Raw genomic sequence first — 105,462 nt, 5'->3', positions numbered from 1 at the left:
CTAGCTACATTATAGGTGGTTGAATAAAAATGAACAAAACGGCTGTGGTACGCCCGCCGTAGAGGAAATGTGACTGAGGTATTGATAAAGTGGCGCAAAATTTTTACATTAATTCCAAAATAGGCCCTTCAGTTTTAACTCCGTTCTGACAACTCATGGTCGATTCTGAATGTGTATTTTGCATGTATTCTTAAAAATGAAAAATAAATTTACTTTTTAATACTTGCATTACTAATTGCATCGAAGAATGTCCTACAAATTAACAAACTGACAACCCTGTCCGCTTTTTAACTTCTGTTTTTTTTTCTTTTCACAGTCTTGTACCACATAACTGTTAATTCTTTCTTTAATAGCCAAAACTTTTATTTCTTATAAGACGTTTCATGTGCTTTATATAATTGTATTTTTTTCCAGAATCAGGATAAAAACTAGAATTCTGTAACCAGGGTAATTTATATTGCATAACAGCTTTGTGAAATATGTTTTAGTATACAAATAAATGAACAAAATAGGCCTACTGTTACAGTATACAGGTATAAAATTGTATAGAAGGAGAATAAAAATAGCTGTTTACGTTAAAGCGTGTGGGGTGCCAGAATTAAATTTGTAGGACATTTATTTTACAATGCAATTTTGATTATTATACCCAAACCACACAAGACTGTGTCCAGTTAAGGGATGACAATTATTTTCTAATTGGTTTATAATTTCCAGGTCATTTTATAGGAATTGAGGACTTAAATATTATTTCATGGTGTTATTTCAGCTATTATGTGGGTATCTAGCTTCTCTGCAATTACCAGTCTACTTGGATAATGTTTACATAAAAGTAAATAAGTAGTCATGAAATAATGTGCATTTCTGCGATAATTTCTCTCATCTCATGTATTTGCTCTGATAGAATGGAATGAAGCCCTGGGTCCCGTGACACAAAGGTTAGCGATTGATCGCACGCTTGATTTTAACGATTGATTGTACACTGTAGTCAATGCAATCAATCGTAGAAAAATGTTCTACGATCATTGCTAAGATTGTGTTACCTGCCCCTGGTGACTGAAAAGAAATTTTCCCTGAACTAATTTTGATTTGATTACTCTAATAAATGGGAAATTACCCTGATTAAAGTCTTTTCATACGTGCCATTGCAGGCCACAAAAATATTGATACGTGAATCAAAATGTCATGTTGTATAATGAGATAACTACGCTAAGAATCAGTTACAACTGTTACTGTAAGCTTTTTCTGTTTGTTGTGCTCATGTAAATTGTAAATTTTGGCGTCGTCGCAAAGACGCCTACTAAAGCTTCAAAGTGACAAATAGATGGGCAATTACCATTCCTGATAATCGCTAAGCTTAAAATAACTATTTACGATATACGTAATCGTAGATCGAGTCCTTTTCGAAATTGTAATTTAATACTCTTTTATGGTCCATATTATATCAGGATCGAGCTGCCCCACTCCAAGGTTGCTATATATATATTTATAAAACACTAGTTTTTTTTCCTAAGGAGTGATAAATAGGTCCAGTCTTTTTATATCATCAAAGATAGGACTTTCGAGATCATCAAACCAAGGCTATTACTTATTCGTTACATTTTTTTTTTATAATCACAGCCGATGGGACAATAGAATGTTGACGAAATTATGTGAAAAGGAAGTACTGTCGAATTTATATTGATTACAGTTGTACAAACTGAGCAAAACTGTAGTTTAGAATTGTCGTAAAATTGCTACAGATTTTTTGTTTTAACACTTGGAAAGTTAAGAAATATGTTTAAAAATATTAGCCGTCAAGACACCTGTGAACTGCAATATTTCCATAGGTTTACATTTCTATAATTTTGTTTGGGTTTAAACCCAGACTATTAGCCTTTATTAGTAACTATCGGATGCTGTTTAGAGAGTTTTATATTTTCGCAATGATAATGTACCCAATTCATTTCAAATTGATAGTACATGTTCTCCTCACAACGTTGTAATGTCACTTTTTTGGGACAATTGATACTTCGGGATTTAGATAAATATATACTTGAATTTATATGCTAGCAACAGGCATTCCGGCAGGCATTCCATAGATGTTTGGTCATAGTTAAGAGTACCATTCATTGTATATACTAAATTGTGTTTTTGAGTATTATTTGCAGATGCATGAAGATAATTGCAACTTTCTTCAAACAATATACTTCAAACATCAATTCATGCATTTCATTATTTTTGGGCCTTTCATTTCATTTTACCTCTTTCAATCACTTTGATTTCTGATTCACCTCATGATCTTCTTCCTTTTTCCTCCTCCTCCTCTTCTTCTTCATCTTTTCTTTTTTTCTCTCTCTCTCTCCCTCTCTTTCTTCTTCTTCTTCTTCTCCTCCTCCTCCTCCTTCTTCTTCCTCTTCTTATTATCATCTTCTTCCTCCTCCTCCTTCTTCTTCTTCTCCTTCTTCTTCTTCTTCTTCTTCTTCTTCTTTTTCTCCTCCTCCTCCTCCTTCTTCCATGTCTTTTTTCTTCTTCCTCTTCTTCTCCTCCTTTATATTCTTGCTCACACAACGCTGCTTTTTTTCTGCACAGCTACATACACACGTCTCACTCCTCCAACACACACATACGCACCCTCACGAAAATAAAACCACCAATACTGTCTACAAAAAGACCATTACTGAGATAGAGCATGGACCTAATAGGTCCATGGATAGAGCAAGCCTATCTGTGCTGTCTGGTAAAAGGTCCAACAATCAGGAAAAGAAAGATTTTAAGAAAATGTTACAAAGGCAAGACCTGAGGTATAAAGCCTTTAAAGGAAACCAAAACCCCAAAAGAGAAGCAATCTTATTGGAAAGAGCAAAGTGAGAGGAAAAATTTAAAACAATTTTCATCAAAATCGGTTGTGAAATAAGCAAGTTATGGAAGTTCAAAAGGTCTTCAGGTACTTTCTATGGGGATCCTCAAATTGGCAAACATGCTTCAAAATGGCTGATTTTGTGGACAACTCTCAATTTGTTCTGTACACAAATTTTCAGATTTTCCCCATTTTCTTTCAAATTGCATATTGCCTCATTCTGAGCATAATATATGTCATGGGAAAAATATAATTCACAACACATATGTCAAGGTCAGAAGGAAATAATGTGAAATATACAAAATAAAACGGAAAATCTGATAATTTGTGTACAAAACAAATGGAGGGTTGTCCACAAAATCAGCCATTTTGAAGCATATTTGCCAATTTTAGGATCCCCATAGAAAGTAAAACAAGACTTTTTAAACGTCCATAACTTGCCTATTTCATAACCGATTTTGATGAAACTTGTTTTAAATTTTTCCTCTTGTTTTACTCTTTCCAATAATATTGCTTTTCTTCTTGGGTTTTGGTTTCCTTTAAATACTGCCAGGTACAGGTTCCCCAATCAAGAAAAGAAAACAGGCAAGGAAATGACAAGTAGAACCTGCCCCGGAGCATTGCCCTATAACAACCCACTGAAACACCTGCATAGTACGAGGGCACATGGGCGTTAAGATATATATATATAACTCATCATTTTTAAAGGTCAAGTCCATCCCAAAAGTAAAGTAAAAATGACTTAGAAAGCAACATCATTTTTATCGTCAAAATAGAAATGAAAATTAATGATAAATAGATGAACAGATAGATATATAAATTAATAAATGAATGAATGAGTACACATACTGATAACATAAAGGACTGAAGTGAATAATGAATAAAAGGATGGATAATGAATAATAAATGAATTAACAAATAAATAGATACAAAATGAACAAATACATAGATAAATAACGAAATAAAATGAATAAATAAATAAATTAATTAATTAATTAATAATGACTAAATAGATTATAAATAAATTGATTTTTTGAATTGTAAAAAAAAAATACGACATTTATAAATTTTTCCATGATTTCATTCGAAAGACGCAGTAATGTCATTAAAAATCACCCTGAGAGTCCTGATTCATGGTATATATTGTTAATTTACCACAATTAAGGTAGAGGTCCTACATTGAAATAATTCATGTAAAAAGAATACATCAAAAGAGAGGAAGATCTTCCATAAATACCCGAGGAGTTATCCCTTATTTTCTTTGAACAATGATGAAAATTGAAGAAAAAACAAACAAAGGTACTCTCTCAAATGGATTGATCGAAAAATATTTTAGCTTTGGGGAATATGTATCAAGCCAATATAAATTACATGGAGTTTGGTTGATTTTGGTCATTATTTAAGGGGTGTGCACATACCGGTATTTATCAACACATTGGTGAGTTTGACTTCTTTTTAAGAGTGTGTAAATAACAATCATGACACCACTTACAAATTTTCCATTCGACAGTTACTTTTACTGTTGAATAAAGCAATGCGAATCGGATTGCCGTTATTTACCAAATTGTAAATATGATTGTCTTATTTAGAAATAGAATGATAAAAAGGTGTTTTCCTTTATAATATAATAAGACGAGGTGGCCGAGTGGTTAAGGCGATGGACTGCTAATCCATTGTGCTCTGCACGCGTGGGTTCGAATCCCATCCTCGTCGCCTTTTTATTACATTTTTATGGAATTGAATGAATTATGAAGATGGTGAAGATAATCATGGCAATAATTTGAATAATAATGGTAAAATTTGAAATATTTCCATATACAAACAATTTTGTATATTCCCTATCTGACTGCTGGACGACTTTCGCTCTGGATGCGATTATAGGAGAGATCAATAGGCATATAGCAAGCAATAGTACCGTTTGAAGTCATCTTAGTAGTTCATATCAACCCAATTTACAAAGAATTCCATATCAATTGGAATATAGGATTATTATCATTTAATTCCATTTCCAAAAAAAATATATAGTAAAGGGCGACGAGGATGGGATTCGAACCCACGCGTGCAGAGCACAATGGATTAGCAGTCCATCGCCTTAACCACTCGGCCACCTCGTCTCCTTGACACATTTTTAAAACCTAATATTTTTCTGTCTCATGAAAACGGCAGGCACGAATGAAAGTGAAAGACACGTTTTTGATAAAGTTGTTCAAATCTATAAATGATAATGGTATAGATAATCAACGTTACTTGTACATCGCGTACCACTCACATGAGAGAATTTTCTGCGCTTAAAGGAAAATGAAATTTTTGAACAAGAAAGCTAGTCTGAAAACAGAAAAAATCAAAGAAACAGATCAATGAAAGTTTGAGAAAAAATGGACCCATAATGAGAAAGTTATGAGCATTTGAATATTGCGATCACTAATGCTATGAGGATCCTCCCTTTGGCAATGCGACAAAGATGTGTGATGTCACATGTGAACAACTTCCCCTTTGATAGACTATAAAAAAACCAAAATGTCTCTTTTTGTTCTTTCTTATGGTGATACAAACTCTTTATCCATAATGTATTCTTTGACAATCTACATGCCCTCCTATAGAAAGAATATATGATCTACTGATAGATGTGATAAAAAAGGCAGTTTAAGGGAAATATAATACTAAAGTAATGGGAAAGTTGTTCACAAGTGACATCACACATTTTTATCGCATTGCCAATTAGAGGATCTCCTTAGCATTAGTGATCGCAATATTCAAATGCTCATAACTTTTTCATTCTTTGTCCGATTTTTCTCAAACTTTCGTTTCATTGATTTTTCTGTTTTCACACAAGCTCGTTCCAAAGATTTCATTTTCCTTTAAGGATATTGAGATTAGAAAATAGAAAATATGCTAGGGAGATAAGAATGTTACGAAATAAACAATTACAAAGATTAAATAATTACTTAAATGGATTACAATTGCAGAATATCATTTTTAATTAGTAGTCATTAAAATCATATGCATATTGAAGTAGAAAATCATTATTTTATATACATGTATACTACAATCGTTAAAATCATAGCGAATTTATAATGAAGTTACTGTAAATGTGATGATGTTATTTAAAACACCAATCAACAATAACAAGCTTAGCCTTAAAATGACATACAATTTATTGGTAAATAAACAATTATTATCCCTCAACCCAGCCCCCCACTTTTGGCTCAGCCCCCCCCCCCCCCCCACTTTGAAAACCGTTCCGCGGCCTCTGCATAGTCGGACTACATTCTAAACGCATCCCGAATAAGCTCACCCCGCTCAATGCTCGTGGAACATTCGAAAGGTACAGTACAAAGGCGCCAGCAACAAGAGAATGTGCCCCTTCCTCTAGTTCCACGGGCTCTTGGTATATACAGTAAAAACCCCTTAATTACTTGTATAACCCGGTTAACTTTATCGGGTTTTTTTTTCAGAGTTTAATCATAATCAATGACATTTTAAACAGCAATATTCAATTTTTGATAGTTATTTAATGATCGAAGGTTGAACATGACTGTTTCAGTTTTGTTTAAACATTTTGTTTAAACTCTTTAAAAACAACCGTATCCCGTGTTGTTAAAAACTTATACAAGTTGTTTAATGTGTTTTTGCATATTGAGCATACCAGACATGGAGTACGATCTTACATGAATACGATTATGAGTTCTTTATCTTTTACGTTCAGTACCTTTTCCCTCTGAGCAAAAACATTTTCACTTAAAGGGATGGTCCAGGCTGGAGATAATTATATTTCAATAAATAGAGTAAAATTCACAAAGCAAAATGCTGAAAATTTGATCAAAATCGGATGACAAATAACGAAGTTATTGAATTTTAAAGATTTGCATTATTCCGTGAAACAGTTCTAGGCATGTCTTCATGAATATTTATTACTTCATATCCCCACTTGTTCTTTTTTAATTATATGAAATTAGGTTTATTCAAAATATTTCTACCAAGAACTAAAACAATTAGATTGACAACTGATGAAGTGCATTAGTTATTTATTGCCGCAACTTATTTCATCATAGTGGAGATACATCATTCAAACATGTATGAAAAAATTAAACAATTATGATTTAATGTAATAACATAAGAAAAAGGAAAGTGGGGATAAAAATTATGGCATCATCAGCCCACCTAATGAATATTCATGACGATGTGCATATAACTGTTTTAAAAAAATATTGATATACTTTAAAATTCAATAACTTCGTTATTTGTGATCCGATTTTGATAAAATTTTCAGCATTTTGCTCTGCGAATTTTACTCTATTTATTGAGATATAAGTATTTCCAGCCTGGACCATCCCTTTAAGTAACGCAACGCATTCCCCTTTGATGCATACACTGGAATACCGATCACGTTGTTACATCTCAACTTTTTGAACGATCTGGTCCATTACCTTAATTGCGAAACATTCCAAACCTTCAAATTTGTTATAGCCTTCAGAAAGACATGGTGCTCTTTGACTTCTTGTATCTCATGTGATGTGGAAACCTGTGAAATATAGGGACTTAATTTCCCCTTTCTATGTTGGAGAAGTCTTCTGGGAGGCAAACAACACTGACAACTTTAAACAAGGCCAGAGAGAGGGGGGAGAGAGAGAGAGAGAGAGTCAAAACATGATCTATTTTAACAGTGACACTGCAATAATGATGATGATCTTTGTTAATTCGGTCACGGAATGGCATAGCAATCATGGCAATAGCATGCATAGATTGTTTTGTCCATCGATAATTTCGTCCTCTACTTCTTCTTAAAGATACGCCCTTCTCGGGGGAGTTACAATGATCGAGTCATTTTCAAAGCTTTGCGTCTCATTGCCTTCGAATGCATTCAAGAAAATGGTTGAAAAACTTGTATGGGTTTGAAAACTACTGGACGAGTCTTCTTGTTGGCGGCGGTAGATTCTGGTCCTATTTGCAATTATCGTATTTTATACTGTGGGTAGTTTTGTGAAGACATGAAACTTCAGCGGTTCAGAATAAAAACGAATGTCTTCCCCCATGTACTCCCCATGATAAAAAAACAGCAGTAATTAATGTAATGTGTGATCGGAGGAAACCAACAATATCAGAAATAGGTCTTTTTCAGGAGCTGGGTAATTGTTGGTACTTCCATCTCTCACGCGGTAGTAAGCGATGAGTCGACTGGGCATTTGAAGTCGATGATTAATCCTAAAGATTTTCAGAAAAGGAAAAAAGAAATGGAAAAACTTAGTCCTTTTCTATAGCTGTTAAAACTGTAAATCCGACTATATTTTAGCTCGGTATGAAGTCGTAATTTAACAAAGGAAAGTAGACCAGGGACTAAGTTTTCCTCTTGTTATATCTGACTTAGACTCACTTATATGAAAAACGAGCTTAAAGATTTCATATATTAGGATTCTTTTTATTTCTTTTGGTGTGTTAAAACTTGGGTTTTTCGTGCAATCGTTTTCAAGTCTTCCCTGTGTATTCATTTAAAATCTCATTAAGTCTACACTGCAAAAACTCCGGTGTTGATTTAACACCAGCCCGGAATCTATATATATCCACACCAGAGAAGTATTGAAACAACACCAGTTTGGTGTTGTATAAACACCTATCTGGTGTTAGACAAATACCAAACCGGTATTGTTTAACACTTCTCTCGTGTGGACATATATAGATTCCGGGCTGGTGTTAAATCAACACCGGAGTTTTGCAGTGTATAGAACTTTAAATAAAACATGTAAATTTTCTGCTTTTCCAGGACTGGCACATCGGGCTTGATCAGTCATGCCCGTCAGAAAATGAGAGGCGGTGATGGGGGAAGGGGATGGATTTGGTACGAACATTCAAAATGAAGTGCAATGAAGAAAACAGAATCAATTTATGGCGCAGTCACATTTTCCCCTGCGACGCCCGTAAGGTGAGTCGAAAACAGCCGTTTTAATGATAATAATATAATATAGAGTATTTATATTGCGCACATATCCACCTTGTTAGGTGCTCAAGGCGCTCCTATATTACCCGGCTAAGCTAGGCGTTCATAGCGCACACAGCTTTTTAAGGAATTACTTCCTACCGGTACCCATTTACCTCACCTGGGTTGAGTGCAGCACACTGTGGATCAGTTTTAACATTTTGGTACCAGCTACAGGTTTAGGTGGTTTGAATAAAAATGAATAATTCGGTTGCATTCGACTTGCCGTATACGGCCGCCGGAAGGGAAAATGTGAACGTAGCATAAATCGTAAAGTTGATCGCCTTCTTATGATTATCATATTTTAAAATTCTATTCGTCATCGCTAAAAAAACGACCGACAAAAGTCGAGCAGATTCATACAGCAAATTGTTTTCAAACAAGATAAAAAAGATGAATGTCTTTATTTAGAGTGTCTTGGCAACTTCATTAACGCATATCCACCTGCACAAGAGTGACGCATTTATCAATGGAGAAGTTATCAGGTATAATGGCGTCAAAAGCCATTTACCCGTCAATTATACCGATCGTGATATCGCATAAAGGAAAGCGATACCCTAACCGAGAAAGTCGTCATTGATCATACCTCTAAATCGATAAGACCCGAGTTCATTATATCTCATGATTACGTAATCAGTGTCCACTTATCATTAACACCTTCAACTATTAAACTGTCGCCCTTCTATGGAAAGCGTATCAATTAATTTTACTTATAGGTTATGATATATATCAAGGAAAAAAAGTTGCGATATCGTAGTAGGCCTGGTGGGTGTTTAATAAAGCTGTTCTTAACCTAAGAACGACTGGTGATCCGTTCTTGTGCTAAATGATAATCACTATTAAATGTTCATTGGTGATTAATTAGCGCATAAGAAAAGTTCACCAGTCATTCTTAAAGTCGCTCTCAACTTACGAACAGCTTTATGAAAAGGCCCCCTGGATTGCCTAAATTCGCTATTGGAAATAGTTTTGCTCATGATTATTTGTCATAATGAAGGTGTAATAACAATTAATTGATTCTAAATATCACATCATTAAACATACAAAGGAATTTCGTCGACGGCTAAATTTCTAATAACTTAGACCCATGTTTCTACCAATTGAAGTGACTAATATGAAAAGCGCAACCATCAATTAAAATCTTATCAATACATTGTTGCACTTTTCATGGCGGTGAATGGACGGAGCAATAGCGGGATGTAACAGACAACGAAGCCGTGATTAGATATTAAACAATAATAATAATAAGACGAGGTGGCCGAGTGGTTAAGGCGATGGACTGCTAATCCATTGTGCTCTGCACGCGTGGGTTCGAATCCCATCCTCGTCGCCTTTTGTCTACAATTTTTAATTGGAAAAATAATTTTAAAATGATGAATATAATAATCTAAAAAAATGAAACAGAAAATGATTTTAACTTCTTTGTCAAGCGCGTGATGCTATCTTTAAAGGATAAGTCCACCCCAACAAAAATTGATTCAAATAACAGATAAATAGAGAAAAATCAAACTAGCATACTGCTGAAAATTTCGTTAAAATCGGATGTAAAATAAGAAAGTTATGACATTTCAAAGTTTCGCTTATTTTCACAAAACAGTGGTATGCACAACTAGGTGAGTCAGTCGATGATGTCCATCACTCACTATTTCTTTTGTTTTTTAATGTTTGAATTATACAATATTTCATTTTTTACAGATTTGACAATAAGGACCAACTTGAGTGAACCATAAAATGTTAAACAATGGTAATTCCACATGTTCAGGGCAAAATAAAACTTTGCTTCACATTTGCAATGAGGAGAAAAATGAAATATTTCATATTTCATGTAATAAAATACAAAAGAAATAGTGAGTTAGTGATGTTATCAGTTCCCTCATTTGCATATAACTATTTTGTAAAATTAAGCGAAACTTAAAAACGTCATTACTTGCTTATTATACATTCGATTTTGATGAAATTTTCAGTGTTGTGCTTGTTGGATTTTTCTCTTTTTATTCAAATCAACTTTTTGTTGGGATGGACTTTTCCTTTAAGAAAAAAAGTTGCGATATCGTAGTAGGCCTAGATTGCCTAGATTCGCTATTGGAAAGAGTTTTGCTCATGAATTTTGTCCTAATGACGGTGTAATAACAACTAATTACTTCATTAATTGATTCTTAATATCACATCATTAAACATACAAAGGAATTTCGTCGACGGCTAAATTTCTAATAACTTAGACCCATGTTTCTACCAATTGAAGTGACTAATATGAAAAGCGCAACCATCAATTAAAATCTTTTCAATACATAGTTGCACTTTTCATGGCGGTGAATGGACGGAGCAATGTAGCGGGATGTAATACCCCCATCTCACTAGATGGCGATTCCACTGCGATCGTCAAAAATCGACAAAGCGTGGTATAACGTAGCTTGATCGTGCCTTGATCTTTTCAATCTTCTCCGTCGTACCTTGATCTTTTCTGAAGCGGCAAGGATCGCCACCATCTTTATGGTCGCCACAAAATTTTGAACATGTTCAAAACTTACGTAGCGAGATCGCGGAGGTGCTAAAGCGCATCACAATCGAGTCATGAGCGTATTACAAACGACATATTCGTAGCTGTAACGGAGCCCCAACGCATAAAGCGTAGTATAAGCGCATTAAAAGCAGCACCGATCGACCGTGGTTTTCAGGCCCGTTCCCAAGACAATTCTGCTACGCTGCTTCCGTTTACAAGGCGACTGCCTTGCGCTCGACACGCTTCACATAGCTTCCACCACGACGCTTCCTTCTTTGGGTGGCATGTGGCACACGTTCTCAGCCCGCTACAGGCGTTCGCGTTGCGCTTTTGCTGCGCCGCTGATGACTGGGCAGCGATTGCACAACAACCGTCCGCGCTGCTATAAAACGCCGTGCCGATGGTGGCGGATTATCATATTTGCAACAGATTACGAGGCGATACCACGGCGTTTTCAAACATACCTCCCAGAAAAAGGACCAGAAAAGGGAAAGCTGCCCAAGCTACCCCTCTTAGGCCGGCGGTCGAAGAGGAAGATCAAGGGGTTATGGTGGTGGTAGAGGAGGAGGAAGTAGAGGAGGAAGAGGAAGGGGTACAGGAGGATGAAAATCGTACTGCTGAGCCAGCTGGAAAGAGAAAAAAGACGCTCACATGTCTTAATGACGAAATGGGTTACCTCTGCAGAAATAAATAAATTGATTATGTTTTGAAAATAATTTGAATTCTAACCACAGTGACAGTAGACATCAAATTTTGTTAATGATTCGATCACTAATGTATTGATTGGGAAAGGCAATCTTTAGGGAGATTCTGGCATTGTGCCCCCCCTCCCCCTCCCTTTTTATGAGTGCTCTCACATCAGTAGACTACTTCTTGTCAGCAAATTTGAAAGGAATTTACCAAATATTTTTGAGTGACAAACTTTGTGGAAAAAAATAAACAGAATATCAAAGATTTTTATGTTCTTTTATGAAATTCTGGATGCATCCCTCATATTAACTATTAGGCTCATCGACATCTTTTGAATGAAATTTTGAAAATATTGTATATTATGACTTAGGTGACAGCCAGGATCGGACCCTGTATCTTTTTGGGCTCCTCCTTCTCCTGTCCTCGCATTCAACTTTTAACTGATGTTCTTTTAGAATGCCAAGATGTATAAGTCCAACCAAATTCTGGACATCCATGTTGGTCGGAGGTTGGCAATCGACTGAAAAATGTGTCATGTGCCGCGATTAGTATGCCGATTGCTTGAAATCGTTTCAAGAGCCCATCATGAACGTAACATAATCGCTTCATTAAGCCATCACTCGACAGGAACTGTCTTTCCAATTATAGACCTGTGTCCAATTTGAGTTTTATTGGAAAGATCATTGAAAAGGTTGTATGTCGAAGACTAATGGATCACATGGCTGATAATGACCTGTTTGAGCAACACCAATCGGCATGCAGACCACACCACAGTACGGAAACAGCTCTAGTGAAGGTGAAAAATGATATAATGTTTGCCTTAGATAAAGGTCATGTGGCACTTTTGTTGTCACTTGATCTATCAGCAGCATTCGATACCATCGACAGGCAAATTTTGATATCTCGTATGTCAAACAGGTTAGGAGTCAACGGTATTGCACTCAAGTGGTTCAAATCCTACCTTGCAGACTGGACTACCAAAGTAGAAATAGGTGGGAAGTCATCTCAGTGTAGTGCGAGTTCTATAGGCTTGCCGCAGGGGTCTGTATTTGGGCCGATCGGCTACTGTATCTACACCTTACCTGTAGGAGACATCGCTCGCCATCATGTCTTCTACCATACTTATGCTGATGACATACAGCTTTACGTAACATTTGATCCTAATGTTTGCAATGTAGATGAAGCGAAGAAGACTCTTTGTGCTTATGTCACAGACATCTGTAGTTGGATGACTCTTAACAGACTTATGAAGGAAAGACTGAATTTCTTGTCATAGGTTCAAGTCATAACCTTCGTTCCCTTAGTGATGTGAGCCTTGGTATTGGTTCTACTACTATTGTATCATCCAAATCTGTTAGAAACCTTGGTGCTTACTTTGATTGTAATATGAATATGTTAGAACAAGTTAATCAATTATGTAAATCTGTCAGATTCCATCTAAGAAACATATCGCAGATAAGAAAGTACATAACTGAAGAAACCTGCCACAGTGCTGTTCGTTGTCATATTTTGTCCAGATTAGATTACTGTAACAACCTATTAACATCTGTTCCCCAAGTGTATTTGAAGCGCCTACAAAGTTTACAAAACTGGGCAGCCCGTATTATCTTTAAGGTGGACCGACGTCATGATCCTGGCCCTTTACTTAAATCTCTTCATTGGCTCCCTGTAAAGAAGATAATTGTCTTTAAATTACTTCTTTTTGTCTTCAAAGCCTTTAATAACCAGATGCCAAAATATATCAAAGATAGCCTTGCTTCCCATAGACCAACTCGCCCTAATCTCCGTTCATCTAAAGACCCATATTTGCTTGCCATACCCAAAACTCGTACAAAAACAGGTGATCGCACATTTAGTGTTACTGCTTCTAAAGAATGGAACAACATCCCCACTTTCATTTAATCATCAAACTCTTCAGATCAATTTAAGAAACTTCTAAAAACATACCTCTTTTCCGATTAATTTCTTTTTTTTTAATCGTTTGTAAACGCTGTGATATAGTTAACTATGGAGAGCGTACTAAATGCTAGTTATTATTATTATTATTATTATTCGTAGCACCACCGTACCGAGGTCCTAATTAGCGTATGAGCCTCGTTGTACGATTGCTTTGATCGCAGAAGCAGCGCATCACATCTGCCTCGAATCGTCGCAAGAAAGTGGCATCGTCGTACTTTCAGCGTATTACCATCGCCTTCAGCGCAGGTGGCCGGGTCGCATAGAAGTTGCAGTGCAATCGTCTCGCAGGCTAAAAATAGAATTCGAGGAAGATTCTGCTACGATTTGCGGGATTTACACAGATCGCCATGGTCGCCACGATCGCCTTCCTAGTGAGATGGGGGTATTAACAAGCAACGAAGGCGTTGATTAGATATTACACAACGCATTATTAAGACGAGGTGGCCGAGTGGTTAAGGCGATGGACTGCTAATCCATTGTGCTCTGCACGCGTGGGTTCGAATCCCATCCTCGTCGCCTTTTGTCTACAATTTTTAAATGGAAAAATAATTTTAAAAGGATGAAAATAATAATTAAAAAAAATTAAACAGAAAGTGATTTTAACTTCTTTGTCAAGCGCGTGATGCTATCTTTAAAGGATAAGTCCACCCCAACAAAAAGTTGATTCAAATAAATAGAGAAAAATCAAACTATAGCATAGTGCTTAACATTTCGTCAAAATCGGATGTAAAATAAAAAAGTTATGACATTTTAAAGTTTCGCTTATTTGTTCGCTGTGAAGGTGAACGCCTAGCTTAGCCGGGTAATATAGGAGTGCTTAGAGCACCTAACAAGGTGGATATGTGCGCAATATAAATACCCTATATTTTTATTATTATTATTATTTTCACAAAACAGTGGTATGCACAACTAGGTGAGTCAATCGATGATGTCCATCACTCACTATTTCTTTTGTTTTTTAATGTTTGAATTATAACAATATTTCATTTTTTACAGATTTGACAATAAGGACCAACTTGACTGAACCATAAAATGTTAAACAATGGTAATTCCACATGTTCAGGGCAAAATAAAACTTTGTTTCACATGGCAATGAGGAGCAAAATGAAATATTTCATATTTCATATAATAAAATACAAAAGAAATAGTGAGTTAGTGATGTCATCAGTTCCCTCATTTGCATAGTGACCAGGGTGTGCATATAACTATTTTGTAAAATTAAGCGAAACTTAAAAACGTCATAACTTGCTTATTATACATTCGATTTTGATGAAATTTTCAGTGTTGTGCTTGTTGGATTTTTCTCTTTTTATTCAAATCAACTTTTTGTTGGGATGGACTTTTCCTTTAAGAAAAAAAGTTGCGATATCGTAGTAGGCCTAGATTGCCTAGATTCGCTATTGAAAAGAGTTTTGTTCATTATTTTTCATAATGAAGGTGTAATAATAACTAATTACTTCACTAATTGATTCTTAATATCACATCATTAAACATACAAAGGAATTTCGTCGATGGCTAAATTTCTAATAATTTAGACCCATGTTTCTACCAATTGAAGTGATTTATATGAAAAGCGCAACCATCAATTAAAATCTTATCAATACATTGTTGCACTTTTCATGACAGTGAATATACAGAGCAATGTAGCGGGATGTAACAAAAACGAAGCCGTTGATTAGATATTACACAATGCATTAATAAGACGAGGTGGCCGAGTGGTTAAGGCGATGGACTGCTAATCCATTGTGCTCTGCACGCGTGGGTTCGAATCCCATCCTCGTCGTCTTTTTCTCTATTTTTAATGGATGAATTATTTCCAAAGGATATAAATTAAAAAAAGAAGCAGAGAATAATTATAATTATAACTTCTGTTTCAAGCGTCGGAAGCTAAGGGGTCGAGGTCATTAATTGGTACCTGACAGGAACTTATTAATTAAAACGCTTGTGCCCTGTAAAAGGCTTGCAGTGCTGGACAAGGTAATAATATCCAAGTCTCTTGGCAGTGGCGTAATTGAGTCAAACTTTGAGTGATCCAGACATGGCGTATCTGTCAAAATTTGCAAAGTGAGCGAAGCGAGCGATCAAAATTTTGATCGTTTTAATAAAGGTCTAAACATCTAATTTTGTGATAGATTTTGATATTATTTTCAGACATTCATATCTAATGAAACCCTTTTCTCCTTCCTTTTCTTTTTTTTTCTAGGTCGTGACAATTTTAGGGGTCCATGGGGTCCCCCTCCCCTATCTGTACGTCAATGTCTATTGGGAAGCGCATATCGTTAGATGATAATGTGATATGCAATACGAAGTGAATATTATTATCATTGTTATAAAAGAAACGCTCATTATTATTAAGTGACAGCCGAGGCCCACAGTTCACTTCCTTTAATACCTTTCATCATGTTCATACTGGACACTTTCCCCTTCGCACGTGAACTTCGCAAGCGGAGTTCACAAGGGAAAAGAGCAGTATGAAAGGGGTATAAGTTACAAATCCCTGTAGTCGAATAGATTTGGACGCAATTTCTCCATACATTATAAGGCCTCTGCACTTCTCACGACGGGACCACGATCCGATTTTGGAACAAATTGCATCTTGCTTGTTTTCTGAAAAATGTAAATGAAAAGTGTCTTTTTTATTCGAGGTTCAAAGTAATTGTAAGAATACTAATATCACAATTTTGGATAATTGCAAGCCTTCATTTTAATAGTAAAGTCCAAACTGGTTTCAAATCGTAGCCAAATCGTACGATTGCTTTGACGTCATAACGACTAGATATTCTATTCGATTTTATTCTAATAAGGATGATAGCATAGTCACAAATTGGAACATAAGCATTCGTACGATGATTTAGAACTTTACACACCAGTAAGATGTTCCATATGTCTCAGTAAATTATTCACTTCAAGTCTTACTACTTTTTTATCCAAAATCGGGTTACAGGCCAATTGTAGGGTGTGCGCTGACCTTTCCGAGAAGATATTCACAACATCAGATTCGAGGGAATCATTTTTAAGTGATGATATAGTCGGTTACAGTCACACCTACGAAACCGATTCCAACCCGACCGATTGTATATCATTGGAAATCGGTTTGGAATATGTTTCACCGGTGTGCCTGCTATTAAATCAGTCACATATAAACTTGAATGGATTCTTTGGATATCGGTCAAGTAGGGGAGAATCTGAGTTGAAAGGATTATCGTTTTATCTTCGAATAAGAGCAAAGGGAAGCTTTTAATCCCATATTTCCTTTTGAAATAAGAAATCTCTGACTCCAAACCGACCGATGATGTGCCATTGGAAAGAAAGTAAAATGTTTGATCGGTCTGGAGCCGATTTCGTTGACGTGACTCTAGGATATTAAATGACAGTCCATGACATTCGACAGGTCATGATAAGGGATGTTATCATGCTGAGGAGGATGTTTCATATAGGCATATCTTGTCAAAAGTCGCTTCTGATAACAGACATGGCCGTACGCGGAATTCTTTCGGGGGGGGGGAGGGGTGCGTTATTGACTCTCGAATGTGAGGATCGAAGCGATCGAGCTTGTCATATGGGGTGATCTTGCGTTTTCTAAAATGATTTCAAGTGAAGGATACCTTGGTGAATTTTGTGAAATTTTTCAGGAAAATACGTGAGTCTTCAAAATTTCTTGGGGCAACTACCACCTCCCCCCGCGCTGTGTATCGCCATGCAAAGACATAATTTGATACAAAGTCGATTGTCCAAAATGATATTAAAAAATCATGAAAGAATTAAGATCAAAAGGTATTGAATCCATGAATTAATATTATGGTTCATCATCCAGATATCTTGAACAACATTTTAATTTTTTTTTTACTTGAAATGTTGAAAATTGCGAAGTAAAAACTGACATGTTGGACACTGAGAGTACTATGGGTCGTGTAATTTTTATGATCAGACATCACCCTTAATTTTATCGACAGAAAAATGAATTACGTACCACAGGTCATGCTGGTGCTGCCCATTAAATGGAAAGGAAATTATGAAACCAGGGTTCCCAGTTTCGCATGTTTACTAAGTTGTTGCAGTGAATTACATATATTTTCAGTATAAAAACAATAATGTAAAACTAATTACTACCACCATAACCAGTCATTCAATGGATTTATTTATTTATTTATTCAGTTTTATTTAAAAACAGGGTAGTCCTTTCAGAGCCAAAAGGCCTGCTTTACAAAAGAGCCCTGTAGACATAGAAAGATTTACAAAATAAATGAAATACAATTAATATAAAGTTAAATACAATACACAATCAAAATTACACGACATATCAATGATATCACATTAAATGAATCATGGATGTTGTTTTGATATGCAACAAAATATTAAACACAGTCTGACTGACTACCGTGCTTTCGACTTTTGGGCTGATCAAAATTCCCTGATTTTTCCCTCATTTGAGGCATTTTCCCCTGATTTGAGGTATTTAAAAAAATCAAATTCCCCGATTTCCCTGATCGGCTGGGAACCCTGAATACGGAAACGGGAATGATAATTATGTGGTGATGATCTTAGAAGGGGTTGCAGGCTGGGATCTGCCTCTGAATACAAATATATGACATTTTCACTGGAAAGGGTAACGTCCCATTTTGTTGGTATAAAGCGGCTCAACTATATTCTTCTTAAATGTCCCACTCCTTCCTTTCAGAAAGTTACTAGACTAGGAAAGGAATGACAGAGAAGGGGGGGGGGGGGGGAGAGACTGATGATGCTAAAAGGACGATGTAAAGAAAGAGGACAAAATATTCCAGCCATTCAGTGCCCCTATCCCGCCGTCACATCGGGTGAACCTCCGTGGCGACACTGGAGCTTGATGAGTTAATTTTCGATCAAATATGATAGCTGGTATTCTCAGCATGCAGACAAAAAGCATGTTACATTGCTCAAACATTATTTTGCTCTGCTACTCTAAACAAACTGCTAATTTTGAACCATGAGATGATGATCGCATCGGGTATGTAATCGCGCTATATACCTGACTTTTTATGAAAATCAATGAAACGCCCGGTTAGTTGCACCCCCCCCCCCCCCAAAAAAAAAAAAAAAAAAAAAAAAAAAAAAAAAACCAGGTCCACCATTTTGGAAAAGGAATTAAACTCCTTACAAGTTCCGTATAAAAGTCCATTAATAAAGTGCAAATATGTGCGACAATTCGGGCTGTGTCAGTGCGCCTTCTAATTAAAACCTCCACCTTAGTTTTAAAGAGACATTCAGTTGTTTATCAGAGTTAATAAAGACATTTCAAGAACCCAATATTCAAACTTCATTATGTCTGGTCATGACGTTAATTTTGTAATAGCTTAGGGGTTCTTCAGAGTTTTGCGCTTAGTAGTTCTCATCTCTGCCTTTTTTCATCCCAGATTAATAAGGCAGGGAAATATATAGAGCTAAGTTTCCCTGGTTAAGATTCGCTAGGAATAAGAAGACGCTGTATATTAGAAGCGTCGATATACCGCACATATTTATTTTCCATGCGAAGCATTTTAATAATTTGAATGAAAAAAAATCAAATATACTGCACATTGAATATTCGACATTGACCTCATCGGCTCAATCATGCTAGTAGCTTGGCAGGCTAATCCAAAAATGATGTGTATTTTGTTTTTCTGATATGCACTCGTTTTTGGTTGCTATGGTTATAAAGAGAGATTGGTAAGACTTATCCTGAGAACGTTGGAGGATGAACCATTAGGCTTTGCTTACCCTTTAGTTTTTACGAGATCACCTTCATTTCGAGAGTGAAGACCCCCCCCCCCACTTTTTTTTTGCTTGTCAAAATTTTCTTGACGAAAATGTCCTTCATTCGGGAGAGAAGACTTTTATTTGGCTTGTCAAATTTTTCTCAACTAATCAGCACCCCCTAGTAATTCATTCCCAGGCCCCCGGCGTCCGATCGACAAAAATTGTCAAAATCAATCAATATTGGTTAGTGTCTTCCTGAATTCTTGTTGGTTAATCAATTGATATTGAACAATAATTTCTTGGGTCAGACAAAACCCCCAACTAATTGGTTACTTTGACCCCTCGCTCTATTTTTTGGTGGACAGACTTTCCGCTCTCTTCACCAAGAAAGAGAGGTCAAAGTAAGCAATCTATTGCTGGTTTTTATTTTTTAAGGGGGATTAGTTTATTGCATGACGTCTGGAGAGGGGGGGGGGGGGGGTGAGAAAGAGGATGCCTGGCATCTTGTGAATGGTCAATCTTAGATTCAAGTATACACTGACCAATACGTATTCAAGGAATGTGTAAAGCCCCTTTCACAATTGACGTACGACCTGTTTAAGACCGCCTGCAACAGTTTTTTCTTGTTGTTGCACGATCGATCTCTTGGTGTCTTGCGAGCACTCGCAGTGGTTGTAGACGAACGCACGAATTTGAGGTGGTCGGAGGTGGTCGTGACTGGTCGCATCTGAATTTGAACATGTTCAAAATCCAAACGCGATCAAATACGATTGATTTACTCGCATCAGGTCGTACCATCGGTCGGGCGATCATCGTGTGAGTGTTGTTCAACGTTGTACGACTTGGTGCGAGAGGTGACACAACTACGTATAGTCGCATTTAGTCGACTGGAGGTCGTACAACACTTGCACATGCGCTAGATACCTACAGAGACCAGTCTTGCGACTGGTTGCGATAATATAAGACTGTTGCAAGACCGATCGAAATTACGGCTTACAACATTCCACTACCGTTGCATTCGCATGTATGCGACCGTACAGCCCCTTTCACAATTGACATCCGACCAGTTTACGACCGCCTGCAACAGTTTTTTCCTGCTGTTGCACGATCGATCTCTTGGTGACTTGCGAGCACTCGCAGTCGTTGTAGACGGTCGCACGAACTCAAGGTGGTCGTGACTGGTCACATCTGAACTTTGAACATGTTCAAAATCCGAACGCGATCAAATACGACCGATTCACTCGCATCAGCTCGTATCCGGGGTCGTACCATCGGTCGGGCGATCATCGTGGGAGTGTTGTTCAACGTTGCACGACTTGGTGCGACAGGTGGCACAACTAAGTAGTCGCATTTACTCGACTGGAGGTCGTACAACACTTGCACATGTGCTAGCGACCTACAGGTACAGAGACCTGTCTTGCGACTGGGTGCGATAATATGATGGGCCATAAGACTGTTGCAAGACCGATCGCAACGGCTTACAACATTGCACTACCGTTGTGTGCGACCGTTCCCCTCGCAATCCCTCGTGCAACACTTGCATGTGATCGCACGAGCACAATAGGATCATAAGCGACTTACTCGTGCAACGGGTTTTACTGGTTGTTTTTGTTGTACGACAGCTGTTGCAACTGTGAAAGCCTCTGTGCGATATTATGAGATGACTGGCGATTGATGCCTGTTGCAGCCTGTCGCACGACCAAAAGGTCGCAAGTGGTCGTACGTCAATTGTGAAAGGGGCTTAAGGCATGCCAACAAAGACCTATACCGCCCGATAGTGTTGATAGACTGGACTCCGCTATACGCTGACGTGTTTTCAAAATGGATATTTCATGGAACAAACTTTTCTACGAAATAAGTCGCCCTTCAATCCATGAGATTACATCCAAAATCTATTATACCAATCTGATATCAATAAAGAGGAATGTTATTCATAAACCAAGGGCCTTAAATTGATTTGCCTGACATCGAGCGGGAATGTTAGTTGTCATATGTCAGGATTATCCCGGCTCATCATAAGATAACTCCGTAATCATGGTAATAATGAACTTCGTGTGTTGAGATGGTCCGCTCTTATGTCACAGCCACACAGACACAGTTTATTCCAGACCGATCAAAGCTATTACGTTATTACCAATGACATACCATCGGTCGGTTTGGAGTCAGTTTCGTTGGTGTGACTGCGCATGCATGACATTCACGTCACAACGAATCACATTTGAACGTATTCTGAAGTCGTGGTCTCACTCTGTGCTAAAGTTATGGGAAGCCAAAAGTGTCAAAATTGTTATTAAGTTGTATATGTTTCTTATGTTTACTGTGCTCTTTCCTGATTCATCGATGGTGAAGACAATCATCTTTTATACTTCCTAGACAATTATGAATGATTTGAGAGCAAAACGAGCTGAAATATGATATCTCTACTGTTAGTGATTTATGTAACAATTGGCTATCCATACTTAAACCACAACTTTAAACCAGAGTTTAAGTTAAACCCGACTTCTGAATACGGGCCAATGGTAACCTGTGCACTGGACTTGAATGTGATAACACGTTATGAACTATATATCATAGTCAGTGGCGTTAATGAGTAAAAAAATTATAGAGACAGACACTGGGGGTATGGGTGAAAAATTTCTACATGATGGCTCGCGACCGAAACGAGCGAGCCAAAAATGATTGTTTTTAGAATCGAAATCTAATTTTGTCACCGATTTTAACAAAATCTAAAAAAAGATAATTTCATATTACGCCCTTTCATTTTGTCAATTTTTCCCTTTTCTCTTGGTCGTTTTTTTTTTTTTTTTTTTTTTTTTTGGGGGGGGGGCAAAACTCCCGATCTCCCCATCCGTACTTCAGTAAGGATCGATAACACCACATTGAAGCGGTCGAGACGACTGATTCTAAATGATGCCGCGATTTCCCTCGAATTTCTTTGCCATGTTAGATATTTTAAACAATTGTCTCCAGTCAAGGGTAAAAATTTGAATAACACATAAAGTGCTACCATATAAAGTAGAGTATGTGTATTCCCTTGGCTTCTGAATATCAAGCCTTTCTCGTTTCCTAGGGGTCCAAGGGGCGCAGCACCATCTCAAGTCACACTGTCACACCTTTTTTTTTTTAACAAGTGCACACCTAGTTACCAGTAATGCGTATAGCATTTCCATTTATTTGAATGCAGGATAAAAGAGCGTTGTCGATTAAATGCCTTATTAGGTGCCGCGGCCGGGGATCGAACCCCAGACTTTCCATGCATAGTCAGGCGCCTTAGATCACTCGGCCACGTCACCTCCTTATGGGGTGCCAATTCGATCGACTAAAAGTAATGATCTTGTTGGATTGTGTTTTTCAACTTCATTTGAATTGAATTGAATTGAATTTATTTTCATACTTCACAAGATAGCAAAATAATAACAAAATACAATTGAGAATATACATTTGATTACATACAAAATATAACATGCATAATGGCAGTAAATAAAGTGAAATATGAAGGAACCTGCATAAAAAGCAGAGCTTGTAATTTATGCAGGTTCCTTAAAGTAATTATGAAATTAGTAATCAAGGAGATCGGACACACACAAAAACAATCAAGACTACAAAGGAAAAGCCAAAGATTAGCGGAAGATCGCGGGGTAAAAAATGAGAGGGAAAGTAGACAAATGTGAAATAGAGGGGGGGGGGGGATGAGCGATGAATGAAAAAATTCAAAACTAGGCAGTATACCTTTAAAAAGGTACACATCAAATACATTATATATATTCAGCCATTTGGGATATTAGTGAAAACTTGTATAGGCCTACGTTTAAAACTATATAATTTGGTTCGTTAATTCAGGTGGCGAATTGTTGACTGCTCTCAATAAAGATTCATAATTTTCTCATTTAGAATTATGACTGTCTTGTAGGGGTAACGACCATCAATGTGGATATCCCCATTTTAATTAAAATAGGGAACCATAGGCCTATGAGAAATCGTCGGGGGCCTTTCTGGCTCTTATTCAACTAAATAGTTCCACAAAGTGCATTCTCCTTTTTACTTTTTATTTCTTACTTCTCATATGAATCCAATCAGTGTATATACATGTTTTTATATATTTATTCCGATGTTGTCTCATTGCAATCTGTACTTTTATCCTGAATTCCTTTCAATATTTTTACGCTCTTATTCTTGTCCTCTTAAAATTGTATGCGTGAACCAGAATCTTGCGTTATTATGACAGTTTACAATCATTACATATTCATTTTTATTCATTGTATATTCATATTATTCATTTTATTATTCCCTGCTCCTTGTGAAAACCTTTTTCAATAACAAGATAGCAGCCTATTTCATCCAATTCATTGATTTTATAAAATATTTAGTGTAAATTCTTGCCAAGCTACTTAATTTTATGATCTTTTCTTATTAGTAACATCATATATTATGTCACTTTTGTTATTTTGTTTGATTGTCGTATATGTTATGCTTCTTTCATATGTGTTTACTTTTTACTTTGTATTGTATATGGACCCCATGGAAGAACAGTATAGTCATGTCGACTAAACTGAATATGGGCTATCCATCCGTTTTGCATTTTTGTGTGTGTTTTTATCCGGAAAATAAATACTATACTATACTATACTATACTATACTATACTATACTATACTATACTATACTATACTATACGATGGCTCTTAGTTTGCTTTCATGAGTAGCGGTCCTCAAGTCATGGGACCGCGTTGGACTTCAGAGCGGTATAGTCATGGAAGCATAGTGATCATTATATGGACAGTAATTTTTGCTTGCCTGCATCTTTTTAGAATTTTTGCTCCATTCGCCATATCTGGTCCTTCATTTTTTTTTGGGGGGGGGGGATTGGAAGGGGGGTTCATTACGGCACTGGTTTCGAACGCATATTCGTAAATATTATTTCTTGCTGTACATTATTTTTTGTTTCAAAATCAAATTTTATTTCTTCATCATTAACATGTGAAAATAATGAACAACATGAAATCGTTAACATAATTTTTTGTGTGGGGGGGGGGGGGGGTTGGAAGGGGAGGGGCTCATTATGGCAATGGTTTCGAATGCATATTCTTAGATACTATTTCTTGCTGTATTTTTTGTTTCAAAATCATATTTCATTTCTTCCTCATTAAGATGTGAAAATCATGTATAACATGAAATCATTAACATAATCAATTCAAAATGTCTATGTGAATTCTGAATCAATTATATAATTGATTCAGAATTCACCTAGACATTTTGAATTGATTATTCCAAAAGTAAACTCAGAATCAATCTTTACACATTTCTTTAACAATTTAAAATCACAAATCACAAAGGGAATAGTGATACAAAACAAAATCTTCTACAAAATCTATATGAATCAATGATAAAACGCAAACACATTTATAATAAAAGATAAATCTCAAGTTTAATATGATTTTTTTTCTATTTACATTTCATTAAATCGAAACGATTTGAAGAAGTTTTAATAAAAAAAAACACAAAAGAAATGAAAAAGAAATTTAGAACACACACACACTCAACCACGCTTAATACACACTCTCCCGATAAACAACGCATGATAAGAAGACAGAAAGAAAAGAAGGAGGGAAAAGGACAAACAACCAAAATTATTGGTATGATTTTACATGTAATAGGCTTCCCAAGTCATGAGCAATCTAAGCCGACTTTATGTCATCATGAAAGAATGCAAGGGGGTAAACCTACATTTTCAAAAGTGACAGACCTTAATGCAGCGCTCAAATCTCATCAACTTCATATAGCTTCATGCATGACAGTTCTTCCGCCGTGAATGTTTCGCAGGAAGATTTATTGAGATGCATCGGCCAGTATTATACCAGACAGCCAACATTCAGAAGTTACAAAATACGGTTTTAATAGCCGAAACCTTATAATCTTTGCACGATTTCTATTGATTTTCCTTTCGCTTTTGCAAGCAGTGCAGTCAATTGAGTAACATTATATTGAGCATTCTTTTGAAAAAGAATGAGCTTTGAAATTCATTGAATATAACTGGTTGACAGAAAAGTATTTAAAACGAAAGAAAAACGAAAAGAAAGTGTTACATAATAATAAAGCATTACCAATGACTACATCAATACGCGTTACACGTATGGGATATATTCTGGTTTGAAATTTACTGCATTTTGAATAATTTATTTCAAGTAAGTGAATATGATGACATCGCTTATTCATTATCCTGGTTTTTCTGTATCAATAATACAATTCTTGAAATCAAGAAAAACTTCTTATTCGCAACACGAAATTATTTTTCATATCAAGAATGTGAGTTCTTGTTATCAAGAAATTAATTTTGAAAGCAAAAGATTAAGCGATAAAAACATGAAAAAAGGTTTGCCTTGATGCGTCGGTATAAGCTGGCTTAAACTTCCAGCTGGGACGGTGGCCAGCCCCTTAATTTTAATACGCCACGGAGATCCCAAAGCTTATTTAAAACCGTACAGCTAAGCCATGCACGATACCCTTCCTTCCGAAACGGTTCTTGGGGGGATTTGATAAGATGTTCAGTATTATCAAATAAGACATCGATCATTCAAGAGTTACAAAATGAAGATTTAATAGCCGAAACCTTATGATTTTCATCGAATCTGCATTGATTTCTCCGAGCCGCTTGAGGCTATATTCAATGATGATGATCAGGGGATTGCATAGAAGAGAAGTGACCGATCGAATACACAATAGTAAAACCATACCCATTGGTGGTTTGGGAAGAGAGAAGGTTGATGAGGATTCAGATAGGTAAAACGATAAAGAATACATGCACGATGAGATCCCGATATTTCTGAAAACTTTCGTCAGCTTTTATGAAAAGGAGATGGTAAATCAGCATAAGTATCAACTAGATACTGAAATTGATAGATATACAGATAAATAGAGAAGGAGATGGATTGAGATAAAGAGAGGGATAGTGAGAGGAAGAGAGAGAGAGAGGGAGGGGGAGGCGGACAGATAGTAAGATAGAAAGTGAGAGAGGGGGAGGGAGGGAGATGAGGGAATAGATAAAGTACAACATCCTATATAGCTCATACTACCATTTTTCTCATTATTATAATAAAAATAATCGCCTTTTCTATCGCATCTTCATCAAACTACCAACTTGACCACCAAATGTCAATCATCATCACCATCCTCATCATCACCATAACTATCATCATCATCATCATTATCATTATCATCATCATCATAATCATCATCATCATAATCATCATCACCATCCTCATCATCATCATCATCATAACCATAACTATCATCATCACCATCATTCCCATCATCATCATCGTCATCACCACCATCTCGAGCATCATCATCATCACCATCATCACCATCATCATCATCATCACCATTATCATCATCATCATCACCCCATCATCATCACCATCATCATCAACATCATCATCCTCCTCCTCCTCCTCATCATCATCATCATTAATTAACTCTCTATACGATTTTTTATGTAAAAAAAGTTGCGTCGTAGTTTCTGATAAAGAGGAATCCACCTTGTCATTTGCCTTCGAGCAACATTGGCTTCTTAACTGTTCTGAATTCATTTGCGCCAAATGAGAGGGGAAAAAACCTTGAAATCTTGTACATTTAATATTAAATGCGATGGCATTGTGTCGTGTCTTCAATGAAACAGGATGAACAGAATTAAATCTAACAAACTTGTGAAATCGAAAAAAGGCAAATTAACAGTGATTTTCAATTTCCTTTTCTCATCCATGTGGATTCCCTTTGCCTTGCACGTTGTTAGATGCTGTCACTTGCGAGGTCTCCATTTATCTTTGAATAAATCTGTATCACTTACCGATCACATTTAATCACATATATAGAAAGAACTGTTCCATTTTATTGTATTATTGTGAAAAGTGAGAGTAACAACTGAAATGAGTTGGCAAGAAATCAAGTATTTGAAGAAAGTAAATAAAAACGAATCTCTGCAACTCCTTTTTTCCCCTTCAATCTGCACAGCATGGTTAGGGATGAGTGTATTCATTACCTTGATAACCTAGAATTATTTGAGAAAATAAACAGTAACAATGAAAGAGAAAGGCGTCAAATAAGCGGAAAATTATTTTAAATGATATTGATAATTATACTGACAACTGAGAAAATGTGTGTTTGTACAAATGTATTGTAAACGAATATTTAGGATTGAATCATTTATATTATTATAGGCATTATAATATGACAAATAAAAAAGATGAATGAAAATAAAACAGTAATCAATATTCTCACCAACGGAAATGATTGATGTCGGGGGGGAGGGGGTAACACTGACGTCATATTTTTCTCTGGATAGGGTTGTATAGACTTACATGTACCAGTAGTGGCCCGGGTCGACCTTTTTCTTATTTCTCCCCTTTCCCCATGTTTTTTTAATTTTCCTGCCCTTTTTTTATTAGGACCTACTTGAATAGTCAAGGGGGCTTTCCGCTCAGGTGCACCGCCCCTATTGCAGCAAAGTAATATTTTTCATTTTGGAGCCCGAGTCTTTATGGATCATGCAGGTAAAATACCAGATCGGGCAAACATAATAGTAAAAAATTACAGAATACTATGTAAAAATGAGTTTGCAGTTGAGTATTTGGACGTCAAATAAAACTGAATTAGTAAATGCATAATATTCTCCCTTTCCCCAGCCCCCCATCTATCCAAGCATCCTTGAGTCAAAAGATTAAACTGATGACAAAGAATGAGAAAGAAAGACAAATTCTTCGCCCCCTCAAAAAAAAAAGAACTACCAAAACAGACAGCAAGAGAAAAGAAGGAAAAACACACAAACAAACAAAATCATGCACCATTAATACAAATAAACAAAATAATGAAAGCCGGAAGGCGGTATAAAATTGCATCAAACAAACAAACAAACGAAATAATCCATCAATACACATAAACAAACGAAAGCCGGAAGGCGGTATAAAACTGCCCCCCCCAAAAAAAAAAAAAAAAAAAAAAAAAAAAAAAAAACAACGAAGGGCTGTCTACAGTATACGGATCGACCATGTGTGCAGTATATGCAGTGTGTAACAGACCGATAAAGCTGGACAAAATTGTTATACAGATAAATATATGCACGATTGAATAACTTTCAGTTTGGGTAATTAAATTGGAAGTTTTGTGAAAAACAGAACAAAAATAATATGACCTATTTGAAACTGGAGGGCCTGGATCTATATTTGGACTCAGTAAATATCGATCGAAAGTGCTGTAAGAAGTAGTTATATTTTTCTGCCTAAAACAGAACAAACAAAAAAAAACAAGTACATATCAAGAGAATATAAATTGGGGACGAAATCAAAACAATTCAAAACGCTTGAAGGGAATAATTCAATAAATAAGAAAAATATATTTCGGACTCCTTGCATCACGGTCAGCTAGCTGATTGCGAATTGTTCTTCTTTTCTCAGTCTGCTTAAACATGCATCATGACTTGTATGTGTGTTTTTATGTCAATAATCCATATGTAATATGTTTTACTACAAGATATTAATCAGTGAAATTTTTTATGTATTTTAAATCACCATCTTTGCTCAAGAGCTATTATAAGACCGAGTGAGTCAGAAAAATTACATCCCAAATTACCAATTTAGTGAAGAAGAAGAAGAAAAAAATTGTCCAGAAAACCGTCATCGTACGTCCTCACCTGAAAGAATACCTTCTCCAAAATATTTTGATACCATTTTAAGTGCACATGTTTATGCTTGGATTTGTATATGAAAGTTTTGAATAGAAAAATTAAAAATGAATTTTATAGGCCTACTCGATCAGTGCAACTCTGAAGCAGGAGCGTATAATGATTTATGACATCATGGACAAGGGTTCATTCATTGCATCCATGCCTTTATACTTTGACGCAAATTGAATTTCACAAATGCCTCCTAATTATCCAAGCTTGAAACAAAACAAAAATAAGTCATCACGAACCATTGAAAAAATTGAAATTTAATTATGCATGTTATGATATACATTTATGCTCGTTCGGTAATTTTGCGTCGCAAATCCAAAACTTAAAATTCTAATAACTTTCTTGTTATTTAATAAATTTCCTCAAACCTTCACCAATATTTTTTTCTGCCATTTTTACAACAAACTTTTCTTCAGGGTGAACCTACGCCAATATTAAATTCAGCAAGGAAATTAAATCGAGTGAGAATTAAACATAAAGTCTTGAATACGTCTACTAAATTGAAAGCTGCCCGACGACAACCCAACGCGAAATTTTAGCATAAAACAAACTCATTTATATATCTTTATGTTTGTCCATGTGAAATCTAAAGGGTCGTATCATCATTAATGGTGTTTTCGCCGTGAAATCTCACATGAACTTTGTTAAGTTCTATTGGCTCCCGAGCAGCTCGATTCGATTTCACCTCCCCGGTTTCAGCGGCTTTCTCGACCCGGCTTTAGCTCGCCAGTCAAGCCGGTACTCCCCGGGCGCCACTCTTTCAAGTACCGTACCTGTCCTGTTTCTCGGGCGTGTTGTTCGAGGTATCTACAGCTACACTGCCACTGGCACTGCTGCAACTTGAATCCCTGGATCAAATCAGTCTGTGAGCTGTGATCACCGAAGAATGATTAGCCATGCCTTGTATTGCAATAGGGCTACCAGTCACAGCATTGGATGTTACAGAAAATTTCATATTGGCAGGTGAGAAACGACAAAAAATAAAGAAAAAGAAGCAAAAATTAAAAGAAAGATAAATAAATGAGCCATGAATGATGAATTATTGATGATATAGAATCTAATTTCATATATCTAAATTATTCATAGTTCAGTTTTATTCAACCTTTCAACAATGCTATGGTATAGAAGAAGGAAGGAAAGAAAGATAAAAAAGAAGTGAGAGAGCTAGTGAAAGAGAGATTAACAATATGTTTGGAGGTGGGGGGGGGGGGGGGTATACGGTGAATGAAAAGAAGAAGAAGGTCGGGGAAGAAGAATAGGCCATAATATTTTGAGGTGTACAGACCCATACATTTTTAAAAAGTAAAATGATACGTCAAAATCAAGAGATGAATAAGACGTGCATGTGAAAGAAAGCATGTAAAAGGGAGAGAAAATTTTCCTTGTTAATTGCAAAATTAATTGCAAATTTAGTATGTTCAGTCAAACATATTTTTTTATTACAAAAAATCATTGTTTGAACTTTGATTCATGCCCAGGTGAAGGCCCATATCTTCATGTGTATGACCTTTCGGCCAAACAGGCTTCACGGTTCAGCACTCAAGTCCTACATCACCAAGTAATTCATGGAATAAGGAAAGGTGAGATTAAATATTGAGTTTAAACCAAGTGTGGCTCCACTTCTGACTTCGAAATTGCTTGCACAAAGATGGTACACTCTTGATTATTTTTTGTACTGATCGTGACATATTCAATTCAATTAATTTATTTGACATCCTTTAAAAATATACACACACAATAATATAAAATAGCAAAAAGAGTAAAAGAATTTAAAACAATGTTGATCAATCTTAGTGCTTGTATTGATCTTTGCTATGTGTTCCTGAAAATGGCTTAAAATTACAGGAAGGTATACTAAGTGAAGTACATGTAGTCCAAGTAGCATAACAAACAATAAAAACATGATTCTGAACAAAAAGTCAAATGTGCTAAAACATCTCACTATTATTATCACATTACAGTTATTACATTTACATGAGCTTGGTGATATATCTGTAATGTCTTTGCTTTCTTAGAAGATTCAAAATATCACTTTTCTTTTCTAGGCCATGGATCCACTTTCGCTGTGTTTGGACAGAAAGCAATCAACTTTGTCAAGATTGATCAGAGAAACAAATGGTAATCTAATTAATCCATTAAGGGAATTTAAAAGTATGTAGCAAGATCAAAAGTTAAGCATTTATTTGAGATTTGAAATAAATATTGTTTTGCAAGTGATCTAAGAGAAAGAAAATAATGGAGGAGTAAGATGAGAAGTTATTATCCATCCATGTGTGGGAAAAGAAGTCAAAGTTAGAAGCCCAAAGTGGTAGAAAGATATATAAAAAAGAGTGCTGAGAAAAATACAAAATCTTGTGTAAAGTTAAAATAATCCAACAGTTTGTTTTATAAAACTGTTTTTAGAAGTTGCACACCAAACACAAATGTGCAAATTGGCAGTTTTTTGTATGATTTAATCCTACTATTGAAAATAAAATGTTCCTAGATAATGTCACCGGTGTGTTAGCTCAGTTGGTAGAGCGTCTGACTCACAACCGGAAGCTCGGGGGTTCAAACCCTGGCTGCGTCAGACCAAAAGACATTAAAAGATGGGAGTTTCTGCTACCCTGTTTGGCGTTCAAAAATTAAAGGAATAGAGCCTCGTCGATCTGGCACTGCACAGCGGCTGCCGGCCCACGATCAATTGAGCAAAACAAATTTTCGGAGTATTTCATTTCTGATGTCTATTTTGAACAATAAAATATGAATGGATTTCAAATACAATTGTTACATTCTGCATTTAAATGTTTCAATATTAGCAATGTGGTATTAAGAAGCAAATTGAAATGTACTATTTCTAGTATTAGAGGCTGTTTCCTGAAGCTGTTTGTAAATTCATATGTTGTAATTTTACATTACATAGGTGGATGATGATTTCATTCCCTTTTTTCCCTCTCACTCTATCTCTCTCTCTCTCTCTCTTTATCTCTCACAAACATACACACAGTATATCTCTCCTAAATAATGCTCTTGAAGTCACAGACTGGATATGGGATGTATGCTGGCTCCAGTCAAACACTATTGCAAGTGACACCAACAATTGTGCATTCAGTGGCCTTCCACATCATTATGACAATGAGGGAAAGGAAAAGGAACATTCATTGGACGTCATTCTCCCCAATACGACGGTTGCCATCGCGACAGGCCATAATGCTGTTCTCCTGTGGGACGTTGCTAAGATGTGTGTTTTAACGTCAGTCTACTGTCAAGAAAACTGCATTTTGTATCCTTTTGATTTACATACGTACACTATACAGGTTGAGGTCTATATTGATCATGGAAGTTTCTGTAAAAAGTGAAAAAAAATATAGAATTTAAATTTGTGGAATTCATGAAATACATAGATTCCTCTGTAATGTCATTGAAAATAGCTAGTATTCAAGCCATTTTTGTTTCTAGATTAATTCATTTGTGTCTTTTGCAATCTTACATAGTATAACAAGTTCATGCTTGCACTTAGATTAATTAGTAATTGAAATCGTGCATTTCTGCTCTGGAAGTCATGAAAAGTTGCACTTCAAGTGGTGCTGTTCAAAATATCAGGCACTCTGGTCTCTCATTGCATCTGAGCTGGTTCATAGTCATTAATTCAATTATTGAAAATGGCAAGTTCTCAAGACCGGTCATAGAAATTGACACTTCCTCTGGTTGCCTCCATGGATACCTTGACTCCAAGTCTTCAGATACTCGTCAAAGTTCATCGGTCAAACATGGAATGACCTGGTGCTGGCGGCTGGTACCGTCTTCAACCAGGTTGTGTTTTGGCGCCCTCACGGGTCGAGAGATGCGTCAGGACGTGTTGTAGTTGATCATAGATTCAAGGGACATCAGGTAAGTATGTTACTTTGTTAGTGCGAGTCAGGAATAGTCTCCCATCCTCAATTAGAAAGGCAGTATTTGTCAATTTGTTCATTAATGAACTTAAAATTTACCTTTTATCATCAATATAAGCTTCCCTGATTCTCCTATTGATACGATTTGATCGCATTCTTTTTTTTTGTAAATGGTTGTTTCGTTCCATAACTTGCTGTGTATAATTGTAATCCACAGTTGAGTCTATCCTTATGTTACAATCCCAAAACCAACGATAAGTTGCAAGGGATGGTTTTCTGTAAATAGCCAAAATAGTAATGTGGTCTTCAAAAAACAAACATTACAAATTGGCTTATCCGCTAAAATGTGAAATTGTTAAAAGTATGGTCTGGGCTGAAAATATTTATATCTAAATAAATAGAGTAAAATTCACAGAGCAAAATACTGAAAATCTCATCAAAATCGGACAACAAATAACAAAGTTAATGAATTTGAAAGTTTATAAATATTTTGTGAAAACAGTTATATGCACGTCGTCATGAATATTCATTAGGTGGGCTGATGATGTCATATCCCCACTTTCCTTTTTCTTATGTCATTACATGAAATCATAATTGATTCATTTTTTCATACATGTGTTAATGATGTGTCTCCATCATAAAGAAATAAGTTCGGGCAATAAATAACTAATGCACTTAATCAGTTGTCAATCCAATTGTTTTAGTTCTTGGTAGAAAAAATTGAATAAACCTAATTTCATAGAATAAAATACAAAAGAACAAGTGGGGATATGACATCATTAATATTCATGAAGACATGCCTAAAACTGTTTCACTGGAATAATTCAAATCTTTAAAATTCAATAACTTTGTTATTTGTTATCCGATTTTGATCAAATTTTCAGCATTTTGCTCTGTGAATTATACCCTTTTTTAATTTATAAATATCTCCAGCCTGGACCATCCCTTTAAGATTAATAAAGCAAGAGATACAAGAGTTTATTTGACACCATGTTTTATGGACTGCTTGGAAAATGCACTGGGATTGCAGAGTGTGCACATCTCATACTTGAGTGAACTTCAAACCTTGTTTTCTCCTTATTTTTTGGAGGTGACTTTCTTCATCATTCAATCATGTACGGTCGGGTTTTTGTTAATCAATGTTGGCAAGTTATTTATCATTCCAAAGCTTGGCATGTGCTTTTTGCAAACTCGCTGAAAATCTCAAAATTGACATTTGTTGACTTATTGTTGGTTTGGGGGTTTCGTTGCTCATCACACTTTAAAAACTAATGCTGAGTATCTGTTATTTTTATAATTTCATTTCAACTTTTGTTGTTTGTTGATTTCATTACATCCACATTGTAAAACATTTTGATATACATCTTCATGAAAAGTGCTATACATGTATAAGACTTAGTTCTTATTATATTTCTATTGCTTGCAGGGTGTTATCTTTAACATCAGCTACAATTCAGATTTAGGGTTGCTGGCTACTGTCTCTGACGATCGCAGCATCCGCTTGTGGCGCCACCAGCATCCCCTGAGGCCATCGGGAGATAGACCCACTGAACCCGAGCATATCCTCTATGGACACAGTGCCAGGGTTTGGTGCGCTGAAATTCTTAGTGATAAGATAGTAAGCATCGGAGAGGTGAGTAGTGCATTTATCAATAGAAATTTACCAACCATTGAATATGCATTTCACAATCCTTGCATGCAAGTTGCCCCCGGTGACCCGACATTTGCTCCTGCGACAATTGCTCCGGGCTTTATTTCGTGTAAGCTATAGGGTTAGGGTGGCAATAGGATTTTACTAGTATTTTAGATTTAGGGTTAGGTCTAGGATAGGATGCAGTGTTAAATCTAGCGTTGAACTTAGTCATTCGATTGGCGTGCGGAATTAATTGCGGAGCAATTGTCGCCAGAGCAAATATCATGGAACTGTTGTGCTCTTAGTGTGAGGACACTCCTTCGTGTAAATCTTGAGAGAATGGTCGACTACACAGCGCTCTTACCACCATATACATGCATCACAGTGTCTCTCTTTCAAAATGATTACAAACATTATTTGAATGCGATGCAGTTTTCCTCGTCACTGCCTGTTCTACTCATTAATTCTCATTCTTCCCTTATGGAATTCACCATTTAGTTAAATATGTTATACATTTTTCAACCCTCATTTGCAGCATGTGCTATCTTGGAAAAAAAGTGGTTGATACGCATTGGCGGTCAATGTATTTTGAAACATACAAATTTTTCATAATGGGGGCAGATTTGTTACTTTGAATTATGTTTATGCATTCTAAGATTTTGTTTGAAGAACTATCTCTCTTGAATTAATAGAGGGTGTTGATTATTATGTAAGGATATATAAAATAAGCTGCATTTGTAATATACAGGGGAAAATTACAAAGGGCTGGGGGTGATTTAGCCCCCAAAATGCAAAGAAGAGCCCTGAAAATGAAATAAATGAGCAGTGGTGGAAATGCCCATTCATTGTAATGTTAAAGCTTATCCAATAATGCATTTGGATTTAAACAGTAAGTTGTGAAAAGTAGCCCCCAAAAATAATTTTTTTTGGCCTGGTAATATAAATAAAATACATGAAAGTTTTGCACAATTCTTTACTTGCATTATGTGAATAACACTTCCCGATTGTTTTTTTTTTAATTGTCACTTTCTGTACCACGAATAGGATGCTACATGCTGCATTTGGAACATGAATGGAGAAATAGTGCAAAAACTCAAGAGTCACAAGGTAGGTGTAACAACGAGTGGCTTTGGTCATTATAATTTGGGCTCGGCAGCATTTTGGTTGGTTGGGCTTGCATGGGCAGTTTTCTAACTGATAAGGCCATTTTGAAATTATAATCATGCAAAGTCAACGGAGTAGTGCATGCAGCAGTGAACTTTTCTAACACAAACTGCCAGATTTATTGTAATTAAATATTAAAAAATGAAAATCCAAATTCTGTTAACCATGCCAAGATAAAAGCCTTGGTTCTGTCGATACTTTTATCTAATCAGCTTAGCGACACAATATGACAGATTTTGGCCGAGTAAACTAACAGCACTATACAATAATTTTTTGTTATGGCCCAATCTGGAATAAAACACAGTATGAGAATCTTGTAATTTCATCTGGGGGGGGGGGGGGGGAAGGGGGGGCCACTTCCATTGACGAGTGGATACCGTGCGCGACCATAGGGTCTCGAAAAGCACCCTAAACAAGTATTTTCCATATTCTGAAAATGTACCCGTTAACAAGTATTGGCATGTGAAACCCTACCCTTAACACGTATTGGAAACAAAACGATACTCTTGGTAAGTATTCCCTAAATTGAACCCCTAAACAAGTACAGCGATATTTTGTTATGTCCCGGACGTCGGTCGTTGGTTTTGCCTTTACCTACATCATTCGGTTAAGTACGGCCCCACCTCCACTACCTCGCGCAAATAGTACTCTAAACACTTAGTGTTTACAGTTGGAGCAAAAAGTACATCCTTTATAAAACATTTTAGTCTTTTTTATAACCTCGCAAGTTTGACCCTAAACACGTATCTTTCCTCGCAAAATAGATACCCTTTTTTCATTATTTTAGTGTTTTTGACACCCTTATTACTTTATGTACGTAGCGTACCCTATCTTGAAAAAGACATCCTTTTTACGTGTTTTTTTGGTATCCACTCGTCAATGTAAGTGGGCCCCCCCCCCCCGGAATTTCATTCGGTTATTGAAACGGAATGCTTGTAAATATGTCTTTTATTTTCACTAATTATACATCATTTTATTCATTCATTCATCTTTCTTTCATTGTTTTATTGATTGATTCATATAGTGAAACCATTTATGTGTTCAACTCTGAAAGTTAATTGATTTATTTGTTAATGAAGACATGATCTGAGATGATGTTTTATTAAGATATTATTTTTAGTTATCTATTTAATATTTGTAATATTTTTTTCTTCAATAAAGTACCATTCTTCCTCTTGAATTATTTGATTGAAGTAAAATTTGGTTGCAATCATAAATTTGTAATGTGATATGACTGATTTCCTGTTTTCAAATAGGGCAAGAGCATCTGGAGTTTAGCTGTTCAGAGAGATGGATCATTTGTTGTAAGTTCACTTAAATAGAAGAAATGAGTGACATCATTAATAGCTACTGCTATATGACGTTACTTATTTGTTTCATTGAAACACTAAAATTTTCTTAAAGGTCAAGTCCACCCAAGAAAAATGTTTATTGGAATAAATAGAGAAAAATCAAACTAGCATAAAGCTGAAAATTTCATCAAAAATCGGATGCAAAATAAGAAAGTTATGACATTTTAAAGTTTCGCATATATTTCATAAAAAAACAGTTATATGCACAACTCAGTAACATGCAAATGAGACAGTCGATGATGTCCCTCACTCACTATTTCTTTGTTTTTTTATTGTTTGAATTATAAAATATTCCATTTTTTACAGATTTGACAATAAGGATCAATATGACTGAACCGTATAGTATTAAAAAAAAGCTAACTCCACATGTTCAGGTTGGATTTAATCTTTGTTTCACATGACAATGCGGAGAAAATTAGGATATTTCATATAATAAAATACAAAAGAGATAGTGAGTGGATGACATCATCAGTCTCCTCATTTGCATACCGACCAGGATGTGCATATAACTGTTTTGTGAAATTAAGCAAAACTTTAAAATGTCATAACTTTCTTATTTTACATCCGATTTTGATGAAACTTTCAGTGTTATGCTTATTGGATCTTTCTCTTTTTCTTCAAATCAACCTTTTGTTGGGGTGGACTTGTCCTTTCATTAAGAATCTGATTTTTTGAGAGCCTTTTGAAATGTGGTAGCACAATTATGTCCTGTTCTTCCAATATTATATTATAAAGAATCTTATCCCTATTGTCTTTTAACACATAATGCTCCTGTACCCTGTGCACCATTATAATAATGGTTAAAATAATACTTGGGAATAGCACTTACGTTTATACTCCGCAGAAATCTAAGCACCTACATTAATGCAGCATATTTACCCTGGCTTTGGCAGGGCAACTGCCAAACTGCCATGCACTCTGCGTTTCAAATAATAAAGACACGGGAGGTTCCATTTACCTCACCTGGGTCGAGTGCAACACAATGTGGATCAATTTCTTGCTGAAGATGCCTCCAAATCTGAACACGATGTTTTTTTCTGTTTTGTTTTTTCTTCACCTGAATGCAGGTAACAGGAGGAGGAGACAGCAGTATAAGACGATGGTCTCTTCAAAACAAGGAAACTCGTACATCAGGTTTGTGACTAATTTTCTTTGAATTTTTATGGATTGAAAGTGTAGTAGGGACAGTCTTGTACGATTTGCTGATTCAGCCACCCCTAAGATCCTGGCCATTGATAGCGCGATCGTGACGAAAACCTTGGGCCCGTTTCATAAAGGGTGATTTCAGGGGTCCGTTTCATAAAGAGATACATCTGTTGTAACTTTGCCGTTATGGCAACTACCATCATGATGGTAACCTTGATTTTGATTGGCTGCTGAGCCCTGTTACCATGGTAGTTGCCATAATGGCAAAGTTACAACAGTTGTATCTCTTTATGAAACGGACCCCTGAAATCACTCAACTCTTGGCATTATCTGCATAATGGAAAGTCATGCATAATGTGTGCAAACTTGGTCTCAAAAGTTGCATAAGACTTTAAAGAAAAGTGGCATGAAATGATGCAATGCAAGATTTTCTTGTAACAGATTCATGACAAATGAATATGGAGCAGGCCGAATCAGCCCCACCCAATCTTATTTATGGATACAATGATGTATGTGTTGGTATACAAATAGCGAATAGGCATGAGTGCGATGGTGCGAGATTTCGCATGAGGTGAAAGAAAGATGCTCTATTCAACGAGGCGTTAGCCGAGTTGAATAGAGTGTTTCTTTCTTTCACCGAATGCGAAATCTCGCACCATTGCACGAATAAGAATATTCGCTATTTGTGTTGTACAACGCCTCGGAGTTTAGCGAATTTATGAAAAAACAAAGAGTTTTTCCTGCAGTAATCTATGAAAAGGGAGCAAAAATATGGAAAGCGAAAAGCAAAATCCCACAAGCGAACACCTCGGGCAGCATTGCGCATTTAGCCAGCAGGCTATACGCGTATTGCACCTGCATTTTTACTGAGCGCAATGAATTGAATCGTATTGTGACGTCACCTCCTAAAGCCGTGCAACGGTACATTTTGGACGGTACATTTTGGATGGTACGTCTTTTGTGCAACGGTACGAATGTTTGACATTCAGCCTCCCATTTGCTCGCGTACAACAAGCTAAGTAGGCGTTGTACAATATGCAATGGAAAACGATAAGTTAATTGTGTTATAAATGCTTCTTCCCATTTAGCTGACACAGCTCCATCAATCTGGGATGTCCAGAGAGAGTTCAAAGCACTTCTAAAGGGTCAAGAAGAGGTCACAGGAATAGATGCCGATGTAGTACCCAGGACACTGACCATTGCATCTAATGGTCAGCTCCTGGTTATGACGCAGGGAGGGTGAGTCCCAGATGGTCATTTCCAGAGTTGCCGACCGTTACGAAAATGAGTATGTGTTGTGAAATATGACAGGCATACAAAAATACAAGAGGGCATCCAAAAAGATACAAAATTGGGGCTGAAAAGAGGAAAAGTAAAACAGTTGGAGGGAGAGCTAGTTTCATACGGATGCTTGTAATATTGTACGTAAACAAGTACATGCAAGCACTGAAATGATCTAGGATCTAGTACATTCGTAACTTGTAGAGCAAAATAGTAGTACATACACACTTTATGAGAACCGTCTATGAATAGTGAAAAAATAGTTTCGACAGAAATTACGAAATTTGATGAGAAAATAGTAATTCTTTTAGATACTTTATAATACTATTATCTGATCTTCCAAAGCTTTGCAGCTCTTCATTTCTGATTCAAGCTTAAATGTAAAAAAAGTTGTGGTAAAGATTGAAATAATTGTTTGGGAAGTATGTTGCTTCTTTGTTGCCGATTTTAGAAAAAAAAATTAATCTTTTTCCATCTCCCTTCCCCTCAGGTATTTGTTTGGTTGGTCCAATATTTCATCAACGTACCATCTTGTGATGCATGATGGGAATTACCGGTCCTACAGCGTCATGGCTTCTCCAACGTCATCACCAATGGTTGCTATCGGCAACATCAATGGCTACCTTAAGCTCATCTCATTAGGTGAAGGTGTGTTAAATATCCACACTTCAATTTAAAAAAACTTGGTTAGAGTCCATAAGCTTTGTACTGAACTATTTATGTTGTTTTCGTTTGGAAGACTATAAATGGATGTATATTTACATTGTTTGGAATCCATAATCATTTACATTACATTTTGTTCTTTTTATATGAAACAATGAATGTATTTTGGTTAGCATCCATAAACATTTAGAATGTATTTTATTCTTTTTGTATGGAACACTACAAATGGATTGGCGCTGAAATGTGTACAAGATCTTGTCATGCTGCGTATATCAGCTCGTAGCTTGAGATCTTCACGCCAGAATCGTCCAAATATTCCCCAAACACGAGAAGCTTACAGTAAAATCACTTTCTCAGTCACATTAAATTTGAGAAATCCATTATCCTTACATCTAAACTGAAGTCTTGACTCTTTCACCAACACTAGTGCTTGGTACTATGACGTTCATTTTAAATCTTTAGTGTGTTTTTCTGTTTTTATACCATTTTCTGTAGTTACCCCTGGTTTTTTTAAATCGTTTATTTGGACATTTCACACTGTCTTATTGCCAAAACATGATTGATGAACAAACATTTCTTTCATAAATTGCCTGCAATGTCAGGATAATTATATTGTGTCTTATTTTTTTTCTTTTCAAATTAGATGGATGTGTGATCAGTGAAACAGAAGTAAAAGCACATGATGGTAATGTTGTAAATGTTACTTGGGCAAGCAATGAAGACCTTTTCTCTTCTGGACTGAACGGAATGCTTGTAAGTATGTATTTTATTTTAATGGCAAAAAGAAGCTGCTGAAAACTGCTTATCTAATAAAAGAGAGCCAATGGAGTAAATTAGAAAGTCAAAAAGGGGCCTAAGCTTTCGATCCTAGCAGAATCTTCGTCGGAGGCAAAATGACAAACATATAAAGTGGAACAACCATTATATAGACCACAAACAAGCTACAGCAACACTAGAAACAAGGAGACAAAAGGGGCATTAGTGAGTAGAGAAGACCAATCAGGTTAGTGAAGGGGATGAAAGAAAAGGAGTAGGCAGACACAAAGGGAAGTTAGTGTAAGTAAGGCCAGTAAAAGACCTCAAGCCAAGAGGGATTAAGATAATGAGGCAGGCAACATCAAACAGGATCTGGAACAAAACAGTGATAGAGGGTATGAGGAAGAGATGAATAACAAGAGAATTAGTGAGAGGTGGGTCAAACAGGTTACAAAGAAAGGCATAATAAACTGGTGCATAAGAGTGGGGAAAAAAGGAAAAGAATGGGGAACAACTGTTAATGTGCAAAAGACATATATGATAAAGCATAAACAAACTAAGAGAAGAAGGTAAGTGTAAATATGTATCTATAAGTGATATGTTTATAAATATATCCAAAAAAAGAAATGTATATTAAAAAATATATAAATACACATATGGTGTAACTGATATTGTAATCCGCTAGGTGTGACGGGAAAAAAACCTAAGACTATATAGTAGGATAAAAAACAAAAAAAACCCTGTATATGTGAAAAAGAGGAAGCAAATTGCCTAAAAAGGTAAAAGCAAATATAGAAGAGAGGGGGTGTATTATGAAGAAACCATAGTATACATGTAAATAAGCAAATGTGATAAATCTAAAAGAGGTGAGTGGAGAAAAAAAATATATATATATAATAATTATTATATTGCCCAAATAAGGAAGGAAAAATTGGAGCTGAGCTTGTATGAGATATGGGAGGAAAGTAGAGGAAGAAACTATAATTTAACTATTCAAAAGAGCTGAGGGGAAAAAATATATGTATATATAAATTGAAAGTGGATAGGAAAGAATAATCAGTCGTTCCCCTCTTGGATGTTCAGGCCATGAGGTTGGGTGGTGCGAAGTCGTCTCGTCCAGAACTTCTCTCTGCTAGTATGGACTGAGTCAGGACGGGTACCTAAAGATTCGATGCCCTGTAGCATCATGTCAGTGATGGAGTGGTTGGGGAGGTTAAAATGGCGGCCAACTGGAGTGTCCAGCTTTGCTGTGTTGACGGTGGATCTGTGCCCGTAGAATCGTTTCTTGAGTGTGGTCTTGGTTTCCCCTATGTATTGTATCCTACAAACTCTGCAAGTGATGAGATATACATATAAATGATGTATATTTTAAGTATACATCATTTCATTCATTCATTCATCTTTCATTCATCCATCCACCCACCCATCCATACTCACCCATCCATCCATTCTTATTATCCTAAAGATTGAAATTCAGCAGTGTTTTACTGGCATCTTGGTATTGATTGTCACTGCAAAACAGATTCAATGATTGCAGTAGCTGTATAAACAGTTGTCAGTTAAAAATCACTGAAATTCTTACAAAATGCTTGTTAGAAAATTGGAAAGGTCATTTGCTTGTCTTCAGCTTTTATGTAAATCAGGAAAAAGGAAAAGTGGTAAAAAGGTCTACAAAAAATGAATTAACTCATAATGTTCTCATATTGGAAATATAACCCCCCCTCCAAAAAAAAAATGGCTTGATATCAAATATATGTGTGGTCCCATATACTTGCTTGTGTGTGCAGTCTCATCAGACATCATCTTTAACTTATGTCACTTTCAATGTTCATGTATTCCTTATGCAGACATGGTGGAAAGTTACAGAAACCCCTTCACTGGCCTTGCATGCCCATGCCGACTTCACCCTGCCTCCGTGTAAGCAGCGCTGGGCTACCTCAGTCACACTCTATGGTGAAGATCAGTTTGTATGCGGGGACAGAAGGGGATCGGTCCATCTCTATCAACGCAGCCACATTCAGGTTTGTATACTGATGGGTGTTTCATGAAGCTGTTTGTAACTTGCGAACGACTTTACAAATGACTTTATGAACGACTTGTAACCATTGCTCAGAACTACATGAACACCCATGAAAATTTGGTGTGTATCATTTAACACAAGAAAGAATCACCGATCATTCGTGAAGGCGTTCTTAAAGACACTCGTAAGTTATGAACAGCGTCATGAAACACCCACAAGGGTCCCATTGCAGAAAGAGTTGCAATCAAACGCAACTCTAAAAATCATGCGCAACTTGATTTCAGCCAATCAACAGCGCGCATTTTGGACTTGCGATTGATTTTTTGACTTGTGTTTAAACTCAACTCTTTCTGCAACGGTCCCCTGATCAGTAAATTGCTGATTGGTCTACACCTGCTTTATCTACTCTTCATTTGGTCTCGTCCCACATGGTCTAATCCTTGTTCGTCTACAACCAGTTTGTTTTCTAACAATGTGACCCAATTGCCGTTTAGCCCATTAACCATTTGTCTAATTTCCAATTTGGCTCTATCCATTTCGTCTAATAGTAGATGAATGTGATAGTAGACCAACTGGGCAAAGTGGGTATTAGACCGAGTGTAGTGTAGACCAAATGACAGTTGGACCAATTGATAGACCAACCGATTGAAGATCAATGGAGATAAATGAATTGGTGATTGTTAGTTGATGTCATGTGACTTTATAGATAACCTCTGGTAGTAATATCGAGTAATGATTTCATAATAAAACGTCTTTAAAAAATAAAGGTCAGTTGTTGCCATATCATTGTAGATCTAGATTTGTACGTTAACATAGGCCTAACTTGGGAATTCATGAAATCTGAGCTAAAAAATGAGCACACTGAAGATTGTTAACACAGATAAGCACATGTGGGACCATGTATTGAAAAAAAGACCCAACACCAATGCCAATGCTTATTTTGCTAAAAAAATTATCAGTAATGACACATTTTCTACTCTTATCTTTTGACACAAACACATACATATATATAACATATATATATATTTTTTAATTATTTATACACCCTGTATATACTACTTAAGTTGTGATTTTGATCGCATTCGGTTTTAATTCATTTTGATTTGATTAGATTTTCTTGATGTGATTCTTACCCTAGAATGATAGGCCTGGTCCAATTAGTTCTGTACCAGGAATACATGGCAAGGCTGGAACCTCTTTCGTCTGTCAGTACGACGGATTAATTTGGAGCACAGGAAGGGATGGAACGTATCGTCAGTATTGCATTACCGAGCAAGGCGAGATCAGATTGGAAAACACTCACAAGGTTTGAAGAGTTCAAATGCATTTTTTTTTTCCTTTCACATGTGAACAAACTATCATCATTGGTTTTATATTTGTACATGTAGGAATAACATTTTGTATTGTACAACGCCTACTTAGTTTGTTGTACATGAGCAAATGGGAGGCTGAATGTTGTACCGTTGCACACAAGACGTACCATCCAAAATGTACTGTTGCACAGCTTTAGGAGATGATGTCACAATACGATTTAATTCATTGCGCTCAGTAGAAATGAAGGTGCAATACGCGTATAAGCCTGTTGGCTAAATGTGCAATGCTGCCCAAGGTCATGTGCGCTTGTGGGATTTAGCTTTTCGCTTTCAATACATTGTATTTTTGCTCCCTTTTCATAGATTACTGCAGGGAAAAACTCTTGTTTTTGTCTCACCTGCATAGCAGAGTGAGACTATAGGCGCCGCTTTTCCGACGGCGGCGGCGACGGCGGTGGCGGCGGCGACGGCGACGGCGTCAACACCAAATCTTAACCTGAGGTTAAGTTTTTGAAATGACAGCATAACTTAGAAAGTATATGGACCTAGTTCATGAAACTTGGCCATAAGGTTAATCAAGTATTACTGAACATCCTGCCTGAGTTTCATGTCATATGACCAAGGTCAAAGGTCATTTAGGGTCAATGAACTTAGACCATGTTGGGGGAATCAACATCAAAATCTTAACCTAAGGTTAAGTTTTTGAAATGTCATCATAACTTAGAAAATATATGGACCTAGTTCATGAAACTTATACATAAGGTTAATCAAGTATCACTGAACATCCTGCATGAGTTTCACGTCACATGACCAAGGTCAAAGGTCATTTAGGGTCAATGAACTTTGGCCGAATTGGGGGTATCTGTTGAATTACCATTATAACTTTGAAAGTTTATGGATCTGATTCATGAAACTTGGACATAATAGTAATCAAGTATTACTGAACATCCTGTGCAAGTTTCAGGTCACATGATCAAGGTCAAAGGTCATTTAGGGTCAATGAACTTTGGCCAAATTGGGGTATTTGTTGAATTACAGCCATAAATTTGAAAGTGTGTTGGTCTAGTTCATAAAACTTGGACATAATAGTAATCAAGTATCACTGAACATCCTGTGCGAGTTTCAGGTCACATGATCAAGGTCAAAGGTCATGTAAGGTCAAAGAACTTTGGCCACGTTGGGGGTATTTGTTGAATTGCCATCATATCTCTATAAGTGTATTGGTCTAGTTCATAAAACGTGGAAATAAGAGTAACCAAGTATCACTGAACATCTTGTGCGAGTTATAGTAGTTTTCAAAATCAGCACTGCTGCTATATTGAATCGCGTGATGCAGGTGAGACGGCCAGAGGCATTCCACTTGTTTCATATTTTCACTAAATTCAGAGCATTGTACAACACAAATAGCGAATATTCTTATTCGTGCAATGGTGCAAGATTTCACATTCGGTGAAAATAAGAGACGCTCTAGTCTTCACTTGAAACACATGAGATAAGATAATTATCAGTTTTCAGCTAAGAATTCATGATTTCACAAAGATAAGTTTATTTCAATGTACCAGAACTAGATCTATGATAACATGGTGGCATTTAATCTTGATTTTAAAGACTTTCACATGAAATAATTGTTCTCTGCAGCTACTTTCTTTTACCTTTAAATCATTTAGCTCAATAGATTTTGTCTGATTTATTCTCGTAAAGGTATACAAAGGGTTTGAGTGGTTGGAAAAGCTAGTCTTCACAGAAGATGGTGATCTGCTTGTTCTTGGTTTTCATTCAGTAAGTAGTCCGAGGAGCCGTACCACAAAGCTTCACCACTGATCGTACCATGAACTTGGCCATGTTTTGTGAAGAGTTACGATTGATTCGATCAACCTCGACTATTGAAAGCCAGCAACGTCAACATCTAAAATGCATGTTCAACATAACATCTAGATATGATGTAAATTCATACATTCATAGTTTTCTTGAAAATTCAGTGTACTTTTCTTTGTTTACCAAGGACATTGTGCAATTTCCTGAAGAAAAAATTATGACATTGATAGATTTCCGTATACTTGAGATTGATTGGATCAATCGTAACTCTTTGTAAGACAGGGCCCATTTTCATGATTGATTGTACATTATGGTCGATGCAATCAGTTGTGGAATCAATTGCTAAGCTTTGTGTCATTGGATCCCGGGTGTGTGTTTCATAAATTTACAAGAGACTTTATGAACGAGTGGTGACCATTCCTTGTGGTTAACGATACACACCAGATTTTCATTGATGCTTATTCAGCTCCCAAAAGAGGGGGTGATCGGTCTTTCGTTAAGTCACTCATAACTTACTATTGGCTTCTTGGAACTCCTACGTGTTCTTGTGCTTAATGAGTTAGAATCTACCCCAAATTTATCACATATTGAATATAGTCAGAGTGATTGCTAATCAAATTTTGACAAGTTCATAAACTTTTCATTCAAATGCTCGATAAAAACAGGAATTTGAACTCTTAAAAAATACAAGCTGCTGTTGCTAAATAGCACCAGATAGCTCTAAAAAAAATGCCAGAGCTGAAAATTCAACTGGCACATCAAAAGTTAGTCTACATATGATCAGATCTCAACTTTAGCCAGAGGGAATCCAAATAATTCATCAACATTTCATTTGGCACCCAAAGCCAGGTCATTTGTCAAGTGCAGTAGCGGATCTGGGGGGGGGGGGGGAACACATCATGCCCGTGCCTCCCCACCCCTTTTTGAGAGCCATAATCCAAATTTTTAATGTAAATATGCCGTAAATGTAAATATATCCTAGATCCTCCCCTGGTCAAGCAAGTGTAAAGCCGTTTGTAAATTACAAACGGCTTCATGTAAGACCACCAAGAATCATATCATCAACATTAATGATAATAATAGCAGGATTTATGTAGCACTGTTTGCTAGAAGATACAAAATGCAACTTCTATTACCCCGCATTAAGCTTGAGCTACCACCTCACCTGGGTTGAGTGCGGCACCGTGTGGATTAGTGCTGTAGCCGAACTGCCGAACCGAACGGAAGTTCGCCGAACTTGGCACTTCCGAACCGGACCGAACCGAACCAAACACAAAGGCCTGGTTCGGTGGTTCGGTAAAAAGAAAAATTTGGCACATTTATTCACCACGCAATATAAATAAATGCGGGGACTGCATATATTTAAATATAAAATGAAAAAAAAAATATTGGTTAGTGATTGTGCACAATGAGAATTTCACACAAAATATTTTTTTAATCCACCATTTAAGCTCACATCTTGTCTTTGATTGAATTGTTATCAACTTAAGAATATTTTATTAACATGAATATATTTTTTCTTCATTAAATGAGGGGACATTTGAAGCTAAACTCGGTATAAAAGTGTGGTTGAATTACGTATTGCCGTAATCGATCGTGATCGTAATCGGACCTAATTGTTTCTATTTAATTAAGAAAAAGGACAAGACATAAATTCATTCCTCGTAAATGACAAAGTATGACAGCTTCGGTCTCGTCTTTGATTGAAATTTTATCAGTCTCAATTTTTTTATTACCATGAATTTATTTTTTTTCTCATAAAATGTGGGGACATTTTAAGCTAAACTCGGTTAAAAAGTGTAGTTGAATTACGTATAACTGTAATCGATCATGATTGTGATCGGGCGTACATGTAATTGTTTTGTATTTAATAATAGAAAAAAATGACATAAATTCATTCCTTGTGACTGACAAAGTAATGGTAAAGTATGTATATTTCACCTTCTGAAATATACATATCAATATTAAAGATAAATAAATAAGAGATGAAGGAATGAGGTTAGAAAAAAACAGAAAAGATAAAAATTCAAAGCAAGTCAACGCATGTTCCCTGATCGTGTACCGGAAATGGTTGATAAGGAAAGTTGAAACAGGAAGTCCAAACAACCTGCTCTCAGTTGCTATTATGCTGGTAAAATTCATATTCCGAATTTGAAATGTTTTTCCATTGTCAATTTTTTCTAAAAAGTGGTTTAATCTGGTCATTTACTGAAAATGAAATGATAAATTTTCAGTTCCGTCTTGGTTCTGACGATCAACGCCGAGTGATTTCATAACACTAAAATACACAGTACAGTCCCATGTACTCATTTTCGTGTTGGAAATATGTTTGAAGTCACTTGAGTGTTGATCTTTCGGGACCAAGAATGGACTGATATTTTATCTTTTTAAAGTAATTGATTGACCAGATTTAACCACTTTTCAGAAAATAGGGACTTTCTAAAAGATTTCATATTCTTTGGAATTTGAACTTTACCAGTATAATAACAGTTGAGTGGAGGTTGTTTGTCTACTGTTCCGACATTCCCGATCAACACTTTCCAATCGGAGAAGCTGCGTTTGCAATGGCATTGTAATCGATCATGATCATATCTACATGGAATAATCAATGAACAAAAAATATTCTGTTCTTTGTAATTCTGTTTCTGTCCTCATTCTCTCGTTATCAATATTATTTTCTTTGTTTTTTTTATTCAATTTAAAAATGAAAGTAGAAATGACTCTTATTTTTGGTTTCAAGATTGAATGAATAAAAGAAAGTTATGCAGCTATTTTTATAACCATTCTTTTTAGAAAGAAAATTTATAATAAATATACGACAGAGATTTCCTATGATAATTAGTTCGAGGGTTGGCAATTCTTAGTTTTATATGTTGATAATTTACTTGCGCATTTATTGCCGAACCCCGAACCGAACCAAAGTTCGGAAAAAAATTGCCGAACCCTGCCGAACCGAACAGAACCCGAACATGCCGACTGACTTGCAGCACTAGTGTGGATCAATTCTTGCTGAATTTCTTTCTCTTGAACATTTGGGTATATACCTGGAAGGCTGGAACTAATAGAGATATCAAAGGAATGTCACTTTTTATGATTTAGTCCAAATTAGGCAACCTTTCATCAAAGTTGAAGTAGAAATGAATATAGATTAATGGTTTGATTTTTTTGTGGACATGTATGTTTTTAAGTTCTACTGTTGATAATGTCATGGAAATGTCCCTTATCTATACTTCCTTTTTATTATTCAGGTCAACTTTGTAGTGTGGAGTACCTTGAACAACGAAGCACTACTCACTGTACCATGTGGCGGAGGTCATAGGTCATGGGATCTCTCTCCTTTAGACGATGGTTCAATGACCTTTGCATGCATCAAGATGAAACAGCTTCTTGTACAGAGTGTGCCATCTCTAGCCTGGCAGCAACAGACCATCCTAAAGGTATTTAACCCTAACCAGGCGCCAAGCTTTTGTGGGTGTTATATGACGGGGGGGGAGAAGCAAGTCCCCCTTGAGATCTCGGCCACCGATCGCGCGAACGCCATGAAAATTGGCAGGATAACAATTGTATGCACTGACGTTATGTTACATAATTTTTCAACCGCACACCCAGGCATCATTAATGTGGTCTCCAAAGATATGCAAGCCTTTAAAGTAAAATTTAGCGAGTGACGCGGTCAAAAAAATTTTGCATAGCGGAATGGTTGCAGATAAAGTTAAGGGGGGTTGATTCAACCGCCCCCCCCCCCCTTGGTGGGTTTAGGATTAACTCTTAAAGTGTTGCAGTCATTGGTACCAACTAAACTTTCGTAGTAATTAGCTCTCAAACAACTTTTTGCCAATGACCTTTCTTTTTTTCAGTTGGATGGGTATTCAATGAGCTGTTAATTTAAAAAAAAGAAATCATGTTAGCTTGCCTGGTATAGCAATCTGTGCTATTCAACTCTAATATTAAAAGGAACTACTGCATAAACCAGGTTCCTGTTTCATAAAGACTTGTCATGATAACAAATGCTTAATTTCTGAAGGATTTTAGTAGCTTTTAACTGTTATTGAAAATTTTTTATGACAAGTTTTCTGTAATGGGCCCAGATGACACACACAACTTGTAGGTGACATTGATTTACAATTTGGAAAGCTTCATTGCCCACTTTCAACTAATTTGCTATCATTTGATTTGTTTTGCCAAATACCAAACATGACAACAACATTCAAATTGTTGTCAATTTTGATCTTCGTACCATATGGTGAGATGAATAACTCCATGTTTATTTTCTTTGAAATAAGACAAAGCGGTTGTAAACCAAATGGCAATTTATCATTTCATTTAGGCAACTTGTCCAAAGTCTATGCTGCATCTTTTGGCAAGAATTCCGCTATGAGGGCGCTACTGAGCTGCCAAGTAGTACAGATTTTCCGTATTTAGTACTAAAAAATGAGAAGAATACTGATGGTTTCATGCAAAATACTGATTTCTCAAGGTCATTTTTATGTATTGCCCTATGATATTTCATCGAAAATACTGATTTCTTCACCAAAATACTTATTTTCAGCTTTAAAAAAATACTAAAATGCTCTTATTCAGGTTGGCAGCTCTGGCGCTATGCGTCATTTCATTGTAGTTTTCCTGCATTGCCCATTATTTTGTCCGTGATGAAATGAGAGTATTATAAGTAAAAAGCTGCTTGCAGGATTCCTGCAAGAAATACGCTGCTCTAACTATGTTTGCTCGATCTGTTTTACAGGATGACCTTCATGGCAGGGAAATCACATGTGTCAAGTTTTTAAGAACAGTGTGGATTGCAGGTAATCACATGATTCATATTTGTGCAGATTTTAAAAGGGTGTAAAGTGTATTCTTTCTTCACTTTAATTAATCTTGAAAAAAAAATTAACATCTTACTAAGGAATAACAGAGAATCAAATTATTGGAAATTCAGAGAAAGCTTGTGCCTTTCACGATATGTTTATTCTATCTTCACCTTTTAAGGACGTTCCACAGTTAAAATGAAATCCATTTCATTTTCACAAAAATCACACGATTCGTATTTGTGCAGATTTTAAAAGGGTGTAAAGTGTATTTATTCTTTACCTTAATTAATCTTGAAAAAAATTCACATCTTATTAAGGAATAACAGAGAATCAAATTATTGGAAATTCAGAGAAAGCTTGTGCTTGTTTTCATCTTCACCTTTTAAGGACGTTCCACAGTTAAAATGGAATCCATGTCATTTTCACAAAATTTTGCACAGAGTTACTTTAGCACCTACATGTAATTGTTCCAAATATGCAAAAATGAACATGGGTTCATGTGCTTGAATTTTTGCTATCGTGCATTGAAGTTCACCCATTTGCAAGGTCTCAAGAAATATGCAATAAAAATGATTTTGCGTTTTTAAACCCTACAAGATCACAACGTTGAGTTTAAACCTCTATTACTCGGTCAAAATCCATCTAAATTTCACCAAATTTTATATTATAGTTCAGAATTATACACTTAAGATGGAGAATCTACTCATATTGCTATTCGTTTGCTCTTAAATGAGTAATAACACCTTCAGTTTAAAAAATAAGGTGTAAAAGGCGACAAAAACATATCTAAAATATTTGAAATCTGTATAACAAATTTATGAAATACAGTAAATGCTGCATTTTATTCAAAACCCTTGTCATTTTCACCAAACTTTGCATGGTTGTAGATAAAGTTATAATTAAGAGGCGTGAACATTAAATATTGAGGGTTCATGAGCTTGTTTTAAAAATATCAGCACTTGGAGCAAATGTGTTTTTAAAAACAAAAACGTCTCAAAAGGCTTGTATCTTCATAAGGGAAAATTCTACACCACCATCCCATTTAATCAATCTCTAGGTCATATTCGTCATAGAGGCTTTAAAAAAGTTGGTCCATATAATATTTTCAGCTGAAAGCTTTGTAAAATGACACATTAAGATTTGCTGTTTAGAGTGCTGATGACTGGAAAAATTGGCTGATACCTGTAACTTATTACTCACCCGTTCACTTATTGTGACGTCAACACGCATGGCACAAAATATTCGCAGATGCGCATAAACATAATTGAAAAACGTCCTTAAAGGTCAAGTCCACCCCAGAAAAATGTTGATTAGAATAAATAGAGAAAAATCAAACTAGCATAAAACTGAAAATTTTATCAAAATTGGATGTAAAATAAGAAAGTTATGACATTTTAAAGTTTTGTTTGATTTTTCACAAAACATTGATATGCATGACTTGGTGACATGCAAATGAGACAGTCGATGTCCCTCACTCACTATTTCTTTTATTTTTTATTGTTTGAATAATATAATATTTCATTTTTTTACAGATTTGACAATAAGGCCCGACTTGACTGAACCATATAGTATTGAACAATGCTTATTCCACATGTTCAGGGAGGAATTAATCGTTGTTTCACAATCAGGATAAAATGAGAATATTTCATACAATAAAATACAAAAGAAATAGTGGATGACATCATCAGTCTCCTCATTTGCATACTGATCAGGATGTGCATATAACTGTTTTATGAAATTAAGCAAAACTTTAAAATGTCATAACTTTCTTATTTTACATCCAATTTTTATGAAATTTTCAGCGTTGTGTGTTGGATTTTTCTCTTTTTATTCAAATAAATTTTTTTGTTGGGTGGACTTGTCCTTTAAAGCAGGTATGAACCAGCAGCCTTGAAAGCAACACCTCAATTTTCAACTGCTAAAATCTGGCCAGTTTTCTTACCCATGATGCAACATTCTAAACCAGTGTAGTCTTGTAAAATAGACCAACTTTAATGCTAACATGCGTATTCATTACTCAATGAATTTGTACCGCAGTTGTTATATTAACAAGTAGCAAAACAAGCGTGTTCCTTGCAGAAAAAAAGATATTAGTTTCTCTACACAAATTATTATTATAGGCAGATATATTCTCTGTAGTAGTAATATTCATCTCGAAAGGTGGGTAATTCCGTCAAAGGATCAACCTCTTTGTACATCCGATCCCCATTTTTCTGAAGTTTTACTTCACTTCATAAACTGACCAATTCATGATCATTTGAGAGCAGTACAGACTGTCAAACGAGCCAGAAATAAGAGACAGAAAATTTCATGAAGGTCTCGCATACATGAGGTCGGACGTACATATTTTTATGGAATTGCCCAGGTATATTTTATAGCAGGGGCCATGGAAGGGTATTGAAAGTGGAGGGGCTGAGCTGAAAGATGGAGGGGGGAAGGCTGACCATTCAAAAAATCACAATAATCAGATGGTAATTTTTACGTTTTGTGTACACAGCTTTGGAAAAAAGTCCAGGTTTAGTACTAGCTACATGTATTTATAACACACATTTAATGAGAGGCCGCTAAGTGTTTGGCAGTTTGCTCCCTTTTTTAATAAACTTTTTTTTTCCCTCTGTTTCTCTGCTTTCGTTCCAATAGGTCAAGAACATCATGTTTGCGTCACAGGAAGTGAAGATACAAAGGTCAACATCGTGTCATTCTCATGTATCCTTTTCAGGGTCAGAAATAAATGTTTAATTTTTAGGGGCCATCTTATTTGTCCACATCGGGGCGATTGCAGAATCTGGGGGGCTATTTCTTTCATATTAAGGGGGCTACTTTTTAAGGGTAACGAGCAATTATGCGGTAAAAGCAAATGCTATTCTTCTGCCATAAATGTAGTTGGACTCTAAAAAGGATGGCCGCCCCTAAACACGCAATTTGGAGGAATTTTAGGGGTGATTTAGGTTGTCATGAGGGCGAAATCGCCCGTCGCATTCATGTATCTCCTACGCCAATTCTTTTCCACGCCAGTGATAATTGTAGGTTCACAAAGGTAGCAAAATAAGAGCCATGAGAGAGCTGGGGGGCGTTTCATGAAAGGACTTGTCGGACGTTTTATCCGACAAGTCCCATTTTATCCGACAGTTACCATAGTAACAGTACCTCTCAGCCAATCAACATCAGAGAAAGATGTCAGATCTGACAACTTGTCGGACAAAAATGTTGATGAAACACTCCCCTGGTTTCCTGTTATCTAGAAATATTTTCAATATGGAGGATTCACGGTACACCATATACACTCTTTGGGGGCATATGTTTGGTCCCGAATACGAGCACTTGAAATCAATGTTTTGATGATTATGCTCTTGTCGTCTTCAGGAGAAGAATTAATTTTTTTACAAAGCGGGGAGTATTTATTCTATCAGGGGTCCATATGCAAGGTGCTCCGCAGAGTACATGTCTCTGATTGGCTGTTAATGTCACCTGGGTCCCGTAACACAAAGGATAGCGATTAATCCTACGCTTGATTTTTACGACTGATTGTACATTGTAGTCAATGTAATCAATCATAGAAAAATGTTCTGTAATCATAGCAATGCTTTGTGTAACGGGCCCCTGGTGTAATGAGACAGGAGAGGGAGTGGGGAGTTGTGGACGTGAGTGACACAAATAGGCCGGGGCGAACATTCGGGCATTTTTAATCTCGAGCCCTAGCAACTGACCGGCCGTAAAAGAATGCACTAGCGACCCGTACAGCAGTGTAGCGTTTTTGGCATGCCTACAATGCATAATACACAATCATCGCATTCATACTTTGTGCTGAACGTCGTTAATTCTTAGCAACCTGCAGTGCCACGTTGTTTCTTTTCAAGAAGGGCTGCTTTTTTATCGTCAATGTATGTCATGTTAGTATCCGATCCATAGTCCATGATGATTTTTACTCCTTCCGATCTGCCACGGTATCCTAGCAATATGACGAAGACATCTTTGTCACTGGACCTCACCAGGATATTGTTCTTTAATATGCGTCGTGGTCTAGTGGTTCTGACTCTCGCCTTTCAAACAGAGGGTTGTGGGTTCGAATCCTAGCCATTGCGTGTTTACCTTCAGCAAGAAATTTATCCACACTGTGCTGCACTTGACCCAGGTGAGGTAAATGAGCACCTAGCAAGGTGGATTTGTGCGCTATACAAATCCTAATTATTATTCAATTTACGATACATCAATACTACATCTTGTTCTCTGATCTGAAGTCCATGCTAATGCTTATTCCCTCTGCCCTGCCACAGAATTCTAGCAATTTGATGAAGACATCTGTGTCGCTGGACCGAAATAAGAAATTCTTCTTCAAATCATGATACTTCAGTGTATCTTCTTTTATTCCCTGATATGAAGTCCATGATAATGTTTACTCCTTCCGATCTGCCACAGTATCCTGGTGATATGACGAAGACATCTGTGTCATTGGACTGAAACAAGATATTGTTTTTCAATTTATGATGTATCAATTTATCTCCTCTCATTCCCTGAGCTTAAGTCCATGATAATGCTTACTCCTTCCGATCTGTCACAGTATCCTAGCAATATTACAAAGACATATGTGTCATTGGACCTAACCAAGATATTGTTCTTCATTTTATGATACATCAATTTATCTCCTCTTGTTTCCTGATCTGAAGTCCATGATAATGCTTACTCCTTCGGATCTGTCACAGTATCCTGCCAATATGACGAAGACATCTGTGTCACTGGACCGAAATCAGAAATTCTTCTTCAAATCATGATACTTCAGTGTATCTTCTTTTATTCCCTGATATGAAGTCCATGATAATGCTTACTCCTTCCGATCTGTCACAGTATCCTAGCAGTATGACAAAGACATCTGTGTCACTGGACCTAACCAAGATATTGTTCTTCATTTTATGATACATCAATTTATCTCCTCTTGTTTCCTGATCTGAAGTCCATGATAATGCTTACTCCTTCCGATCTGTAATAGTATCCTGCCAATAATATGACAAAGACATCTGTGTCACTGGACCTAACCAAGATATTGTTCTTCATTTTATGATGCATCAGTGTATCTTCTCTCGTTCCTGATATGAAGTCCATGATAATGTTTACTCCTTCCGATCTGTCACAGTATCCTAGCAGTATGATGAAGATATCTGTGTCACTGGACCGAAATAAAATCTTCTTAAATTTATGATACATCAATGTATCTTCTCTTATTCCCTGATATGAAGTCCATGATAATGTTTACTCCTTCCGATCTGCCACAGTATCCTGGCGATATGACGAAGACATCTGTGTCATTGGACTGAAACAAGATATTGTTCTTCAATTTGTGATGTATCAATTTATCTCCTCTCATTCCCTGAGCTTAAGTCCATGATAATGCTTACTCCTTCCGATCTGTCACAGTATCCTAGCAGTATGACAAAGACATCTGTGTCACTGGACCTAACCAAGATATTGTTCTTCATTTTATGATACATCAATTTATCTCCTCTTGTTTCCTGATCTGAAGTCCATGATAATGTTTACTCCTACCGATCTGCCACAGTATCCTAGCAGTATGATGAAGATATCTGTGTCACTGGACCGAAACAAGATATTCTTCTTCAATTTATGATACATCAATTTATCTCCTCTTGTTTCCTGATCTGAAGGTACATGTATGTGTAATTTTAATGGGCAAATTGTATACATAAAAAGTTACTGTACTTAAGATTCCTTCATGAGATGTTTTTTCTACTTTCGTATGAGGCAGTAGATGGGGACATTATGACATCAACTGGTATTGCATTCCAAGTAATTACTCCAGAATATTTTACTGGCTGTCTTGAAGTTTGATATTTTAGCAGAGGAATGTACAAATCATTGGCATATCTAGTGTGATGTGGATGGACATCCTTTGTTATTTTGAACATATCATTTAAAATGTGGGGTAACAAGTTTTTATTATACATTTACATAAATGATCATGCAACTTGCAATTTGTGTATTTGAAATATATTAAGTATATTCAGTTTTCTAGAAAGAGGTTCAGAGGGTGTTCTTGGATGAGAGTTTGTAATTGCACGCATTGCTCTTTTTTTTGTAATACGTGTACATACACTGTATTAAGGAGAGTTTTAGCACAATGTCCCCAAATCAAAGTACAATAAGAAAGATGGGGTAGAATAATAGCATTGTATTTAGCAATATGATGAAGACTTCTGTGTCTGCGGACTGAAACAAGATGTTACCATTTGATACCCAATTTGATGGAAGGCAATGATAGTATCAGCCTCTTCATGATGGCCTTAGAGTTGACTTGGCATGGATGCTTGTAGTTGGCCATTATTGTACTTCAATTCAAGAATCTTCCACCATGTGACATACACAACATTTTCTGGGTGATTCCTGTGCTGTACTGAGGCCTTTTACATTCCTCTATGGTAAATCTGACAAAATCTTCCTTGAAAGAAGTATTTTTTGCAATTCCTTCCCTCTCTGGCTCTGAGCGTGATGTGGTCCAGTAATGAAGAATACTTTTGAGGTGGAAGGTCTCTGGGTTTCTCTCATGATCAATACTTGGTGGATTTGCTTACCACGAGCAAGACAAACCCTCTTTGGTAGAACTTTGGCCATGGATCCATAAGATAAACTGCTGCGTTGCAGAATGGTTTCATGGATGATGGTACATGTATACACTAGCAGAATATCCCTCAAGTGTTCTTGTCTAGACTGCTTTCTTGGTCTTCAGTGGTGTCCCATCACCATGGGCTAGAGGAAGAGGCACATGTGTGAGTGGGTAGCTGAATACTTGCTTGAGATCAATTACATCGCTTCAATCAGCAGGGAGGCGGATGGGGGCATAGGGGTGATCGCCCTCCCTGTGATTGTTTCAAAGAGTGAGGAGGAAAAAAAAAGTTAACAAGAAGAATGAAGAGAAATAAAAATGGATGTCTGTGCAGTGTAACTCTAAAATTAGCCTACAATTAAATAGAGGAAAAAGCAATGTTATGTTAGATTTGGGCCCCCTACCCCTGTCAAAATATCCTGGTGTTGCCCTCCTTGGGCTAGTTTAAAAAAATTTATTATCACTAACAATGTGTTGTTGATAATGATAAATTTGCAAACAATCAGTCAACTTGCACAACAATAGCTTTTAACAATTCTAAAAACTGACTATTTTTATGTAACTTTTCCAAAGAAGCTAGACCTAGTAATAATAATCTGTTATGAAATCAATAATGAATATAAATGCTGTCTGTCAAACCTGTTCCTTAACCATTGACTTACAGCACCAGAGCCATGTGCCAATCCCAGTTCAAATTCAAGAGCATTATGGGATATCAAGGTGCTGCATCGTTTGCATGCCCATGTGTCCAGTGTGAGGGCATTAGCTGTCTGTCGTTCCAAGACCGCAGGAGATCAGATGTTGGTGTTCTCGGTTGGTGGTCGATACTCTATCAATTGCTGGAAAGTAAGCTTCTGTTCAGAGGTAAGTTTGCATTTAGAGCAATGTTTTCTTGGGGAAAATTTGGCGTTTTATTTGAGTTCACAGATGAGTGCTCACAAGTGTTATCTCCAAAATGTTTTTTAATATTGTTGTTCCCTTATTGGAAATAATGTTTAACAAAAGACTTGCATATAATTGGGAAAAACTGTTTCCCCTTAAATATGATACAGGCTTCAGAGAATGAAAGGTTTAGAAATCTATTAATTTCACTGATGAATCAGACTCATTTGAATCAAATGAATCTTGAAAGAGATTCATGTAAAAATGCAAAACGTATTTCACATTTTTATGTACCATGGATTTCCTTTTAAAAAATATGACTATATTTGCATGTACATGTAAACCACATTTCAAAGAAAATTAAAAACTAATTTATTCAAATAGTATGTATAGTGAGAGCTCTAATAGTAGAATGATTATAATGACGAAGGAGGTTTTATCCACTCGGGAGTACTGCAGCTTACAAATTCACATCTGGGTCAGGGAATAATTTTCCTGGTATTGCATCGCAATTTGCTCCACATTTTTGAAAGACTGCTATGCATAAAGTCTTTGGTATAGCATATTTTTACATAGGACTGTACTTTACTTAGGTGAGAGCTTTTCTTTTATGACCAAAAATGCTATTCACATTTGTAAAGCAAAATTATTCCCGGTGGGTTACCTTTAATTAGCCATTTGCCTCTGAACTACTTTTTTTCATTTTCTCTTTCATATCTAGGCATCTACTGTATCCTCCATTAAGCAGATCTGTTCTGTCCGCCATCTTGCCTCTCACTCCTCGCTCATCTCAACGAGATCCAGACAGAAACTGAGACAGCAGGGGAAGCTGTTAGACCCTGATACCAGGTTCTTAGGAGTGTCGGTCTGGCGAAGGGGTAATGGGGAGGGCGTGGCTCCCACCAGTGGAGGTCTTGTCATGATGTGCGCTGCAAGCTCGGATGCTCTCTTGAGGTGATTGGATTTTTTTTTTGATTTCTCCTTCCTTCCCATCTCAAACTTCACTTTCATTGTCATCAGTGTGTCTCTTTAGGCCTCATTTGGTTACATGATACAGTCAAATCTACTAATGTGAACACCTGTCTCTAAAGACTACAATTTTGCTTTGAATAGGCTATTTTATCCCTTTTTAATCATGTAGGAACCTGTTTGTAATGGCCACCATGGGCCCATTTCATAAAGGACTTAATACCATTATGGTAACTTTGCCATTATGACACCTACCATGGTAACATGGCTCAGCAGCTAATCAAAATCAAGGTTACCATGGTATTTATCATAATGGAAAAGTTATCACAATAGTTGTAACTCTTCTTGAAACAAGAATAAAGACCCATATTCTTGTTTTCATGGCTGATCTTTAGAGACGGGTTTTACTGTATTCTTCCACAAACGGGCAACACTGGCATATTTGCTTGAATTCTACAATGATCTCTCTTTTTCCTTTTAAGTGCCGTATCAGGAGACGTAGGCGATCATGGCTTGGCACAAATCTCTGTTCCAAGCTGTTTGAATCGGCTCCAATGATACCATGAAATAAAACGTGTTTTAAGAATCAGTATTCATGAAAGGTTTGGCAAATTGATATCATTCACAGTTTCAATCACTCTTTTGTATCAGGATGGGTATCTTATTCAGAGGATTATCGAGATCGTTCTTGCAAAATATGCAAACATATGTAAGATGCTAATTAAATATTCATACAATTTCTCACTGTAGATTTTCATTTGGAAATATTGCCCGCCAATCATTCTAATGCTATGTCATCCTTCCCTATTGTTACAGGTTTTTCTGCTTCGATGAGGACAAATGCAAGATCATTCCTCTTGGGAGTAGTAGCATACATGATTGCTGTCTCCTGTGTGTGACCACTATTAGTTTGACCTCTGACCTCGAGGTCAAATCTCGGACGATGGTATTGACAGGAGGAACCGATGGGCGTATTGTTGTGTTGGATCCGCAGGGAGTCGAGGCACAAGCTCATAAACATGCCATTAAGGGATCTAAATGTGATGATGATGACGAGGAGGAAGAGGAAGAGGGGAGAGCTGGTGATGCTGCAAGATACTTGGACACCGTTGAGACTTCATTGAATGATGCAATAAGGACAAGACAACAAATGGAGATTGATGAACGACATGTAATAGTCCTTGAAGCAAGTAGATCTGATGTAGACCATATTTCTGTGACTCATAGAGGTGATGGATTAGGTGAGGGAGGCAAGTCCCTCCTCCATCAGGAGACACCATCAAGCGAATCTTCCAGTGCAGTAAGGACTAGTGGGTGTCCTAGCACTCAGAGTCATTCCTTTCCTTCATCCAGTCTTCCATTTAATAGAGATGAGAACATCCAAAGCGTTTCTATGACAGCCTCCAAATCAACAGAATCTGTAGCATCTCCCGTGCAATTTACTAATAATAATGCTGATGCAATGCATGTCAGAGACAAAGGAAGTCTGCAGAATGACGAGGCCATGTCTTTGTCATCGACGCAGGCAGCAGCTGTGACCTTTGATCATGTGGAAGGTCATGACACAGGGTCAGTAGGTCAACTTGTGTCGTCAATGTCTGCGCATCAATCAGGAATCAATGCTTTGTCAGTTTGCAATGTTCAGGGTGAGTTAGATTTTTCATGAGTCAAGATTCATGTTTATATCAACATGATCCTGGTCAATGTCAAATTTAAGAAATCTAGCATAACTTGTAGATACATCTCATTATGTTATGAATAACTAAATCATGCATGCTTTTTCTGATTTAAAGGGCTGCGTGTATCTTTTTTGGAAGCTTGTTTACCTAAGTTTTGAATAATTTGATTTAATTTGTGATATACATTCATCATTAGACACATAATTAGACCAATTGGAATATAAAGGTTTTTAAATGAATAACATGCAGATAACACTGATCTGATCTAATACAAACATACAAGATTACAAAGAGAATAGAATGAACCTTCAACCGTTTGATTTCTTTAATTTTTCATCTGGCATCTGAATAAGAAAGGACAGCGATTGAAATTCTTGAAGAAATATGTGAAGTCAAAGTAGAGGCAGTTCCCTTCTTACTAAAGTAAATCATTATCAGACATGGAACAGTATACTTTTGACTGTGGTAGGTAATTCATGTGTCTCACATTTTGCAGAAATCATGAATCATTTCGGTAATCGCGTTATTGGCGTAAGCTATTACTATTACTATGTTTCGCCTCCCCCTTCTAGATGACAAGTGGTTGGTCGTCAGTGGCGGCGATGATAATGCGATAACAGTAACTCTCTTAGACCTCACTTCCTCAGTGACCACTGGGAGTGAACGTACGATAGGTACAATTCTTGATACCTACAAGATACCCACAGCCCATGCTACTCAGGTTACAGGTGAGTGTGAAGTATGAGAAAACCCAGCCCTCTTTGATTTAGAAATGAAAGCAGACTAAGAAAAAACAGTTGTACCTTCTTTAGCAACCACCTGTTTATTAAGAGACCTTGAATTTTGTTTCCCCTTTACTACTACTATCTTTGGAGCGTTGTGGCCCAGTGGAGTAGTCTCCGGACTTTGAAACAGAGGGTCGTGGGTTCAAATCCCAGCCATGGCGTAGTTTCCTTCAGCAAGAAATTAATCCACATTGTGCTGCACTCAACCCAGGTGAGATGAATGGGTACCTGGCAGGAATTTACTCTTTGAAATGCCGAGCACGTAAAAGCTGCTTGAGCTACAGCCAGGATAATAATATCCAAGTCCTTTGGAAGCGCATAGAGACGTTATTCCTATTACTATTATTTCCCATTGAAATTTGTGATACTTGACCCTGTCCAGAAAGACCACTTTGGGAGTGTTTCATGAAAAATATCGTCCGTGATTTTCACTGACTAACTTGCTCTCAGCCAATCAGATGCATGAATTTTCAGTGAAACATCTTTCTGTGAAACTCACTAACGACAGTTTTCATGAAATGCACCCCTGCTGATAAAGACCAATTTTCTTGTCTTGTTTGGTTATTCTTTAGAGACAAGTTACTCTCCAAGTTTCAAGGTTATGTCAATGAGATTTGATATTGGTAAATTTTTTTTCTGAATTACCTTGATTTTTTTAATTGATTTGTTCTGATATATTGTATGGATGCTACTGATCCTCCTTTTTTTGTCCAATGTTTAGTTTCTATTCTAATTTCTTTTGTTGTTCACTAAATCAGAGTGTTTTATATTTGGTGTTTATTTATACTGGAGAATTTGATTTCATTATAAAGCCAGGGTTCCACCAAAACCAAATTCTCCTGAATTATTTTGGACTGATTCAAGCCGAATCCGGCATTTTTCTGAAGGTTTCGGTGGATTCGAATCTTCCCAAATCCCTCCTGAATTTTCTTGCATTCACGGAGGGAGGACAGAATACTCCCGAAACCACCTGAATACGTGTATTTGGATGGATATGCTGCTGATTTGGGTCCCGTGTAGCCCGGTCTTTATGGCAATTTCATGTCATTTTGTTTCCCTTATCTGTTAATATGAATATTCACAATTTACATTGAGTTTATGATGTTTATTCCATTCAATGGTGAAATTTCATGTTGTTTCCTTTGTAGGAATTCAGTTCATGAAAGAAGCGAAGACATTCCTATCTGTTTCTGTGGATCAGAGATTGAATCTTTGGAGACTGAAACTATCTGAAGACAACCTAAAGATTGAAGAGGTAGGCTTGTTAATTGTCATGAAACACATAAACTTGCAATTAATTGCTTAAGTGAAACAAGCATTCTGGTTTGTTGATGTTGGGTATGATAAATAATGTACAATCAATAGCAATCTATACCAATACGTCATCAATTTTCATTTTTTGCATTTCAGCGTTTTTATACCATATTTTGGTAAGCATGATGAAAAACCCCAACAACCTAACTTTGGTGAGAATCGGTGCGTGGGGCCCCAAGATATGACCTCATGAATACGAATTAGCCCCATTGAAGTCAATGCATTATTGGCCTGGTTCTAAAAGTTAGGAACCAAGCCAATAATACATTGACTTCAATGGGGCCAATTATCGAGGTCATATCTCAGGCCACCATGGACCGATTCTCACCAAATTTTGGTAGTGGGGTTTTTTCATCAAGCGCTACCAAAATATGGTATAAAAAACGCTGAAATACAAAAAAAAAAATTTGTGACGTCATCACTTCGGTACTCTTTCACAAAGCATGTCATTGAAATTATGAACAAAAGAGACAAGCTATGTATGTTTCAAAGATTTATTATGCTAAAATGACTAGCAAAATGACTAGCAAACTCACTTGTACTTCCTTTTATCTATTATTGTAATATTACTTGGGGAAACATAGGAAAAAATCAATTAGAACCCTTTCATAAATTGCAGAAAAAAGCCTTACGTATCTGTACTAAATCTTCCTATTATGCATCATCTGCCCCCCTCTTCTTTGAATTAAAAACACTAAATATTTATCATATTTATGAATTTAAAGTTGCAGTTTTGATGTATTATATTAAACAGGAAATGGCACCTGTAAACATAATGAATTTTTTCAATTATAATAATGATTTTCACCAGTATAATACTCGTTCAGCTTCTCATTTTCATCTTCCACTGACCTCTAATAATCAAATTCATAATTCTTTTAAACATGCAGGACCTAGAATTTATAACAACTTAGATCCTATAATTCGTTCTTGTTCAACTGCCTCCTCATTTAAAATTTTACTTAAAAGACAATTAATTAGTGGTTATTCATCTTGATTCCCTTTTCTAAACATACATGTACCCTCCTCCCCCCTCTCTCTTCTCTCTTTCTCTCTCTCTCTCCTTTGTTTGAGTGCAATGGGTCATGGATGTGTGTTGGGTGTGGGTGATTCTGTGTTTGATGTATGAATATATAATGATTACGTTATGATTATTAATGATTATTTGAATACCTGTAAAGGGGCAACTGCCTAACAAGATTTTAATCTTTTTGGTTGCCTCTTACCATATGTTGATTTTTCTTTTACATGAATGTATAAATTATATTTATTTGTTGTATATTTATTTTTTGTATGTTTTGTTACATTTATGCATTTATATATTATGTTATTTTACATTGTATTTGAATATTTTTATATGGTTAATAAATGAATTGAATTGAATTGAAGTTATTAATACACTGGTCATGCTGATATAGCTTGGTTTTCTTGGGGGCTCAGGAACGTTTTGCAGAGGAATTTAATTATAAAAAATGGCAAGGTAAAATATTTGCATTGGATGTGGCACAAGTGTGCCAAACATGTGCAATACAAATGCAACTGTTGCACTTTGTCATTACTTGATATTCGCATCCTTGGCAAGTCCTTTGCAAAATGTTTGAGCTCAATGAAAACAGCAGTGGCGTACAAATGGGTGACTTTGGGGGGGGGGGCGCTTACCCCCCCTCCCAATTTTTCACGACCAAGAAAAAAGAGAGAAGGTGAAATATGATATTGTTTTCTGAATATTATGTCAAAATATGTTACAAAATTTGATTTTTGTAATAAAAATTTTGATATTAAAAATGTTGATATTTTTGCTTTCTTGCTTTGCTTTATCGCAATTTTTCAGAAAGTTTGCCCCATATGCCATATAGGGGCCCCCTCAAATTTTGTTGCTCATTACGCCACTGGAGAAACATTGATGTTGATGGGTTTTACTTTCCCCATTTCCCCCATCATGCACCATTCCTGATTTTTTTTTTGTGTATAAAGATTCCATCGAGTGTTTATTTCAATAAATACTTTTCAAGGATTTTATGAATATTTATATTTCATGTTCGTATATTTTGCAAGCACAATGATTGAAAATTAGTTCAAAAATATGAAATTTAGTATTTGGACCAATCTAATGAAATAATCTGAATCATTTTCCAAATTGATATTTTGTTGTAATTATGTAATAATTTGTTATACATTACGCATGTAGGTGAGAATGATGTCATCAAGCTTTGTTCATGTCTCTGATGTTGCTGGGATGGATACATGGTGTGACAGGTTAGTATTATATGACACCTAGATAGATCCTTGTGTTTTGATTGGTTGTTAGATATCGTTCATTCAGCCCATTTTACAATGACGTCATCACCGTGCAATTTTGGATCCATTCATCGTGCAATTTTGTCCATTGCACTCGCGCACCGAGACTGCAGCTCATGCATGCACCAGCAGTGTGCATGTTGTAATGACGTAACAATCAACAGACCGAACTCGCACTGCATGAGCATGCATCGAAATTCATGAATTTCATATGGGAAAAAAAAAAAAATTAGGTGTCATATAAACCAAATAATCAATGTTTATTTCATTCGTGCAATGGACAGAATACTTCATTCGGTGAAAGATGAATAATGATCCATTCAACTCGGCTACGCCTCGTTGAATGGATCATTTCATCTTTCACCTCATGAAGTATTCTGTCCGTTGCACTCATAAACATTCATTATGTACATATAGTGAATAGGCATGAGTGTGATGGTGCAGGATTTCATGAGGTGAAAGAGAGAAGCCCTATTCAACTCTGCTGTGCCTTGCTGAATGCAAAATACTGTACCTTTGCAGAAATAATATTTGCTATTTTTGTTGTGCAACATCTTGAAAGCGAAAATATGAACAATTATCAATGTATTAAGTAATCTTTGAAAATAAGGAAAGAATTAATGAAAGCAAAATGCATTATCTCTCTGTGCTTCAAGCTTGCATCATATCTGTGAGAGCATAGTGCGCATTTAGCCAGTATGCCCTAAGCTTAATGCATCTGCATTTGTTTACTTAGCGTAATGACTGGGCCAAAAAGTGGAGCGTTGTGGCCCAGTTGATTAGTCTCCGGACTTTGAAAAAGAGGGTCATTGGTTCAAATTCAAGCCATGGCGTAGTTTCTTTCAGCAAGTAATTTATCCATATTGTGCTGCACTCACCCAGGTGAGGTAAATGGGTACCTGAAGGAATTTGTTCCTTGAAATGTGCGTGCACTGTAAGTAACTACAGACGCTAAGCTCGAGTTGGGGCAATATAATAAAAGTCCTTTGGAAGCACATAGTGACGTTATAATCATAAATTTTTGATGTCATATGCACTATACACAAACTGTTCATTGTTAGTATTTATGACTTGAATTGTATTGGGATGTCACGTCCTACATGTAAGCTATGCAACGGTACATTTTGAACGGTACTTGTGCAGTGGTACAAATGTTGCATATTCATCCTCCCATTTGCTTGCATACAACAAGCTACATGTAAGTAGGTGTTGTACAATCAACTATAGAGGGCAGTATCTGTCAGGGGGGTGCAAGGACATGCTGTTGGGGGCGGGGGGTGGGGGCAAGACCACTTATTGGTGACTCTATATTTTTTCTCTCCCTATTGAATGATACAGGTTTTATAGAGTTAAACATCTCTTCTTGATGCATTTTTCTATTTGCTTTTCTTCCTCATTTTTGTCTCACCTGCATAGCAGAGTGAGACTATAGGTGCCGCTTTTCCAATGGCGGTGGCGGCGGCGTCAACACCAAATCTTAACCGAAGGTTAAGTTTTTTAAATGACAGCATAACTTAGAAAGCATATGGACCTAGTTCATGAAACATGGCCATAAGGTTAATCAAGTATTACTGAACATCCTGCGTGAGTTTCATGTCACATGACCAAGGTCAAAGGTCATTTAGGGTCAATGAACTTAGACCATGTTGGGGGAATCAACATCAAAATCTTAACCTAAGGTTAAGTTTTTGAAATTTCATCATAACTTAGAAAATATATGGACCTAGTTCATGAAACTTGGAATTAAGAGTAATCAAGTATCACTGAAGATTCTGTGCGAGTTTCAGGTCACATGATCAAGGTCAAAGGTCATATAAGGTCAATGAACTTTGGCCATGTTGGGTTTTTTGTTGTTGAATTACCATCATATCTCTGTAAGTGTATTGGTCTAGATCATAAAACGTGGACATAAGAGTAACCAAGTATCACAGAACATCTTGTGCGAGTTTCAGGTCACATGACCAAGGTCAAAGGTCAATGGATATTGGCCATGTTGGGGGTATTTGTTGAATTACCATCATAACTCTGTAAGTATATTGGTCTAGTTCATAAAACTTGGACATAAGAGTCGTCAAGTATCACTGAACATCTCATGCGAGTTTTAGGTCACATGACCAAAGTCAATGGTCATTTAAGGTCATTGAACTTTGGCCATTTTAGAGGTTATTATTAGATTGCTGTCATAACTTTCAAAGTTTATAGATGTAGTGTATAAAATGTGGATATAGGGGTAATCAAGTATCACTGACAAGTTTTAGGTCACATTATCAAGGTCAAATGTCAATGAACGTAGTATTGTATCATATGAATGGTGTTTTTTTCAAATAATTATTAAAAGGTTGTTTTTCAAAGTCAGCACTGCTGCTATATTGAATCGCGTGATGCTGGTGAGACCGCCAGAGGCATTCCACTTGTTTTTTCTTCACCACTTGAAATCATAGGGAAGCAGTCGCCACAACTCACTCATGTGGTGCTGCCACAGTCCATCAGGGATGAGGATGGATTTATGAGCTTAAAGACAGCACAGTTCATTCGCTTTTATTACCAGCTGCAATTAATTGATCATGTCATTTAACATGGATTATTTTTGTCCCAAATCTATTCCAAGCAATGACTTTTTACAGTTCTAAGCTTTATGCCCTTGGCCGTGAACATGGGGTAGGTCAAAGAACAGGGTCCCGTCTTACAAAGAGTTGCGAGTGATCCGATCAATTGCAACTATGGAAAGCCAGCAAAGTCAACATATAAAATGCATGTATGTTAAAACAATTTCTAGATATGAGTGTACATCCATAAATTCGTTGATTTCTTGACAATTTGGTGTGTTCTCTTTTGTTTACAAAGGACATTTTGCAAATTTCCTGTATGAAAAATTATGTCACTGATGGATTTCCATAGATTTACGATTGATTGGATCAACCGTAACTCTTTGTAAGATAGGGCCCTGGTAGGACTATACATAGGCATCCCTTGTGCTTCCTGCTGTCTTTTTATCACTGGACAAAAGACAGATGACAATTGATTTCTGCAAGATGGCAAGCAGCACAATGAAATCATGTTACTGATCACTGGACTTGAGAAAGTCCAAGAGTTGGCGAAAGCTGCCTTCCTTGTCTCGGAATCAGTAGGTTGATACGAGCTTCAACATTTAATGGTTGATGTTTGATTTCTTTTCACAGATCATCAAGTCAGCAACATGCAGTGATCTGTGGACAAGGTCTCCAACTGCAGAGTATCTCAACGAAGGAAGATGATGCCATAAGATGAAGCGTGATACCTTCGAAGGCCAGACCTAGGATCTTCATATGTTCTGTGTGTCAAATGCAGATGTGATAGGTTAAATCGAGAGTATGTGGTATAGCGTCTTTTCCTGTGGTTATGAAGCAGCGCTTCTCAATCTTCTCCACTAGATATTAATTTTGGGCTCTCCACAGTGATATTTAAAAAGGACACCAGTTGAGCAATAATATCCATCAAAGAACTTTAACATACTAAATAGGCTTTCAAGAGCTTCTTGAGCTGGTCCACAAGTGCTGCAGTTTGCTGGAATGTGGGTAGCTTGTTCCATGGCTAATTCACAGCAATAGTGGTAGAAGAAATGTCACCGGCAGGTTTTGGAAAGGAGAATGATTACTTTAATGAAGCAATTTTTCAGACCGTATTGTGCAAAGAAGATCCCTATTTACCTTTTCTAAGTTGAAATTAACTAAAGTCAGATAGATTTATGTGGTCCCAAGAGGTTTTAATAGGCAGAAGATTTTTTTATATATTCTCACTAATTCACATCAGTTTTGGCCACTTTTCATAGATTTGTTTAGCCAAATGTATGACAAGTCACAAGTCGCCACTTTAAGTTAAGCTTACTGAAATCATGCTGTTTGATTGGCCTGAAGTGTATTTTGTGATTGATTTTTAGCATTGGTGTTGAAAACAGGCATTTCTGAAAATAGGGTCTTTAACCACTTGACTGCGTAGCGCGTAATATTATGTGCTGGGCAAGCGTACGATCTGTGCGGGGCACGTAATATTACGTGCTTGACCTATCTTCTGTTTGAGGCGTCAGCACCGCGCTGTTAATACCCCTACGACGCATGTATATCAAATTTCAGACTATGGCCACCAGATGGCGCTATTCTACAAAAAGTTATTGCAACTTTTTCAGTGATGTATAAATGTTTGTATTCACTCTTCCATAGTGAAAGTGTACGGCACTCAGTTCAAAATGGCGACTCGCAGTGGAGAAGCGAATCAGAAGGATTTTGATGAAACTTTTGACGATAGGAGTGATAAATTTAGTGTAAGAACTGTGTCAGAAGGGGAGGATGATTTGTTTGTATGGATATTGGAAATAGTGATGAGGAAAGTGATGTGATTATTTACAATTTTTCCCCCAAGTTGCCGTCGGTTGTAGTCCCAAATAGATCTAACTTGTTCGTCCCATTCAGTAGTACCAGGGGGGTCAGTGTGCATTATGACTATAGCAGTCAAGTGGTTAATATGGAGATGCTTGTCTAGCATTGAATGATAGTTAAAAAGTCATTTTGTTATCAGAAACCAGTATTTTCACATATTGTGCAATATATCCGTATTGTACCATAATTTAGGCAAAATATAAGTCCATATTACCAGAATATTGTTTATTCAAAGTTAAGGGTTGAATAAAGGAGTAGTGGTTTGTATATTAATTATTCCCTCCCCATTAAACAAAAGAAACCTCCATGTTACAGCAAAGACATTTTCAAGTGTATTAGTTGAAAGTTCATGATAATGTTAGCAGAGATATGTTAATTACATCTTGATAAGAACATGATAAATACAAATAAAACAAATTTTCATCTTTTTTTGCAATCAATTTGGTTTTTTTACCTTGTGAGCTTTTTCCTACCTGTTTCCGCAGGCTTCTTCGGACTAGCTGACTCACTGCCGATACTACCTGTTGTGATTTGTATTCCCATACAAATAAGGACTCGAAGACAATTTGTTAAGGTTCCATAACACAAGTTGACTAATCCTTTATTTAATAACTTCGGACAGTCCCGCGCCTTACCCCGCATGCAAAGGGGTGTACGTACGGGCAGTACAGATAAATACAAGTCATCTCATTACATCTCCCTTCTTTTAACAATTATATCGTGTTCATCCTTAAAATTGTTTGAACAGTTTCCATAACATTTTGGGATGATTTCTTTTGGTTACTTAATTTCTTCTCACTTGCAAAAGCTTTAAAGGCATGCACATTTCCTATTCATTTGCAATATCATATGTCATACATTTTCACGAAACTTATCACACACACACACAAAAAATGTACATATGCTCAATCCTTCAACTATTGAAAATCTCTCTTTTCATCAATGTTAACAAAAAAAAAATCCTAACACAATGCCAATAATTTTGGCAATTATTTTTCACTATAAAATAGGAACAGTTAGAAGTTTGAACTCTTTAAGCACACTTGTTTTGCTTTGTAGTGCGTCAATCCACATATAAATTTTTACGTAAACTGTTTGCGAACATTTTCCAGCTCTTAGTCATCTTGAATCTTGAATCTTGAAGAAGTACTCTCCCAAAAGCGTACACGCTGTCCTGGAGAGGGTTGTGCTGTGTCAGGTGCTGCCAGTGCTTCAGGTGATGTGGTGATCCTGTGGTGGTATTCTTGGTGCACTATATACAGTGTGCTAGGTGCAGTGTGCGGGTGGTGCGTGTGTGTCCCTCTTACAGCATCTTAAGGGGAGGGGGAGGCAACATTTGCTGAATGATAGGCAATGTTGCTCCCCGGAAGCCAGCTATAGAGGTCGAAGTTACAGCAGCGTTTGGGAGAGTATTCCAAATACGGATGGTTCTTGGGAACATACTGTACATGTAGCAGTTCACTCTACAAAAAGGCTGGGTGTACTTGAGCTGATGTCCAGTGTGTTGTGAACGTTGTGGACGAGAACTGCTGCTTAACTTAATCTGATGTGGCATGTTGATGTAAACATAATTGTGATGAATTTTGTAGAACATCTCACATTGGCTAAGAAGGCGTCTGTGTTGGAGAGTATCCCAGTGAAGAGTTGACAACATCGATGTTACACTGGATTCTCTGCTGTAGTCATGAAGGACAAACCGAGCACCCTGACGCTGAATGTTCTCAATAATGTTTACATCTTTCTGTATGTGAGGATTCCATGCACATGAAGCATACTCAAGTTGAGGTCTGACAAGTTGCTTGTACGCAATGTCTCTCACTTTCAGGTCACATTTACCCAATGCTCGACGTATGATTCCAAGAGTACGAGCAGCTTTGGAGGATATCTTCTGTGCATGGGAGTTCCAACTCAGGTTGTCTGTGATGGTCACACCGAGGTATTTACAGGAGGTTGCCGTTGGAACAGGTTGGTCACTGATGGTAAAGTTGCAAGCCAAGGGTTGTCGTTTCAATGAGATACACATGTGGGCACACTTCTTGACATTGAAGGACATATCCCACAGTTTTGCCCAATCTGATAATGTTGAAAGATCTCGCTGGAGATCATCTGAATCATTGTACATATTAATAACATTTAACAAGCTTTTAGCACTTTTAACTTTGCTTGCCTAAACATATTTACATATAATACATTTAAGGGTCAAAACATTCAAGTCTGTGCACATGACGACCTGATCTAGTGATATATGTGTTCTGGGATCAGTGAACTTTTGTGAATTGAGTGTATCACTACTTGTTTCAGTACTGTCATGACCAAGCTGTGGAATGACCTGTTCTGTTTCATGTTGGGTTTCATGTTTTTCTCCGGTTTTTCCGGATATGCCTACGGGTGCGGCGTAGAGTTTGACCACTAGGTGTTTGTACTTCATAAGATTTAGGTTCTGGTCTCTTGTTAAGGATTGTTCCTTTTTCCCATTTTCCACTCTCCTGATTCTGCACTCGAACCTGTTGTCCCTGATGTAGTGGTGGAAGGGAACATGTGTTCCTGTCATATGAGGTCTTCTGCTGATCTTGTCTTGCTTGGAAGCGTTCTTTGACAGCGTCTCTGTTAGGATCGTGGTTTCTGATCCTAGTTGGAAGATCTGATTGTATCTTCCTGCCTAACAGTATTTCTGCTGGTGATGGTCAATGGGAGTGGCTCTCAAGTATTGCAAGGCTTTGTTGATGTCCTGCTTGGCTTGCTTTGCTTCCATCATTGTCGTCTTGATGGACTTGACCAGTCGTTCAATGTAACCGTTGGACTGGGGGTATCTTGGACTTGAGGTTATGTGAGTGAACCTCCATTCTTCAGCGAAGGTCTTGAACTGTGCACTACTGTATTGTGGGCCATTGTCACTCAATACCTTTTCAGGTGTGCCTTGTTCTGAAAATATTTCTTTGATCAAATCGATGATATTGGCACTTGTTGTATGCTGGAGTTTCTTCACGATTGGAAACTTGGAGTAGATGTCCGCAACCAACAGATACTCCTTCCCATCTAGGTGAAATAGATCGGTTGCGATGACTTGCCAAGGTCTTGTCGGGATGTCATGAGGATGTAGTGGTTCTGGTGTTTGTGACTTTCCATATTCCTGGCATATTGGACATGACTTCACTCTCTCTTCAATGTGTGAATTTATGCCATGCCAGTAGATGGAATTTTTGCCAGTAGCTGGCTTTTTATTACTCCTTGATGTGCATTGTGTAGTTTGTCTAGAAATTCTTGTGTTAAGGCTTTTGGAATGAACACTCTTGACCCCTTGAGCAACACACCATCTTCAATGGACAATTCATCTCGGTATGCCCATTACTTTCTCAGTGGTTGTGCGACATCACGTCGATCTCCAGGCCAACCTTGAAGGATGACATCTCTCAATGCGCATAACTCATCATCTTAGGCAGTTGCATTTCGTACTTGCTGAATCTTCTCTTCAGAAAACATGACATGATCGATGCGCACTGGTGTTTCTATAGTCGGACCTCGTAGGGGATTGAGTCTTGACATTGCGTCTGATAACAACATCTCACGTCCAGGCTTGTATTTGATGACTACATCGTAACCTTGAAGATGTAGAAGCATCCTCTGTAACCTTGGGGAGCTGCTCAGAGGTTCTTTAGATGAATCATCTCATTTGGCTTGTGGTCAGAAAGAATCCTGAATGGCTTGCCATACACGAATGTATGGAATTTCTCGCAAGTGAATATCACAGCGAGCATTTCCCTCTCGATGTTGGCGTACCTATCTCTGTGTCAGTCAGTGACTTTGATGCAAAGTCTATAGGTCTGCCTTTCTGTGTCAGGGCAGCCCCCGAGTCCTCTAGATGAAGCGTCAACTTCGATCACCACTTTTTCCTCAGGATTGAAGTATACCAGAGTGACTTCATCACTGATCAGTTTCTTGATGGACTCGAATGCCTGTTGATGCGATGCTGTCCATGCAAAGATTGCATCCTTCTTCATCAACTCTCTAAGTGGAGATGTTTGTGTTGCAAGGTTGGGGATAAATGGAGACATGTAGGTCACTATTCTGAGGAACTCTTGTAACTGCTTCGTACTTGCTGGTGCCTTGATGGCATCAATGGCTGCAGTCTTCCGAGGGTTTGGGTGAACACCGTCCTTGTCAAAAATCAATCCAAAGAATCGGATCTGGTCCTTCTTGATTCTACACTTCTCTATGTTGAATACTAGACCATGTTCCCTTGCTACTTGCATGAGATGGTGTAGATTCCGGTCGTGCTCTTCTGAATTTGCTCCAATGTCGGCTACGTCATCAGCTAGGCCTATTACCCCCGGACTTTTCTCTAATATCTGGTCCATCTTCCACTGGAATATATCCTGGGATACAGACAATCCAAACGGAAGTCTTTTGAATTTGTACCTGCCGAATGGACTGTTAAAGGTAGTAAGGGTACTTGACTCATCATCCAGCTTTACTGACCAGTATCCCTGCTTGGCATCGAGCGTTGAAAATACCTGGGGCCCGTTTTTCAACACCTGGACAAGTTAGTCATATCTTTATCCACCAACCACGGAGTTAGTTCCAATCTTACTAAACCCGTTTCACGAAGGGCTTCCTAACTAGAATCCCTTGATATCGATACTATCGGTAGAAAGAGCAGACGAGACGTAGCCTTAGTCACAAAATAGCATAATTTTTGAAAAGCAAAAATGTGATAAAACTGCAATTATTGTGATTAATTTGGAAATACATCTAATAAAAATAATAGCAGAGGCAAAATATGAACCATGCATACTTAAACCATGAAGACTTGAGCATCTAATTGCTGAGAAAATCAAATTATGAATATATCATTTCATGACTAAAAAATCACATGGGGACAATGAGATGGGTATCCCCGGGATAGTAAATTTTGATAGTTTACGAAAGTAAACCACAATTGTTATCTTTGTAAAATAATGATAATTATACGTTTATTTATGGTTCCAAACATCATCAAAATATAGTTTAAATTAATTTTTTTTTTTTTTTTTACATACCGAAACACACGATTTGACAAATTCTTTGCATAAATTAGAGATAGAATTTATCAAAAATGTTGATAAGTGTTTGAAAACGACGAATACGAGTCCAGTTATGGATGACCTGCCGTGGTAGAATCTTTATCGATTCAATTACTTTACTATTTTAAAATGAGTGGTTTTGTTGCGTTTTACCAACAGTTTTGATAGTTTCTGTGCATAACAATTATTATTGAATGATCTATCACACCTGTTTTGCAATGTAATTTCAACTTCTATGAATGATTACGTAAGATTACAATTGTCAAATTTCGAGGCAATTTTGCATGTCATAGTCTACCCACGTGATGCCACTACGTCATTAAGAAAGAAGTTATGACAGGTTCGGAGGTGTCATAAATATTTAGTGAGGTTGTTGTACCCGATCTTGGTAAAGAGGGCTTCGTGAAACGGTTAGCGGACAAGTAGCTCACTATCTCCGATTTAGTCAAGAAGTTAGACTTATGACGGTGTTGAGAAACGGGCCCCAGGGCTCCTGCAAACTTGTGTTTTATCTCCTCTAGGTTAGGAATTGTGGTATGCGCTCGCTTGATTGCCTTGTTGAGGTCTTTGGGATCCAGACATACACGCCAATGTCCATTTGGTTTCTGGGCATAAACCAAACTTGATACCCAATCTGTTGGATCAAAAACAGGCACTATCACACCCAGTTTCTCCATCTCGCCCAATTCTTGTTTTATCTCATCTTTGATATGTATTGGACATCTCCTTGCAGGGTGAATGACAGGCTGCACATCTTTATCGACGACTATGTGATATTCTCCACTGAACTGTCCTATGCCTTCAAATCGATCAGGGTAGAGTTTTCTAACTGCTCCTTGTCTGTGATAGTGCAGTTTGAGGACTCCTTCACCTCACAGTTCATTTTCACAAGACCTAACTTTAGCGATAATGGCAATCCTCCGAGGGCTAGTCCATTAGTATCCACCACATAGAATGCTGCGTCAATCTTCTTGTCGCCTCGCATACATGTGATTGTGTGGATTCCGAACAATGGTATAACCTTCTGGCCATATCCTGTGACTATTGTCCTTGTCTTCTTGAGCATCTTTAGGACTGCTGGTTTCTATGGCTTAAGCATTCTGCTCAATGTAATCGATAGAAATTGTCTCAAATCTGCATATTTCAACCTCATCTGGATGATCATCCTCGTGCATTTCATGGACCTGCTTTGATGAATGGCAACCTTGGTATTTCTTTGGTCCCATCTCATGCTTCTCACCCTGTTGCTTCTTCTATCTGTTTGGTAAAACCTTGTGTTACACCTTAGATCTAAATCTAGAATCTATACATCAAATATAGTCTACATACAAAATAGAGAAACATGTAATAATTCATCATTCATGCACAAATAATTTCAGGGAATTGCCTTAAGTCTAACACATCAAGGAATATCAATTTCAATAGAAAGAGTAAGAACATCAAATTCTTTAGAGAGTGTCCTCAATGCTCAATATACATTTACAGTCTCAGTTCCTCATTTGAAATAGACTCTGATCTTGTCATGTCCTTTCACATACTCACTGACACGGTCACTTAGTCTTAGTTTGTCATCTGTGAAATGTATCTTCTGGCAGATCCAGTCCAAGTCAATCACCCAATTTGTCTCTCAACTGGAATCTAAGATTCATAATCATTGAACATTCCGATCCTCAGTTATGCAGCCCGTGGAAACTTATGGAAAGTCTCTCCTATGATGGAACTGCAGGCCCTCTGTTACATCTAAATTTCACCGGAATCCAGTTCAGCAAATCTTGGTCTACTTGTCGTTCCCAATAAAGAGCTAGATGTAGACGTTATCACAAAAGGGTCCCGTCCGGTCGTATTGTGACGTTGACGATCCTCATCAACATAATTTATGTCGCGATGCTTGATCAATCAATATCAGTCCGCGTCGATGTCATGGCAACCTGCGCTTGAAAAGTTCATGGGTGTGTGTGTACCATAACGTATCGCCCCAAGCGCCGTAGTGGATTCCTTCGGTACACAACGGGAAGACTTCGGCACGGTGTCTCACTGGGCTTTCGCTCAAACGACCAGGCCGGTTCAGTCAATTCCGTCAATCACACGGCACAATATAAAATGTTTCCCATCTGATCTTTATGGTAGATATATCGAAACAAAATTGATCCAGTCATTTCTATGATGAAAGTTCTGTACCGCTGCCACCATGTTGTGATTTGTATTCCCATACAAATAAGGACTCGAAGACAATTTGTTAAGGTTCCATAACACAAGTTGACTAATCCTTTATTTAATAACTTCGGACAGTCCCGCGCCTTACCCCGCATGCAAAGAGGTGTACATACGCGCAGTACAAATAAATACAACTTATCTCATTACACTACCCATCTATGTTCGAGTCAGCGCTAGTCTGAAGAAATCTTCAGAAGTGAGGAGACAAAAGCTCACACGAGGTAAAAAACAAATTGATTGTGAAAAGATGAAAATTTGTGTATTTGAGTTCTACCAGTCAGAAGAATCTCTGTACTGATAACATGATAATGTATTTATTTTACATATATATATTTTACAAATAAATGTTTATTTGGTTACAAACTGAACTTTAGATGAATATGGCATTCATTTTAAAAATCTTAATTGATTAAAATGTTTTTGATAAATCTTGTTAATGTCACACTTTGCCTATGATTATCAGGAGTATATAATCATACAAATGAGTTTAGTTGGTCCTTTTGTTTTAGATGAAGAACTGACATACATTGCAGCTGTTCAAAATGATAAACAATTTTTTATTAGGCATAAACTGTTTTTAAAAAAACCCAGACTTTATCCACAATTCACTTTGTATGGATTGCTTTAAAATGGAACTCCCATAACTCTTTATATCCCTACCTTTGACTATGCAGGTATGTTCCAAGTGGCAATTTACTATCCCTGTCAGCTGTCACATTAAAGGTCATGTCCACCCCAGAGAAATGTTGATTTGAATAAAAAGAGAAAAATCCAACTAGCAAAATGCTGAAATTTGATCAAAAATCGGATGTAAAATAAGAAAGTTATGACATTTTTTAGTTTTGCTTATTTTTAACAAAACAGTGATATGCACAACTCAGTGACATGCAAATGAGACAGTCGATGATGTCCCTCACTCACTGTTTGTTTTGTTTTTTATTGTTTGAATTATACAATATTTCATTTTTCTACAGATTTGACATTGAGGACAAACTAGACTAAATCATATAGTATCAAACAATGCTAATTCCACATGCTCAGGGAAGAATCAATCGTTTCACTTGACAATGAAGAGAAAATTAGAATATTCCATATTTCATATAATAAAATACAAAAGAAATAGTGAGTGACGTCATCAGTATTCTCATTTGCATGCCCACCAGGATGTGCATATAACTGTTTTGTGAAATTAAGCGAAACTTTAAAATGTCATAACTTTCTTATTTTACATCCGATTTTGATGAAATTTTCAGTGTAATGCTTGTTGGATTCTTCTCTCTTTATTCAAATCAAATTTTTGTTGGGGTGGACTTGTCCTTTAAAGTTAAGTTCAGAAGTCAAGCCTGGATCCTGTTACATAAAGCTTAGTGATTGATTGTGGGGAAAATTTATACAATCAATTTGCATTGATTACTGTGTATGATCAATTGTAAACATATACCCCACAATCAATCGCTGAACTTTATGTTACAGGGCCAAAGGGGTCATGCACCCAGCAATTACTTTATTTTAAAGATAAATACCAGTTGTGGTAACGATCTCAAAATGAGTTCGAACAGAATCTGATAAAATGACCACCCAAGTGTCTGTATGTATAAATAAAAAATATGTGCCAGTGGACTCTGGAAAAAATGTGTCTTTGCTGTGAAATGAGCAAAATAAGCACAGAATTCCATAAAATTATATGCCTTTATGTGTTAGTTATCATTAGAATTTATTGGTTTTCATCTAAGATTTCATGACGAGTTGATTTCAATGTACCAGATCTGGATCTATGATATTATAGTGTGGTAATTAACCTTGATTTTGAAAGCTTTCTCATGAAGAAGTTGTCTTCGGCAATTACTTTCTTTTACTTTTAACTATAACTGTTCCACTAAAGAAGATTGTGATGATATTCCAGTGTTTGGCCATCTTAGGCCATACAATTTACCTAAATAATGGAGACTTCTCAAATAATACCAATGATTTATAAGTTATATCCTGATGTACTTTTGAAAGATATTTTTACGATTACATGGAAGAAAGCTGGGATTATTTTAAAAACCTTTGTTTTTGTGAATTCTTATTTCATTCAAATTCACTGAAAGAAAGTAATATTTGTGAATTTTGTGCCTGAGGGTGTGTTTGTGCGAGAGAAAATCGCAGAGAATGCTTCTCCCTTTCATGATAGAGGAACATATATATAGGGAGCAATCTAGGTCCATGGTAGAACAGAAGAGAGTATGTGTGTGTGTGCATGAGAGAGAAAGAAAGATCATCATAGAGTAAAATGTGAGAGAGAGAGAAAGAAAGAAAGGAAGAAAAAGTAAGGAAGGAGGAGAGAGAAAGAAAGATAGATTGAAAAGAAAGGAAGAGGGAAAGGAAGAAAAAAAAAACCAGAAGGAAGAGAGAGAAAGAAAGAAAGAAGGAAGTGAGTGAGGATTGAAAAAAGAGAGAATGAAAGAAAAGGCGATTCCAAATAAATAAAAAAATGTATTCTAACTACAGTATATCATTAAAAAAATTGCTCAACAGCCTTTCAAAATGTCTTTGATTTCATGGAATTTACCATTTCACGGCAAAAGATATCATAATAGAAACTTTTATGCAATGGAGCGCAATATAAGACTACATGGTCCATGTATGGGGTTGTGTAGATTTGGCGCTTTTCAAAGAGGTTTAACACTTTGGCGCTTTTCACTTTGGTGCAGCTGTTCCAAAGTGTTGTTTTTTTCATAGTGGCATTAAATCAACTTATACAATGACCGGTATAAAACAAGACGACAACTGCATTTACAGACGAGAAGAAGTTCATTCATGTTTTCTTGACATACATGTAGGTAGATATAGGTAGATATGGAGCGTCGATGAAATGACCAGCACCCTCAAGATTGATCGCTACAAGAACATGACCACAGCTTTCTCTATCTTACCCTTCATCTGCCATTTAAAGGTCATGTGATGAAATCAATATTAATTCCATCAAGATGGTATATTTTTATTTAAAATGAGCTGATTTGCAGAGTGTTTAAAAGTTATTGAATTCTTTTGCGTCATTACAAGTTGGACACCATTCTCGTCCGCAGAAGCATGCGAAAGTATGGCACGCTATTAGGGAATCACTAAAAATATATTTCACTTGAACAAAATGGATTCCCTAATGGCGTGCCATACAGAAGGGTGTGTGTTGTGTGTGTGTGCGTGTTCTTTTTTTCTTGACTGGGCGTTGTACGCAATATAATGCAGCAAAAAGGTACTGGAAAAATGATGTTATTTTTTCTTCAACCATGGATATGTGAAAAGGGTATATAATTATATTCACCCTGTCATGAAAATAAAGTATTTGAGGCATATCATCTAAGGTTCGGGGGCAATACATGACAAATACTTGTTTAGGATATTTTGAGATCTAAGTAATATTACTTGTTTAAGGCCCTTTTTGAAAGCCAATGGACGAGCATAGTGTCCACCTTGTAATGGCGGTGTCCCCCCCCCCCCCCCCACCCCCTGATTTGCCTCTTCAAAAACAAGCCGGCACAAGGAAGCTATTGTGTTTGGTAAACTTATCCATCATTCCAGACTTTTATCACGCACTTCGGAGAAGCTCACGACAACGCACCAATTCCTTTGAACATGCAAGTCAAATCACAATGGAGAGCTGAGAGGCTTTTGTCGAAAGTTGATGGACCAGGACAGCAGCGTAGTCTCTTGACTCTAAACAAAGACAAATTTGCAATAGTTAGTCCGGTGCAAATCTTCGGATGATCTGCTGTCAGCTGTGGGATTTACGACTTGTATTTTCAAAGGACTTGCTGCATTGCAGAGAGCGGCTCTGTAGTAAATGCGAAAACTCTCTAATATACGAATGACGACATGAACATTTCTATTATGGCACTATACAACTAGAAAAAAAACACACACACACGACAACATAGCAAAGTTTGTGTAAAGTTTTTTTTTTAATAGAGATATAACCAGCTAGATAAAAAAAAACATAATAAAGTTAACAAACATTATGATACACACGAGGATATTTTTATAAATTCAAATTTTACAGAACATGGTGAGGATGATGTCCGTAATAGGAAACCATCTGTCGATATATACATTATGCACAACAAGTAAAATAAAACAGTTTGAAAAAGTCTAAAGCGATCTTCAAATAAAAATGATTTTGAATCACCATGATCGTATATCATGTTTTAATCGGATGTCAATTAAAGGTATTATTTAACTTTGTGAGCAGCCGATTAAAAAAATTATCAAACCAAGATGAAACATATGTACAAGTAGATGTATTTTAAAAAAAACCCTGAAAACAACCATTATTGAGAATGAAAAGCTAAAAAACAAGGCAAAACCCAATTTTGTAAAAAGGCGTCTTAAAAACGCTTAAATTGAACACATAAGTGTATAGGATGAAATTAAGATGGTGTTTCCGGTCACTTTATATTTCTCTTTTGAAGCACTAAAAAATGATTTCCAGACGAGATTTTTTCTGGGCTACATTTTTGTAACATATCACAGACACAGGTGACAAGTGTGACCTTCTAGCTCAGATTTTTAAAAAGTCAAATCAATGTTAGCCAATCCCTTTAACTTCAATTGCTAACTCAGACACCTATATAGCAAAGTATCCTCTAGTTAAAAATTTATTGGAACCATGGGGTTTTTTATGACTTCTCTCCCACGTTCTGACATTCCCGGTATTCTCGTGTGATAATCTGCACATCGTGTGTATCTGTGTGTATGGTACACAGCCACACAGAGATAGACACGGTGTTCAGAATATTCCCCGCTTACTGCAGGGACATCCCCGGGAAATCTGTGTATGGGTGTGTGATTGGTCTCGAGTCATTAAAGGACAAGTCCACCCCAACAAAAAGTAGATTTTGAATAAAAAGAGAAAAATCCAACAAGCATAATACTGAAAATTTCATCAAAATTGAATGGGAAAAAACATTTTAAAGTTTTGTTTAATTTCACAAAACAGTTATATTCACATCCTGGTCGGTATGCAAATGAGAAGACTGATGACGTCATCCACTCACTTTTTCTTCTGTATTTTATTTTATGAAAAATGAAATGTTCTAATTTTCTACTCATTGTCATGTGAAACAATGGGTATTTCCTCCATGAACATGTGGAATTAGCATTGTTTAATACTATATGATTCAGTCAAGGTTGTCCTTATTGTCAAATCTTTAAAAAAATGAAATATTGTATAATTCAAAGAATAAAAACAAAAGAAATAGTGAGTGAGGGACATCATCGACTGTCTCATTTGCATGTCACCGAGTTGTGCATATCACTGTTTTGTGAAAATAAGCGAAACTATGAAATGTAATAACTTTCTTATTTTTCATCCGATTTTGATGAATTTTCAGCGTTATGCTGGTTTGATTTTCTCTATTCATTCAAATCAACATTTTACTGGGGTGGACTTGACCTTTAAAAAAATGATGTTAACTTCCTGTAGCTTCTTTGTGATTGAGCCAGTCACTTCAACATGCCCGTGAAGGACATGTGTAATTGGCTGGGAAGTTTGTTCAATCCCGTCCCATTTTCATTGGTCTTTCTTTTGCAATTGTGTGACTTTGAATTCTGAAACCAAATGATGTTTGGCCGGGCAATAGTCTCTCTGTGATTGAACAATTCTCTTAATTATTCACATGTGCTTAGAAAAGATTACTGAAGCTAGGCTGTTTATTATTAATACTGTTCATTTTTACTGGGTGTAACTGTGCAGTGATCTTATAAAAATTTGATCAGTTTTCTGGAACTCAGTTTATTTTCACAAAGAGCTCATTACATGGCTCAATAACATTATAGTTCTCGAGCTCGAATTCGTTTCGCACCTTACTAACATTATGAACTGCTAAATTACGCTCAATATTTCCGAACGACTAGATATAAAACTCACACGAACAACTTTCCTATAAAAAAAGAAGAATACGTTTCAATCTTTGATTACGTAATTCTTTCTTGACTTATAAAACTGCTGATATACACAATGATTCACCTATGGAATTAATACAATTGTACAGTAATCCCAAGTGATATTTACAGTTCCCGTTTCATATTCTAGGCCTCTTCTGTGACCTCAAATGGTAATCAAGGACTTCATATTGACCAGTTAATAGTGAAAGGGTGATGTCCAAATAAATCACCGAACAAAAGAATAATGCCCAATAGCAATGCCATACGTATTGGAAAATGCAACTCTGTCTTTAAATGAAAAATTATCAATGTTATTTCATTTTGCCGGCACTTTTATTAATAAGGAAGATTTAGAATATGCGAAGGAAGAAAGGGAACAAAACCCCGGAAGATTCGAGATCTCTGCGTGCTCAGTCAGACTGGATATGCGTAGATCTTAAATCTTCCAAGATCTGCATACGCATGCTTAGGTTCATAATTTACGACTTAGCATGCGCAATTCTTAAATATTCTGTCCTTATTCCTTTCTATAGTGTGTCGAGCTGTCTTATAAAACAATTATATCGAATTTATTTAAACCTCAGTTACAATGTTTTGTGCGTATGAAAAAAGGAAATAAAAAGAGTTTGTGCCTAAAATGTACATTCACCGGCTGGTTGTCAGCAGTTTTCTGTTATAGGCTAACAGTGGAAGCGCAGCTACGAAGCGTCGTGGTCGATCGCTAATTCATATCCTCGTATCACCGGCAACGTATTCTGACTCGTCCTTACGAGTAAGTGGTTTCTTTATCTCGTCCACCTCTTCGACTTGCTCCTTTCCTGATCGTTCGCTCTTCATTTGCAGTTCGTCATTCTCGCCCTCGTACTTGACCTCGTCAGGCAAGGGTTCGACGTTGGTGACGCACTTGAAGACATCCCATCGAGGTCCAAGATGACCTCGCCTGAAGACGATATCGGTGACGTACGAGACGACGATGATGACGGCGAAAGAGGTGGCGACGGTAAAAGTCCGGAATGGAAAACGTTGGCCGTCTGTTTCGCTGTAGAAGGGGAACTTGATGAAAGCAGGAATGTGAAGAGTTTCTTCTCCCCCTCCGACTCGGAAAATGAAACCGAGGATAAAACCCGCAAGTGATCCGTAAGTGTTGGAGAACTGATACAAGTGGAATGGATAAAGCACTTCGTTATTTCAAAAGACTTTGAATTATTTTTTTCTCACAATTTGGATAATAATGTTGACAGATACTATAAAAAATACTATTTTGTTGTTGTTGTTTTTTAGAGAAAGACCCAACAATTTGATATTTGCTCGAGCGAAGGTAATAACCATATTTTGTGACGATTAAGCAAATGAATTAATGGAAGATACGGATTGATATTTCACACACAATTATTATAAAGTAGATAAGCCGTGACATGTATCAACGAGGATGTTCGCCATGTAATAGCCTATGTCAGTATCACCATTCTTCTCTGGATTCAACTTCCTTGGATTCAACTTCCTTCTCCCTTTTGATCTATTTTACCCCTACTATAGACACCTTTTGCCATTTGTACTTCTGCCATTTCACCTCGGCCATTTTTACCTCTGCCGTTTCACCCCTAACATTTTTACCTCGGTCAATTTAGCCCATTATTACATGGCGCCTTTCTACATGTAATTATGGTGCAAGTGTGGAGCATCAAACGTCGAGACACTTACCTTGACGTACAAGACGCATACGAGTTGAGGAAATATGATAACATAGACGAGATCCGAACAGAGTACGTAGAGATAATAGACGGAGTGGACAGTTAGGGCTATGATGGTAGCTAGTACAGTAGTCATCACAATTGAGATTCGAATAACCCACACCAGTTCGCGTTTCGATACCTGGGACAAAGATCAAAAGACACAAGGATTATGAATAAATAATTTGTTATAATGACAAAATATCCAATAAAATCAGGTAAAGCATAAAAAGGATTAACACTCAGACATATCAATTTTCTTCCTCCAAATTCTTTGCTAAGACCCGGAAACGTCTTCTATCGAACGAACATTTTTAAACAAAAAAGTTAGTGTAACTTTCTTTAGGACCTGTAATGTATATTCGAATGTCAGTCCATGAAAAAGTAAGAAATCGTTTTACATTAGAATGAGGAAATCCTGGAATAGTCTTAGCAATAATTCAGTCGAATGCACCAAGTGTCCACAGCCTCGGGAATGGTCTGGATAAGTTCGTGAGGTGTTATCCAGTATTCTCACCTACAAGGATCCAGCCAATCTAAATGAGAATAGGGAATTCGGATCATCTAAAAGAGGCTCTAAAGACTGCTTTCGGAAGCGTGTATGGGTATCAATATGTTACAATGGACTTGCCCATCAGCATCCGTACCTTGGCCCGGAAGAGACCTCCCCAGATGTTATGAGCAAACATGGAACTGGCTGCAAGGACCGAGGAATCTGCCGAGGACATGACCGCTGCTGACAAGGCTCCAAGACCAACGAACGCTACGTAGGTAGGAGTCAGGTACTGTATCACCAAGGGAAGGATCAGGGCCGGTTCCTCGTAAGGATTGGTCTTGTTCAAATCCAGAGCGGTGGAGTTCCAGTCTGACGTATAGGCAATTTGATAGAGGTATTTAATATCAAGGTAACATAACTAGAAGTGTTCAGTAATCCATAAAATATCATATATGAATGGTTTTCCAGGATAGTACCTGCCGGTCCCCCTTTTGAAAATGATATCCCCAAAACGAACATTATTTAGATCACCGTCAATAGAATCATGACCAGAGGAAGAAGGAAAAGAGGGGGGTATTAAAAGGGAGAAAGAAGAAAGAATAGTTTTGGGTCGCGTAACTCTACATTAAACACGTTCTTCAAATGAAAGAAAAAGAGTGACTCCACCTTTAGGTAAAGGTGGCTCCACCTTAAAGTCTTCTTGCCCCACCCCTTTATCAAAGTATCGTGGCGCCGCGCTGCCCAGTTATCATGAAAACTGATAAACCGAATCGATGAAATGGGAACTGCAGGAACTGTTACCTGTGCTGTATCCCACAGCACCAATGAGTACGCTTGGGACTGCCATTAAGAGTACGACGAACCCAGCAATGTATGACATCTTCTGAGCCTTTTCAGGTGACCTGGCTGCTAAGACTCGCTGGAAGTACGCCTGCCATGTTATCCCACCCAGTAACTTGAAAAAAAGAAAACATCAAGAAATAGATAGTGTCGGTGAAAAGGACACTTACACAGCAAGAACTGTAGTGTTAACTGGTGTACATAGAGGACCACATCAATTATTTTACTCCGGCGTTAAATTGAAGGTGTTAGTTTAACACCTTTAGGTGTTATTGCAACAGCTTTGGTTGTTACATTTACACTCAATCTCTAGGGTGTAATTTTAACACCTCAGGGTGTGGGCCTCTATAGACACCAACTGGTGTCGGTTTTAACACCACAGTTTTTACAGTGTATAGGGTGTTTTCACAAATCCCACGGGGAATGGTGCAAGAATACAGTAAGCTCATTGAAAATTCTCGTCAAATAACAAAGAACAGCTGGGAGGGCTTTGTCGACAATTGTCTAAAATCCCCCCCCCCCCCATAAAAAAAGTTCGCTGCAGAATGGAAGGGGGAAGTGGTAAAACACGAAACTATATTTAGGAACCTTATGCTGACATTTTTAACGGAGGTGCGGGGCTCCTCCTCGACAATCTAACCAAACTCCCCTGTCAAGCATGTGTTGCCCCCTCAATTTCGTTCACACCTTTCACTCTTTTCAGCCACCCACACATTGGTTACTTCTTGTTATATAACAACCCCCAATTGGTAGTGATCATTCGAATATAGTAAGGTTTGCTAAAAAAAATTGTATAATGACTATAATAAAATTATTCCTCGTTGCACAATTACTCATGGATTTAGTGTCCATTAGAGGTAATTTAAGTTTTGAGAGGGCGCTGTTCTAGTTAATTGGCTGTGGCATGGTGCCTTTAAGTACTTACCATGAGCATGGTAAAGTCTATCCAGACACCGGCATCCGATGGTTTGATGGTACCAATCCATCCTTTTGATGTGGACGTGATGGGTGCTGCGTGCTCGTACGTCATCACAAAAGGAACACAAAACCACTGTACAGGATGGAAACAATACTGAACTCAGTTATGAATAGACGGGATGTTTTGCTGAATTTGAAGCTGTTTCGTTCCATTATTACGCATATAAATCACACGTTTGCATTATGAACCGAGTTCACACCAACGATTAATGTAGTGATTCAGGAAGCAAATAATCAGTGATTTTTACGGACTTTGTTCTCAGCCAATCGTAATGGGTACCGATAGAAAATTTAAGGTGGCTCACTAAAAAGCTTTCATTACAAACATAACTATCGTAGTGATATTCTTGTACTGCGACTTGACCGACGTTTTGGCTCGGTTTACTCTTTCCATTAAAAATATGACCCTGATAACTGAGATCTACATAATAGATTGAACTTCTTAAATAGATGAACAAAAATAATATTCTGTTCAAACAGAATGGGGGGAGAACTTTGCCTATCGTTGGTTAGGGTAGTAAGCTATTTGTATGTTGGGCAACATACTACCCACACAACAATTGGTTAAAAAATTATCAAACTCTAGGAAGTTATCATCCAATAGCACTGTGTAGTTTTCAACCAAAGCACACATTATTAGTTAAAAACTACCCAGGATTGGATAAAGTCTTAAAGCTGCACTCGACCCAGGTGAGGTGAATGGGTACCCGGTAGGATTTATTCCTTGAATGCTTTAGCGCCTATATGGCCGCTCAGCTACAGCCGGGGTAATAATGATATACCAAGTATATTTCAGCGCCTTGAGCACATAATCAATGTGGATTTGGCGCTTTATAAATACTCTATATTATTATTATTAACCAATTGTTGTGTGGACAGTATGTTGCCCAACATTTGTAAGTCGAGTGTAATCAATTGCAAGGTGAGTCCAAATGAAAGGTTTGGGGTGAGCGTCAAGTGTGTCTGCCCTCAACCAAAGAGGTTCGAATCCCTCCATGGGAGCATTTCATGCACGAATAACCTGCAAGCTGTTTTATCCGCCAATATAACATTCAGATACTTGTGCTTCTCTGCAAATCAAAGTCAAGAAAAGTTTTCAGACGACAAACTTCTGATCAAACGCTTTCCAGATCCCCGACAATTGCTCTAAAGTGATGGTTTGCAAATCAAACGTGCGGAAATGGACGACGCACCTTAAGAGGATATACTGTACTTTTGCCCCTTTTTTTAACAGAAGTTTTTTTTTTTTAATAATGAATGATAACAAACATTTTGGACGATTTGTTATCCGACAAAATACGAGGAAACGAGTCAATGTTTTACCAGACCGATGAATATGCAGAACAACTGCACGACATCCGTGTAAGCAACAGAGTAGAGACCCCCAAAGAAAGTATAGAAAGCGACGATGACTGCCGAGATGATCACAGACAGTGTTACATTCAAATCCAGGATCACACTCATCGTTGTTCCTGTAAAAAAAATGGAGTAATACATAATGAAAACACAATGTCGGTTAGCTTTTCCATGTATTTATTGTAAAATCTTTGTAATTGTTTTTTATTCATTATTAATGTCATGATTTTCATGGGACTTCCCATTCGTATCTGTTCGATTTAACCTTCCTCAAATAACTTTAAAAAAAAACCTTAGGCTTGTTCTCTTCGCTCACTCGTTTGCAAATTTTTTCAGAATATTGAACCGTATGTAAAATTCGATCTACCAAACATTATTCACATAATTGCGTTAGAATTTGTATATTAAAGCCGTCGTATGCTATTCCTAGTTTTGACGTGATAATCAATTATCCAGATCACGTGATTTCCGTTTAATATTTTTACTATCCGATGAGATCAATCCTAAAAAAATAAACTGCGAGAACGTATCAAAGTCTAGTTCTCTTAATGTATATTTGATAAAAGATTATATATAATATACAATATAGAATAATCTTCAAATAACCAAGACCATTTATTATTACTGCATTCGAAATCATATACTATTTTCATTGCGATATTTTTTTCTATCAGATAATTCGTATATTCAGCTATAGAAACGGACATTAAGTATTTTTTATTTTGCTATTTTATCATTTTCATAAGGGATCTCGCAATACGCACCAAAGTGCACATTAAATAAATCAAGCGTCGAATAGTACAATTAAAATAAAACAAACTGTATTCGACAATATAAAGCAGGACATATGCCCAATATATTCGCAAAGAAGCCAGCATGTGTTTACGATTGCGGACCTTATAAACTATAATATGATCATAATTGAAGTGCTTTACTTTATTCATTCACAATTTAATTACAGCTGGTGTATTGATCGAAAAATAGACTAAATCAATAAACGGGGAAGGCTGTCTGCGTTCTTTTATCCTAGATTGGTGAAACTACGATGAAAACAATCGATCTATTGTACGTTAATGCAATTACAAAATTTTTTCACTACTATCTGTAATATAGTAGTCGTATGATAAATAATTGCATATGAATTTATATATTTCAAACTATTTCAACCTCTGTATTAGTATAGTATGCACATTGCACACACTCACAAAAACTATTAGGTTGGGAACGAATCTACGAACTATTGGTTAAAGGAACATTGCATGTCAAACAGATGGGGATTCTCTTAACCAAAATTTGGTAGGTTCATATGTTAACCAACCCACTAGGTTGGTTAAAACATTATTTTGTGAGAATGCACAATAACTTTTCATAGCTGCCTGTACAAATTATAGGTATATACTCTGCTTTCACTTTGGCGGCTAAAGCCATAATTCAAGCCTCGTGTCTAGTTCGAATGTTTTTGTTGTTGTTTCCTCCGCTGGGTTCCCACGATTTAATGGTGGAGAATATTATCACAGTTATCATTCCCAGACAATTTTGTTTGAGAGGGTTTACCTTATTTGCTGTCACAGATTTGGTTAGTATCCTACCCATACTAAATAGTTTAAGTGCGGAATTGAAACTGCACGGTTTCAGATCTGTCTCCTAATTGGCTATCCAGAGTTATAAGTACAATATCATGAATATTCATACCGCATTTAAATTAAACCGACTTCTGAAAAGAGACCACTGTACATAAAGATACACTCTAAAAAAAGGTTTACCAAACATTGTGTAAAATGGGAACATGCATGTTTGTTGGGTAAAAATATTTTTGTAAATTTTATGCAATGTTGTGTTGAAATTTACCCTTCAAACATGTATTTTGCCCAATATTGAGGGAACAAATTACACAGCAAACATGCATGTTCCCTTTTTACCCAATATTGGGTAAATTTATCTGTTTTTAGAGTGTAACGGCCCATGTTTTGAAGTCTAGTTTTATTATTTAGTCCATGTGGTCACACTGTGTACTAGAATTATGGGAAGCCAAACATGTCAAATAAAATAACATTGTATGTTCCTTAAATGTTTACTTTGTCATATCATCTCGATTTGAAGATGAATAAAATAATTTATTATGATTCCCAGACAGTTCTGAATAAATACAATGGTTTGAAAGTGGGAGGGGGAAGGGGGAGGGCTGATCATGTATGAAATAAGAATCAGGTGGTAATTTTTACGTTTTCGCAAAGGGTTTTGGAAGCCGCCAGCTCCCCTGTTTCTTGGGCCCAGGAATAAATTGAACACCAAAATGTGCTGCCACAATAACTTCTATAGTAAGAGATTGGTGTCACAGAAGGCTACACTCTAGAAACAGTTTGCCCAATATTGGGTAAAATGGGAACATGTATGCTTGCTGGGTAAAATGATATCAAATACTATGTAAATTTTACGCAATGTTGCGTTGAAATTTACTATTTAAACTTGCATTTTACCCAGTATGAAGGGGAAAATTACGCAGCAAATATGCATGTTCCGTTTTTACCCAATAATAGGTAAATTTTTGCTCAATCTTTTTTAGATGCTAAATTAACGCTAACTCATACCAGAGTTTAAAGTACACCCAGTTCAAAAATTATATTTGTAATTTTCCTACCAAGAGCTGACAAGATGGCGGCTGACCAAAGGATCTCTCCGAAGAGGGCAGGAATGAAGAGAAGTCCTCCCATTCTGTTGCCGTATTTCTCTTGAAATGGATCGAGCATGGTCAGGTAACCTTTAGCTCTCATATTCTTGGCAAACAAAATCCCACCTGTGAATAGAAAATAAACAATATGGCCCGTATTCTGAGGTCAGGTTTAACTTGGACCATGGTCTAACTCTGTGCTAAAATTATGGGGAGCCAAAAATTCACAAATTATTTTCATATTGTATATTTCTTATGTTAATTATTTTGTTTCCTTTTGATTTCACATTGAACAAAAATACCTCAATATACTTCAGTTATCGTTCCTAGATAATTTGAGTTTCATTTGAGTTAATAAATTGGATGTGTATTGTGAGGGATTTGTGCCCCTATTGGCTCTCCATAGTTAAACCACAACTTTAAACCAAGGTTTAATTTAAACCCGACTTCAGAATACGGGCCTAAGTGAATATGAACATCATCTTGCTGGAAAGAACGCGGTGTCACAGTGTGGTCACAGTGTGTTCACATAGTGGACAATGTGAAAATATTATCCACACTGTTAAAATGCTCAATTTCAACAGTGTGAAGATATTTGCATACTGTGGACACCTCGTGAGTGTGACTGTTCACAGCGTGCTCACATAGTCGAGTATGTGAATATGTGAGTCACACTTTATGCTCAAATTGAACAGTGTGAAGGTGATTTCACATTGTGTTCCACACTGTTCCACACTGTGGGACAATAGCTGTTCTTCCCGACGACATGGACGAGGTAACTAATCCATATGCTCCCGAGCGTCTTTTAGGATGCACTGTCTTTTGTAGTTTTTGTTTATTCTAAATGACAACAATCACTCATAAATTACATTGTGATCAGAAAGAGAAAATATATAGGCTATATAAATGATAATACCATTTCCATTGCAGTGTGCTGTGCCGTTCGTGACAAAAAATGTAAATAGGAATACACTGCAAAAACGTCGGTGTTGATTTAACACCAGCCCGGAATCTATCATGTCCACACCAGAGAAGTGTTAAACAACACCAGATTGGTTTTGGTCTAACACCTGATAAGTGTTTATACAACATCAACTAGTATAAAAACAGCATCGGTTTGATTCCAAACTGGTGCTGTTTCAGCACTTCTCTGGTGTGGACATATAGATTCCGGCCTGGTGGTAAATCAATACCGGAGTTTTTGCATTGTAATCATTACACACTTTCGAGATTGGCAGTGCGATGAAATGAAATTTAAAAATCACTGTTTCAAATGCAAATGGTAAGTTGTCGTTAAAATCTTGCTATCATCATACATGTTCGCTGCTGCTAAATCGATTGCTAGTATTTTCAAGTATAAAGCCAGCGAAAATTTGAGAATCAAAATCAGATTTAATCTGGACCTCATGAAAGATGTCAAGGTCCAAATTGGTTTAAAAAAAGACTAGAACTGACACACCAAAATAAGGAAAGTAGTCATCACAATTGAAAAGAAAATAACGGACTATCATCCAATCCTCAGCATATCATTTTCGGCCATTTATTAATGTATATCTTAGTCTCAAGCTATGAAATTAACTCACAAGTTGGATTTTGTACTGAGTAATAACCAAGCTCATTACAATCCTCAAAAGTCATAAATTTGTTTTGTGTCAAGAAATAAGAGCCGTAGTATCGGAGATTTTCGTCGGATTTTATTGCTTCTGTTGCTCTCTATTTCTGCCCCTCCCCGTCTATATGCCGCTGCCTCTGACGTTTTCTCTCTTTCGATCTCTTTTTATCCTTCTCCCTCTCTCTTTATTTCGAAACTTACCCAGTGATATACAGAGGGCATAAGCCCAAGGTGCTTGCGTCCACACGAGACCGTATGCAAACACCGACTCGGCCGCTCCGTTGATGTACGCACCCCCGACAATGGTAGCTGTTAAGGAATAAGAAATAAAGATTGTTTATTAACTTCTTACGGAGCCTTTAAAGTGCCATCGACTTGACGACTTGGTGAGATACTTTATCTTGCCAAGTCGACTTATAAAAAGTTATAGAAAGTTATATGTCGACATGGCGAGATACGTTATCTCGCCAAGTCGACATAAAGAAAGTTATATGTCTATAAGTCGACTTGGCGAGATAACGTATCTCGCCATGTCGACATGATAAGGTTATTATGTCGACATGGCTAGATAATGTATCTCGCCAAGTCGTCAAGTCGATGGCACATTAAATACTTTTTTATAAGTCGAATTGGCGAGATAACGTATCTCGCCATGTCGACATAATAAGGTTATTATGTCGACATGGCAAGATAAAGTATCTCGCCAAGTCATCAAGTCGATGGCACTTTAAAGGCTCCGTACCTTCATGATGGAAATAACATCATTATTATAGCAGTAAATTTCTTGAGTTTCAGGGGACCAACCATACCATAAAAGACACGTCTATATCATAAGTTCATGCACATTGCACACACACAAACACCCACACCCGGCCTACACCATACCCACCTCTTCTGGAAAGAACTAGTGTATTCACATACCGGTACACTGCAAAAACTCCGGTGTTGATTTACCACAAGCCCGAATCTATATTATGTCAACACCAGAGAGTATTGAAACAACACCAGTTTGGAATCAAACCGATGCTGTTTTAATACTACTTGGTGTCGTATATAAGCACCTATTTGGTGTTAGACCAAAACCAATCTGGTGTTGTTTAACACTTCTCTGGTGTGGACATATATAGATACCGAGTTGGTGTTAAATCAATACCGGTGTATTTGCAGTGTAAAGTGGACTAAATGAAGTTGTGATCCACACTTTAAAAAATGATCAAATTAAAACATATGAAGGCAATTCAACACTGTGGACATTTATGCAGTGTGAGTGCTCCACAGTATGTTCATATAGTTGACTATATGAGGACGTGATGCATACAATTTATTTTTATACAACGCTTGAATTTAACAATGTGAAGGCGTTTCTGCAGTGTGGTGTGGACACCTATACAGTGTTAGAGTTCCACAGTGTTTTCGCGTAGTGGACTGTGTGGAAATATGAGTCACACTGTGAAAATATTCAAATCTAAAAGTTTGTTGATCGTTCCACATTATGGACACATCTACAACGTAAGTATTCATAGTGTATTCACATAGTGTTCTATATATATTATATGCAGATATGTGATTCACACTGTTGAAATGCTATAAGAATAACAGTGTGAGGTCAAATCCACACTGTCGACACATCTATAATGAGAGTATTCACAATGTGCTCACAAAATCAACTGTGTGAATAAATTACTCACACTGATAGATTTTACAGTGGGAGACAGTTCCACAGTGTGGACACCCCTACAGTGTGTGTGTTCACAGCGTGTTCATTGTGACGACAATTCCACAGTGTGAGTCAGTGTTCAGCTTAAATACACTGTCCACACTCTGGACACTTCCACAGTGTCGGTGTTTACACTGTGTGCAGAAATATGGTCTACTCTGTTAAAATGGTTAAATGTAACAGTGTGAGGACAGTTTGGGATACACCGTGGAGTACAGTGTGAGACAATGTGGTCTTTCCATCAGCCAGGGATACGCCCTTATCCATAGACTTTTAGTCTCAAGAGCCGCGTTACAGGGGTCAAGGGCCGCGCTCCAGAGGAACTCTCCATTTCCAACATGTTATTGCCAGCTACAAAATAATGATTTATGATCCATCCAGTTTTCAAATGTATAATAAAGAGATATATATTGTCATACATGTTTGTGTATTATACTTCAATTTTTTATATTGTATTTTCATGGATTTGTATACTGTTCTCGGACTGTTCTGTTGGAAATAAGAAAAATAAAACTGAACTGAAGGGCGCTCACCGTTAGGATTTTTCAAGTTGTGGGAGAGGGGGAAGAGGGAGAAAGGGAAGAAAGAAGGAAGAATACAAACGGAGGGGTTTAGACCGTGTAACTTTTTTTTTTTTTTTGCAGGATTTTCTGCATTTATTGGAATATATACAAAACAAATTTACAATGCTTGAGACATAATCATAATATAGCATAAAGTACATAACCAAGTGACAATCTTATATGTAGTGACTGGAGAAAGACATAAATACAATATATAAAAAATATATATAATAAGTAAAATGCAGAGGCAAACTATATAAGCAAATATATGCTTGAAGCATAGCAGCCAAAAAAGGGAAGGGCTACATGGTAACCGTATAATATCCCTATATTTACGACGTCCTGTACCCCGCCCCCATCAAAATATCCCGACACCATTACCTGCTGTCGTCAAGACCCCAACGAAGAGATTCATATCTCGGCTAGCTACGAGCACGCTGTCGGGATCAGAGTCACCCTTGGATTTCTTGGACGCCCACAGTCCGATGGCGAGGATGAGGAGGTAGAAGACCACGATACCAGCTATTCCGACCCAGTTGACCGCCATGATGCAGTGAAATTAATCTGTGATTGATATAAGAAAGGGGAAGAACGAGAAAGGGAGAAAGCGAGCGAGAGAGGGAGAGTGAAAAGGGGAGAGGGGAAGAGGGACAGGAGAGGACGGAGAGATAACAAAAGAAGAAATAAAATATGGAACGATAATTTTTTTTTATTGAGATTTCGTTATGAAAATGGCTGAAGATATAAAATAGGAAGGGCTCAGAAGATCTATTTCAAATGATAAAAAGAATATCGATAGAGAATGTTGGATGTATAAGTGTAAGTATTTATTTATTGTCCATAATTGGAAATTCTTCTTGTGTGTGTGTTGATGATATTGTGGTAAATTATTATCCATATCTTCTTTTAATTATACTTTTAGAAGATGCAACATATACTGCCCTAAGAAGAATTGTTTTGGCCTCGTCTTTAGTTCCGTACAATACAATTCCACTCAGGACAATGAATAACGTGTCTCCCTCATGGCTACTCCTCAAAACGTTATTTGCCCCGGGCGCCACAATGGCTACGATGAAATAAAGCCGTTATGAAATCTATGAATTGTTGTTTCAATCCATTTGAGAATCCAAGTTCCCCTTGCAGTCCTATACAATCTCTTTCAACGACATAAAAACATTCCCCTTTTTTTCGAGATGTAATGCAGGACGACGTCAGGGTACTTTAGCAATACATCTTCGTTCCCCTCATGTAACGGTAGAAATGTAATTGAAAACATCAATATCCATTCGAAATAATTTTCCCAGGGGTGGAACGGGAGAAAATATATTTATGACCTGCATTACGGTAGATCTATGCATCATTTTGGATATTCTATACATCGTAATCTGGCACCCAGTCCCCTTTGCCTCCACGTATACATCAACTTATCATTTTGCGACTACGGGAGGGCAATGATTCCGAGTCTGTTCAAAATGTAGCTGAAATAATATACTCACCCATATATCTCTACTAAAATGTAAAAAGCCGTGGCTAAAACATAATAACAGTGAGACATGTTTTTTTGCTTGTCTCATTTTCAAGGCCAAAGATTTGTTGTTGATGCCAAGGTAAATCTTGACCCAGGCAATGGTTTTATCAAACACATTCAATTTCATTTCGTTTATTTCCATTTTCAACAATTCCAGTTTGTTTTGTACATTTTGACATATAAATAACAAAACATATTTCAAGTATCCCTGTACAAAAATTATATTCAAGATCATTACATATCAGGTTGGAAATGGAGGAGGCTGCTAAAAAGCGGAGCTTGTAGAGTGCAGCCTCCTAATAAATATTCTTGTAGTTACATAGCATATACATATCAAAATAACAACTTGAGCATAAACCAGTTAAATTAAAAAGAAATAGGGGAAATTAAAATAGAAAAGGAAATAAGAAAAAGAGAGATTAAAGGTCTCCAGAATCCAGCCCCAGCACTCACAGACGGACCTTGCTGATCAACAGGAACGAAAAAGATGGAAAAGGTACGTCACATGATAATCATGTTTGAGTAAAAAAATACAAGAGTTTGAGTGATGAAGAGTTAAATTCAATGGTTATCTTGGAGAAATTTTTTGAACTTATATTTGAAAGAATTAAGGCTTGGTGATATATCAACTGCTTTGAGAGGCACGGTTAAAACTCATTTACCCTTAACTCCTTAACATGCTTAACTTTTATTTTCATAATGTGAAATTAAACAGCTAGAGAACTGGCCAAAGTGGTCTCATCAAGATGAATTTTCAAACCCAATCAAATTCTCATTCTGCGCATATAGAGGAATTCCTTTTAAAAAATATGGTAATAACGTATGTGCATTATCGACAGTGGCGTGCATGTATCATGAATTTTGTTCAATTAACTTGTTGAAGATTCGCGTGTCTCACAGTAGTTGATAAGATAATTAACTCACCTTTACTATGATTCCCAAAACACGTTCTGAAATTTAAAATCGGAATCTTAAGACATCCTTATCCATTTACGTTATAGCTTGATCACGCTTGAACATATCCACGCATCACAACGATAACATAATATACACATTCAACAAGGTCACGTTTGGTATATACCCGATAACAGAATCACAGAGTTGAACTTCCCACTTCCATTTAAACGCTCACACAAAATAACTGGTGCATACACTTTCTGCATGCACCACGTCCATTGCTTCACTTTCAAAAGAATGAATTATTGAGATTGTTCAGAGGAGACAATGGCTTCATTTTTTTTTTATTTGAAGAATAAAGACAGCTGTTCGCAGCATTTGTACTGAATCGATATCCATGTTTCATTCATTTATTTCCTCATATTATCATGATTATTTTTGCCAATGTTCAGGTTGTGTATGCTTCATTTAATAGGGAGGTTTATGTAGTGACGTAGTGAGCCAAAATTTTGAGGAGCCGAACATGATATATGGAGCGAATAATTTCTAAAATGTCCCGAGGGATCGAGCTACACCTTTGCCCCTCGCGATACGAAGAGCTAATTTTGTGACAAATTTAGAAATACATTTATAAAATAACATCACGTTTCACTCTTCCTTTCATTTTCTTTATTTTTCTCATCTTAGCGATGGAGGTTTTGGGGGCCCATGCCATTTTTTATGACTCACTGAGGTGTCTTATGACAACTCCCCGAAGGCGAAAAAAAAACTTTTTGCCCGTATTCCAAAGTCGGGTTTAATTTGAACTCTGGTCTTAAGTTGTGGTTTAACTATTGGATAGCCAATCGTGACATAAATACCTTACTTTAGAGGTTAAATTCATCAGTTCATTTTACGCTCGTATCATCATGATCATTCCGAACTTCCTCGTAATGATAGATGAAATAGTTGTCTCTCAATGAAAGAATGAGGAAAAAACACAGTAAGAATAAGAAACATATACCATGTGAATAAAACTCTGACATCTCTGGCCTTCAACAATATGGTAGACCATGGTCTAAATTAAATTGGAATTAAAAGATTGCTTGTTTTTTTTTTGTTTAGGTGCAGCTCTTATCCGGGCAGAGATGTGCTCTTCCAGGGCGGCGCCACTGGAAAGGAGACGGGGGAGGAGTAGTGGATATGCGTGACCACCCCTATGAAAAGAACAGAAGGAAAATAATCATTTCAAAAAGAGAAGTCTGGGTCTCGTAAATCTGTACTACCCCCATTTAATTAATTGAGCAAGATTGAAGTCACATTTAGATCATCAAGCCCCCCCCCCCGTCAAACTACGCTGTCAAACCACTAGTCGAAGGTTACCATAATAATCATTATCATGTATGGCTTCACTTTCGAAAAATCAAGCAAAAAAAAAAAGAAATATAATATTCCGTTTTAAAACAATAACAATTATTTCAAGGCTGTTGAGATAACATATTCACCTGAGTCCCTGAGTCAAATACATGCACAGACCTTGATGTTGTTATTATTTTTCGTAATAATATAAGTTTTGTCCCTTACAGTTATTCAATTTAATTCAATTCAAACAGTTATACCTGAACCAAAAAGCTTCTGTCTGATGTGTATAGCAAGTAGCATCTGAATTACCAGTAACAGTGAATACTACACTATAAGTTTTTGCCTAATAAAAACATAAGTATGGGGGCGAAGAATGTTATTTCTAAAGCAGAAGAATGGGAAAAGTTCATTTTGACAGGGCTCATTACACTTTGAGGTTCAATTCCTGAAAAGTTTGCAAAAATAATAATCGCATTCCCTTTTATTATTAGAAAGTCGAGGGAGAGGAAGAGCGCCGTATGCTTTGTAATGTTGTAACATCCGTTTTGTGTGTGTCATTTTCACTCAGCCTCTACTTATATTATTATTCTCCCCCAATATCCCTGGGAATTAAAATATTCACATGACCAAGCGGTTTGCTTGATACCTCCGTGTGTATAGTTGTATGGAACTCACTGAGAAACGGCATACCTAATTCAAGTTTTAAATAATTTTGACATTCTAAAAATGTGTAAGATTTTGCCACCCTCCACCCAGGTGTAGTAAGTGGGTACCTGGGAGAACTGAATTCTTCGACCGCTCGAGCTCCCAATCAGGGCAGCCGTGCTAAACACGGGGTAGTAGTATGCATCGCTTAGAAACATTGTATTAAATGTTTGAAAATTATTATTATTATTAAAATTATCACAATGTGTAAATATAATCACCCTTGACTTTACCCTTTTAAAATGCATCTCTGAAAAAAGGGGAACCAAAATGGAAGTCGGAAACACATAATTATAAATAAAGAAGTCAGGGCCTCGTGAAATTCCCACCTCCTAGAAAATATATTGGGATTAGATACGCCTTTTAGTTGGCGTGCTAAGCACCTTTTTGCTTGTAAATTTTTTTGGGAGGAAATTGTCGCCTTTTTTCTCTTTTTTTTTTACTGAAGTGAGAGAGAGAGTGAGTGTGTGTGTAGGGTGTGTGTGTGTGTGTAAATGAGCAGTTTTACAAGGAGGGGGCTTCGGGAGCTGAATTCCGCGCCAAAAAATAAATAAAAAAAGATTGACGATAATGTGCAAAGAGAGGCTCTTTCAGTGATTTAATCTGTCACAAATAGGCCTATATTTTCGATTCATGAAAAATTATCGAAATCGTAAATACATTCAAATCAGAATAATTATGTTCTCGTTCGCTGCTCTCGCGCATGAAATTAATGTTGAAAATCATTTGTCGTTTCAGCAAATACTCTTTCTGAAGTGAGATGACCGGCTATCAGTGTCGCGTTCCTCAGGGCACGCATTGGCCTCGATGCCAGCCTCAAGGACAATAAGGCCCCGGCCTTGTCTTTGACCTCAGACGTCGTCTAGTCCTTGGGCTTTACCTAATTGGCCTTGGCCTCGGGTAAGGTCAATAGGAGTTTTCTGTCAGAGACAGGATCGTGGACTTTTCTCCGAGGAAATGAGACTCTCATGAATACTAAAATCAGAACCTTGAAATATCGTCAAGGACTCTAGGGGATGCTGCGTATGTCATACACCAAATCCAGCACCCCTGGAATATCAGGTTGGTATGCTAAAAAGTACATATTTGACCAAAGTCACACTCATTTTGGAGCGAGAACTCGTTCCCAGTGCCCTGTTTTAACGGAAATCTTGGAAGTTTCTGATACCGGTGAACCTAGTCCACACACCTACAATCATATAGACCTACACCAATTTGTCACATGCCGGAATCATGGATGGTAATTTTACAGAAACGTCTTGTAAACATGAACTCACTGATTGAATAAAAGTACAAATGTACTTTTTTGTCTAATGCAACGGTCAAACCGGCGCTACAAACTCCTGAGCCCCGTCTTACGGATAGTTACATTTGATCCGATCAACATCAAGTCTATGGAAATCCACCAATGACATAATTTTTTTCTTTAGGAAATTTGCACAGTGTCCTTTGAAAAGAAAGAAAAGCACACTGATTGTCAAGAAAACAGTGAATGTATGAATGTACATCAAATCTAGAAAATAGTTTGAACAAACATGTATTTTAGATGTTGACGTTGCTGGCTTTCCATAGTTGTGGTTGATTGGATCAATCGTAACTCTTTGTAAGATGAGGCCCAGACTGACAAAAGAAGTGACGTTATTACCAATGACAGCCATCGGTCGATTAGGAGCCGATGTTGTTAGTGTGACTGCGTATCACTTCACGTCCTTCCTGATTGCATAAATACACATGGGCAATTTGGCAGTCAAATGTACTTCTTTAACTTAAAGAAAATACATAACAAGGTGAGCACGGAAATAGCGCATTTTAGCATCTACTTCGCAGACGCTTTCGGCGACATTCAGAATCTATTGAAAATCCCCGTCAAATCGCAATTGACAGATTGGGGTCATTGTCGAAAAATGGTGGACCGGGACAGCACATCGTCTTAAGATTCGGAACGGACAAAAAATTGCAAAGATGTTGTTTATCCTGAGTCCATCAGGACGACACCGCTGTTTTGATTCAACAATTTTCGACAAAAGGCTACTTTGTCATGGCGGAAAGCCAAAAAGGGCTTTTGACAAAAGGTTCTCTGCGTTATGGAAAGCGTCTGCGAAGTGATTGCTAAAATGCCCTATCGTGCTATAAAAGGACTACATCAGAAGTGGTGGATTTAGAATCGTTTGGCTGTTGGAGAAATGGGTAGGGATGTGTTAAGGGTGTTCAATGATACATGCACTGATGTTTCAGACCCTTGCTCGAGCACAAGCTAAAAATAAGTTAACCGCCTATCGTAATTGATATAATTCAAATTGCATACAAAGTCATGTATCGATTATAGCAAAGAGAAATAAGTTTTACTTTGTGTCTTTTAAATGATCAAAGGTAGAGTTCGACATCTATATAAGGGCGTTCTCAAATTTATAAGGATTTGAAACGCGTTCATGATACAGTCACATCAAAGACACCGACTCCAATTCGAACGATGAATAATTGTCTCTGGAATAAAGTTATATATAATTGGCCAGTCTGGAGTTAGATCTTGCCGGTTTGTGGCTGGAACCTATTTTTTGCTCCAAAACATGTGATTTGTGACAGGGCGTGGTCATGATGGTCTGACGTTTACTTTCGTTTTCTCTTGTCGTTGAATGTTGATATTTGTATTTTTATTGCTATAATTATTGTTAAATTGTTGTTTTATTGTATGCATGTATGTATGTATGTACACTGTTAACAAATTTCTACTTAAATAAACAAAAATTCCTGCAGCAGAGTCTCGAGAACACCTCAATCTTACTGCACTGTGTAATCTTACATGTATTTGTGTAATTTTTTTTAATGGTATTTGGTGCGTGTAACCTTACATATTTATTGTAATAAAACTGTTTTCCCCTTTTTTAAAACAGACCTGTTCTGTAAAATTGTAGAAAAACTGTAAAAAAAATATCTCTCCTGATATCCCAATTTACAGAATGATTTGGTTATTTCTTTCTGTAAAATCTTCTGTTTTTTCTAACAGTGTATGTATGTATATATGTTTGTTTTGTTCATGTTCATACACATAAAAAAATAGCACATAGTTTAAGCCTGTCACTCTAACAACAAGTTGTTTGAACTTGTTGTAATTATTTAAACTTTTTAAACAACTTGTTAAAAAAGTTTAAACAGTTGTTTAAAAAGTTTAAACAATAGTTGTTAGAGTGACGGGCTTAAACAAACGTGCTTAAATTTTTTAACAGCGTCGTCATGCTCATATTCGCCATGCTTAGACCTCCTTGTTTGCTTAATGCTCTGATCGACTTTGGGGCCCACCTATTAAAACTCATCTCACCCCAAAATGAGTGTACTGGTACTATAATTACTTTAACCTTTACTACTTGTACATTACTGTAATTCAAGTATCGTTAGCAACAGGGACTATGGAGCGCGTGGGCCCTATTACAGCCCCAAAGTTGTCATGTTAACTGTCCGTCATCATGGTCATATTAATCATCATTAACAACACGAACATACCTATGCTGATGGGGGACAGTGCACCTCCCCACAAATTGATGACCTTTGTTGATTACTTCAACAGACATTATGCATTGATATCATTTCGCCGCCATCTTAGAGGCTAAAGCCATTGTCTTGCATGCGTTGGTGATCTGCAGCTATCTCTGACAACTCGGTTTTATTCGTATCCTCTGAGGGAGGGCGCTTTGAGATTATGACGTCATACGCATAAGGTCTATTTAAAAAAAAATGAAGAAAAAATTCTTCTGGAAATGATAATGACCTTTTATTTGTTATATTTTTGTTTTAATTTTGGCTAATTATCAAAATAAATTAACAAAATGCGCTTCCGGTAATGGTAAAGGACTTTTTATATTTCTATTATTATTTTTTTTTGGGGGGGGGGTGGGGTCAACAAGAATTTGACGTGAAATGAAGGTTTGATTTTTTCACCTTTTAATTTTGTTGACAGACTTATTCCCCCCTTAATGAAATATGTTTTCATGATCTTACGTGGAGAAAAGCGGAAAGGATTGGAGAGAAATGTGAAAGAGGAGCTAAAGAGTTAGGCGAATAAAGAGAAGTGGAAGGTAGCGTGACAGAGATGCATATATACTATACATAGGGAGGAGAGAAACAGAGAGAGAGAGACAGAGAGACAGAGACAGAAAAGGTTGAGAGAGGGAGAGCATAAGAGAGAGAGGGGGGTGGGGAGAGGGAGGGGGGGGAGAAACTAGGTCATTTTCAGGTTCAATCTCACTCGATGTACTCAACGTTCTTTTCATGGATATAGAATTACCGTAATTTGTTAGTTTAAATTCAGTCAACAAAACACAAACCTTAGCTTAATGGTTGCTACAAGGGAGGCGCATTAAATATGAAGTCGATATTGCATTAGAACCAATATAAAGGTTTTTATGAGATGAAGGACCTCTCCTAAAAGCCTTCATTTCTTTTTTTCAGACAATAATATTTGCTCATTTGAATATTCGACTTCTGTCACAATCTTAAGACAATCTTTTAAGTTTTTTTTCTTTTATTTTATTAAGGTTTCAAACACGTCTCTGTCATTTTTGCCAGTATTGAATGCGAAGTTTTGATTTCAGGCTCGTCGGGCAGACTGAGCAGATATACTTTATTCCCTTATTGTGTGCCGTTAATTGGATGCCCATTTGAGACACAGGACGATGAGCGAAAAGGGAAAGGAAAGAGAGAGAAGTGAAAGGATGAACAAAAAGTTGAACTTAGAATTAGACGGATTCTCCTATTCCGCCACTCTCATTTTACCCCCACACACACACACACCATCATACCCACAAACAGTGACACAGAATACGAATTTTATTGCAAATTGCCTCTTCTAAAAAATCTCAGAATTCTACAGGTAACAAACTTTCATGATTTGCTCGGTAATGAGTAATATAACACTCTTTCCCTGCATCATTTTCCCTTCAGAGGTATGTACATAATATAGTACAAACTTAAATCTATTGCTTTATCTCACTATTGATTAAACTTCAAAGCGTCTGCGCTTCGCGTTGGATGGAATGCCCCCCCCCCCCCGGATCCACTATATACATCTGAAGTTGTGCGTATTGCGTGTTTACTATGGCTGTATGACAAGATATTTCGTTTTGCAAATGCGCAAGCCGACATTGAATTAGAGACGATGAAATGTCACCCCTATCATTTCCCCCATCTCTCTCGCCCCCCCCTCTTTACTTTCTACATGCTCCGACTGTACGTGTCTTCCCCCCCCCCCCTCTCGTTCCTCTCCCCCTGTCTCTCTCTCTCTTTGCTCACTTCGTAGGAACCACCTCTTAAAGTTCGCGTGCTTCCTGCCGCCCCCAAAGAAAAAACCCTTTCCTCTGGTCACCGGTGAGTTGTGAAAAAGCACCAAACTCCTGATCGAAATTGGTTATTACAACATAATTGAATCAGGATTGAACAATTTTCAGAGCGTGTATACAGATTGATATAGGTATCGTGCAAACATCAATTTTCTCTACATTAGATGAGGACAACAGACTGACGCACCTGGGAAATTGTTTGCAAAAGAACGCTTTTTTTTCCAACCTCCATCGTCATGATCATACTCGTAGAATTGCATACATGTATCCGGTATATATATGATCTTTCATTCGCCTACAATGATGTTATTATTAATATTGAATAGAATGCACTTTGTAA

At 37.0% G+C, this 105,462-nt stretch overlaps 3 protein-coding genes and 5 non-coding genes across 8 annotated transcripts; 5 read left to right on the top strand and 3 right to left on the bottom strand.

The window, feature by feature from the left end:
* Positions 1-4,467: 4,467 nt before the first annotated feature.
* Positions 4,468-4,549, top strand: TRNAS-GCU (transfer RNA serine (anticodon GCU)). The gene has a single exon. It is a non-coding gene; the product is annotated as a tRNA-Ser (tRNA).
* A 319-nt stretch (positions 4,550-4,868) lies between these two features.
* On the bottom strand, positions 4,869-4,950 carry TRNAS-GCU (transfer RNA serine (anticodon GCU)). The gene has a single exon. It is a non-coding gene; the product is annotated as a tRNA-Ser (tRNA).
* Positions 4,951-10,055: 5,105 nt separating this feature from the next.
* On the top strand, positions 10,056-10,137 carry TRNAS-GCU (transfer RNA serine (anticodon GCU)). The gene has a single exon. It is a non-coding gene; the product is annotated as a tRNA-Ser (tRNA).
* Positions 10,138-14,390: 4,253 nt separating this feature from the next.
* TRNAS-GCU (transfer RNA serine (anticodon GCU)) lies at positions 14,391-14,472 on the top strand. Its single transcript has one exon. It is a non-coding gene; the product is annotated as a tRNA-Ser (tRNA).
* Positions 14,473-15,657: 1,185 nt separating this feature from the next.
* On the top strand, positions 15,658-15,739 carry TRNAS-GCU (transfer RNA serine (anticodon GCU)). The gene has a single exon. It is a non-coding gene; the product is annotated as a tRNA-Ser (tRNA).
* Positions 15,740-29,844: 14,105 nt separating this feature from the next.
* On the top strand, positions 29,845-71,050 carry LOC129272365 (tRNA (34-2'-O)-methyltransferase regulator WDR6-like). Its single transcript, XM_064107390.1, has 25 exons — positions 29,845-30,353; positions 30,869-30,970; positions 31,436-31,508; positions 32,377-32,652; positions 33,113-33,260; positions 34,689-34,895; positions 35,940-36,002; positions 37,316-37,363; positions 38,479-38,545; positions 39,646-39,796; positions 40,329-40,486; positions 41,145-41,254; positions 43,105-43,278; positions 44,416-44,583; positions 46,292-46,369; positions 49,654-49,842; positions 51,147-51,207; positions 53,854-53,919; positions 58,491-58,690; positions 59,430-59,662; positions 60,494-61,323; positions 61,929-62,084; positions 63,290-63,396; positions 65,644-65,711; positions 68,933-71,050. Exons 1-25 carry the CDS (start codon positions 30,287-30,289, stop codon positions 69,018-69,020), a joined length of 3,888 nt encoding a protein of 1,295 aa, XP_063963460.1. The 5' UTR covers positions 29,845-30,286; the 3' UTR covers positions 69,021-71,050.
* Positions 71,051-72,824: 1,774 nt separating this feature from the next.
* On the bottom strand, positions 72,825-73,783 carry LOC135156086 (uncharacterized protein K02A2.6-like). The gene is made up of 2 exons (XM_064107218.1): positions 73,619-73,783; positions 72,825-73,295 (listed from the first exon to the last, which is right to left on the bottom strand). Exons 1-2 carry the CDS (start codon positions 73,781-73,783, stop codon positions 72,825-72,827), a joined length of 636 nt encoding a protein of 211 aa, XP_063963288.1.
* Positions 73,784-81,363: 7,580 nt separating this feature from the next.
* LOC129273098 (high-affinity choline transporter 1-like) lies at positions 81,364-98,059 on the bottom strand. Its single transcript, XM_054910148.2, has 10 exons — positions 97,774-98,059; positions 95,703-95,885; positions 93,243-93,350; positions 91,400-91,555; positions 88,729-88,877; positions 87,353-87,478; positions 86,389-86,542; positions 85,739-85,956; positions 85,063-85,233; positions 81,364-84,513 (listed from the first exon to the last, which is right to left on the bottom strand). The coding sequence occupies exons 2-10, from the start codon at positions 95,866-95,868 to the stop codon at positions 84,088-84,090; spliced, it is 1,674 nt and encodes a 557-aa protein (XP_054766123.1). The 5' UTR covers positions 95,869-95,885; positions 97,774-98,059; the 3' UTR covers positions 81,364-84,087.
* Positions 98,060-105,462: the final 7,403 nt, after the last annotated feature.

The sequence above is a fragment of the Lytechinus pictus genome, chromosome 12 (genome assembly GCF_037042905.1).
Source record: "Lytechinus pictus isolate F3 Inbred chromosome 12, Lp3.0, whole genome shotgun sequence".
Classification (NCBI taxonomy): domain Eukaryota; kingdom Metazoa; phylum Echinodermata; class Echinoidea; order Temnopleuroida; family Toxopneustidae; genus Lytechinus; species Lytechinus pictus.
Note: the sequence above shows the minus strand (reverse complement) of the source record. Positions and strands in the feature narration are given on the sequence as shown.

What these genes read in the sequence shown, in the direction of transcription:
- LOC129272365 (XM_064107390.1), top strand. Translation starts at nt 30,287, where the DNA reads ATGCCTTGTATTGCAATAGGGCTACCAGTCACAGCATTGGATGTTACA. An exon ending in AGCAACAGACCATCCTAAAG is followed by an intron (nt 49,843 to 51,146) that starts GTATTTAACCCT and finishes TCTGTTTTACAG; the next exon opens with GATGACCTTCATGGCAGGGA. An exon ending in AGCTCGGATGCTCTCTTGAG is followed by an intron (nt 59,663 to 60,493) that starts GTGATTGGATTT and finishes CTATTGTTACAG; the next exon opens with GTTTTTCTGCTTCGATGAGG.
- LOC135156086 (XM_064107218.1), bottom strand. Translation starts at nt 73,783, where the DNA reads ATGCTTCTACATCTTCAAGGTTACGATGTAGTCATCAAATACAAGCCT. An exon ending in CTGAAGAGAAGATTCAGCAA is followed by an intron (nt 73,296 to 73,618) that starts GTACGAAATGCA and finishes CCAATATGCCAG; the next exon opens with GAATATGGAAAGTCACAAAC.
- LOC129273098 (XM_054910148.2), bottom strand. Translation starts at nt 95,868, where the DNA reads ATGGCGGTCAACTGGGTCGGAATAGCTGGTATCGTGGTCTTCTACCTC. An exon ending in TGCCCTCTGTATATCACTGG is followed by an intron (nt 91,556 to 93,242) that starts GTAAGTTTCGAA and finishes TTCTATTCACAG; the next exon opens with GTGGGATTTTGTTTGCCAAG. An exon ending in TATGCGTCTTGTACGTCAAG is followed by an intron (nt 84,514 to 85,062) that starts GTAAGTGTCTCG and finishes CACTTGTATCAG; the next exon opens with TTCTCCAACACTTACGGATC.